Source organism: Carassius gibelio, chromosome B22 (assembly GCF_023724105.1).
Source record: "Carassius gibelio isolate Cgi1373 ecotype wild population from Czech Republic chromosome B22, carGib1.2-hapl.c, whole genome shotgun sequence".
NCBI lineage: Eukaryota > Metazoa > Chordata > Actinopteri > Cypriniformes > Cyprinidae > Carassius > Carassius gibelio.
The window spans coordinates 12,578,031-12,722,209 of NC_068417.1; the positions used below are offsets into that span (position 1 = coordinate 12,578,031).

General features: G+C 38.5%; 6 protein-coding genes and 1 long non-coding RNA gene across 10 annotated transcripts; 3 read left to right on the forward strand and 4 right to left on the reverse strand.

Annotated features, from left to right (window-relative positions):
- The first annotated feature begins 6,617 nt into the window (after nucleotides 1-6,617).
- Nucleotides 6,618-11,603, forward strand: LOC127988022 (uncharacterized). The gene is made up of 5 exons (XM_052590518.1): nucleotides 6,618-6,652; nucleotides 7,402-7,487; nucleotides 9,095-9,280; nucleotides 9,671-10,015; nucleotides 10,831-11,603. Exons 1-5 carry the CDS (start codon nucleotides 6,618-6,620, stop codon nucleotides 10,980-10,982), a joined length of 804 nt encoding a protein of 267 aa, XP_052446478.1. The 3' UTR covers nucleotides 10,983-11,603.
- Nucleotides 11,604-15,602: 3,999 nt separating this feature from the next.
- On the reverse strand, nucleotides 15,603-76,056 carry LOC127987108 (uncharacterized). The gene is made up of 6 exons (XM_052589404.1): nucleotides 75,980-76,056; nucleotides 60,582-60,983; nucleotides 58,104-58,169; nucleotides 44,115-44,312; nucleotides 26,858-26,887; nucleotides 15,603-16,029 (listed from the first exon to the last, which is right to left on the reverse strand). Exons 1-6 carry the CDS (start codon nucleotides 76,020-76,022, stop codon nucleotides 15,992-15,994), a joined length of 777 nt encoding a protein of 258 aa, XP_052445364.1. The 5' UTR covers nucleotides 76,023-76,056; the 3' UTR covers nucleotides 15,603-15,991.
- Nucleotides 28,497-31,074, forward strand: LOC127987123 (putative nuclease HARBI1). 4 transcript variants are annotated; one of them, XR_008161042.1, is made up of 8 exons: nucleotides 28,497-29,134; nucleotides 29,222-29,398; nucleotides 29,489-29,550; nucleotides 29,633-29,719; nucleotides 29,807-29,848; nucleotides 29,917-30,090; nucleotides 30,170-30,284; nucleotides 30,447-30,546. XR_008161042.1 is itself a non-coding variant. In XM_052589421.1 (8 exons), exons 1-7 carry the CDS (start codon nucleotides 29,071-29,073, stop codon nucleotides 30,203-30,205), a joined length of 642 nt encoding a protein of 213 aa, XP_052445381.1. In that variant the 5' UTR covers nucleotides 28,497-29,070; the 3' UTR covers nucleotides 30,303-30,549. The 4 variants fall into 4 exon arrangements, 2 of the variants coding, with proteins under 2 accessions (XP_052445381.1, XP_052445382.1); XM_052589421.1 differs by having other exon boundaries at nucleotides 30,170-30,205; nucleotides 30,303-30,549; XR_008161041.1 differs by having other exon boundaries at nucleotides 29,917-30,205; nucleotides 30,303-30,549.
- A 15,420-nt stretch (nucleotides 76,057-91,476) lies between the features above and the next one.
- Nucleotides 91,477-103,100, forward strand: LOC127987092 (SLAM family member 5-like). Its single transcript, XM_052589387.1, has 4 exons — nucleotides 91,477-91,626; nucleotides 91,890-92,210; nucleotides 102,049-102,351; nucleotides 102,455-103,100. Exons 1-4 carry the CDS (start codon nucleotides 91,500-91,502, stop codon nucleotides 102,604-102,606), a joined length of 903 nt encoding a protein of 300 aa, XP_052445347.1. The 5' UTR covers nucleotides 91,477-91,499; the 3' UTR covers nucleotides 102,607-103,100.
- Nucleotides 103,101-118,775: 15,675 nt separating this feature from the next.
- LOC127987152 (uncharacterized) lies at nucleotides 118,776-120,537 on the reverse strand. The gene is made up of 3 exons (XR_008161066.1): nucleotides 120,241-120,537; nucleotides 119,712-119,941; nucleotides 118,776-119,524 (listed from the first exon to the last, which is right to left on the reverse strand). It is a non-coding gene; the product is annotated as an uncharacterized LOC127987152 (long non-coding RNA).
- Nucleotides 120,538-120,751: 214 nt separating this feature from the next.
- On the reverse strand, nucleotides 120,752-124,398 carry LOC127988023 (uncharacterized). The gene is made up of 4 exons (XM_052590519.1): nucleotides 124,194-124,398; nucleotides 123,138-123,455; nucleotides 121,301-121,606; nucleotides 120,752-121,062 (listed from the first exon to the last, which is right to left on the reverse strand). Exons 1-4 carry the CDS (start codon nucleotides 124,234-124,236, stop codon nucleotides 120,752-120,754), a joined length of 978 nt encoding a protein of 325 aa, XP_052446479.1. The 5' UTR covers nucleotides 124,237-124,398.
- A 7,787-nt stretch (nucleotides 124,399-132,185) lies between these two features.
- On the reverse strand, nucleotides 132,186-135,762 carry LOC127987064 (uncharacterized). Its single transcript, XM_052589342.1, has 2 exons — nucleotides 135,087-135,762; nucleotides 132,186-135,044 (listed from the first exon to the last, which is right to left on the reverse strand). Exons 1-2 carry the CDS (start codon nucleotides 135,753-135,755, stop codon nucleotides 132,627-132,629), a joined length of 3,087 nt encoding a protein of 1,028 aa, XP_052445302.1. The 5' UTR covers nucleotides 135,756-135,762; the 3' UTR covers nucleotides 132,186-132,626.
- Between the last annotated feature and the right edge of the window lie 8,417 nt (nucleotides 135,763-144,179).

Genomic DNA, 144,179 nt, shown 5'->3' on the forward strand with positions numbered 1-144,179 from the left:
TTAGAGATACATGTCTCCAATCCTCTCTGCAGTCTTTAGATCCTGTTGACACTGCTGTTGATCGAGTTTGTTTTTCTTCTTTTTCTGTTAAACACAATAATCAACAGGTCCGGGCTCTTTTTCAAAGGGATGTTGTCTCTAGATCTCCTGTTGTAACTTTCTGGAATATTTGGGTTTATGGTTTGATATGACATTAAAATCTGGAAATTACCTCAGAAATATTTAATCACAAATAAAGTAAAAAAACATTTATTTCAAACTCATTTATAAATATTACCCCAATAGCAATTTCTTTGTAAACATATTTAACCGTAATATTGATAAACTATGTACATTTTGTGGTCTCCATTAATTTATTTTGTTGTTGTTCTTTCTCAGCCAATTTTTGGTCAGATTTCTGCTCATTTGTTACAGATCATATCATGCCCAGCTTTCAACTTTGTTTTGAAATGTTTTTATTAGTTTTTTTTTTTTTTTTTTTTTTTTTTTCACTTATACGACATCTCATTCAGAATTTTATTTGATTAATTTATTACTTTTTCTGGCAAAGTTTAGTATACATAAATGCAAGTACAGTGATAATAAACCATTATTTCTCATGTTGAAATCAGAAATTAAGCAATACCTAAATCGTTTACATTATACAAGTGTATTAATGTATGTATTCTTTTTTTCTTTCTATTTCATTGTAAATTTGACATGAACGCTTTTTACAAGCTGGTATCTCATAATTACCGTAATTACGATATAGCGTGAAAACACCTATTGAATGGGAAAAAGATCGGATATAAATATTGTTTATGGTATATAGTGTACGTTGCGGCTATCTGTTGTGTCAAACATTACATATTTTTCAATATTTTTAATTGACATTTAACATTGCCATTAGATTTTAATTTGTTTTGATGCATTACACATTTTTACGTTGCGTTGTTTTAATTGTACTGAACAATGCTGCAATGCTTTAAAAACACAGAAGTAGAAATATATATGCCAATAAAACACCATAAAATTTCAACTGAGAATTGACTAGCACTTACCCAACTCATGCATCTATGAATCATATGTGGGCCTAAGCCTATATTTTAATTTAAAGGTTGTGTAAAAATAAAATAAATTAAGACAGAATGTCTTTACTTAGTTTTCCTGTACCAGCTGATGTTTGTGATGTTAGTGCGGGAAACAAAACTGTCATTTAAGAATATTTTTACTGTTAATTTGACTGGTTTTACTGTATTTTGAAATAAATAAATAAAAATGACACTGGTAAGTCACATGACAAAGACAATATAGCTGATGGAGTACATCCAGATTACATCACACATTCATACTGTACAGAACATACTCTTTTCACAGGTGCAAAGGAATCGGTCGCTTGAGATTCAGCACTGTTGAGACCATTTGAAGGATTTGTAAAAGTTATTTTGCACAAAAAGAAGAACTAGCACTTTAGCATACAGACACACACACATCAAGAAGGAGTGTATTAATCTCAGCCACGGTGACAATCAAGAAATTCAGATAAACAGATCAACTCTGAACATCACAACTAAAGTTACAAGAAAAACTGGAAGTCATGGAGTTTGATTGGTGGTACCAGCATTGCAGCAAGTTTTATGTTGTTTGTCAGCATTGTTGAATAAAAAGTCAAGACTTCTTTTATTTCAGTTGATTTCATGCAAGTCTGTGGCTGGAAGTCAGTTAGTAAGTGAGTTTTTACTCACCACATTTTTCTATTTTTGTTGCACTTTTTTCAGTAATTCTGCTTGTTTATGGTGTTCAATAATGCTGAACTGGCTCTTAATCACTTTATTTTTAAAAAAAAAAAGTATTATTATTTTGTTTGTGCAGTGGATTCAAATGAAATGTTCACAGTAATATACTTACATTACTAACATGGTATAAATATTATTTTTTAATGATTTAAGCCAATTTACAGTGACATTTCTGTGAAATTAATTACTTATAGCTACATAAATTGTACATTTATTTAATATTTAATTAAATAAAAAGAAAACAAATACAATTTAATAATAATACAAAAACAGCAGCAACAACATACCACAGGAAATCTGAATTAGACAGCAATCTCTTTATAATATAAATAAGCCAATTTCAAAATATTACTGCTATTTCTATATTTCTTCATGTGACACACAGCAGCCAAAACAGCACTTTAGTATTATTATTTAGGATTATCTTGGGACCTTGTGTGATTTTAAAATGACTTGAAATTTAATTTTACTAATACTTGTCTCCCGGATACGGTGTCAAGGCTTTGAGAGTCCCATTCTACTATGGTTCTACTATTCTATAGTCCAGTTAGATAATAAAAAAAAAAGAAAGAAACTAATAAAGTTTCATGCCCTGGGTCAATTATATTTAACCAGGAAGACGGACAATTTTTTTTTTTTTTTTTTGTGATTCCAAACCTAAAACAAATTAGGATTTTTTTTGGTGAAATTTGACAAGAGCTTTCTGACCCTCCATAGACATCAACACAACAGACACATTCAAGACCCAGAGGATAAGGATAGGTAAGGATCTTTAAAATAGTCCATTTGACATCAGATGGACTTCTGGAATGACACTACAGTTAGAAAAATCGATTCTCTTGATTCCTCCATTCTCCTTTGCTCACATAAAATGTTGATAAATTAATGAGCAGTTAATTTATCAACATTTAAAAAGCGAATTCAGAGCATTTGAATGAATCTTTAGTTATATAAAAATGTATAATATAACAAAGCACAGGAGAACCACAGACCAAACAGGAATAATATTCACTTGAATGCATGTGATGTTTGTGCCGCTCAGTTTGTGAGTCAAAGTGAAACTCTTACTGGCATCTTTACAGAGTTGTGGTTTGATCTGTTTGCTGGACAAACAGTTTCTGCTTTCTTCAATAATAAAAAATAAAATAAAAAAGAGAAACCGAACAAGAAAAGTGAACACACACTATTCACTATTGTGAATCTGTTTTGTTAGGCATGTTTGGTGATGAAGTGACATTAGGAGGGACAGGAGGAGATTAAATTATACTCAAATAATGTTACTGAAATAATGGATGATCGTCTGCTTCTGTGGAGGAAAAATATTTAGTGCAATCTATTATACAGTAAGTAAATAAATTAAAAAGAGAAGAAAACATACTCATGACGTTTTCTCCAACCTGACAGAGAACATTGAAAATGCAAGTTAATAATAAGAATAAATAAATAAATAAATAACAGATGTGTCACTCACAGTTCAGTTCATTTCTAGTCACAAAAAAACTTGGAAGTTCAACATCTCTGTTCAAACACTCTTTAAAGTTATTTTATTACATTTAGTTTTTGTCTGTAAAAATGAACTTGAGGATAGATAAAATTGAAGGAAATGTTGTATAACAGCCAGCGTCTGATGATCTCTGCTTCATAACGTCCAGCGTGTTGAGTTGTGATGTTTGTGATGATCAGAGATCCAGACTCATAGTCCACCTCCAGTCTGTCTCTGCTGTAAAACCCGACAAGTAACTTAACTCAAACCGACTGAGTAAACAGATATTGTTAAAAACCTGACAAATTAGGTCTACTCAAACCGTTTGAGGAAACCGTTTGCCTTAAACCATTTAAGTTTTAAAACTAACAGTTATAAGTACTCTTTACTTAATTCAGTTGAGTTCACTGAAAGAAGATATACATTGCAATTAAGTAATTAAGTGATTAACTAAGTGCTGATTGAACATTAGTGATGAACAGCTGCTGTTAACAAACAGAATCACTGAAGAAAAGAGAAACACAAGAACTACTACAACTGACTTCAGACACAGACTTAGATGAAATCAACTGAAATAAAATACATGAAATCTCTCAAGATCTGATTAAACAACCCCACAAACAGCATCAGCAGCTCCACTTATTAATAACCAGACTGACTTTATTTCTGTCAGACGTCTACAGAAGATCTTATTGAGAATGAACTAAGGTTTTAGATGTAGAGGTTTAGAGAGATTTCATGTATTTTATTTCAGTTGATTTCATCTAAGGCTGTGTCTGAAGTCAGTTGTAGTAGTTCTTGTGTTTCTCTTTTCTTCAGTGATTCTGTTTGTTAACAGCAGCTGTTCATCACTAATTCTCAATCAGCACTTAGTTAATCACTTAATTACTTGAATGCAAAGTTTTAAAACTTACATGGTTTAAATCAAGGCAATCTGTTTACAGTTTGAATCTCCCGTCTTCACCATCATATAAACAGATCGCACCAATATCTCGATCTTACTCAGCTTTTTGCTTTGTTTAATAACATGACATTTGAATTTAATTTGTATATGTTTCAATTATTTGTTCTAAATCTATTACAATTATTTTTTATGGGTTTATGTTACATAGAACATATAAGGTTTTTTATTGACTTGTCCAATTTGAGATAATATGTGTTGTGCATTTTTCATTTCACCTCCATTCCAGTGACCCATTTACAATTCAGGGAAGACATGAATAAAAAAAGGAGAGTAAAAGTGAACTCTTCCATTACTGAATGATGAATAATAATAATACAATATTTGAAAATGATTTAGTATTATTTTTATTACATTTTTTACATACAAATCCTATAAAAATTGCTTGTATTATAGTTAACAAAATTAAATTACACTATAAACTAAGTCTAACTATTAAGTGTAAGTCAGATCCACCTTAAACAGTTTTCCTCTCTTCCAGTCTGAAACTGGTGGCCTGGTCAGTGCTACTATTATTTTTTAAAGGACTTGGTATTAATAAAATCAGATTATCTAACATTAATGATTACAATAGAAAAGCAGCCAGAAAGTATGATTCTATACATCACAGTTAACATTGCTTAAAGTAACAGGTGATTTTATGTTTTCATAAAAGATAAGTGTGTTAGTTAATCTGAAATGATGGAGTATTCTCACTGATGTTTTTGGGATGCTTTCAGACTGTTGTGTTCTGTTATCTGCATTACTCTCTCTGCTTTGTGTGATTCATAGTTTTCTTATATGAGAAAGAAAAAAAAATGCAATTACCAGCATTACAGTTATAGTTCTCCATTTAATTGCAAAAGTATCTAGATCTAAAGAGATGTAGCCTACAGTAAAGTGTAGCAGTGTAATATTATAATATTTATTTATTAATTCATTCAGAAAAGCACTTTCAAAATCTAGACAACTACCTTCAACAAGCAGTTACCACAGTAAAGTCTACTGGAGAACATTTATCTGATCATTACATTAATAGACAGCTTGTCTTTTTACACTACACTTAATTAATGTCCCAATCAGTCACAGTCTCCATCAAGCTAATGTCATTTGGGTTATGAGACGAGTTATCACGTCATCATTCTCTTGGAAGACAACAAAGATTCACAGATGGTAAAGAAAAAAGAAGGACTGATGAATCTCTGACAAAATACTACAAACGTGCAATTAATACCAGAGACGAGCTGACAATAAGAGTTTACTGATCGATCATCAGTGGTTTGTTTTTGTTTGAACTGATTAATGACGCCATCTGGTGGATTTTTAAAAAACAGGAGCTAAACATCAGCACCGTGAGCTCAACCACTAACACGTGTCTCATCGATGTTCTGTTGAATGTATTTCAGTATGTATTTAAATATCAGCTTTTCATAAGGGTGAAAAGTTAAATTGTGACATTAAAAGCAAAAGATTTCAAAGCACGTAGTTTAATCCTTATCAAGCAAACACATATTAGCAAAATGCACAAGACTAGAGGATAAAGTAAAGAAAAAAAATATCTAGAACCACCAGATCTTATTTATAAATTGTATATATATATATATATATATATATATATATATATATATATATATATTATTTTTTTTATTAGCATAGAATCATGCTAGCAGGATGCTAGTCACTTTTTAATCATGCTGGAAACATGCTAACGACATTCTAATCACTTGATAATCATGCTAATAACATGTTAGTCACTTGCTAATCATGCTAGAAACATGCTAGTCATGTGCTAATCATGCTACCAACCTGCAGGTTGTCACGGCGCGGTAGAGACGGCGCCATGGAAAGAACAAGGTCAGGGTCCAGATGCAGGGAAGAGACACTTCGTTAGGTGGAGCAAATAAACATTAATGAGGTGACAAGGTGGGCGTGGTCAGAAAAGGACAAGAGAGAGCACATGACACCAAACAAACACAACACTCACAGAAGACTGTGACAGAACCCCTCCCTTAAGGAGTGGATTCCAGACACTCCAAAATAATAAGTCACGGAGGGAGGTGGAATGGAGGTGGATCAGGGGGAGGGATGGAGGGCTAGGCCCGTGTAGTGGAAGAGTGCCTGGAGAATGAGGTATAAAGGTTCACCCCAGGGGCACCGAGAGCGGATGCCGCCGCCTTGGGTGAACTGAGCGGATGCTGCCGTCGCCTCGGGTGAACTGTGAGCAAATGTCGCCACCACCTAGGGGGAACTGTGAGCGGACGCCGCTGCCGCCGCCGCCTCGGGCAAAAAAAACCCCGAAACGAATCACAGGGAACAAGCCGAAATACAAGCACGATTAACACACGTAATCACAATTGACATTACAATAATCCAGGCAGGCAGATTGGTGTGTGAGACAAAACTATAAACTATTGAACAAATGGGGAACAGCTGTATGTGTGAGTATGTGAACAGGTGTGTAGAGTGAATGTGTGAGTGGTTGACACAGCTGTGCTACAGGTTGACATGCTCTTCATATGAATCTGAATAGGTTAAGATGTCGTCAATTTAAAAAATGACCCAGTGATTTAACATATCTCTAAACACATTGTTGATGAAGGCCTGGAACACTGAAGGACTGTTGGCAAGCCCAAATAGTATACGATACTCACAGTGCCCAGTTGTTGTAGAGAAAGCATCCTATAATTAATCGCCTCACGGATGCAAATGAGATTGTATGCACTGCAAAGATCCAGCTTGGTGAAGTATCTTGCCTTTCGAATCTGTTCTAGGGCTGCAGGGAATAGAGGCAAGGGGTAGAGAAACTTGATGATGATGATGTCCTTGGTAATGGATGCAGGAACAAAGACCTCCATCCTTTTCTTTTTTTTTTTTGACGAATAAGAACCCAGCAGAGGCAGGTGATGTGGATGGTCTAATAAAAGGATCATGAGCTGTCAGGTTTGGGTTATGTTGTGCCAACAGGAACTGAAAGAGAGCCAAATCTGATGAAGAGAGTAAAGGAGTCTATCAATCCAGATGGCCAGCCCAATGAATTGATCAAATGATTTCCCCTCGTCTCGTCAGGTTAATTCAGACTGTATCTCCGTGCTCAGACCTCTGCAGAAGTGTAGTTTGAGAGGATCCTCCAGCCACCCTGTTTGTGCAGAGTGTGTGCAGGAAGTTATAGCATAATTTGACATCAAACTCCTTCTTTGGTGTAGAGATAAAAAGCTGCTCACCTGCATCCTTACCACCAGCGGGATGTTCGCAAACCTCCTTAAACCACTGGATGAAGGCCAAGAAGGAAGTAAGACAGTATGATTCTCCATTGACACACCATTGTAGCCCACTCCAACACCCATCCAGTGAGAAGTGAACAGACAAATGTAATGCGACTATTGGTTGTTGGTGAACAAACATGGAACCTTGGAGTAAAAAAAACCCTTACATTTCTAGGGTGAGCCATCAAACTTCTCTGGGAACGCCAAATGAAGGCTGGCAGGGGAGGTAGATGAAGCCAGGGCTTGAGGCGATGGATTCAGAGCAGGAGTGAAAACACCTGTGCCTCGTTTAGATTTTTAAACATGCAGTATGTGCCCATGTTTAATCAACAAATCCTTTTGGAAAATCGGTCAGTTTTGATATTGTGAGTGCCACATATAAATGTATGTAAAACACATCCCACAGCACAACCACCTGAGCCCAGCATCCATTTTTTTCATCATCTTAACTTTAACCACATTTGTAGAGAGCTCCATAGGCAGACTGATAAACAAACACAGACTGGAAGTTAACTTCAGGTGTGTGCGCCTGATGAAACTGTCCATAATGCTTGAATGTGTTGGTATCCAAATAAATACAACGTCATTGCCGTGTTTATTATTATTTTTGTTGTTGTTGTTCTTGAGTGTATAACTGTTATTTCATAAAATTGCTCCTGATGATTTTTGGCCTTAACTGATTTAAGATTATAAACAAAACAGAGAGTGAACAAAGCAAAAATCTCCATGAGTGATGCATCTAATTCTGTCTACTTCTGTGAGTCAAAGTGAAACTTCAATTGGGCTCCTACAAAGATGTGGTTTGATGTGTTGGTAGGTGAGGGGGCAGCTTCTGCATTACTTTATTCAAACATGTGATTTGTGTGCGTGTGATCTACTGAGAAAACACACCTTAGTAAACCTCCTAAAACCATTTTACACTTTACAGAGCTAAATATTTATTAAACAAATAAAATATCTGAAATGCATTGTTGCAAAATAATATAGAACATAATATTTATAACCAATGCAAGCTGAAGCGTGTGCATGTTTAGTGAGTGAGTGGTGCTCCACTATTATTGGTGGATGAAACGCACGCAACACTGTCGCAGTTTAACACTGTCCTGTGGGCTCTCAATCTGACGCACGCATGTTCACACACTGTTCACAATTGCTATTATCTGAAAATGGTTCACACGTTTACTTTGTTCTGCTTGTGTTGTCTGGTTGGTAAGTTATAATCATATTCATTTTATGACATCACTTCTTGGTTTATTTTCATTTAATAGAATGTGTTTACAAAGATTTAACAGTCTTTTTTTAATCAGCCAGATAATTTTCCAAAATAACATTTCACAATAATTCAGAGACAAATTGTGACACATAGGGCAGGTGCAATAACAGTTAATCTGTTTAATTTAAAATAATTCATGACTTTACCACTTTATTAACAATGACACTGAAATGATGACTGATTGATCTGAAGAGGGACTGATGACGGATGCTGCACGCACTACTGTAATTTGTTGCGTCTATATCTTTCACATGAGCAAGCAGAGTGTATGTTTAGAAATCAAGGGCTTTAAAGATTGAACTGAGCTGCAGTTTTGATTTGTGTGGAGTAAAACATCAAATCTGTGACTGTGTTCTTCAGGTGTGTTTGGTGATACAGTTACAGAGGAGTCAGTGTCAGTGTCAGTGACGGAGGGAGATTCAGTCACTCTAGACTCTGGTGTTACTGAAATGATGGATGATGATGTGATTCTGTGGAGGTTTGGATCTGAAAACACTTTAATAGCTAAAATCAATGTACTGGCCGGCAGCGTCACTGTATATGATGGTCCTGATGAGAGATTCAGAAACAGACTGAAGCTGGATCATCAAACTGGATCTCTGATCATCACAAACACCAGAACTGAACACACTGGACTCTATACACTACAGAGCAACACTGTGAGAAAGAACGTCACTCTCACTGTCTATGGTGAGATAAAAATGTGTTTGTATTTGTTATTTACCTGTAAATTAAAGGTAATTTATTTTACATTAATTAAATGATAAATAACTAAATCAATTAAATCAGTTTCTTCTTTGTTACTTGTCCATGTGTAATAATCTTTTATAAATGTGAAGAGAGACGTGAAGATCGCTGTCATATAAGAAACTCATCGACTGACTGATGCTGCAATAAACACTTCCTGATCTAGTCAAGTTTATCTCATGTTTTCAGCTCGTCTTCCTGTTCCTGTCATCTGCAGAGACTGTTCTTCATCATCATCATCATCATCATCTTCATCATCACAGCAGAATTGTTCATTGTTGTGTTCAGTGGTGAATGTGGGTCATGTGACTCTCTCCTGGTACAAAGGAAACAGTTTATTGTCCAGCATCAGTGTGTCTGATCTCAGCATCAGTCTCTCTCTACCTCTGGAGGTGGAATATCAGGAGAAAAACAGCTACAGCTGTGTGATCAACAATCCCATCACAAACCAGACCACACATCTGGACATCAGCAAACTCTGCAGCAACCAGACTCAACATCTGAACATCAGTCAACTCTGTCACACATGTTCAGGTACAGCAGCTCTGATAAGAGCATCTATTTCATCTATGCAATTAATAAAGTTGTTGATTTAACCATGTATGAGCCATATTTCAATTTCTGATTTACTCTAATTTATTTTGTGCTTAAATATATGATTTGAACATGATTTAAATGTGAGGAAACTTTTTCATATTTTGCTCTAATTTGTCATGTGAATGGATCTGCTCCTCCTCCCTTATGTGTCATTAGGGCACGGAGTTAGAGGGTGGAGAGCAACAGTTTCATCGATCACATGCAAATGGTACAGCTTTTAAGTTGTTATAAGTTTTTTTTTTTTTTTTTTTTGTAATCTTGTTTAGAAAAGGAAACCGGAGATTGTGATTAATAAACCACGGGATTTGTTGTTGAAACCGCATCTCTGTGCATGCTTTATGGACATGTGCATCGGGAATGACTCCACCGCTAACCTCAAGGGGCTAAAAGAAACTTGTTTGGAAAATTGGGGGGGGGGGGGGGGGGGGGGTTCGATGCCTTGCTCAAGGGCACCTAAGTCGTGGTATTGAAGGTGGAGAGACAACTGTACATGCACTCCCCCCACCCACAATTCCGTCCGGCCAGAGACTCAAACTCACAACCCTTCAATTGGGAGTCTGACTCTCTAACCATTAGGCCACGACTTCCCTGCTATTTTACTTATGAGCTTCTATCATCATTAAGCCTACTCATGTCTTTCTACAGGCTTGATTTTGAAGATTTTTTTATTTTTTTTTACACCTCATCTAGACTAAAGTCAGCTCATTGAAAATATTAAAATGATCTTTTTGTATTTATTTATTTTCTTACAGAAGTCCACATCCATTGTTGTGATACTCTTGAAGCTGTGATCCGATTGGTTATCTCTGCTCTGATGGGCGTGGCTACTGCAGCTGCTGTGGTCGTTTTGGTCAAAGACGTCAGATTTGCTAGATCGATAAAAGAAAACGAACAAATATCATAAATAGTCTGACATATTGTAGTTTTAATTGTAAAGATGAAAATATGTTTGGTCTAAAAGTGTTTAGTGATAGTGAAACAAAGCTTTTCTTACTGTTTTCCACTGAATTTAAACAGAAATGGTTCATTACCTGAATCTGGTGTTTTAGGAGACATCTGGTGGCCAAAACGATGAACATTCTTTAGTGTTTCATTTTCTTCTTGAAAACTACGAAGTATGCACTGTACATTTATTAGTTATTTGCAGTTTTCATTAAATTTTATCAATTTATGTAATGTTGCTTTTTTACATTTTGTTTTATAATTGTTTGCAGCAACCATGAAAATACAAATGTAATATTTGTCACACCCATAAACCATACTAGAATTAAACTGAAACTGAATATTTAAGGTCCGCACTATGAAAAAAGCAAAGGAAAAATTATTTATTTGCATTTACTATTCAATTATGATAACAATAACAACAATCAGTAGTTTTTTTTTTTTTTTTATGAGACCCTACAGTATTTTAGATACAGTCCTCTACCAAACGGTTGAGATGTCTGTTCATAATAAAAGAACAACATTCAGAACAAGTCATATTAAGTGCAAGTTCTTGGCCAATAAAAAAATCTGATGACTGCTATTGATGGCTCCAAACACATCAAGTGTGTGTGTGTGTGTGTGTGTGTGCTGGTGCAAAACTTCACACAAGATTTGATTATGTAGTGGGACGAACTTGGGTGTCTCCTCTTTAAATTTGTTTCATCAGTTGTCCAATCATACACATTCACGGTTATATAAAAGGGGACTTTTAATGCACCGTGTTGTGCTCACCTCTTGTGCGTCATTGCTCGAGGCCCGCCCCTTCCTGACTTAGACGCTTCCTGTCTTGCAGGTATGTGCTTGCTAGCGAATGCAAATCAGTGGTGCGCTTGTGGTAACCAGCATTATTTTGAATCATAGTTTCCGACATATAACCATCTCATGTTGCTTGGCGACTGCTTTTAAATGCACTTCCGCTGCATTTCCACCCCTTCTTGCCGGTTTGATGTCTGTTTGCGTGTGCGGCTGGACGTGTGATCATAGCTACGATAAAAAGGTATGTGTAACCATCCCTGTTGATATTTGAGGTGTTTGGTGCGACGAATCAATGCTCTACTTAATCCTTTTTAGGTGGAATAGTTTTAAGGAGGATTCATTCAGTGCAGCCTGTGGGGCAACGTATTTTGATGCTGCTGCTTTGTTTATGTTTAGTTCATGTCTGTTTTGCAATCTAACGCAGAGGCGTGAGTTGGCGCGGGTATTGGTCCTCTCCATTTGATCAACTTTTCTGCGTTCTGCCTATTGGATTGTGAAAGTTGTAATTTGTTTCAGTTTGTCTTTTTTGAATTTATTTATTTCATTCTTATTCATTGTTATATTACATTTTTGTTGTTTTACTTTGGTTATGTAAGTGCCTGATTTATGATTTGTTGTTTTGTTTAGTTAGTTTTCATTTAATTGGCACCTGGCCATGAAACTGGGGTGAGTATTCACCTCCAGCTGAGTTAATTCTTTACAACTTCCCAGGTGTTTTGATTTGGTTGGTTTAAGTCTTTATTTGTTTCATTGTATTTCATTCAACTGCTAAGTATTTAATTATTATTGTTATTTCTATTTCTTTGATTTTTCTTTGAGAATTAAATTTGATTAACTGTGTCTTTTGTTATAGGAACCGAGGCTTCAGGCAGACTGCTAGTTGGCCCTTGTGTGCGGTGGTGGGACTCTGTCAAAGAGTGCAGTGTGTTCACGCTTGACCTTACCGTGTGTGTGTGTGGTGCGAATTGTGCACTTGGTGTTATGCTTCTGGCAATATAGTAGCCACATACTCATTAAGCTAGCCTACCTGCCTTAGGTAAGCCTCGGTTTCCTTTTGTTTTGTATGCCTCCTCTACTTCCGTCCATAGTGACTTTTTTTAAGATTAATATTCATATTTATTGTTGAAATAAACATTTTGTATTTTCGGTATCCACGTCTCTTGCCTCTGTCTTTGGAAACCACATTCCTGTGTGCTTTTAGTAGGTGATTGATTTACAATAATGTTCCCTGTTAACAGGGTGGCGTAGTCAGCTGAGTTACAGTTTGCCCAATTAACTTCCCGCCACAATTAGATTATTATTTTATTTTTTTAATGTCAGTGGGAGAAAAAGAAAGCCTCCACTGTGCAGTAAGGGCTGAACAATGTGGTAAAAACATATTTAGTATTTTGAGGGATATTGCAATTGAGATGTGATTCACGATTACTGTAGGAATTAGGGCTACCCCGACTAAAGATTAAAGAATGGTAGTTAGATAAAGCCAATAGTCACCTAGCTGACACACATTTATGATACTCATTTAACTATATACAGTGTAACATAACACAGGTCTCACTGTTCAAAACACGGAATAAATAACTATCGTCACTGAAACAAATACTGGTGGACTTATTGATACGATGGATAATTGTCCATTTGAGTCCAGCTGTGTTTGATTAAACGGATTGGACTTGATTAGGAAAGCCACACACCTGACTATATAAGACCTTCCAGCTCACAGTGCATGTTAGAGCAGATGAGAATCATGAGGTCAAAGGAACTGCCTGAAGAGCTCAGAGACAGATTTGTGGCAAGGCACAGATCTGGCCAAGGTTACAAAAAAAATTCTGTTGCACTTAAGGTTCCTAAGAGCACAGTGGCCTCCATAATCCTTAAATGGAAGACGTTTGGGACGACCTGAACCCTTTCTAGAGCTGTCTGGGGGAGAAGAGCAGAATGGCCCGACGGAAGTCTCTCCTCAGTGCAAGACACATGAAAGCCCCCATAGAGTTTGCTAAAAAAAAAACACCTGGGGGTTATGGTTCAGGTGTGTCCTGTAGCTCTGCCAAAGAAACAGTTTTCAGGGAGTTTTTCCCCATTCTCCTCTTCTTTTTGGATGGTGGTTTAGAGGATGAACTTGTTGAGGCGACCTCCTTCTCATCCACTGAATCAAAAGAAGTCTCTTCTGCTGGTGTGGGCAGATAATCTGGATACTCTACATGGTCATCATCACTCAGATCCACATCTGAGTCCTCAGGATTTTCTGCCACTAGGGCCAGAAAAGTGCGTGGTCTCGAACTGTAAAATGATTTGACGTCCATCTATCATGTCTAAAACATAAAGAAAACAATTTGTATTACAAACCATGTACTCTTACAATGCTAGTCATATAGTAATACACAAACATAGTCAATTTTAAATTAGGAAATTAATAGTAACACCAGAATTGGTATAAATTCTTCAATTTTATTCTTGATATTTACCATATACAGTACAGAAATAGTGAAAAAATTATATTGATAAAATAATTTATCAAATATGTAATTGAAAAAAAAAATAATAATTTTAACAACACTAACCCTTTTGTTCATTGTAAATGGTTCATTTAAGCAACATTAGCTAATTTTAGCAACATTAGCTAGCTTCTCTACTATAAAATGATATCTCAACCGTTTGGTAGAGCATGTTTTGAAAAAATTATTTGACCCTTATAATACTTATTTTTGTTGAATTAAGTTACATAATTCTGTTTAACAACTCTTCTGAAATGATAATATGTCAACAAAATAGCCTTACCTTTAAAAGTCCCGCCGATGTGCGTCATCAAAGGATGAGTGAATTTTCGCTGTGTCACTTCCGGTTTGAAGGAACACTGAAAAGGCATGCTGCTCACAGACACAGTGCCATCTAGTGGATTCTTTTAGCATTACACAACTACACCAAACGGTAGAGATGGCGTTTCAGGTGGAGATAAGCTTGATGCATTTTTCAGTGAAATATAGTGACTTAAGGTGTGGTCTACCAAATGGTTGAGTAGTACCTTAAAGTTGAGTCGTACCATAATTTAAGTATTAAAAACAGGCCAGACTTAAATTATGGTTGAATAGAAACATTTGCAGCAGTTTATTTAAAATCCAAGTTTAATGTTTATTATGAGACAATATAAGTCCAATAGGAACAGTTTCAGTATCCATAGTTTTGGAAGTACTTTTTCCTTTTTTTTTTTCTATAAGGATTTTACTAAAATAGCAATATCTCAAATATAAATCAGAGCAGTACACACTTTAATCTGAAGAGGGAAAAACCTAAACACATAAACTTATCTTCACATGTACAAGTTTACATACAGGATCATCAAAAGTCCTTTTCTTATCTAGAAAATAAAGATTCAACAGAATCCACAACAGCAGCTGCTTTCAAAGTTATTACAGCTCTTTTCTTTGTCAACTTCTGTCAAAGTAAAAGCTATGAATGGTGTCTTCTTGTCCTTGTTTTGATGGAACAAACATTCATTCATCTACATCAGCGAGCTCAACTCATTCTGTTTCTGATAAATGGGATTTTTAGCTCTTTTCATCATTTTAATAATCACAAAGCGTCTGTTGTATACATTTAGACAATACATTTATTTGTGATGTAAATGCAAACCACAAAAATAATTCAAGAAGCACATAAGGTACAAATATATTTTTCAAAAGCATAAACTTACTGTTTAAAAATAATACAAAAACATAAACTAGAAAGTACTTATTACATGAACTATAACAAACTGCAGATGATGTTCTTTTTTTGGGGGGGGGGGGGGGGGGGGGGGGCATCTGTTCAAAGAATACATGAACTTGCAGGGACTTTCCTTTGACAATTAATTACAGGAGATTTAAATGATAAAATTAGAAATAAACAACAATACAGACCATATCACACAGTTAATATTAGCTACACTGTAAAATCTTTCCAGGATGTCACAGCGTGCAATTGTAATATTTCACAGTAAATTACATTATCACTATTGTTACATGTATTTACTGTGATATTCACAATATGATACTGTATTCAGGAATTTTACTGACATTAATGATCATTAACTGACCTGATGTCTCTCTTTTTTTATAGATCAGACTGACACAACCACTAACATTACTCTCTCTCTCCCTCTCTTTGGTTGTTAAAGGGTATTCAGTGTGTCTGATTCAGCTAGTTCTGCTGGATTTTCTTCACAAGTGGGATCTTTTCTACAGGAAACACAAGAAAACAAGCGGTACAAACAAGTGTTATTACATATAACACTTCTTTTATGGCCCTTTACCTGTCTCACTCACACAAAACACGATTCTTTATTTCTCAAAACTGCATCAAGACAGACTATAAACACAAACATGCAAATCTAAATTATTTTAAGAATTAAGTTAATAATAATAATAATAATAAGCATTCCCAACATTTTATGACCATACATCAACATGTTTAAAGATCCAGCTCTCTGCTGGTGTTCAAATGAACATTTCTGTGTTAATGTTTCACTTGAGCTTCAAAGAATATTACACTTCACCATACAAAAACACAGCTACTTGTTTATTGAATTAACTGAACATAAAATAGTTGCTGCATTGGAATATTCTTTCATCACAAACTCGGGTCATTTAAAAACCTGTGCATCTTACTTTCTCCTGTAGAACACACAATAATATATTCTGAAAAATGTATTTTTCAAAAGATGCAATGGGGTCCAGTGTTGTTTTTGTTTTCAAGAAATGAATAAAAAGTCATGCAGGCTTAGAACACTATAAAGAGTAAATGATGACATAAATTTCATTTTGAGACAAAGTATCCTTTTAAAAGCTACTTATTTCTCCATAATTTAGATACACCTCAATTTTTCCCACATCCCATGGTTCTCTGTTGACAAATCTCTACAAGAGTGCAGCAACAACTGACAATCTTGCATTAATATTTGTCATTATGTTGCAGGGGTCGAGTGACAAATACCTGGTGGACCCTGTCTGTTCAAGCACACCACACAGACACCCGCGGCGAGGTTTACGCTGAGCTCACACGCTGTTGTCTCCTTCCTGGATCTCATTATCCAGTCAGTTGTGTCTGGGTTTGTGCGACAGCACTCTGTACAAACCTACCAGACTATTTCCACTCCTCTTATGGCTGTCTCTATCGCTCACTATCTCTCTCTCTCTCTCTCTGTCTCTCTCACACACACACAGACATACTAGAGCAAACATACGGCCCAGCGAATGTCTTATTCCTCTCGCTATAAAGCATCTATGGGAGGGCCTGCAGTTGTTGGCTTTGCACGGTTGCCCTGTTGATCCTTGACACACAGAAACACAATCTCGCTCTCCCCCTCTGTTCCTGAACACTTATCAGCTGTATGCGGCTGGGACTGGGAAAGGCCACTGCACGTGAGCCAGAAAACTGCTTCAGGTGAATTGATTGTAACAATGACAACAATCCCCATAACTGTATAAATTACCGTAGGAACTGAGAGATATTTATCACCACTGGCTCACGCGGTTTTGGGCATGCCACCACGGCTGTCTTGTGGACTCCAATTGAATCATGCTGCTCTTTCATCTACTCCTTGTTCTAATCAGAGTGCTGAAATGACATATTAAATCTATTTTTTTATATGCTAATTCATGTAATTTAAAAGTAACCAAGTAGAGTTGAGTTGTAGGTTCTGTTGTCATGTTGTTAGTGGTTAGCTCACTTGTGTGCACAAGATTTTGATTTTGTGGTTGACTTTTGTATTGGTACAAATATGTGATCTAAATGCTTCCATTTGAATGTTACGTTGGATGAAACCATCTGATACTGTAAATAAATTTATATATTTAATCTGTTCACTGAAAATAAATTGATTGTATATAATTTTTGATCCATTATTGTGTGCAAGGACATTTTGGTTAGCTTAATCGAACTGATTATGAACCACGGACCGACTGTGGACCACCAGCAAACAATGATAATAAACCAGAGGCTCGTCAGCGGACCACTGTCAGAAAACCTGTGGCTGCTGCTCGTGGTCCGCTGGAATAACGATGAACAAAAAGCTGGTAAATCGTGGCTAGCATCCACCGTTGGCACGGGGGGTAGGTTTAAGGGCTCTGATCTTTTTTACCATAAACAGATGGTGGTTGTGTTAATTGTACTGTATTAAGTTAGTAGCTAACTGTTAGACATTAACAATTTTGTGAAGCTACCAATTGCATCCCTTGCTTGATTGCTCAAGGTAATGTTGTCCTTCTCATTTGTATATTATTTTCCAGCATCATGTCATCCACAAATTTGTTGTGAGAAGTTTCATGGAGGAACTCTTTTCTTTCTACAGATAGTTTCTACACGAAACTGCTCACAATAAGGTCTGTGGATTTTCTTAAGCAACCGGGTCATGGTTTCTGGAAAAACATTGCTGTAGAGTCATGATTATGATACTACACAGCAAAATCCCCAGTGTTAATTTAACACTCCCCAGTAGGGCTGGGCGATATATCGAGCGATATGATCATGCGCATCTAATCAGTAAAGCTGCTTCCGTGATCACCGCTAAAATCTCCATCACCTGCTTATAATTGGAGTGGCATTTAATAGACAGCAGAGGTGGGACTTTCAAGTCACAAGCAAGTCTTCAAGTCATATCCAAGTCCTCAAAGGGTTAAAGTTAATCAGATCATTAAGTGACTAATTAAATGATGATTGTACATTAGTGATGAACTTCTGCTGTTAACAATCAACATCACTGAAGTAAAGAGAAACACAGGAACTACAACTGAATTTAGCCACAGCCTTCAACTGAAAAAAAAAAAGTAAAAGAAAAAAAAAACACTATGTCACCATAATTGTGGTCAAGGTTTGCTTTAGGTAGTCTCTTGACCCTTTTACTAATTCAAAGAAATTTGATTCAAAACAATTTCAATATTGTTTTCACTACAAACATGTATGCATTGCTGAATTCAACCTTGTAATGACAGATAATCTTATGCTTTTTCTGTTTATAACTCATGGTGATTTGGACATCATGAGATAGTCTTTTTTGGCTTATTGACTGACATTCATCTTTTACCAGAGTTGGGGCTTTCAAGTCACAAGCAAGTCTTCAAGTCATATCCCAAGTCCTCAAAGGGTTAAAGTTAATGAGATAATTAAGTGACTAATTAAATGATGATTGTGTATTAATGATGAACACCTGCTGTTCTTGAGAATTACAGAGGATCAGATGTTGATGTTTTATTGGTTAAAGTGATGCAACCATAATGGAGATCAGCGTGTGCTTTAGTGGGGCTCTTGACCCTTGACTGTCATGTTAGATCTCTTTATGTAGCATTGCATGAGGTGCTGGAAAGCAGAGAGAAGAAATTAATCTGTATGTGATAGGTGGTCAGATTACAATCAAATGAACATTAGCTCTATTTAAATTAAGCATAATCAACCCAGTAAATCAACACTATGGGGAAAAAAAATTAAAGTGAATTTTAAATCTACTAAGTGCATACAAAATTTGAAAAACTATACTCTGTAGACACACACAGACATCAAGAACCAGCATATGACTCTCAACAGTGGTGACAATCAACAAAATGTTGCATGCTGGGTAAAACCTTAGTAAAAACTCCCGTCATGCACTGCAGTATGAAAAATTGTCACCACTGTTGAGGATCGTGTGATAAGTGTGTTTGTCTAAAAACCTGAACTGATTGTCTCCTTTTGTGTCTTTCAACAATGAAGCATTGTGATTTTTTTTTTTTTACTTCAGTTCAGTAATAGCTGAGTGTCAGTCTACAATCCAAAGATAAACACAATTTCATGATGTTCAGTCATCATGAGTTATAAGCAAAAAAAGCATGAGAGCATAAGATAAGATGTTACTGCAAGGTTTGATTCAGCAATGCATACATGTTTGTTGCTAAAACAATATTGCAATTGTTTTGAATCAAATTGGTTTAAATTAGGAAAAGGGTCAAGACACTACTTAAAGCAAACCTTGACCACAATTATGGTGGCATAGTGTTTTTTTTTTTCTTTTACTTTTTTTCAGTTGAAGTGCTGTGGCTAAATTCAGTTGTAGTTCTTGTGTTTCTCTTTACTTCAGTGATGTTGATTGTTAACAGCAGATGTTCATCAGTAATGCACAATCATCATTTAATTAGTCACTTAATTATCTCTTTAGCTTTAACCCTTTGAGGACTTGAAAATAATCTTGAAGACTTGCTTGTAACTTGAAAGTCCCACCTCTGATAGACAGAGCCGTAGATCGCTGATGAGCCACGCCATATCCCGTTCATATCGAAGGCGATTCATCTGCGATAATGAACGCGATATGGCGTGGCTTGTCAGCGATCTACGGCTCTGTCTATTAAATGCCACTCCAATTATAAGCAGGTGATGGAGATTTTAGCGGTGATCAGGGAAGCAGCTTTACTGATTAGATGCGCATGATCATATCGCTCGATATATCGCCCAGCCCTACTCCCCAGTGTTACTGAAGACACCTGATGTTAACAAGCAGAATCACCAAACGAGAAAAATCACAATTTGTGTGTCACCATTATAGTGTTCAGTGTTTGCTTTAGCTGGGATCTTGGCTTGTAACTTTTTACTTTTAAAGTTTGTTTGTCAAACCAAGAGCAAAAATCATCGCGTGTTGATGATTATGTTTTAATGTAATCGTTGTTTGACATGAATCACTGAACTCATTTACAGTCTTTTCTCAAAGTAAAACTTCCATATTGATTGTCACAGCTTTGATTCCACAATGAAAAATATCTGCATTTTCTATACATTTTGTAGGTATCTCTTGCAAGTGATTCTGATTTTTTTTATTAAGGAAATTTAATTTCAGGCACACACAGATAACAATAATCAACGTATGAATCTCAACAACGGTGACAAAAAACATATTCAGATAAACAGACCAACTCTGAACATCACAAAACTAGATACAAAATGAACATAAAAACAGCAAAAATAAAATATAGTTAGAATAAAAAGTTAAAAAGAAAGTTCAGCTCATAATTTATTCATGCCGCAATGCATGAAGGGAGCTCATCGTTGTTGAGATGAGTTTTTATTGGCTACAACATGCTTTTTTGATGGTCACCGTTGTTGTGATGCTCACGCTGATTCCTGATGTCTGTGTGTCCAAACAAAAGATTACTTTTTTACGTAGTACTAACTATTAAAAACATGTCATACTATGTCAGAAATTCTGGGTTGCTTACTTTTCTTTTTCACTTAATTTATGTATGCAGTAAAGAAACCTAAACTCAGGCATTCAGGTCACTCTATAACAAACAGCTCAAACCACAATCAATAGCACACATGATTGCCTTTGCTGTGGTCTGTCTGTATGATAAAATTCAGTCACCACAGACACACAAAATCTAAAGTTAATAACTGAAGGGTCAAGATCCCAGCTAAAGCAAACACTGAACACTATAATGGTGATACACAAATTGTGATTTTCTCGGTTGGTGATTCTGCTTGTTAACATCAGGTGTCTTCAATAATGGTCAATCATAACTCAATTAACTTCTTAATTATATCATTAACTTCAACTCTGCTTCAGTGTTACTTTTAACACTGCTTTAGTGTTTATATGAGTCCACACTCAAGAGTGTTAAATTAACACTGGGGATTTTGCTGTGTAATGATGTATTCATTTCATTTAAAGGATCTAAATGTAAACACAAAGGCTGCCTCACTGCCTCAATATTTTTATTTATGGAGAGCATATGACCAGCAGTGAATTAAAAAATAATAAGAATAAAATAAAATCCTTATAAAAATAAAATAAAAAGTGCAGGACAGCATACTGGAAACTTAAGGAATATTAAGAGAACAATGTGCAAACAGGTTGTACGGGGAATTTACATAGCAGCAATAGAGGTAAAAAAAATAATAAAGAAATTGCTGTGTGGAAGTGACGATGTCAGTATATTTAACATCTTACTGATAATTAAGTGGAGATATGTAGAAGTAGTAAAATAAGAAGTACAATAACACAAATGGGGCAAAAATGCACTTGAGTTTAGAAAGATTTTTAAGTTTAGAAAGATTTTAGTCTTCCCTAAATCTATGCTATTAATTTAACATTAGTGACTATAGCAGATGCAATGCATAAGATCCTACAAATTTATATCATATTTTGTCTGTTCTTCTTCAGTTACATTGTTAATGAACCAGAGAAAGAAAGAAAGTATTTTTATTTTCCAAATGCTTTAAGTCAGTGGTTCCCAAACCTGTCCTGGCCTGAATCAGATGTGTTTAATTAGGGAGACAAAGAAAACGTGCAGTGTTGGGGGTACGCCAGGACAGGTTTGGGAACCACTGCTTTAAGTAATCTGCTTTAAATTCATTAGATTGGGTGAAAACAGTTATCCAGACCACACGTGTGATGATGTGTTAATCATCAGCAAGCAACCAGTGTCGTCTAACCACATGTTCTCTTGTTGTTTGCCATAATAAATATTACAGCAGTTAAAGAAACAACACTGACAAGTCAAGTGTCAAATTGAACAACTAAAGCCAACACTTATCACCATTTTGGTGACATCAGACCAAACTATTACTTTTAAACAGACTCTGCTTAAATCTTAATTAGAATGTTAGGGGATAATGTTCTAATAACGTTTATAATAAACATATTTAGAACGTTTTTAGAGAACGTTATCCTATCTTTTGAGAGAACATTCTGGGAACAAATATAAAACTACCCACTGAAAACATTGCTAGAACAATCCATGGGAATGTTATTAGAACATTTTTAGAACAAAAAAATTCTAGCTGGGGTTGTCTGATTTGCCATGTTCTCCCTGATGCACTAATAGTAGTACGGCTTTATACATACCGTTACAAGTACAATTTTAGCTGGATTATCTGTGTCCCCTTCAGAAATCTCTCTTGAGAAATGTTATGTTTATTGACCCAAATACCCCCCCCCCCCCCCAAACTGTTAGACAAAATTTACGTCTATGCTTTCAGCATTATAATTATTTCACCTGTGCCGTACAGAGAGTGATGCATCAGCAAATTCGCTTGTGTGCGGATGGAAAATATGACATCATTCCCGTGTTGTTCGTTAGTTAGCTTTGTCTAAAACGTATTTATCTATTAACATACAGAGATTATTTCATATTATAGATGGTTTAAAAACAAACTGAGCTCTCAGATCAGGAAGATCAAACCAGCTAATAACATCTTGTTCATTTAAAACAATGATGAGATTAAATCAGCTTCCAGAAGACATCAAATGTGCCTGTGAATAACTCCTCTTAAATCCAGATTGAAATCACATCTTTTTATCTGTGTATTCCCTGATTGAGCAAAGTTTCTGTAATATACTTGTCATGACTTAGGTCTCAGTTGCACACAGAAGAGATTTTGTCCTCACTAATCTGCCCAACTTTCAGAACCGCATAAAACTCGTTCACAATATCAGCAATTCTCTGGAACCTAGTGTCTAAGTCACTGATGATACTATCCATAGCAGTGTAAAACACAGTATTCCGAAACTCTGTTTCTGAATCTTCCTGAGTTGTCTCCTCTTCACAGGTTTCATCATGGAATCTCTTTCTTTTCTTCTTGCGACTGCACTCCTTGCTTAACTGAGGAGTAACATGAGTTTCTCTAGCTATCAACTTTGCCTCAGCTAGGAGAGACCCCCATGCATTTCTCAGAGACTGCATCTCTTCTGTCAAGGCTCTGATATTGGCTGCCTCTATGTCAAGTGAAATTTTCCCTGACTGGAGAATAGCATTCCTGTCATCAATGCTTTGCAGTACTTTCAGCCAGATGGTGAGAAGAAGAATAGAATCAAATGACATTAAGTATTTTCTGAGACCATTAGCATCTGATCTTGCTTCATTGGTGAGACTGCAAGTCATTAGTATGCTATCAAGTGCATTGATGACAGAAGGTAGGTGCTTTGCCACAGGTTTAACAGTCTCAATCCTTGCACTCCAGCGGGTATCAGAGGAACCTGTTTGCTCTTTGTTGATTGCCCAGCGCTCTGGGCTGCTACTTACAAATGTGTACAGGCGATTTATACAGCCAAAAAAGGTGGATACATCTGGACTTGATTGTGCAGCATGTACGCCGACAAGATTTAATGTATGAGAGGCACAAGGTGAATAAGTAGCTAGCTTGTTTTTCCTCAGTATTTCAGCTTGGACTCCCTTTACCTTCCCTGACATATTTGCCCCATTGTCATATCCCTGTCCTCTGCAATCACTGATGTCAATCCCATGCTCACAAATAACATGCTCAATTATGTTTGCTAAATCACTCCCTGTCTTTTTGTAAAAATCCTTGAATTCAAGGAAACTCTCAGTGATCTCCCACTTGTCTTTTTCTTTGGCATATTTGACATACTGTAGTACCACCACGTTTTGCTCTGTATGGGAAATGTCTGGTGTGGCATCGGTGATGACTGCATAATAGATGGCATCCTCCCTTTCCTATAGAATTCTTTCAGAACTCGTCTGCCACATAAGTTGATGAACTCATTTTGACTTTTAGAGCTAAGATAATGTGTTAGCCTGGTTTGTTTTCCTTCTCTTTTTTTTGTTTGTTGTCCCTGATTTTTTGAAAGTGCTCTTTCAGCAGAGGATCATAATGTGACAAAAGCTCCAGTGTGCCTAGGAATATGCCATTATGAACATCATCTAAGTCGCTTGTTTTGCCTTTGAAAGGCAGATTTCTTGAGGCCAGGTGTAGGGTAACATCTAACTGTCTCTCCAGGATGGCCCTATTTTTCTCAGTTCTCCTGTTTAACAGATAGTCTATACCTTTGTCTTGTAAAACAGATCTTTGCAGATTTTTCCATCTTAAGTAGCAGTCTCTGTGTGCATCACTCCTCTCATGGATTGGGAGTTTATTGTACATGTGACGCCACTTCACATGACACATTTTAAACCCATTTTGACTGGCCAGTGCACTACAGGAAGGGTTTTTCTGTATACTGGAGAAAAGCACACATGGTATGCAATAAAGTGACTGATTGCTTTGACTAAAAGTAAGCCAGTCTCTCTTAATTTGTTCTCTCTTATTGGCTGACTTTGTATAATTCAAGTATTCAGGGAACGGCTTCCCCCCTGAATCACATGGCATTTCCACTTTCTTTTCTCTCATGGTCACAGCCAATTTTCTGACTATGTCCTCCCTATCCTGATCAGTACAAACTGATGGCCACAAACCAGGGTCATTTGTCATAACATTGTTTTCCCTTTCAAATCCCTCAACATTTAGTCCATCCTCGGCATCTGAATTCTCATCTCCATCTTCACTCTCTGCCATCTGTCTCTCACTTGTATCTGTACCCTCTTCCATCTCTTCCTCCACTTCCTCAGTTCTCCCTGACAAACAGGAAGAGGGTCCTGGAACTGACAAAGTATATAGCATTTCCTATAGCCAATCTTTTCCACTCTAGATATGCCTCTTATATTTTGTGTGTATCACTTTCAGACATTAATATGTTGCCATTAAACCAATACTAATAGCCGCTCATCTTCTACTTAATGTGGAAGCGCAGAGTCTGATTCAGGGGATCATGGAGTTAGGGGTTGGGAGACAGCCGGACCAGTTGGTGCTGCTGGTTCAGTTGACTCTGTTTGGAACGAGGCATGATTTTGACAAAGTGCGTTTGACTGCATTGAATGTTTAACTAAAACTGTGTATTGTTGTTTTTTCCAGTGTTTTCTTGACCTAACATGGGGAGAAAATTGAGTTCCCTTATCATGCACTTTTAACACTAGAACAGCCACCAGCAGACATTTTAACTGCAACATTTAATCTTATGATAATTATCTTTAACACTAGAATGAACAAGGCATCATTTTGACCGTTTTGAAATTTGCATAGTCAATAACTTTGTCTAAATAAATTATAAAGCCTTGCTGCTCCCTGACTTTTCCTAAAACTACGTGAATTTTCATTAAAACGAGTTTAAATATTTATTGTGTGAATAAAAACAGAAATATAATCATTTCTACCTATAACGTCCACAGGCAGTGATTTTGCGCTGTTTAAATTGAGTTTTGCCGACGGTCTGGAACAGATAATGTGAAAGTATTATGTGAAGATGGTTGGCAGAGATGAATCATGCTGTATTTGACAATATAGGGGACATTGTAGTAATTCAACTCCACATCATCTTCAAGAGATGCACTGAAACCTCACAAACAGCTGATAGTAGTTTATACAGTAGCTGGCAGAGGATTTTTATCAGAGTTCATGAAGTTAGACTGCTTGCAAGACAGGGTGCTGAAAGTGGGCGCCGCCTCGTACAAAGATGCCGACACAGCTGCATGTGAGGCAAAGCCGTGCACTTTGCTCTATCGAAACGTGCTAACTTATCGAAAAATGCTACCGTAGAGACCTAGGGTCTCATGTACAAAGAGTGCGTACGCACAGAAAAGTGCCGTAGACTACGATCATTGTCACGGGCGGTCCACTAACAATTTAGGCCTAGGTTTCTTTCTGGCCCTGTGCTCATGGAGTGATCATTCTTTTGTTTTCCCTGTTTGCTCAGTGAGGGCGAAATAAACTTTTTGTTAACTGCAACTGAATCCTGTGTATCCCTGACAATACTGTTTATATTAAGCCTTTTCTCCTTCAAGGTCCCTCACATTCATTTTAATGTAAAACTTTTTTCAAATCATATATTTTCTTAAATATTTCCTTTTAGTGTTTTTTAAGCATTAAGCTGTTATTTATAAAAAAAAATATATATAATAATAATAATAATAATAATAATATATATATATATATATATATATATATATATATATATATATATATATATATATATATATATATATTTATGCAGAGCACTTTGAATTACCTTGTGTAAGAAATGTTATACAAATAAACTTGCTTTGTCTAATTAAATGTGTAATATAAATGATGATAACGGTAACATTCTTGCTGACACACCTGAACACGACTGACAGAAGTACAGGGAAAACACCTTCAGAACCATCTACATTTATGATTACATTGTAATTTACTTTTTGTGTAATTTGACAAATAAAAAAGGAGGATGATACATACTTGTCTCCATCTCTTTGTCCTCTTTAGAAGCTAGAAAACACAAGAAAATAAAAATGAAACACAAAAGAACACCAGAATTTATATAAAAGTAAAAAGTCATTATGTCATTATATAAAAACAGGAAATAAACGTCCTGCAGTGTATCAGCTGATAAATAGAAAGAAACACATCTCTAGTCAGAGTGATCTTTTATAATTAAGACTGTTAAGCATTCAGAAAATGGTCTTAAATGACCAATTATTCATATACTATTTAAAATAATATTGTGTTAAGTATTCACAGAATATTTGTGATCAAAGGGAATAATCTTATTTTATTCAATGTTGCTACTAAACTAACAGCATCACTGTAAAACCTGACAAGTAACTTAACTCAAACCGTTTGAGTAAACAGATTGCCTTAAACCATTTAAGTACTCTGAACTTAATTCAGTTGAGTTCACTGAAAGAAGATTTACATTGCAATTAAATAATTAAGTGATTAATTGAGTGATAATTGTGAATTAGTGATGAACTGCTGCTGTTAACAAACAGAATCACTGAAGAAAAGAGAAACACAAGAACTACTACAACTGACTTCAGACACAGCCTTAGATGAAATCAACTGAAATAAAATATATGAAATCTCTCAAGATCTGATGAAACAACCAGAGGTGGGAAGTCCAGGTGCCAAAGAGTAAAAGTCCTGCCATATTTTTGTTCCACCCATGAACTCATCAGCCGATTTCACCAGAGGAGGAACCAAGTCATTCCTTCCAAGTCACAAACGAGTCTTGAGTCAAGTCCCAAGTCCTCAAAGAGTTAAAGTTAAAGAGATAATTAAGTGACTAATTAAATGAAGATGCATTAGTGATGAACACCTGCTGTTTACAATCAACATCACTGAAGAAAATAAAAACACAAGAACTAGGGCCTGTTGCACAAAAGTAGAATTAAGACATCCGGGATAAATGACTAAGCTGAGCTCAATAAAGCCAAAACATGTGCGTCCAGGCTTAATTGGTTGCACAAAGACCAAGCCAGGATGAGCAGACACGGATTCATTAAGCCAGGTGAAACCAATCCTGGATAGGTGCGCGCTCACGGCTCACTCAAATAGACCCCGCCACAGATCACAGATTAACTGATTTACCATGGCAACTAGAGCCGCGTACTTTTCCCCGTCGGAAGCACAAATCCTCATGGAGGCATACGAGGAGGTAAAAGATATAATTAAGAAGAAAGGCAACACCGCCACAGTGATAAAGCAAAGAGAAAAAGCGTGGCAAAGTATTGCAGACCGCCCTGAATGCGTAAGTAGTGCACAATTACACACTCATCGCTCTGCTGAAACATCATCACAATTACAAATCAAATATTTAATTCACATCTCCAAAAACGCAGTTGTACTGTAATTATGAAACGGTTAATTTTTTTATTGAAATGCACTGCATATATGAGTGAAATTGTGTTACGTAACTCCATCACACTGTATAAAGCTATGATATATTATTATTAAAGCCTTACATTATTATTTTACGTTACTACGCTCAGTGCGGTTTAATATTAGCCGTTGTACTCTGCTTATTATGTTGTCCAACGGTTTTTTTTGTGTTTCCCCTGCTTTTATTAATGTAAAGCAGCTTTGACCGAATGAAACAATTGTGAAAAGTGCTATATAAATAAAATTTTCTTGAATACATAGATGAGCTATAATAATAATCACTTTAATTTATATAGCGCCTTTCAAAGGACCCAAGGTCGGTTGCTCACTGCACTGCAAAAATGTATTTCTTACTTAGTATTTTTGTCTTGTTTTCAGTAAAAAAAAAAAAAAATCTAAAAAAAATCTTAAATATTTTCTAGAGCAAAATAACCTAGGAAAATAAGCAAAAACTCTGCCAGTGAAACAAGAGAACTTTTCTAAAAGTAAGTGTTTATGGAAAAAGTAAACTTATTTCAAGATAATTTTTCTTATTATATTGACCGATATTTAAATTTTTTGCTTGTTTTAAGCACACATTTACTTGAAGTTTATATTTTTGGTCTAAACCTATACTTATTTTGCTAGGTCATTTAGAAAATCAAGAAAATACATCTTTATTGTTTTTTTTTATTATTTTTACTGAAAACAATACAAAAATACCAAGTCATTTTTGTCAGTGTGACTCCATTAAATGTTCTTGTGATAAAGAATGTGTGTGTGTGTGTGTGCGCGTGTGATGTAGATTAAACATGAACGGGCCAAAACGGACATGGCAGCAGGTCAAAATCAAATACAAGAACATTCTGCAGAATGGTATGGTCCCTGACTAATATTTAACAAAGCACAAGCATATATTGTACCCAGAAGGTGCCTGCTCACACATTGTCTGTACTGTTTTAGCAGTGAAAAAGAATACCCACAGACAAGGCACGGGTGGTGGGTCACCAAAGGCTGACCTTTCCCCAGCAGAGGACATGGCCTTGGAGCTAAATAAAGGCAGGCCCGTCTTAGAGGGGATCCCTGGGGGGAAAGAGACGAGCATAGGTTCCTCCCAAGATGCCACCCGCTTCATTCAAGGTATGTCCTTCCATCTCTACATGGAATACAACCACATTCATATTGAATCAATTTGGACTGTCTGACTTTGGTTTACCTATTGCCTTGCAGTGTCTGGCAGCACTGTGTTCCTGTTAGAGCCACCAGCACAAGCACCAGACGATGCTGATCCAGTGAGTACTCCATCAAAGGCATACTGTAGGCCTGGCATGTCTTGTCTACTAGCTTCAATATGAATCCGATTAAATGTGATAGGGTGAAAGCCCCAGTGCAGCAGCAACAGCACATGATGGAGACGATGATGAGGAGGAGACCATCTCTCTGGATTCCAGAAGGCATGAGGTATCATGTTAAGACTGTGAAAGTACTATTTACTCTACAATGGTGAGGAGTCCTCATCAAAATCAAAAAATCTAATTTCTTTTACAGGACCCAGATGCTATACAGTGGGAAAACCAGCCTGGCAACATAGTGCGTATTAATAAAAGGACACCACATCCTGCCAAATTCCAGCAGCGCTAATTGTATTGTGTTCACAGAGCTCACAAGCTATCAGAAAGTTGTATGGCAACCACCTCCGGCGCCAAATAGAACTGGCAGACATAGACATTCAGTACAAGAAGAAAAAGATAGAAAATCTTGCACTGGAGTCCGAAATAAAAAAGAGGACAATTAGGAAACTGGACCTTGAAATAAAAAAACTTGAGAGGGAGGTGAGATATGCCTTCAATGTACACTGTATGCTAACTGTAACACAAATGTATTAATCATTATTTTTCTTTCCTCCCCCAGCTCCAAGAAGATGACACAGCTCAAAATAAAAATTAGGTATATTCTCGTAAAGTCAAGTGAGCCATGACATATGAGCTCTTATTGTGAGCACACAGGACGGTGGCATCTTTCTAAGGTATTTTTTTTTTCACAGCAATCAGTACAACCAAGTCATCGTTATAAGGCACCGGCCTCTTTTGCCCACCCCCCCAGCACCAGGTGTGGCCACTAGCCTATATGAAGGCCCAAAATTGTGTGTTCCTTTCTGCTCTGACAATGGCATGCCCATTCTTGCGAGATGTGGTGGATGAAGAAGCACTTGTGCTGAGGAGAGCCTTCAGGCGAGAAAGGGTCTTCAGGGACCGGTTGGACCCACTGGCCTTCCCTGATGACCATCTTTATGAAAGATACAGGTTTTCTGCAGATGGCATCAGGTATCTATGCAGACTACTGGGTCCCAGGATTAAGCACCGCACTGCAAGGAGCCATGCACTGAGTGTGGAGCAAATGGTTTGTGTGGCCTTGCGCTTTTTTGCTAGTGGAGCCTTCCTGTACTCAGTGGGGGATGCAGAACAGCTGAACAAGGCCACAATTTGCCGCACAATAAGGAGTGTGTGTCTGGCTATCAAAGCATTAGCAGATGTCTTCATCTCCTTCCCTGGCCACAGAAGACTCTGTGACATGAAAGAGGAGTTCTATAGGATTGCAGGTAAGAGGATCTACAAATTACAGGACAACTGTTAACACCTAGTAGGATACTCATTACTTTGTGTGACAGGTTTCCCCAATGTCATTGGTGCAGTGGACTGCACACACATAAGGATAAAAGCCCCCTCAGGTGCCCATGAGGCCGATTTTGTGAATAGGAAATCCTTTCACAGCATTAATGTTCAGGTGAACATAACTTTTTGATATTATCCATTGACGAACACTCTGCATTGCCAATGATGTGCATTGATTGGTGTAATATTCCTCATCTTATGATTTCAGATGGTCTGCAATAGGGCTGGGCGATATATCGAGCGATATGATCATGCGCATCTAATCAGTAAAGCTGCTTCCGTGATCACCGCTAAAATCTCCATCACCTGCTTATAATTGGAGTGGCATTTAATAGACAGCAGAGGTGGGACTTTCAAGTCACAAGCAAGTCTTCAAGTCATATCCAAGTCCTCAAAGGGTTAAAGTTAATCAGATCATTAAGTGACTAATTAAATGATGATTGTACATTAGTGATGAACTTCTGCTGTTAACAATCAACATCACTGAAGTAAAGAGAAACACAAGAACTACAACTGAATTTAGCCACAGCCTTCAACTGAAAAAAAAAAAAAGTAAAAGAAAAAAAAAACACTATGTCACCATAATTGTGGTCAAGGTTTGCTTTAGGTAGTCTCTTGACCCTTTTACTAATTCAAAGAAATTTGATTCAAAACAATTTCAATATTGTTTTCACTACAAACATGTATGCATTGCTGAATTCAACCTTGTAATGACAGATAATCTTATGCTTTTTCTGTTTATAACTCATGGTGATTTGGACATCATGAGATAGTCTTTTTTGGCTTATTGACTGACATTCATCTTTTACCAGAGTTGGGGCTTTCAAGTCACAAGCAAGTCTTCAAGTCATATCCCAAGTCCTCAAAGGGTTAAAGTTAATGAGATAATTAAGTGACTAATTAAATGATGATTGTGTATTAATGATGAACACCTGCTGTTCTTGAGAATTACAGAGGATCAGATGTTGATGTTTTATTGGTTAAAGTGATGCAACCATAATGGAGATCAGCGTGTGCTTTAGTGGGGCTCTTGACCCTTGACTGTCGTGTTAGATCTCTTTATGTAGCATTGCATGAGGTGCTGGAAAGCAGAGAGAAGAAATTAATCTGTATGTGATAGGTGGTCAGATTACAATCAAATGAACATTAGCTCTATTTAAATTAAGCATAATCAACCCAGTAAATCAACACTATGGGGAAAAAAAATTAAAGTGAATTTTAAATCTACTAAGTGCATACAAAATTTGAAAAACTATACTCTGTAGACACACACAGACATCAAGAACCAGCATATGACTCTCAACAGTGGTGACAATCAACAAAATGTTGCATGCTGGGTAAAACCTTAGTAAAAACTCCCGTCATGCACTGCAGTATGAAAAATTGTCACCACTGTTGAGGATCGTGTGATAAGTGTGTTTGTCTAAAAACCTGAACTGATTGTCTCCTTTTGTGTCTTTCAACAATGAAGCATTGTGATTTTTTTTTTTTTTACTTCAGTTCAGTAATAGCTGAGTGTCAGTCTACTATCCAAAGATAAACACAATTTCATGATGTTCAGTCATCATGAGTTATAAGCAAAAAAAGCATGAGAGCATAAGATAAGATGTTACTGCAAGGTTTGATTCAGCAATGCATACATGTTTGTTGCTAAAACAATATTGCAATTGTTTTGAATCAAATTGGTTTAAATTAGGAAAAGGGTCAAGACACTACTTAAAGCAAACCTTGACCACAATTATGGTGGCATAGTGTTTTTTTTTTTTCTTTTACTTTTTTTCAGTTGAAGTGCTGTGGCTAAATTCAGTTGTAGTTCTTGTGTTTCTCTTTACTTCAGTGATGTTGATTGTTAACAGCAGATGTTCATCACTAATGCACAATCATCATTTAATTAGTCACTTAATTATCTCTTTAGCTTTAACCCTTTGAGGACTTGAAAATAATCTTGAAGACTTGCTTGTGACTTGAAAGTCCCACCTCTGATAGACAGAGCCGTAGATCGCTGATGAGCCACGCCATATCCCGTTCATATCGAAGGCGATTCATCTGCGATAATGAACGCGATATGGCGTGGCTTGTCAGCGATCTACGGCTCTGTCTATTAAATGCCACTCCAATTATAAGCAGGTGATGGAGATTTTAGCGGTGATCACGGAAGCAGCTTTACTGATTAGATGCGCATGATCATATCGCTCGATATATCGCCCAGCCCTAGTCTGCAATGCTGACTGTGTGATCAGCAATGTTGTGGCGAAATGGCCTGGCTCAGTCCATGACTCCAGAATCTTTCGGGCCTCTGAAATCTATCAGTGCCTATCACAAGGTAAGCCACACAACCCCTGTTTATAACCATCATGGCTGTGTCAAGAATATCACTGTGTTTATGAGGTAGTAATGATGAGATTTTGTGTTGACAGGTGAATTCTCTGGTGTGTTGCTGGGAGACAGGGGGTATGGCTGCCAGCCTTTTCTCCTGACACCTTTCACAGACCCCCAGGAAGCACAGCAGGCCTACAACCATGCCCATGCCAGGACCAGGGCCAGAGTTGAAATGACCTTTGGCCTCCTGAAGGCACGCTTTCACTGCCTTCACAAATTAAGGGTCAACCCTGTTCGGGCATGTGATATTACTGTGGCTTGTGCTGTCCTCCACAATGTAGCCTGCCTGAGGAAGGAGAGGGCCCCCAGAGTGCCACCAGCCATGGACTGGGACAATCCGGCAATCTTCCCTGATGACGACAGTGGTCGGCTGCTGAGGGACCAATATGTGTTGAATTATTTTAGTTAGTATGTGTGCTTCCAATTTAGGTAAAAAATGTCCTGCTGTGGCAGAGGAAATAGGGTTTTTTTGGGTTGGTTTTTTTACGAATTTGGCCTCTTATGATGTTTGTGCGGTATACTGTGTGTAATACAAGGCTGCAGGGAGGCTACTGCATCCATTCATTTGTCTGTTCAGTTGATGTGTATGGATTTGTCCTGCATTTATTTTAGTGTGCAGACATGCAGGGTGTGTTATATACAGACCTTTGAATGTGTATGTATCATTTTGTATAATATGCTTTGATTCTGTGCTTTCCATCTTGTAGAGTCACTGTGACTTCAGTTTCGAAAGGAGCTGATAGTTTACCTGCTTTGTTTTGTCCTTATTCAATAAAGGAACATAATGTTACACATTGTGTTTTTATATTGATATGGAATGTGTATTTGTTTATATGACAGAGTACTAGGGCCCCACTGAGGAAAAAGGATAAAGTCATAAATTTATGAGGCTGGTTCTTTCTGCAGAAAAGCAACATATTCTTTTTACAGTTTTGATAGTTATGACAATGTGATACTTCATATTCTGGCACATCAGCATGTCTTTGTTTATGAAACCATACTGAAGTACAATTTCATGAAATGCCCCACATCTGTCATTTTAACAACTGTCCTCCTTTAAAACAACTGGTTACAATATTATGACTTGTCTTTTTTTTCCCCTCTGTGGCCCTAATATTCTATCATTTTATAAATAGCCTTATAGTCTATGGGAAACTGTAAATTATCTAATGATAGCAACATCATCTAAAAATCATTATCCAAAATGATTGAAATTAATGATCACAAACGTTTAAATAATGACAGTGGGTCTAGTTATATGTGATAACAATGTATAGTGAGCAGTGAAATAACTATTGGTTTCCATTTGTGGCGACTGCTGACTGACATTAGGGATGAGATTAAATAGATCCTGGAATTTAGCCTGGTCTGGAGCAGGCTAGCTCCACAGAATAAATCTCCATGGTAATTTATACCATAACATATCCTCCTGCCCCCTATCCAGCTTTAGTGCAACCGGATTAGGGATCAATTGAGCCAGGATCACCAAGATATCCTGGCTTAATCCCTTATCCTACTTTTGTGCAACAGGCCCCTACAACTGAATTTAGCCACAACCTTCAACTGAAAAAAAAAAAAAACACTATGCTACCATAATTGTGGTGAGTATTTGCTTCAGTTGATATCTTGAGCCTTTAAGCGGTTTTCACAAATTTGCTTCTCTACAATTGCATTATTGTTTTGCAGCAAACATTTGTGCAATGCTGATACAACTCTTGATCTAGCAGATGACTTATGCTTTTGATGACTGCATGATCTTGATTAAATTTCTTGATTATATGAGAAGAGTTCGTGGCTTAGTTGTTAGCGAAAACTGCTCTGTCTGTGCACTTTGGATGGGTTAAATACAGAATATGATTTCTGCGTACCGGTCACCACACTTAACTGTATGTCACTTTCACAAAAAATAGAGAAATCTCATTATGCAAATGCCACCATATAATGCTTTATAACACTTCAATATTAAGAAAAAAAAATTGGATTTAGGCATTTAGCCATGAACATTTGAACCTCAACAGTGGTGAAAATTATTATTCATACTGCAGTGCATTATGGGAGTAATTCATGTATGGCAACATGAAACATTTTGTTGATTGTAACCATTGTAGAGATTCATATGCTGGTTCTTGATATCTGTGTGTGTGTCTAAAAAGCACTGGAGTTCAAACTTTTATATGGGTTACAAAAAAAAAAAAAAAAAAATCCATACTCTGTAAATATTAGAGCAATGCTTTGTATTTTGTATGTGTCCCCTTCACCTACTTCATAGGTACAGGTTAACACCTGATGGCCTTTCTTCTGGGCTTTTGAGTTACAACAAATGTGTTTTAGAAACACACAGTTATAACAGCCAGAGAAAAGACTAAGACAGAAATCAAGGGTCAAGAGCCCAACTAAAGCAAACACTGATCTCTAACATGGTTACTTCAAATGAATCAATAAATCAACATCTAAACCTTAGTTCATTCTCAACAGAGGTGGAGAGTCCAGGGGTCAGAAAGTAAAAGTCCTGCCACATTTTTGCTCCACCCATGAACTCAGCAGCTGATTTCACCAGAGGAGGAAACAAGTCATTCCTTCCAAGTCACAAACTAGTCTCAACTCAAATCCCAAGTCCTCAAAGAGTTAAAGTCAATGAGATAATTAAGTGACTAATTAAATGATGATTGTGCATTGGTGATGAACACCTGCTGTTATTGGGCGTTACAGAGGATCAGATGCTGATGTTTTATTGGTTAAAATTATGCCACCATCATGGAGATCAGTGTTTGCTTCAGTTGGGCTCTTGACCTTTGGTTTCTTATGTTAGATATTTCTTTGTAAAAGTACATGTGCTGTTATAAAACAGTGTGATCAGTGCTGTGCAGAAAACCGTTACTAGCCGGTTTTACATGATGAAGTAATTATTAGGCATCAGCCTGTTTATTTCCAAAACAATTTTATGTATTTATTATTAACAAATGTTCAGTTTTTAAATAACCTGCCTTGTGGAACCGTTGGTTTAATCACTATAATGAATACATTTCCTAATGTATGTAATAACTATACATTTTTCAAAATCTTTTCCTAATAAGACGCACAGACATCATGACCCAGCATATGAATCTCAACAATGGTGACAATCAACAAAACGCTTCAAGCTGAAGTGCATGCTGGGTAACACCATAGTAAAAACTCTGATTATGCACTGTAGCATGAATAATTATTGTAACCACTGTTGAGGATCATATGATAAGTGCTCATGTCTAAAATCCCGAGCCTGTACAATTTTTTCCCCCAATATTTAAGCATTACAATAATATTTGTTTAATAGGACTTTTTTTGTAGTTCAGTAATTGCTGAACATAATTTAACAAACCAAAGAGAGACACCTTCATGAAGTTAATTAAAATGTTTTAGATGAAAAAAGGGCAATTAAATTTTCCACTTCAAGCTTTTAATTCAGCAATGTGTTAATGTTTACTACGTAACACAGCCGCAAGTGTTTAAAAGCAAATTACTTTGAATTATTAAAAGGGTCAAGAGCCCAACTAAAGCAAACACTGATCTCCATGATGGTGGCATAATTTTAACCAATAAAACATCAGCATCTGATCCTCTGTAACGCCCAATAACAGCAGGTGTTCATCACCAATGCACAATCATCATTTAATTAGTCTCTTAATTATCTCATTGACTTTAACTCTTTGAGGACTTGGGATTTGAGTTGAGACTAGTTTGTGACTTGGAAGGAATGACTTGTTTCCTCCTCTGGTGAAATCAGCTGCTGAGTTCATGGGTGGAGCAAAAATGTGGCAGGACTTTTACTTTCTGACCCCTGGACTCTCCACCTCTGATTCTCAATAAGATCTTCTGTAGACGTCTGACAGAAATAAAGTCAGTCTGGTTATTAATAAGTGGAGCTGCTGATGCTGTTTGTGGGTTGTTTAATCAGATCTTGAGAGATTTCATGTATTTTATTTCAGTTGATTTCATCTAAGGCTGTGTCTGAAGTCAGTTGTAGTAGTTCTTGTGTTTCTCTTTTCTTCAGTGATTCTGTTTGTTAACAGCAGCTGTTCATCACTAATGTTCAATCAGCACTTAGTTAATCACTTAATTACTTAAATGCAAAGTTTTAAAACTTACATGGTTTAAATCAAGGCAATCTGTTTACTCAAACGGTTTGAGTAAAGTTTACTTATCAGGTTTTACAGTGTGGCATTGCCAATGGAAACTGATTTCTTTTTAAATTATTTTCTTCTGCAAGAAACCAGTTAGTGCAGTAAAATAGGTTATGTAGATGAACAATAACATACAAGAAAAGACAATAAACAGGTCTGAAGTTCACGGTTCAAACAGACTAAAAAGAAAAATCATTTATTTCAGGCTAATTGAGATTAAATGACTTACTACTGACTGTCAGACTGAATGATTTTATGATGTCTTCAGGGTTAATGTTCTTAGAACATTTTTAGAACAAAAAAATTCTAGCTGGGGTTGTCTGATTTGCCATGTTCTCCCTGATGCACTAATAGTAGTACGGCTTTATACATATCGTTACAAGTACAATTTTAGCTGGATTATCTGTGTCCCCTTCAGAAATCTCTCTTGAGAAATGTTATGTTTATTGACCCAAATCCCCCCCCCCCAACTGTTAGATAACATTTACGTCTCCGCTTTCAGCATCATAGTTATTTCACCTGTGCCGTACAGAGAGTGATGCATCAGCAAATTCACTTGTGTGCGGATGGAAAATATGACGTCATCGCCGTGTTGTCGGAAGTTTGCTTTGTGCACGGAAACTCATTTTGTCTGGCAGTGTTCGCTGCATTTTTTGTGACTCTAGCAAACAGTTCACGCTGCACTGCAGTCAACATGAACATCTTCGAAGAGATACTGGCTGAACAGCCAATGTAATTTACATGGACAATATTTATTGTGCTGATACGTTCATAGCTATGTTCCTTTTGCAAACAACAGAGAAAGAGATAAACCAAACACACTATTGTTTAGCTTGAAAACTAGAAAATACCCCTGTATTATTTACAGAGGTGGAGAGTCCAGGGGTCAGAAAGTAAAAGTCCTGCCACATTTTTGCTCCACCCATGAACTCAGCAGCTGATTTCACCAGAGGAGGAAACAAGTCATTCCTTCCAAGTAGGGCTGGGCGATATATCGAGCGATATGATCATGCGCATCTAATCAGTAAAGCTGCTTCCGTGATCACCGCTAAAATCTCCATCACCTGCTTATAATTGGAGTGGCATTTAATAGACAGCAGAGGTGGGACTTTCAAGTCACAAGCAAGTCTTCAAGTCATATCCAAGTCCTCAAAGGGTTAAAGTTAATCAGATCATTAAGTGACTAATTAAATGATGATTGTACATTAGTGATGAACTTCTGCTGTTAACAATCAACATCACTGAAGTAAAGAGAAACACAGGAACTACAACTGAATTTAGCCACAGCCTTCAACTGAAAAAAAAAAAGTAAAAGAAAAAAAAAACACTATGTCACCATAATTGTGGTCAAGGTTTGCTTTAGGTAGTCTCTTGACCCTTTTACTAATTCAAAGAAATTTGATTCAAAACAATTTCAATATTGTTTTCACTACAAACATGTATGCATTGCTGAATTCAACCTTGTAATGACAGATAATCTTATGCTTTTTCTGTTTATAACTCATGGTGATTTGGACATCATGAGATAGTCTTTTTTGGCTTATTGACTGACATTCATCTTTTACCAGAGTTGGGGCTTTCAAGTCACAAGCAAGTCTTCAAGTCATATCCCAAGTCCTCAAAGGGTTAAAGTTAATGAGATAATTAAGTGACTAATTAAATGATGATTGTGTATTAATGATGAACACCTGCTGTTCTTGAGAATTACAGAGGATCAGATGTTGATGTTTTATTGGTTAAAGTGATGCAACCATAATGGAGATCAGCGTGTGCTTTAGTGGGGCTCTTGACCCTTGACTGTCATGTTAGATCTCTTTATGTAGCATTGCATGAGGTGCTGGAAAGCAGAGAGAAGAAATTAATCTGTATGTGATAGGTGGTCAGATTACAATCAAATGAACATTAGCTCTATTTAAATTAAGCATAATCAACCCAGTAAATCAACACTATGGGGAAAAAAAATTAAAGTGAATTTTAAATCTACTAAGTGCATACAAAATTTGAAAAACTATACTCTGTAGACACACACAGACATCAAGAACCAGCATATGACTCTCAACAGTGGTGACAATCAACAAAATGTTGCATGCTGGGTAAAACCTTAGTAAAAACTCCCGTCATGCACTGCAGTATGAAAAATTGTCACCACTGTTGAGGATCGTGTGATAAGTGTGTTTGTCTAAAAACCTGAACTGATTGTCTCCTTTTGTGTCTTTCAACAATGAAGCATTGTGATTTTTTTTTTTTTACTTCAGTTCAGTAATAGCTGAGTGTCAGTCTACAATCCAAAGATAAACACAATTTCATGATGTTCAGTCATCATGAGTTATAAGCAAAAAAAGCATGAGAGCATAAGATAAGATGTTACTGCAAGGTTTGATTCAGCAATGCATACATGTTTGTTGCTAAAACAATATTGCAATTGTTTTGAATCAAATTGGTTTAAATTAGGAAAAGGGTCAAGACACTACTTAAAGCAAACCTTGACCACAATTATGGTGGCATAGTGTTTTTTTTTTTCTTTTACTTTTTTTCAGTTGAAGTGCTGTGGCTAAATTCAGTTGTAGTTCTTGTGTTTCTCTTTACTTCAGTGATGTTGATTGTTAACAGCAGATGTTCATCAGTAATGCACAATCATCATTTAATTAGTCACTTAATTATCTCTTTAGCTTTAACCCTTTGAGGACTTGAAAATAATCTTGAAGACTTGCTTGTAACTTGAAAGTCCCACCTCTGATAGACAGAGCCGTAGATCGCTGATGAGCCACGCCATATCCCGTTCATATCGAAGGCGATTCATCTGCGATAATGAACGCGATATGGCGTGGCTTGTCAGCGATCTACGGCTCTGTCTATTAAATGCCACTCCAATTATAAGCAGGTGATGGAGATTTTAGCGGTGATCAGGGAAGCAGCTTTACTGATTAGATGCGCATGATCATATCGCTCGATATATCGCCCAGCCCTACTTCCAAGTCACAAACTAGTCTCAACTCAAATCCCAAGTCCTCAAAGAGTTAAAGTCAATGAGATAATTAAGAGACTAATTAAATGATGATTGTGCATTGGTGATGAACACCTGCTGTTATTGTGCGTTACAGAGGATCAGATGCTGATGTTTAATTGGTTAAAATTATGCCACCATCATGGAGATCAGTGTTTGCTTCAGTTGGGCTCTTGACCTTTGGTTTCTTATGTTAGATATTTCTCTGTAAAAGTACATGTGCTGTTATAAAACAGTGCGATCAGTGCTGTGCAGAAAACCGTTACTAGCCGGTTTTACATGATGAAGTAATTATTAGGCATCAGGCTGTTTATTTCCAAAACAATTTTATGTATTTATTATTAACAAATGTTCAGTTTTTAAATAACCTACCTTGTGGAACCGTTGGTTTAATCACTATAATGAATACATTTCCTAATGTATGTAATAAATATACATTTTTCGAAATCTTTTCCTAATAAGACGCACAGACATCATGACCCAGCATATGAATCTCAACAATGGTGACAATCAACAAAACGCTTCAAGCTGAAGTGCATGCTGGGTAACACCATAGTAAAAACTCTGATTATGCACTGTAGCATGAATAATTATTGTAACCACTGTTGAGGATCATATGATAAGTGCTCATGTCTAAAATCCCGAGCCTGTACAGTTTTTTCCCCCAATATTTAAGCATTACAATAATATTTGTTTAATAGGACTTTTTTTGTAGTTCAGTAATTGCTGAACATAATTTAACAAACCAAAGAGAGACACCTTCATGAAGTTAATTAAAATGTTTTAGATGAAAAAAGGGCAATTAAATTTTCTACTTCAAGCTTTTAATTCAGCAATGTGTTAATGTTTACTACGTAACACAACCGCAAGTGTTTAAAAGCAAATTACTTTGAATTATTAAAAGGGTCAAGAGCCCAACTAAAGCAAACACTGATCTCCATGATGGTGGCATAATTTTAACCAATAAAACATCAGCATCTGATCCTCTGTAACGCCCAATAACAGCAGGTGTTCATCACCAATGCACAATCATCATTTAATTAGTCTCTTAATTATCTCATTGACTTTAACTCTTTGAGGACTTGGGATTTGAGTTGAGACTAGTTTGTGACTTGGAAGGAATGACTTGTTTCCTCCTCTGGTGAAATCAGCTGCTGAGTTCATGGGTGGAGCAAAAATGTGGCAGGACTTTTACTTTCTGACCCCTGGACTCTCCACCTCTGATTATTTAGAAGAATGTTGAAGATCTGGATGTATTAACAAAACATCTTAAGGCTAAAAGTAGTTCATAACTCGCTGATTTAGGACAAAATCTTAAAAATAATGGATGTGTCCATCCTAAATTTAGGATTCCTAAATCTTTGCTCTAAGAGTATTTCACAAAGTGTTTTAGATCTAAAACTATCCTAAAAAGTGTGTTGACAGCAATCTGCCTTTGAATGTAAACATTTTTGAAACATTAGATGATAATGACCTTTTAAAAAAAGGTATCACCTTTGGTTTTGGAGGTTACTCCAACTCCAAATTTTCCTTTGATTATATCCTTGTTTTCATTAACCAGTCAGACAAGAAGTAACAGCTGCATCTAGTGTGGTTTTCTTTTACATTCGTGTGTGTATTTCTATCAGTCATGATTATTCTACTCTTTTAATTAAAAGGCTGTTTATATAAATATCCACTTATTGTTTTTGAGAAGCATACATGTGAAAGGCTGACAATAAGTTGAACATATACTTGTTTAATTAGTGACACTTATCCTGCATTTTAAAATCTTTATTTGAATGTGGCAATTTACTTTTTTTAAGCTTCTATTTGAATACGGTAACACAATATTGTGTTCTACACTATTTCCATGAATAAATCTCTCACACTATCAGCCAATCTCTGTGTGCATAGTTAGTAAGCATGCTGACATCATCCACAGCAACAAGGTCAACCCTGCCCTTACTCTTAGCTTTAGACTTTTTTCTCTATTTCTTAGTAAAAGTGTGTCTCAGCAGCTTTGTGAATGGGTTTTAAGAGAAAACTCTTAGCTAAAACCTTGTCCTGCTGTTTAGTTCACTGGATGAAAAGAAGCACTACTGAAAGTTGATCAGTGAAATGGCAAGGCAACAGGACAATGAGGACCATAGATTTGATGTTGTGCTTTTCTTTTTGAGGTTCTAGACAAACAGCAAACAAAAATGAGACACATAAAGCTCTGTCTTTATGCATCTCAAGACTTGTTACAACAGCATCAGTATTTAATATTGTTTGTAACAGACTACTCAAAAGTTTCTCAAGTTGAGAAATGCCATTAGCATTTTAATTATAACTTTAATTGTTTGCTCTTTTATTTGAAATTTGATATTTTTCTTGTATATTTAAATTTTTGAAAATTAAATTATAATAATGTGTTCATAATTTCAGTTATCAAAAATGTTCTCCTTTATGAAAGTGAAGTGACATTCAGCCAAGTATGGTGACCCATACTCAGAATTTGTGCTCTGCATTTAACCCATCCGAAATGCACACACACAGAGCAGTGAACACACACACACTGTGAGCACACACCCGGAGCAGTGGGCACCCATTTATGCTGCGGCGCCCGGGGAGCAGTTGGGGTTCGATGCCTTGCTCAAGGGCACCTCAGTCGTGGTATTGAAGGTGGAGAGAGAGCTGTTCATGCACTCCCCCCACCCACAATTCCGTCCGGCCCGAGACTAGAACTCACAACCCTTCGATTGGGAGTCCAACCCTCTAACCATTAGGCCACGACTTCCCCAAAATCTCAAGAATTTATCTTGAATTCATATAAACATTTCAGTTGAATTCACTGGGATGATCTGCTTTATTGTTAAGTAACTGTAAAATAAAAACAATAAAAAAATTAGCTAACAACAAACACAAATTCTCCTCTGATTTCTTATTGATCAACGGCTTGTTGGACACCATATTAAATGATCTGACATAATTCCAGAAAATTCCTACTCCGTTATTCCTGCTGATTTAAGGGACGATATCATTTGAGCATCGGCCTGTCGTTTCAAATAATATTTCAACGGCAAACACGTCAAGTATAAAGCCTTGCCAGTTTGGGAAGGTGCGCACGCAGTCAGCAGAGGATAGGGAAGCGGAGCCAGGTGAAAGTTTAAATGCATGTTGTGCCACACCTCTCATGGCAGCATCATCAGTTTGAGATTAGCCTTTTATAGAGCGCCAATCAATCATCCTAACATGTTTATCTGCCAATAGTGATCGGTAGCCAATCAATCAGAGCTCCCCTACTCAAAACACAATCTTCTTTTCCTATTATGTATTTTTATTAGAGTTTCTATTTTGCCCAAGCTGTTGTAAACCTCTCAGACTTTTATCATTCTGTGTCTGTAAGAAAGATTAACAAAGTAAAGAGCAAGAAATGAACATTATCATTTACAGCCTCTGGAAATCAGCATGTTTCACATGTTTTTCTTATTAGGATGATTTTTTCGGTGCAAGTGAAATCAAAAGCAAATCTATAAATACACAATACAATAGTGCAGTATCTTACCTCATCCTCAGATGTTTCTTTGTTTTTCTTCTCGTCTGTCATTCCACACAATTAAACACTAATTTTGCTAAATGAAAAGGTATACCTCTCACTACAGTGAGGTGATGCTTACCATTTGTGGATCTCCTGTAGCGACGGATCATCACACCAACACCAACAGCTGCAGCCAGCAGCAGAACAACAGCAATTCCTGCTACAACAGCTGGAGATGGACCTGAACCTGAAACAGCTGAAGATGGACCTGAATCTGGAACAGCTGGAGACAGACCTGAATCTGGAACATCTGGAGACAGACCTGAACCTGGAACAGCTGGAGACAGATCTGAATCTGTTTTTATGCCATATTCACTGTATATATATTATCTGGACACCTTTACAGGGCCAGTGTTTATGTCAAAAACTTATTTATCTATTAACATACAGAGATTATTTCATATTATAGATGGTTTAAAATCAAATAGAGCTCTCAGATCACAAAAATCAAACCAGTTAATAACATCTAGTTCATTTAAAACATGATGAGATGAAACCATCTTCCAGAAGACGTCAGATGTGCCTCTAAGTAACTCCTCATAGGTCCAGATTGAAAACACATCTTTTTATCTGTGTATTCCCTGATTGAGCACAGTTTCTACAATATACTGTTTATTTAAAGGTCCCATTTTTCACGCTTTTTTGAAGCTTTGATTGTGTTTACAGTGTGCAATATAACGTGTTCATGTTTCGTGTGTAAAAAAACACTGTATTTTTTATACATTTCACCTATCAGTATACCGCTGTTTTCAATGTCATAAAAACGGGCTGATGACTTCCTTGTTCTATGAAGTCCCTCCTTCTGAAATACGTAACAAGTTCTGATTGTGTCAGCGGTTCCTGTGTTGTGATTAGACACCAGCTTAACGCACGCTGCCCTCCTGGAAAAGCGATTGGACTAGTGTGACCTAGACTTCGTAGTTGTTATTACATTGTCGACCAAACTGACTACGCCACCCACAAATTCTGGGACGTGGGACCCTAACAATGATCTGATCTCTTTTTTTCATTCACACAGGTGGTTCAAATAAATGAACTAGAAACCAGAGTACAAAAAGGGACTAACAAAATCTAACTAACATAATACAATAAGAGAAACAAATCATTAAACTGAAATTAATATTAATTAAACAGGAAAATCATACTTTAAATCAAAAGAAAACATGATAAGAATGACACTCAAAAGAAAAACCACAGTCTCTTCCTCTGACATTTCCTCAGCAAATGGTCTCTGATGGTCATACTCTGGCAGCAATCCTGCCGGAGGGGGAATATTTACCTCACCCTCACTTTTATCCAAGGTTGCGTACCAATCAGGAAGCTCTCGCAGATCTGAGCGATGGACATTCTTCATGTGCGCCATTGTGTCTTTCTGTCTTACCTTATACACAGTGCCTACCGTATTGATGACTCGCCACCCAATCCTGGGCAGTCACTGGAGTGCCTCCTTCCTCCATCCCTAAAAAAAAGCCATCCAAAGGGAGCTTTGGCTTCTGGCCAAACATAAGTTCATAAGGGGAGTAACCAGTGGATTGATGGGCGCATGTATTATAGGCAAAAAGTAACTGAGATAAAGACTACGGCCATACCCTTTTCTTTTCGATGGGCAAAGTACGCAATTAATCATGCAAAGTGCAATTAAACATTTTACACTGCCCATTTCCCTCGGGATGATATGCTGTAGTCCTACTCTTCTGAATCCCATAAAGGTGGCAATTCTCCTTCAAATTCCTTCAAATTCAAATTGATCCGAATGGATGTGTTTTGCCACACCACATACATAGAACCATCGCTCCATCAAAATGCGGGCCACAGTACTTGCCTTTTGGTCTCGAGTTGGGTAAGCTTGGGTAAATTTAGAAAACACATCAGTGTTAAATCAATTGCAAGAATTTCCAAGGGCTTTGAAGCCATCAAATGCCTCATGGTTGTACAAACTTTGGGACATAAGGCTTTAGCGACCACACAACGCTCGCATTTGATACACCATTGCTCAACATCATGGTGCAAATTAGGCCAAAAACATCTCTCCCTCACCAAGGTGGTTGTCCTCTCTATACCTTGATACCCAGGATGTTCATGAAGGCCCTCCAACACTTCCTCCCTTAGAACCTCAGGCAATAAAACCTGAAGCACTCTATCCTTCCCTGGAGCCAAGAAGACTTCTCTATACAAAATGCCATCTACCTGCCGAACATGTTTCCATTGGCAAAGAAGTTCCATTACTTCCCTAGATTCCCTTGCCCTTTCATGACGAGTAGGGACCACTCCTCTTTGCCAATATTTCAGAAAATGCAGCAATATGCACATCTGCCACCTGAAGAACTTGCATATCTGCCTTTTCACAAGAGGGCAGAGCCCCTATTTCCGAAGCTAGAGTACAGTTCAAAGCAGAGCTTAAACACTGAACCACTGCTGCTCTACAGCAGCCAACTTGGCAGTCTGCAGGTAACTCAAGGGGTTGTTATCTGTGAACACCACGAACTTGACACCCAGCAGGTATTCCCGAAACTTCTCAGAGATGGCCCACTTAAGGGCCAAAAGCTCCAGCTTCATGGAACTATAGTTTAACATTTTTCTTTCTGCAGGGCGCAAGCCCCAACTGGCGTAAGCGATAGGCCTCCGCTGGCCCTCCTATTCTTGAGACAATACAGCACCAAGACCGACCTGACTAGCATCTATCTCTAACATGAATGACTTCATGAAATCAGCATAGCATAAAACTGGGGCCTCTACCAGTGACTTCTTCAAAGCCACAAAGACATTCTCCGCCGCTTCTGTCCATCGTCCTTCCAAAAAGGTATCAGTGCCTGAACCCCACTTCTTACCCTTACCTTGGAGCTCCCCTACTAATCTGTGTAGAGGTGATGCTAATTGAGCAAAAGCCTCTATGAACCTTCTGTAGTATGATGCAAAACCCAAAAGGAACGTAACTCCAAAAAATTACTGGATCGCTTCCAGTTAAATACAGTGCTGATTTTCTCTGGGTCAGTGGACACTCCCTGGGAGGAAATTATGTGACCAAGATAGTTAACATTTTTGGAACTTCAATTTCAGATTATTTTGTTGAAGACGCCCCAAAATCATCTCCAACCGTTGAAGATGTTGTTCAAAGGAACCAGAAAAGATGACTATGTCATCCAAATATATCAAAAGGGACTGGAACCGTTGATTAGCGAAAATCCTTTCCATAAGCCTCTGGAAAGTACTGGGTGCATTGCACAAACCAAAAGGCATTCGGTTGTATTCAAAAAGGCCAAAAGGAGTGCAAAAAGCAGTCTTCTCCTTGTCCCGTTCAATCACGGGGACTTGGTTGTACCAACTCGTCAAGTCAAGAGTAGAAAACCACTTAGCACCTGTTAGCACATGAAGTGATTCCTCAATCCTTGGAAGTGGGTAAGCATCCTTCCATGTTTTTGCATTGAGTTGGCGGTAATCAACATAAAGACGGATACTCCCATCTTTTTTTCACAATAGGTGATGAGTAGGGACTAGAACTAGACTGAACTACACCCGGTTCAAGCAGCTCACTAATACGAGTTTTGACTTGCTCATACTGAGAGGGGGGCAACCGGCGATAACGCTGCGAACAGGAGCATTGTCTAGCACTGGAATCTCATGTTGGACTAGGTGAGTACACCCCATGTCACCCCCTTCATTACTAAACACAGAACTAAAACGGGTCAAAAGGCATTTAGCCTGCTGAGACTGCGTAGTGGATAACGAAGTCCATGACACCTCATTAGGGGTGTAATGATTCACTCGTTTTCTCGATGCATCGATTACAAACCCTGTTGATTCATATGCATCGATCTTGAAACATGATTTTTGAATCGTGAATCGCCGATCTTGGACAGTAATCGATTCAAAATGCTAAGAATCGAATGAATCGCGATTTCTATAGAGATTCAAAGCTTTCAAAATGTATACACATTAAATTACTATACGCACGAATTAATGGAGACCTTGAAGTGTGTTCGTGAATAGTGCCTCTTATCTGTCCTTCACGCGCTCCACTGTTTACCGCCTGAGACTGTCACAGGATTGCGCTCGCGTTCCGTTCGTCTCTGACGCAGCTGACGTGTGATCTATAGGACTCGTGGCCAGTAATGCTAATGTGAATTAGTTTTACTTTTCTGTAGTTTGTCAATGGCTCTCTGCATCTTACCGACGGAGTTACCGGAGCCGTCGACAGCTGTATTTATTGCATGGACGGAACAGATGCACTGATGAAACAACAACAACAAAACAAAAAAACCACTAACAATTTATGGATGATGCAGTGCTAATTGACATTTATTACAGTACTGAAACTATAAAGTATATTTTCTACCTTATTCTGTGCAGAAAATTTAAATAATTGCTAAATGTAGCCTAGTATATAAAACAATCATAAAATTGCCATTAGGTGAAAAAATATTGATTACAAATGATTGATTATTGTCCAGCAGTGTATTTGATTTATTACAGCTAATTAAAAGTAATTAAAAAGAAGATAATTCCCTGTTAAAAATAATAATAATAATAATAATAATAATAATGTAATTTGCCCCCTGACTAAGCATTTAAAGAATTTAGTAGAAGCATTTAAATTATCCCGTGAATGCACTTAAAGAATGCAGAATCAAATTGTTATAATCGAATCAAATCGAATTTAATTATGAATCGTAATCGAATTGAATCGCTGCCTTGCCAAAGATTCACAGCCCTACACCTCATTGAAATCCAAGGATAGCCCGCTACCTGCCTCCATGACCTGATTACAACTCACCATATCATGACTATTCACACTCTTCCCCAACGCAGATACCAGAGCTGACTGCAGATTGGCCATATACAGCTGGCCTAAAAAAGTTTTTGCCCTAAGCCATTGGTCCTTCTCTCCCAAGTTTACTACCGGAACATGAAGTACGACCTGCTCTACTGGTAATAAACACTTTGAGGTAAGGATATTCGCAGGTAGTATACCGTCCTCCCCTATTGGAGGCTCCAAGAATACAATAATAACACGTGCCATACCTTGACAGCCACTTATAGGAACCCATTGTAGGGAACCCGCTGGCACACGTATAGCCGATCCTGCCCTTACAACTGCTTTCCCTAAGAACCCAGACTAAACAGTAAGAGCTAAACTTTGGCACTCCAAAAGGGCCTGCTTCCACTACTTCCCGGCTTGCTTAACTGCTGGGGAGGAAAATAAACGCTCTTCGTTTTGACAAAAAAGCTCTTGATAGCAACAGTTCAAAACATTCATGCCCAAGAGACCTGGGACTGTACGCTTTTGTTGCCATATAAGAGGATTTAGTGGATCTCTCATAATTAGTATCCCCATTTTAGGGAGAATTTTAACCAAAACCTCGACTTCCAACTCCAAATAGCCACAATAGGGAATGTCCAGCCCATTTGCAGCCTTCAACCGCAACCAGCTACAAGGTTTCAAACATTCCCTGATATGCAGAGGAAATGCAGACTCAAATAAGTTCTCTGTGACCATTGACACCATAGACCCATTGTCCAGTAAGCAGGGAGTTTTCACCCTGGATTTTGGATTTATACTCAAGTGCTTCAAAATAGCATCCAGCTGTGCCTGTTGCTTACGGAGACAATCTTTAAGCTCAACCAATTCATTATTGGAGTCAGAGGAAAATTTATTTGACCTATACTTACCCACCACCTGAACATCTGCAGTACAAGAATGAGCTTGAGGTCTTATACTAGAGTGCCTCCCTCATCTGCCCACTGTATAGCCTCACCACGAACCTCCAGGAATGACATCTCAGCATTTAACCGCACCTGTCATTTCAGCTCCCTACAAAGGGTATTATCACGCATGTGTTCAGTAAACTGATCACGTAAGGTGTGGTCTGGGTTACAAATACCTGTCAAGTTCTTACGTTCTTCTGCCGTCAACAAATCAACTGACCTACTCGCAGAAAACCTGGGACACTTTCTTTCACGTGGAACATAAACATAACGTTCAGATGGTGGGATGTTAACAGATGGACAGGCACCAACATCCCGTCTAGGACTAGCAGATTGAGCCTCATGGATGGATGAGGATCGCCGCTCGTAACAAAATTAAATTATTGGTCTGTTGCAACCACCGTTTCTTTCTCCACCCCACAAAATACACACTCTATAACAATAAAACCATTTGCACTCAGGCTTCTTTAATATGGGATGTGGGACCCTAACAATGATCTGATCTCTTTTTTTTTCATTCACCCAGGTGGTTCAAATAAATGAACTAGAAGCCAGAGTAAAAAAAGGGTTGATTTATTTTCTAGAATGTGCAATAACGTTCTTCTCTTACAACTACAATGACTTGGTAACACCATTCAAAAGAAAACACAAAAGAAAACAAAAAGGAAATAAACTAATTACAACAATTAAACACCACTCTAAATGGATTTAAAGTAAACTAAACCAAATTACTTTTCAAAAGAAATAGTAATAATGATCCAAACAAATCTAACTAACATTATACAATAAGAGTGTGGCGAGTGGGGCGGGGCCGAGAGGCGTGGGAACGAGGAGTGAGGCCAGGTGTAGTGATTGGAGATGAGCTGCATCTGCGCCCCACCGCCAGTATCGAGTCCCACGTAGGAGATGGAAGGATATAAAACTGGAGCGACTATAGTGAAGGACGAGAGAGGACCAGGCCTGGGCCATATTTTATGTTTTGGTTTTTATTTGCGTGCACCAGTCGTCCGCGAGGGGCTGGTGCGCTGTTTTGTGTTTATTTTGAATATTAAAGTTTCATTTTGATTGTGCGCTGGTTCCCGCCTCCTTCTTCCGGATGATTAGGAAGTTTTTATCATTACAGTGGTGCCGAAACCCGGGAGAAAGAGGGACGCGCTGCTGAAGATCCCTCGCCACTGTGGTGAATCTGCCTCCCACTGCCAGCTGCTTACATTCCGGAGACGGGAAAACAACTGCCTACATTCAAACAGAAGAGAGAAAAAATGCCTCCAGTTGGATCTACTTGTTGCATGAACTGCTGCAAACTTCTACAAAGGATTGTGATTCTTGAAACAAAGTTACTTGCTGGACTTCCAAAACAGACGGAAAACTTAGCAGACCGTTGTCATGGACCCCCTCAGCATACAGCCGGTGAGTCCCTTGAATCTTCTGAATCTCAACAGTTTATACCAGGTGTAGAGGAACAAGCCGAAACTGATCGCCACACTAATCGATGGCACAAACAGGGAGCGAGACCCAAAGGAACACGAGACATCAGATTGTCACGAGTTTCTCGTATTGCTGCCATAGCTTCCTCTACGCCAGATTCGACTATGACAAGGCTTGTGAATACAGGCATTCAACCACTCCCTATACATCTTGAGAACAGATTTGAAGCATTAATGAAAGTGGGTGAGGAATCCCCAAATGTGATTAAACATCTATTGGATCAGCCAGCAGCTAACACCGCTACTAACAGGCACTCAAGGACGAGCAGACAGCGGCTTTCAGCTCAGAGCGCAGCCGAGCCAAGGACTCTGATAGTGGGTGACTCTGTTATCAGAAACATCCGTAGTAGGACTACAACAACATGCTGCCTTCCTCAAGCAACGGTCTCTGATGTGAACAAGGAATTTCAGAACATTCTGATGAAGCACAAGACTGCAAATTGAATCATCATCCATGTGGGGAAGAATGATATTCTGAAAGAGCAGTCAGAACTCCTTAAGAAGGACTTCATTGAACTCTTTGAAACACTTCAAAGACTCAAAGTTCAGTCATTCATTAGTGGACCACTCCCAGCAAGGGGAACAAATATGTTTTCAGGGTTGCTTGGGCTGAACACATGGCTGCAAAGATCTTGTAATATAAAAGGAGTGAATTTCATTGACAACTTCAATCTTTTCTGGGGCCATAGACAATTGTTTAAACCGGATGGCTTCCACCCAAACAAACTTGCTGCTAGAGTGTTTAAGGACAATATCTAATTTTCCCTCCGTCATCCTTCAGCAGAGTGTGTCAATCCATTCAGCACACACACACACACCGGGTTCGAGTCATCATGTGGTTGAAATATCCCACAAGGACATTAATAGCACCAAGCAGCCAAAACAAACACTGCTGATAGACACTATCCCGGCTGAGCCCTGCCCACAGAGCTCCTCACAGACAGACTGTGATGTATCAAAACAGCTACAAGATTCAGCACCCAGGGATGACTTTCTGGAAAACAGCCAGGAAAGCCAGGACAACATATCACAGCTACCGGAAACACCAGAGACACAGCCCATTTCACCAGACACATTATCCCTCTCTCCAGCATCTCCACTTCTGTGTTTCTCACAGAAAATGGAGGAATTTGTGTATGCTGGGACTAAACTCTCTCACTCATTTGCTGCAAGCCCGCAGATATCAACAAAATAACGGTGGACCCTACAACCACCAAAGCCTGTGGTCCCTGCTCCTGCGAGAGCTCTTCGACCACAGCCTCAACGCCTGGGCCCAAACCCTCTATCTGCTGAAGGTGAACCAAAAACAAGTGATAGCAGCTCTCAGTGATATGTGTCGGGTCCCCGTTATAATAGCAGCAACATTCACAAATGCCTACAGAACAAGCGGGAACCCAGTGTGCCTGTAGCTTTCTCTATTTCAGTTTTATCACGTGCTAGAAAGTCTAAGGCCATCTCAAGCCGAAGGGCAAACTCATCTAATCTGCGGCCTATTATAAGATTGATGTAAAGACACAAAGCACTGCCATCAAGTTAGCACTTTTAAACATTCGCTCACTAAAAAATAAATCATTTCTAATCAGTGACTTTATAACCACAAACAATCTGGATTTTATGTTTCTAAATTAAACTTGGCTTGACGACAGCTGCAATGCAACAATCCTAAATGAAGCAACCCCTCCTAACTTCACTTACATGAGTCTGCAGGACTGTTAGGAGAGGTGGGGGTGTAGCTGCTCCATTTAAAGATGTCTATCAATTCAAGCAAGTGTCATTTGGTCAGTACTTGTCTTTTGAATATCTAGGGATTGTGCTAAAAGGTCCTCCACATATTCTGTTTATTATTATTTACAGGCCTCCAAAATAGTCTCCAGCCTTTTTTGAAGAGATCACAGAAATGTTATCAATGATTTCCTCAGAGTTGGACTGTTTTGTAATTGCAGGGGATTTTAATATTCACATAGATAATGCAGAAAACAAAACTACAAAAGAAATGATAACGGTTCTAAACACTTTTGACCTGATTCAGCATGTGCATGGACCCACACACAAAGGAGGAGACACTCTGGATCTAAACATCAGTAGGGGTCTAAACATTTCATCCATTGTTATTAAGGACATAGCACTATCTGATCACTTCTGTATTTTCTTTGATATTTTGATGTCTGCTACCACTGAATCTAGATCGGCCTCTGTCAGAAGGAGATGCATTAACGAGAACACAAGTGTACTATTTATGGAGGCTATATTAACACCAAGCATTTCTGCAGACTCTGTTGATACTCTCCTTGATTCCTTTAACTCAAAAGTTAAGAATGCTATTGATGATATTGCTCCAATAATAGTCAGTAAGAAAACAAACAGACAGAAATCAGTTTGGATGTGGCGGAAAACAAAACTTGAAATTCACTATAGCATCTATAAAGACAGCCTTCATGATTTTAATGTGAAACTAGCCACAGCTAAACATAATTTATTCTCAAACCTTATAAACAGTAACTTAAATAACACTCATGCTCTTTTTGCCACTGTTGAGAGACTGAAAAACCCCCCAAGTCAGATTCCCAATGAAATGCTCTCAGACAGCAAATGCAAAGAGTTTGTATCCTTCTTTTCTGAGAAGATCATCAATATCAGGAAGGCGATTGGCACATCCTCAAGCAATGTAGAGATCAGACAGATTTGGCCACAATATCAAAAGTTACTATGTCTATTTTTGAAGCAATTGATAGCAAAATTCTGGAAGACATAGTGCAGCACCTAAAATCATCAACCTGCTATCTTGACACACTTCCCACATCTTTTTTCAAAAGTGTGCTTAAACTTAATCTTTTAGAAGTGGTGAACGCCTCACTTCTTTCTGGGACATTTCCAAACTCCTTAAAAGCTGCAGTTGTTAAGCCCCTCCTGAAAAAGAGCAGTCTTGATAGCACCATTTTGAGCAATTTTAGACCAATATCTAATCTTCCTTTTATAGGCAAAATTATAGAAAATGTAGTTTTTAATCAGTTGAACAAATAATTAAACTCAAATGGATACCTGGACAATTTTCAATCTGGTTTTCGACCGCATCACAGCACAGAGACAGCACTCATTAAGATAACAAATGATATTCGCTTAAATTGTGACTCTGGCAAAATATCGGTGCTGGTATTGCTAGATCTCAGTGCTGCGTTTGACACTGTCGATCATAACACACTACTAGAGAGACTGGAAAACTGGGTCGGGCTTTCTGGGATGGTTCTCAAATGGTTCAGGTCATACTTAGAAGGGATAGGCTATTATGTGAGTATAGGAGGGCATAAGTCTAAGTGGATGTCCATGACATGCGGAGTCCCACAAGGGTCAATTCTTGCACCGCTCTTGTTTAGCCTGTATATGCTCCCACTAAGTCAAGTAATGAGAAAGAACCAAATTGCCTATCACAGCTATGCTGATGATACCCAGATTTACCTAGCCTTATCTCCAAATGACTACAGCCCCATTGACTCCATCTGCCAATGCATTGATGAAATTAATAGTTGGATGTGCCAGAACTATCTTCACTTAAATAAGGAAAAAACGGACTTCATTGCATTTGGAAACAAAGATGAAGTGTTCAAGGTGAATGCATACCTTGACTCTAGGGGTCTAACAACTAAAAGTCAAGTCAGGAATCTTGGTGTGATTCTGGAGACAGACCTTAGTTTCAGTAGTCATGTCAAAGCAATAACTAAATCAGCATACTATCATCTAAAAAACATTGCAAGAATTAGATGTTTTGTTTCAAGTCAAGACTTGGAGAAACTAGTTCATGCCTTTATCACCAGCAGGGTGGACTATTGTAATGGGCTCCTCACCGGCCTTCCCAAAAAGACCATTAGACAGCTGCAGCTCATCCAGAACACTGCTGCCAGGATTCTGACTAGAACCAGAAAATCTGAGCATATCACACCAGTCCTCAGGTCCTTACACTGGCTTCCAGTTACATTTAGGATTGATTTTAAAGTACTTTTACTCGTATAAGTCACTAAATGACCTAGGACCAAAATATATTGCAGATATGTTCACTGAATATAAACCTAACAGAGCACTCAGATCGCTAGGATCAAGTCAGTTAGAAATACCAAGGGTTCAAACAAAACAAGGGGAGTCCGCCTGTAGTAACTATGCCGCCTGCAGCTGGAATCAGCTTCCAGAAGAGATCAGATGTGCTAAAACACTAGTCATTTAAATTTAGACTTAAAAATCATCTGTTTCGCTGTGCATTTATTGAATGAGCACTGTGCAATGTCTGAATTGATTGCACTATATTTTCGTTTTTTTTTTTATTCATTTTATTTTACGTAAAATTATTTTCTAACTGTTTTAAAATTCATTTGAAATGAGTACATTTTTTAATAATTTTAAAATTGCTTGGTTTTATTCTTGTTATTATTTTTCTTCATTATTATTTTAATTTATTTTATGTAAAGCACTTTGAATTACCATTGTGTATGAAATGTGCTATATAAATAAACTTGCCTTGCCTATGTCTATGAAGAATCACAAAAGTACTTGGTTACTCCGCCGCGGTACCCCTGAAGCAATCTAAAATAGTCTGAATATAAACACTTATTATAGGTGCACCCTAGTGATTCAGGACAGGCTAAAAACACGGTTTGGAAAATTGATTCATGGTGTACTCGCTTATTATATACATTTTGTTTACTTTAAACACAAAAAAAAGTCCCGGTAAGAAACAACCAATCAGAGCTGCGGTCCGTTGTGTGTTAAATGTTAGATGGGTTGCCTCTTCCTACAGGACAGTTGAGGCTGTCTGGAATATGTATGGTGCTTTGCACCTGCACTTTATTAGTGCTGGTAAAGATACATCCAGGACTTCGGCTAAAAGGTGTATGTATGACGGGCCTGCAGCTAAATTATCCTCAGAGGGTTTTGTTGTCAATTTGGGACTAATATTGGATGCTCTAGAAGAGCTTAAAGACTTGTCTGAAGCATTACAAAACAGAGAAATTCGTCTCTCAGAAGGTTTAAAAAAAAATAAACGGCAAGCTGATGTTTTCTTAGCAATGATGCAGACACCAGGCCCTCATTACCAGATTGCCTGTCAGGCTGCTCAAGATGGTGTTTTTTAAGGGGCTTCCATTGAAAACTGGTGGGAGACAAGTAAAAATCAATCACGAAAAGTTTTTTCATGCACTCAGTTGTAGCATGCAGTCCAGGATGGTCCCAGAGCATGAGCTGGAGCTTTTTAATCAAATAAATGTGTTGTCACCTGACACCTGGCCTTCTCCAGTGCCACAGCTGTATGGAGAACAAGAATTGAGGCAGCTGTGTGATAGTCTGGCAATGAACTACTGTAGTGTCAAACAAGGTTTCAGGGACTACAAGGAAAACCCAAACATAGCAATAAAAGAGGGTCTTCTGAAATTAAAACACACAGTAGATACACTGGCTGTGAGCACAGCTGAATGTGGAAGGGGATTTTCAGCAATGAATGTTATTGTTTCACCACTGAGAAATCAGCTGAAGATTGTCAATGTGTCCTCTTTGATGTTTGTAATGTTTGTGGGTCCACCACTAGAGTTGTGGAACCCAACTAAGTTTGTAAGGAAGTGGGTGATGACAAGGAGGTCAGCAGACCATGCTGCCTGTAGACAAAGACAGCATAAACCAGAGGAGCCTGCATTTACTCCTATTTGGAAGCTGATGCATGCATGAATTGTAGTATGTGATTAAGTAAATGTGATGTATTTAAAGTGTAAGCTGTTATGTCTGCACACGTCACACGTCTGCATAAGTGTTGTTCGGGTTGTTTCATAATGCATTGAGTTGAGTAATTAACCTCCAGTGTCGGTGTGATTTAATCAAATATAACATAAACTGCCAAAGAAATTGGCCCTGATTCTTTTAAATCAACATAATTTTCTTGTCTAAAAAGATGTTCACATATTTGCTAACCAAAATTTTCAAACATGTTCAATTTCATATGTTTTCAGAGGATGAAATCCATTGCCTGCTTGTTAACATTAAAGGAAAAAAATTATAAAAAATGGTTAAGTATTTATCTTTGTTTGAATAACTACTCACCCTTACCTTACACATTAATACTGGAAAAATAGCCCCTTTGGTGTAAAACACAAGTCATTTTTTGGCGCAATTTTTAATGATGACCACCGTAAATAAGGGCTCCCCCTCCCTACAAAAGCCAATTTAACCACTGGGTGGAGGTTAGTCAAAAAAATGTTTTAGTGACGTCATTCCTGCAGGACCTAGAGGGATGTAGTCCAAACGGGTCGTTTTTTGTAGGCGAATTCTGTTAAATAAAATATCTCGCTTGGTATTGAACTTTGAGTTTTATAATTCTACAGATATTATTTATACTCTAACAACAACATTACACACTAACTAAAGTTTAAAACATGGGATCACGAAGAACGGGACCTTTAAGCCTCTTCTCCTTTAAGTTCCCTCGCATTCATTTTAATGTAAAACTTTTTTCAATTTATATTTTTTCTTAAATATTTCCTTTTAGTGTTTTTAAGCATTAAGCTGTTATTGATTTAAAAAAAAAAAAAAATAATTATATATATATATATATATATATATATATATATATATATATATATATATATATATATATATATATATATATATATATATATATATATATATATATAAGGTTGGGGGTTTGATTCCCCGGGAACACATGATCTGTAAAAATGTATAGCCTGAATGCACTGTAAGTCGCTTTGGATAAAAGCGTCTGCTAAATGCATAAATATAATTTTAATTTTAATATATATATATCACCTTCAGAACAATATACATTTATGATTACATTGTAAAATACTTTTTGAGTAATTTGACAAATAAAAAAGGAGGATGATACATACTTGTCTCCATCTCTTTGTCCTCTGGTACTATTTGGGCTTCATTCTTGTTTTTGCCAGAATCAGAAGCTAGAAAACAAGAAAATAAAAATGAAACACAAAAGAACACCAGAATTGATATAAAAGAAAAAAAAAAATGTCATTAATGTCATCATTTAAAAACAGGAAATAAACTTCCTGCAGTGCATCAGCTGATAAAGATGAATAAACACATCTCTAGTCAGAGTGATTTTTTATAATTAACTTCTTAAGCACAAATGCTATTTTTCATTTTCCTACCTAATTTTGAATGCCTGCCTATACTAATGCTACAGTGTAAGCTCAGAAAGTTTGGTATAATTTCAAAGGAAACCCTTTGAAATTACATAAAACACTGTTGAAATTGATAAAAATGACAATATATGCTGTCTGTGTTATAATAAATAGGGAAAAAAACAAGGCGCTTTTTTATTTTATTTGTGTAAACTGAAGTTTGAAATGGTATAACTCAGGCATTGAAGGGGCTGGCAACTTCAGACCAATGTCTTGTGCTTGATCCACTTGTCAGCTATTAGAGGAAAACAGAAATTTCTTTCTATCCTAATCTATGCAAAAGTTATTCTATTCCAACTGAAGGAAGGAATAATACTATTTTTGTATAAAATTTTAGTCTAAATAAGTATGAAGTCATCTTTTGCACACTTGCAGTATGGAATAATGTGATATCTGTATATTATTTTACAGAAAACACTCAGAAGTTACATAAAAAGCTGCTGTTTGTGACAAATAGTATTATTTATGTTGTTTCACATATGATGAACCATCTCAATACAATGTGCTTTTTTTGTGTGTTGGTTTTCTGAACAGTCTTTGAAAGAGAATAAGTCAAATTACACAATAGCAACATTCATAAAATTATAAAAAATATCTGGTCTATCACAATCTAAAATAGAATCCACAATCTCCGTCAACAAACTAATTTATGTTTATTCCCCCAGTACTGTACTGTTTACTGTACAGTCACTGAGATGCGGTCGAACACTGCACAGTTATGAAAATAAACATATTAGCTTATTGCTAGCGGAGCTTCCAGGCCTCAGAATAAAGAATCAAATGTATGAAAGCGAGTAGCACGCGTATACGCTTAACGTAGACTAACCATGTTCCGTACAAAACGATGTTCCGTACAGATGCGCGTCCTGACCTCTCCACGGTGACGCAGGTAATCCATAACTTGTATTATGAATATTATTAATTTTTAATCCGGCGAATCCCTGCGTGTAGTTTTTCCTCGCGTGATCTTTGTTCAGAAGCAGCCAAAAACTCCTTTTCCCAGAGACCAGCGCTTCGTTTGCGTCATTCCGGCGGAAAGGACTGGGCAGTCGCTGTCCAGTTCCTGTCCCTCCCGCGGTGCTGAATCACACCTTCGATTGGAGGGAACGACTTGTGAATGGCAGCTATTAGGACAAATAGCGCTTCACAAAAGAGATCAGATGTCTATAGCAGAAGAAAGGCTTTTAGACCCGTCAATATGAGTTAGAGATCTTGTCAATCATACAGCTCTTGGATCTCTTTTGCGCACTTGTACAAAACGCTTTATATCTCAGCAATGGAAGCACGCAGAAACGTAAAAATGGTCTTGTTTGAAAGAAGAGATGCTAATCTAAAAGATTATATCGAGTATATAGGTATGCGTGGCTGTTTGCGGCTGACTGAAGCGGTGCAATATGTATAAATAATAATTTGCAATGAGGTGAGAAATTTTACATCGCGATTCTGTTGAAGATCATTCGATCTGTGATTGTCACACAACAAAATGATCTACATCATCAGATTCCTGAGAATGAGAGCTTTCTTGTGATATATGACTTGACTGTTTTGTGAAAAATATTTTAAATACACATTCTTACGAAAACGTATTCGCAATCGTTAGATGGAAATTTATGGGGGGGGGGGGAAATATATTTCTTAGCTTAATTTGACTACTTTATGTATCATAAAACCCCAATTAATGGTATTCTTTGTAAAGAAAACACTCTAAGCTTTCAAATGAACCCATTTATGGGCATATACCATATAAGGAAGGATATGCAAATGAGACACAAACATCTGGCATGCTATTTTCGGACCAGGTACCGGGTCTGCAGAGTTTAAGAGGTTTTAAGACTGTTAAGCATTTAGAAAATGGTCTTAAATGACCAATTATTCATATTATACTTAAAATAATATTGTGTTAAGTATTCACAGAATATTTGTGATCAAAGGGAAAAATCTTATTTTATTCAATGTTAATACTAAACTAACAGCATGGCATTGGCAATGAAAACTGATTTCTTTTTACATTATTTTCTTCTGCAAGAAACCAGTTAGTGCAGTAAAATAGGTTATGTAGATGAACAATAACATACAAGAAAAGACAATAAACAGGTCTGAAGATCACGGTTCAAACAGACTAAAAAGAAAAATCAGTTATTTCAGGGTAAATGACATTAAATGACTCACCAGTGACAGTCAGACTGAATGATGTTATGATGTCTTCAGGGTTAATGTTTTTTTTGTACATTTTTGTGCTATCGCACTTGGGGTTTCTGTTCAAGCTTTGGGTTTTTCCTGAACTCTCACTTCTGATGATTTCTGCTTCATAAGGTCCAGTGTGTTCAAGTCTGGTGTTTGTGATGTTCAGAGATCCAGTCTCATAGTCCACCTTCAGTCTGTCTCTGAATCTCCCATCTTCACCATCATATAAACAGCTCGTGTTGGGACCATTGATCAGAGCTATGAGAGTATCAGTAAAATACCAGCGCATTGTGTCATAGTGTTGTTTGCAAACATCAGTGTTTAGAAAGACAGTTTCTCCCTCCATCACTGATACTGACTTCACTGCATCAGTGTGACAAAACATCCCTGCAAACACAAATTAGCAGTTACTAGTGTGTGTGTGTGTGTGTGTGTGTGCAGTCGTCTACACTTTGCACCTATATTTTGTCAACCAAATGCATAGAAATATAATATAATAATCAGCATAATAAATAATAATGCATAAACAACAGAAGACAGAATATAAAAATGTTAACAATATGTTGATATATATATATATATATATATATATATATATATATATATATATATATATATATATATATATATATATATATAAAAAATATTAACAATATGTTGAGAAATTTGACAAATCCTAAAACCTTCTTTTGGGGACAAACTTTTTTTGACAATCTAAACTGTAAAATGTGGTGTATGTAATTGCTGCTTAAGTGGAGACTCAATACATGAGAGAACAAGAAAAAAAAAATACTCACTTTGAGAAAACAGCCTCCAAACATAAGTATAGTAATTAAAATATAGATACTGTGACGAGTCCCTCGTTACTTCCACTAAGACCGGTCAGTGGGTGTGGTTGGAAGGCTCGTCAACGGAATTGTGTACATCTGTTCCTTCCCTATAAAGTTTCAGCTCTGTTTGGTGTAACGGATATGCAGATCATCGATTCATGTGTTTAATTCAGATTTTCCAAATGAAACTCTTTTTGCACCAAGTGTCTGGCCTGGCGCCAGCCTGGCTGGACTTAAATTATTTACGATGCCCATGCGAGCTTCAAAGAAGAAATGAAAACCCCCAACCACATTCCAACACTGGAGACAAAGGAACTTTTCGTATAAGTTCCTTACTTTCATTTTATTATTAATATGTATTTTAAATATGTTTATGGATTGCATAAAATGGTTAATCCTTGTTATGTGATCGCGGACTTTCATTGGCTGTTTACGCGAAAAAGGGGCGTGAACTATTTCAAGCTATAAGAATTGACCAAACAAGGTCCTCCTTCTCTTCTCTCTCTTCTTCCTCTTCTTCTCGTTCTTTGTTCTCGGACACGCTGCTCTCCTGTGCGACCCTCCGCGCGGCCTCGCGCCGCGCTCATAGCGCAAGCCCCCCCCCTCAGCACAGGGGCTGAGAGAAAAAGCCATTTTAATGGCTCCTTTAGAAGCTTTCGTTTCGTTCGTTTCTTTTCTTTACTAAGTTTATTCAACTATTCGCCTCTCCACGCAAGGAAGACGAATTCTGGAACAATGTTTGTTGAACCTTTCAAATACCGCGCGAGGACAGAACAAAGGACCACGTGCTCCACGCTCACGCCAAGAGCCAGCGCAGCGTGCACGCGCGTCACATGGCCTCCGTTTCATGGCACATGGCTGTTTCAACGGGAACAGCGCGCAAAGCTCACAAGCTCGACGCCGATCTCACGCCACGCTCACATTGGACACTTTTGCAAGTATCACTTTCTCTATGGAGATTTAAATGCTGCTTTAAAGTGTTGTTATGATCTGATTTGTTGTTGGCTTCCAAAAGTTACTGACTATGATTTTCATACCTGAGCTCCTTAAGTGATCTCATTCTATTTTCTCTCTCTCTCTCTCTCTCTCTCTCTCTCTCTCTTTTATTTGGATTCGTTATGTATTGTATAAAGCTTACTGTTTGTATCGTCGTACGCATATTTACTCTGTGTGATTTGTAGTTTGAGGTATTACTAGTTTAATTATTAAAAACCCATATACTGACGATTGGCTTGGACTCCACCCCACTCACATTACGAGTCACTGAGATGTCTGATCTATAGCTACAAGCTCTAAATTTAGAAACTAAATTTATCATAAGGATAGGATAATATTTTCATGGCCAGAGAATACTTTTCCTTGAATTATAAGGCGTGATAACTTTATTGAAAATTGATAGGTCTACAGTGGTTTGCTGGACATACCACGGTTTGATTTGCAGTAATTTACAGTAAGAGATATCACAATAATTGATATGAAGAATGTAATATTGACGTATTAATGAGTAAGTTACAGTGCCCTGTGATTATTTATTGTTATAGGCAATTGAGCTATTTTTCATAATCAATCAAATTTAATGTAACTGTCATCTGAGATATAAATTAATCATATTCCTGATTAATTATTCAAATTCCCTATGTATCATTTGAGTTAATTATTCTGTAAGACTCATTGTTGTTACATTATGGTGGAGGAACGCGGCCATTTCAAACTTCGTTTTGTGAGCAATCAATCTGTGTATATGGTTTTTAATAATTTCTGCACGTGCGCTATGAAATTATGTAACGTTACTGGTGAGATAAGTCGCAAGACGCGAACTCACTCAACTGACTGAGGCAAAAAGCTGGTCAGTCAGCGCTAGGTATTTGTAGAAACTTAACAGTATAGTCACTGTTATTTTTGATGAAAGTAAACTGCAGTATGATGTTAAAAGGTATCCTGTTAAGAAAGACCAAAATCTTTTTACAGTGAGAACATTTTAATATGAATAATTAAAAGATAAAGAAATATTTTATTAGTTGCAACATGTAAATCTGAACATGAGCGATGTTCCTCTGATTCAGTTAAAAAGGCCTTATTAAATATTGTTATTGAATTCATGGTAAACCACATGATATTCTAAAAAATAAACGATAAAAACTCCTGGTCTAAAATTGGCTTAGCTACCCGATTTTTAAACCTAAAACATTTAAATCATAAGTGCTATTTTGATAAATGTTTATTGGAGTCAACAGTTGGAAAATTCCTGTTTTTGTCACATTTGTGTTTTGGAAGTGAACGGATCCTTCCTTCATCCTATGTGAATATAGCACCTCAGAAATTAAAACTTTCTGTTTGTTACTTGTGATTTTTGATGCAGAAAATCAGCCTGACAAACGATCAGATAATTTCTAAGTCATATTGAAATTGTAATTCCTCTATCTAAACACCAGAGGGAAGGCGTGGGTTAGAAATTTCAGGGTACGCCCTGCTTTCTGATTCCAGCTTGCATGAGTGCAAAGCTGCCATCCTGTGGCCATTTCAGATAATGAACTCTGATTGCTAATTTATAATCCCCTGTGATGTATATTTGAATTGGATGTCTAAATTCTCGATAATTATTTGCATTTACAGCTTTGCTCGTGCGAATATTATTACAGGGAAACAAAAGAATGTTCCCTGCCTTTGACTGTTTACATTTACTTTGAGTTTAGTTCAAACATGATTTGAATTAAAATGTAATTGTTTAATAGTGGAAATCTAGATGTTTCAGGTCAACCACTGATTGACCCACTTAGAAGGTAAGCCATCTAGTGGCAGTCTCCTGTTAAATCGACTAACAGACCTATGTCTTTTCCATTCTGTTTGAATTGCATGTCCACTTTTACCCTCTTTGATTAATCTCACACTGTTTGATTAATTTCATGATCATTAATGATAACTTACAAGCTATCAATGGTTATTATAGGATATTATTCAGATTTTCCTTTTTAATTCATACATGCTTATTTTAAATTTTGATTTAAACCAGTTTTGAATTTTTAATTTGAATTAAGTTTTCTGCTCAGCAGGTTAAAGACAGAGAAGCAGTACTTCCCCCCCCCACCCCCCTTGTGGTGAAAACCAGCTACTCCTTCTCCCTTGTTTCATTACTGTCTTTTAATTTGATGTTTATTATTTTTCTTCTCTCTTTTGACTTAGGTTATTTTGATAATTACCATTATTATAATAATTCCTTTGTTTTGTTTTATTTGGTAAAGCTGTTACCTCTCCTCTCTACATATATAGTTACTCAATTGATGTTAAACAAACCAAACCTTAATTAACTTTAAGTTTCCTTTGTTCATCCTTTGTGTATTTGATTGTAGAACTCCCTCGGTGATTGGACAGTCATCTCAGGTTTCCAGTGAGCAAGGCTGCCCGACCGGTGTTACCGATACTGGCTGCGAGTGAAACTCGGTTCCTCTTGTCTCAAGAGACATCAGCAATTTTGGCACTCCAAAGGTTGTGCTAAAAGTCACAAGCCGTTCGAGACGGCGCCACGCCAGAGTAACGGAGGACCGGGGACACTGCGGTTCAGTGTTTGGGGAGCACCGGGGAGGTTGACCAAGCCACTGGTTTCCACCTGAATGACTTCAATTCACCCAGGTGAACCAAATGTGATAAAACCCATCCACTTATTATAAGCCACAGAATATTAGATATTCCCCCGGATATATTTTAAGTGTTTGACCTTTTGCTTCTTTAAGCCACACCAATTTCTAGGTTTCCTACCCAACTCACCTGTTGGCCCTATCTTAAAAACCTAGCAGTAGGCTTAGGCCGCCTCATTCTCAATAACACATTGTGTTTCTATTGTTTTATCTCATTTCAAGTGTTGTGTTTCACTTTGATCTTTTTCTACCCTCTGTTCTGTTGTGATTTGTTTCTTTCATTTCACATAGAGACAGTAACCTGGGAGCCACCAACGAAGTTAAATAGTAGAGCGACCACCAGCAGCCGGTGTCATCACACGACCCGCTAGGCTACTGCCTGTCAAATCTCCATTTCAGGTCCTTCGTTGACCCAAGTTAATTGGCTACTTAACTGTCTGACTGTTTGCATCAGTCAGCCCCAAAATTCTCATAAACGGCACAGCCCGTATGAATATAGCTCGTTAAACGTAGAACGAACTTGCATTGGTCTTTTTGTGTGTGTGTGCTGTGCTTCTCTCGCCGACAGAGAATCAGGATGTTCCAGGCATCCAGTCCAGCAGTCCACGGGGGCCACCTCTCGACATGGTTGAAAGCAGTGACGACCCCCTTCCTGCCCAAGGACGCCAGTAACCTGCAGCACCCAGAGCAACTAGACACCGAGCTAGATGAACTGATGGCACGCGATCCAAACCAAAGCGACTACTACAGAGAACTTGCCAGGATCTTCGGAAGCCTAGTTCACATTCTCGTCGCCCAGGCACGGCTCAGTGAACGGAGCAACATCGCGGAGGAGGCCTGGAAGGACCAGGCCCCAACCCAGAGTCATCTTGATCAGCTCCTCCTCGAGACCCAGAACCAGCGCGAGAAAGAGGACGACACAGATCCAGAGCTACAGAAAGGAGTTGAAAGACTTCACAATGCCCTGCAAGATCTTCGCCTCGACACAGATCAAAGAGAACAGCTGGAGAGAGAAGCCAGAAAAGAACTCAACAAAAAACTCCAGCAAGGCGACGCTCTCCTAAAAAGAGCAGAGACTGAACTGAAAGAAAGAGACTATAAAACCTGGGCCTGCAAAACACACTTGCTAAACACAAGCTAAATTCAACAAGCTTACTCTGCAGAGAGACAAGCTCCAAGATGAACTTGACACTGTTCACACAGAACTGAGACAATCTCACAGATTACAGAGTGGCTGGATCGGAGAAACGCACACCACAAAATTTCTCCCGGGCCGCCACTCCAACCCTTTCAGCCAAGAACCCAGAGCTGGAAAAGGGGGTGTAATCTCCCTTCTAAGGAAATCACCAGCCAGCTTACAAGAACATCTGTCAACAACGGAGGGAAGAGAACCCTTCCAGAGAACGCATGTCACCAAACCCTGCACTGCTCACAGAGAACTTCACAAGCTAGCCAGAAGCATCTCTACATTCATTCCAGATCCTGCAGGAGGACATGATGTTCATGCTTCTTTACAAGCCATTGACTTTCATTTGCAAACTGTCGCCAACGTGACAGATGTGAACACATTGTACCTGTTAAAAATCACGGCCAGCCGTGATGTGCATTGCTTTCTGGATCGTCAACCAGAGACTGTCAAAGCGTACTACCAGCAACTGCTACAGACTTTGATTCTTGAATTCTCTGATCCAAACTCAGACCATGGGCTCCTTATTGCTATGGACCTCAAACAGGGCTGATTTGAAAACCCACAGACTTTCTGTAGTCAGCTACGAAACACCTACTTCGGAGCATGCAACGAACCAGGTATGGAACAGGATTTCAACTTAAAAACTCTGTTCCTCCCAAACCTACATGCCAGTTGGAGTTTTCATCTCAGAGTCCCAGCGTGTCCCCGTAACAGAACTACACAAGAGTTACGGAACTTAGCCCACAAAGCTTGCACCAAGCAAAAGACTATTTGTGAAAAGACTGTGAAATACCCCAAAGTCTCTGTCTCTGAGCACTGCTTGGAGTTAACCCTAGATGGCGCCCTACAACACCACAGTCACAGACATTTTTACAGAGAGTCAATACCATTCCAAGCCAGCAGAGGGCAACACAGTGCAGCCACGTCTGAGACAGCAGAGATCCTGAGGGTGCTGAAAGTGCTTCTTCACATGAAAACTCACAAGGAAGATGAGCCAAGCACCCAGAACACTGCCTGTCATCTACAGACCACAGAGCTAACTGTTACACACCCTGAACGAGACAGCACAGGTCCTCACACCAGGTACCACAAACACAAGGTACCAGAAAATGCTGTTTTGACTACCTGCCTTCGCAGCGAGCTACACAAGACCGGTCCTCACCAACCACCGATCGTCACACCTGCCCTGATGCCAACATTCCTGGGCAGCCTTGTCAAAAAGGGCGTGGGCCGAAAAGGAGTCAACAGGGAAGACCTGATCGACACAGGATTAAACCTGACGGTGATCTCATCTTACCTTTTCAAAAGACTCCAATTTGAAGCTAAGAGACAAGATCGAACTCTTACACCTCAAACTTATGAACTGAATGTACAGGTGTACAGACAGGATGACATCCAGTTTGAACAGGTTGTTTCCATTCACCTGACATTCGTTCCGATGAGTCTAATACATCCCATGTATGTCCCACCAATGAACACTCATACATTGCTCATCGACAAAGACCTGCTAGAACACTTTGACCCTTTTCTGAACTTCAAACAGCTAAAAGACTTTGCTCAAGTGCGAGAACCTCTTTCTCTCCAGCCACACAGGTTGCTAGAGCCAGACTGTCAGGTCGCAGAGGTCATGGGAACTCCCACAGAGCCAGACGGTCAGGTCACAGAGGTCACGGGAACCCCAGCAGCCAGCCATGAGTACAACGCCCTAACACCCTTGCCAAAACTGGCACACTAAACAACATTCTGTGGTCACTCCCAACCCACCCACCCACATTCAAGGTTGAAGTGATTACACACAGCACAAGAACTTTACTAGCTAAACTGCCTACCTCAGAATCGCTTACGCAGGCTCCGTTGTCTACACAGACCAACATAGCGGACATGCGGGCTTCTGAAACCTTGATAATGACTTTGCTTTACCACCTCTCAGACCCCTCCATCCACCCTGGCAACCAGTCTACTGTCACTGGCAACCAAAGCCCCAGACCACTGCATGATACACAAACCATGCTGCGTGCACAGAACAATATTGTGGGGTGTGCACCGTCTGACATCACAATGCCAGGGCGTGTAATGCCACGGAGCAAAAGGGGGATAATGCCAATATATTTCCATGACGCAGCATGTGCTGCACCACGCAGCACCAGAGCCACTGACAAAACACTGAAGCAAGCGTCATGCCAGCAGCAAGATGTGGCAAAACATGGGCGAGGGCGAGCTAAACCCAGTCGCCGCCCACTAAGCAAAGAGGCTGCCCTGTCCAACCAAAGACAGCCCTCGTTTGTTTCTTTCTCCCCTTTCTTTCTCTCTCTCCCTATTATCTGTACCAGGATGCTGCTGTGGTTTGCTGTGCCGTGCTGTCAGCCAAAGAGAGGACAGCTGCCACCGAGAAAACCGCTGAGACTCCTGACTACCGATGACAGGGCACACTACCCCAGCACTGTAACCGAATACAGCTGTACAAGGTTCCGATGGAGAGAGGACTCCCTCACTCACAGTGAGGCCTATGTAAAACACATGTTCAGCCAACATGAGAAAGTGACGGTTACACAAATGGAGTTAGGTGGACACCACCACCGCTCCAAACAGTTCCCGGGAGCTTTGCTTAGAGCCGCTGCTGCCGCCAGAATGTTTAACATTGTTATGTCCAGTGTCAATGCAGTGAACCAGACCGTAAACTCCTTGAAACCACTGTTTACTGTCTTCCAGAAGGACTTTACCCAGACTCAGCTGTTTACAGCGTTAACAACAGACATGCTGTGGGAGGTTAGCTCCTCCAATGACAGCCTAACCACGAGTAAAACCCCACCGTACATGATACCCTTAAGCCTTGTGTTAACTGTGCTGTCTTACGCCATCACCATGCCAGCTGACCTACGACCAGCATGACACCGCCACCCATGCCAACCTGCTGGACCAAGTACTGAAAGGTACCACCCAACACATTGACATTACTCCTGTCGACACAGCCCTCCAAGCACAGCCTCGACAGCCCGTTCTGAACCAGTCATCTGCGGTCCGAGCCTGGACTGCTCCCGACACTGCACGGTGCATCTCCACCGTCATTGGTCCCGCCCTGACTCTTGGCGTGACCTTCATCCTATACAGGATACTCAACGAGATGCAAACCTCTACAGCCAAACTCACGACAACTGTGGCTGGAGGTCTCCGATGGAATCCCCGGAAAAGGGACGCAAAGTCAAAGACAATACCGAACCTCACCAAGCTGAATCCTCAGCTTCAGGAACCACCTGTCATCATGACCCACCTGCTGCATGACCATCACGATTCACTTGTCATCTGCCCATCCTGATGATTGCCGTCCGATGATGTCCACACAGGGACTTCATCTGACGGAAGGGGGATGTGTAACGGATATGCAGATCATCGATTCATGTGTTTAATTCAGATTTTCCAAATGAAACTCTTTTTGCACCAAGTGTCTGGCCTGGCGCCAGCCTGGCTGGACTTAAATTATTCACGATGCCCAAGAGAGCTTCAAAGAAGAAATGAAAACCCCCAACCACATTCCAACACTGGAGACAAAGGAACTTTTCCCTCCGCTTCAGATCGCGGACTTTCATTGGCTGTTTACGCGAAAAAGGGGCGTGAACTATTTCAAGCTATAAGAATTGACCAAACAAGGTCCTCCTTCTCTTCTCTCTCTTCTTCCTCTTCTTCTCGTTCTTGGTTCTCGGACACGCTGCTCTCCTGTGCGACCCTCCGCGCGGCCTCGCGCCGCGCTCATAGCGCAAGCCCCCCCCCTCAGCACAGGGGCTGAGAGAAAAAGCCATTTTCATGGCTCCTTTAGAAGCTTTCGTTTCGTTCGTTTCTTTTCTTTACTAAGTTTATTCAACTATTCGCCTCTCCACGCAAGGAAGACGAATTCTGGAACAATGTTTGTTGAACCTTTCAAATACCGCGCGAGGACAGAACAAAGGACCACGTGCTCCACGCTCACGCCAAGAGCCAGCGCAGCGTGCACGCGCGTCACATGGCCTCCGTTTCATGGCACATGGCTGTTTCAACGGGAACAGCGCGCAAAGCTCACAAGCTCGACGCCGATCTCACGCCACGCTCACATTGGACACTTTTGCAAGTATCACTTTCTCTATGGAGATTTAAATGCTGCTTTAAAGTGTTGTTATGATCTGATTTGTTGTTGGCTTCCAAAAGTTACTGACTATGATTTTCATACCTGAGCTCCTTAAGTGATCTCATTCTATTCTCTCTCTCTCTCTCTCTCTCTCTCTCTCTTTTATTTGGATTCGTTATGTATTGTATAAAGCTTACTGTTTGTATCGTTGTACGCATATTTACTCTGTGTGATTTGTAGTTTGATGTATTACTAGTTTAATTATTAAAAACCCATATACTGACGATTGGCTTGGACTCCACCCCACTCACATTACGAGTCACTGAGATGTCTGATCTATAGCTACAAGCTCTAAATTTAGAAACTAAATTTATCATAAGGATAGGATAATATTTTCATGGCCAGAGAATACTTTTCCTTGAATTATAAGGCGTGATAACTTTATTGAAAATTGATAGGTCTACAGTGGTTTGCTGGACATACCACGGTTTGATTTGCAGTAATTTACAGTAAGAGATCTGAGATATAAATTAATCATATTCCTGATTAATTATTCAAATTCCCTATATATCATTTGAGTTAATTATTCTGTAAGACTCATTGTTGTTACATTGGTGTGGGTGGTGGACTCCCGGTTGTTTGGTTTTGCTTTGTCCATTTTGAGGTTATGATTAGTTTAACTCGGTTCTGTGGGACGCTTGGACCACTTGTTTGTTTGACGGAATTGTGTTTTGGTTTGTTGATTTCTTATTTTATGTTCTTTATTTATATTAATAAATATCTTTGTTGCAACATACCAACCTGACTATGTCCTCCTTCCCATTTGTCACAGCTTTGAGCCGGTCATGACAAATGTGGGGACTCGTCCTTAAATTTAAGTGATTTGTTTGGTAAAAATATTACTCAGTTTTATTGATTTGATGATTGATTCGTTAAATTAATATTTCTGTTTGCTCTTTCGGTAATGTTTAATATTTGGTTCTACAAATTCTGGAGGATATAGTGGTTGGTTGGTTTGTTTTTGTTGCTCTGCGGGAGTTCAGGTTTGGTAAGTATTGGCTACTCTTTGTATATATTTAGAGGGGAAGTTTATTATTGGATTTGCTTTTCCCTGGTTAGGCTTAGCGAGGTATCCTTAACGGGATACTCCGACCTTTTTTATTTTAGTTTATTTTTTTTGTACGGTGAAAGCAGTCAGAGCAGTTGTCTCAGGAACACATCTGTGTTTTGTGGTAGTGACTTGTTAATCGGTTGCTATTGCAAACACTGGTTTATGGTGTATAAGAACCCACTGCAAGTAACTGTATGAAGATTAGGGATGAGTTTATGTAGTTTTGAAGTTTAGTTAGAGGGAATTGCTTATCCAAATTCTACCCCTCAAATATGTTTGGAAAAATTATGTAGCCAATTTGTTGTTTGACCATGGCCTTAAAAATTGGGGAGTTTATTAGTGCTCCATCTGAAAGTTTGCTTAATGCGGTTTCTTGGAATGGTAGGGTTTTATCGTTGTTTTTGTAGGAATTTTTCTACAGTGGTGGTCCCCCTGACAAACTTATTGCGAGGAGGAAAACTTGGGGTAATGGGAGTTGTAGACCGTGACTTAATAATAATTCCTTTCATTTTATATAGCGCTTTTCTAGACACTCAAAGCGCTTTAAATAGAGAGGGGGTATCTCCTCATCCACCACCAGTGTGCAGCATCCACCTGGATGATGCGACGGCAGCCATATTACGCCAGAACGCCCACCACACACCAGCTTACTGGTGGAGAGGAGACAGAGTGATGAAGCCAATCAGCGGATATGGGGATTGTTAGGAGGCCATGATGGTCAGAGGCCAATGGGCGAATTGAGCCAGGATGCCGAGGTCACACCTCTACTCTTTTCGAAAGACATCCGGGGATTTTTAATGACCACAGAGATTCAGGACCTCGGTTTAAGGTCTCATCCGAAGGACGGTGCTTGTTGACAGTATAGTGTCCCCATCACTACACTGGGGCGCTAGGACCCACACAGACCACAGGGTGAGCACCCCCTGCTAGCCTCACTAGCACCTCTTCCAGCAGCAACCTAGTTTTCTCAGAGGTCTCCCATCCAGGTACCGCCCAGGCTCAGCCCTGCTTAGCGTCAGTGGGAAACTGGTCTTGGTCTCCAGGGTGATATCGCTGCCCGGTACTTGACTTTGTGTAAATTTGATGTAGTGACTAATATGAGATTGATCCCTAGGTTTGACGAGAAAGATGTCGAATGCTTCCTTTTGTTATTTGAGCGTGTGGCCGATGCAGGAAAGTGGCCTGATGAGGAACATACGCTTATGTTGCAGTCTGTTTTTACAGGCAAAACTCAAGAAGCATATGCATCTCTTGGTGTAGAAGATGCTAATGATTATTTGACCGTTAAGAATGCAGTGTTGAGGGCATATGAATTTGTTCCAGAGGCCTATAGGCAAAAATTTAGGTCCTGGAAAAAAAAGATAGTCAAACGCATGTTGAGTTTGTACATGATATTTCCGTTTATTTCAGTCGTTGGTTTACAGCTTCTGAATGTGAAGACGTTAGATGATTTGAAGGACTTGATGTTGCTTGAAAAGTTTAAAAACTCAGTTTCACAAAGAGTAGCAACATATATTAGTAAGAAAAAACCTGACACCGCATATGAGGCAGCCATTATGGCTGATGATTTCTTTCTGATTCATAAAACCTCTTTTGGAGAAAGTGTTCAGAAAGAATCTTATGATCCTAGCAGGTCTTCTAAAATAGTGCGTGCTTCATCTGATCGACTACGTAGTTTCTCTGTTGGAGAGAAAGACAGAGAAAACCAGTGTAATTATTGCCGTGCGTTTGGTCACTGGAAGAATGAGTGTCCGTCTTTAAAAGCAAAATATGTTGCTAAAGCTTTCTGAAGATGGCATTGATCACCCAGTTGGATTCTTTTTTTAGAAAGTTTAGTGCTTACCAACTTAATTATTCTGTGATTGAGAAGGAAGCACTGGCTCTCATTTGGGATTTGCAACACTTTGAAATTTTTGAAATTTTCATCTGTGGGACCTTTGGTGGTTTTTACTTATCATAACCCATTAGTTTTTCTTCATTCATTACAGAACCCTAACCGCTTACAGAGCCTTGTATACTAATATTACATTGACGTTGGAGGACACACCTTATTAATAATCAACATATAGTCTACTACAGTATTTAGACAACCAGAATAGCCCAGAATATGGAAGCAAATTGCGCTAAATTGCATGTTAAATGTCAGAATAAGAATGCAATGTACAAAGTTTCACATGAAGAAATTTCCTTCCTTCGAAAACTATTCCACACACACACACACACACTCACATAACCACTGGAGAGGTAGGCTAAAGATTTATTCATAAACATCAGCTGCGGAAATCTGTCTACATATATCTCTGTGTAATATTTGTATTGTAAAAGCTACATTTGATTATAGATGTTTCTAAAATATTTGCATATAGTTTTGTTCAGCATCATTACCACAAATTATGTAACTCGGCGGGCAGCTGATGCCATTGCCACTTCAAAAGTCCCGCAAGTCTGTGGCAGGCAGCAACAACTGTGTCTGTGGAAATTGGCAGCAGAGTGTAGCAATGGAGCAAAGCAACTTTATAATGTTTTTCAAATGTTAAAGCCTTTGCACCTCAAACATTACACTGATATATGCATTACGTTCATTTTCTGGGCTCTTCTGCTTTTGTGTAAATAGTAGGCTATGCTTTATTAATAAGGTGTATGCTTATTGACGCACATTTGAGGTCTTGGAGTCTTCACTGATGAGCTGATTAGTTGAATCAGGTGTGTTTAAATAGGGACACATCTCAAATGTGCAATGTCGGGGGTTCTCCAGGCCCAGGATTGGGAAACACTGTCTCAATGCATTAAACCATATTAAAAGTTTTCATATATTGGGTTTCATAGGGAGAAAAAGGCTTAACTTGAGATTTTGCGAGTTGCGTTCATAGTCTGGTCACATCTCCTTCCCAGTAGGCCAGGCAATATAGTTTGCAACATTAATACAATGTATACCATATTTGGCCATACTTTTACACCGTCTTCTTCCATTAAAACAAAGGGAGGATTCTTAGCTGTAGAATTTGGTGTATGTAATTGCTGCTTAAGTGGAGATCTCTGACTCAATACAGTACATGAGAGAGCAAAAAAAAAAAAAAATACTCATTTTTAGAAAACAGCCTCTTAACTTATATACTGTAATTAAAATATAGATGCAAAGCATTGCTGTATAGGTGTAATAACAAGACAAGGCATAGAAGCAAATTAGCCTAAATTTCGAAATCAACCAGTGCATATAATTAAATAATACATACCTTAATATCAATAATTTTGCCTATAGTGCTTGTATATATATATATATATATATATATATATATATATATATATATATATATATATATATATATAAAAAATTATGCTGAAAAACAATCCATTTTATTTATATTCGTGGTGCATTTGAATGGGCAAATGACAAATTCACAATTAATTATACCACATTGACTGAACTACATGTTTCATTTGAACACTGATTAAGAAAAATAATACATGCCTACTTGTAGCTTTAACAAGAGTTAAGCGATCACAAGCGCTTTAAAGAAACCGCGTCACTTTCGTCCGCCATTTCTACAGTCCAAAACAGGAAAAACTAAAAATTATAATCCATGATACATAAAGAGGATTTATATAGGTTTTATTTATATATTAAACTAATGTTTTAAACTGTCCTGAATGAAATAAAAGAAAATATTTTGAAATGTTGGTGAAAAGATTTGGAAACGCGTCATTTTTCATCTCGGAAAACGTAAAAGATTGAAAATACAGACACAAATTGATGTCTTACGAAAAACGAGAAAAGCGAACAGAATGAGCACTGTATCACTTCTCATCATTTTAACTTCTGATGTCTTAGAGATAGTCTCTTGCAGATACGGAGCAGTTGTTTTGCTTTGCTGTAATGGTTAGCCTACTTCCTTTCTCAGCCTACTTTCTTTTTCCGGTCTCAGCTGAGGGGGGAAACCACAACTGCATGATTTCCCTTTGATTCTTCTTCTTGGTTTTATGGCAAAGTTGCATTGTTTCACAGTCTGTGTAACACTTCACAATTCAGTTTTCAGACCATATGGTGAAATTGTGTCTTAATTGTAACCATATCACTAAACACACCTGATGAACACAGTCACAGATCTGATGTTTTTCTTAAATATTGCACACAGTACAAAACTGCAGCTCAGTTCAATCTTTAAAGCCCTCGATTTCTAAACATACACTCTGCTTACACATGTAAAACAGCACAGATATATACACAACAGATTACAGTATCGCGTGAAGCATCCGTCATCAGTCCCTCTTCAGATCAATCAGTCATCATTTCAGTGTCATTGTTTATAATTATAATGTGGCAAATTATGGTCATGAATTATTTAAAATTAAAACAGATTCACTTTTGTTGAATCTGCCATATTTTTTACAATATGTTGTTTTGCATTTATTGTGAAAGTTATTTTGGAAATGCTCTGGATGTTTAAAAAAGACTGTTAAATAAAATCTATTAAATTAAAACTAAAGCGAGAAGTGATGTCATAAAATGAATATGATTATAACTTACCAAGCAGATGAAACAAGCTGAACAAAACAAACATGCGAACCATGTTCAGATAACAGCACTTGACGTGTCTGAACACTTGTGTATGTGTCAGACTGAGAACCCACAGGACAGTGTTAAACTGCAACAGTGTTGCATGTGATTCATCCACCAATCATATTTGAGCACCACTCACTCACTAAACATGCACACACTTCGGCTTGCATTGGTTATAAATATTCAGTTTTATATATATATATTTTAGGGGTGTGCTCCTGGTCAAGACAATCTCCTGAACTCCAAACTGAATGTCAGAATGGGAAAGAAAGGTGATTGATAATATATATTATTTGCAGTAATAAATTGTCCCCTTGGAATCATAAGGTTCTCTCTGCATTCTGAGTAGTTTCGAGATAGATCTTCAGAGTTTTTGCTTTCCATTTGACTGTATTGAAATAAGAGTCCCTAAATAAGTGTACACATTTAAAAAAAAACACACAATGTAAATAAGCTGGCACAGAATAATATGTGAAAAACTCAGTTTTGACAAAAATGTCAGACAGAACCTTACAATTCCAAGAAGACAAAATTGCAAATATTTTTTTTTGCTCGTTTAATATTTTGCTCTTGAAAGTATAAAATGCCATTGTAACAGGTGTTTATTATAACTGTTTTTCTGTAAAAAACTAATATGTATGTGAAGAAAGGACTAAAAACAAATCTCCATGTGTTCTGTGTGCATCACAGTTGTGGGTGAACTGGTGTCATGAGCAAGTTTAGCAGGAGCAGGTAACGGATAATAACTGCTTGTTTCCACACAAAATAAAAGAAAGAGCACTGAAGCAGCAGCAGACTGACTCCAGTGTTTATTTCACACTTCACCACACAACACAACACACAATACAACACACAGCACACAACACAACACACAATAAAACACACAACACAACACAGGTGTGCAGTATCATCAGATCACACTCACACAAACCACGGGTTTGAATATAGAAATGCAGAAGCTTTTTTTGTTTGTTTTTTTAACCCAACAGATCAAACCACATCTCCTGAATAAATAAATAAAATGAAAATAAAAGATATATAAATAATTAATCAAATGAAATATTAACGTCTATTCAGTGTTTGACCACCAGATGGCCACAATACACCAGATTCCGGAAATAAACCCTTAACATTAGTTTAGAAGCCAGAACAGAGTGTGGGATGACTTTTCTTTTCTTTTCTTTTCTTTTCTTTTTAAATGTTTAAAATAAGATATGTGGTGGTGGCTCAATACTTTTCTTTAGTATGTCCTTTAGGCATGTAATGATAATAATAAAATAAAAATAAATAAATAAATTATATATATATATATATATATATATATATATATATATATATATATATATATATATATATATATATATGACATATTCACTGAAATACATGAAAAAGAACATCAATGAGACACGTTGATGTTGTTTAGCTGCTGTTCTGTAATAATCCTCCAGATGGCGTCATTAATCAGTTCAAACAAAAACAAACCACTGATGATCGATCAGTAAACTCTTATTGTCAGCTCGTCTCTGGTATTAATTCCGTGTGTGTAGAATTTATTTATTTATTTATTTATTTATTTATTTATTCATTCATTCATTCATTCATTCATTCATTTATTTATTTATTTATTGTCAGAGATTCATCAGTCCTGCTTATTTCTTTACCTTCTGTGAATCGTTGTTGTCTTCCAAGAGAATGATGAAGTGATCCCATAACTCATCCCATAATCCAAATGACATTTGTTTGATGGAGACTGAGACTGATTGGGACATCAATTAAGTGTAGTGTAAAAAAGGAAGCTGATTAATGTAATGGTCCGGTTATTGTTCTCCAGTAGGTTTTACTGTGATAACTGCTTGTAACTACAAGGTTGATGCAACCTCAAGTGCTTTTCTAAATAAAATAAAATATATATATATATATTCTTTAAATTATAATAGCGTTATAATATAAAGTGTAATATAAAGTATAATAAAAGTGTTACACTTTACTGTACATCTCGTTATTAACTGGATACTGTTGTAATCACAGGGAGGCCTATAACACTGTTAATTAATCTCTCTTTACCTTGTGTGATTCATATTTTTCCTACAGATGGAGAAAGACAGAACACAGTCTGAAAGCATCAAAACATCAGTGAGAAGCTACTCCATCATTTCCACTGAACTAACACATATATTAGTATATTATTCTTGAGATGCTAAAATGAGCTTTAGTTGTGCTTATTAATGATAAAACACTTTTATCTGTAATGGGAATATTAAATCACCCGTTACTGTAAGCTTATAATGTCACAGAGTCATACTATCTGACTGGTTTGTCATTTGTAATCATTAATGTTAGAAAATCATATTTTAGCAGAGAAGCCCTGCAGGCCCTGACGGCCCACCACTGCTTAAATGCTGTTGTAGTTTCGTTTCTGACAGTGTTCACATCTGCGTTCATTGGGATACATCACACAGAGAATAAAAGGAAATGAGGGACCTGTGCTCTCTATACACAGCGTAAGGGACCAACTCCCAGGTGAAGCATCATCCCAGTAATTACAACCCCAAATCAGAAAAAGTTGGGACAGTATGGAAAACGCAAATAGAAAAAAGAAAGTAATGATTTCTAAATTTACTTTGACTTGTATTTCATTGCAGACATTTATTTACATTTACAGACATTTAAATATATTTCATGGTTTGTCTGGTGTTCAAAAAATATTTTTGAACACAAAATATTTCATGGTTTGTCTGGTCAACATGTCATTTGTAAATATGCATCCTTTCCTGTCATTCAGACCTGCAACACATTTAAAAAAAAGTTGGGACAGGAGCAATTTATGGCTAGTATTGAGGTAAAATGGTTAAATAATGATGTGATTTGAAACAGGTGATGTCAACAGCTGATTGTAGTTATGATGTGGTACAAAAGCAGCATCTAAGAAAGGTCTAATCCTTTAGGAGCAAAGATGGGCCGAGGATCGCCAGTTTGCCAACAAATACGTGAGAAAATTATTGAAATGTTTAAAAACAATTTTCCTCAAAGAAAGATAGGAAGAGATTTGGAAATTTCACATTCAACAGTGCATAACACAATTAAAATATTCAAGGAATCTGGAGGAATTTCACTGCGTAAAGGACAAGGGCGCAAGCTTAAGCTGAACAACCGTGATCTCCGATCCCTCAGGCGGCACTGCATCAAGAATCGTCATTCATCTATAAGCGATATCACCACATGGGCTCAGGACTACTTTGGCAAACCTTTGTCAAGTACCACAATACGTAGTTACATCCACAAATGCCAGTTACAACTGTACTGTGCCACAAGGAAGCCCTATGTTAACAGTGTCCAGAAGCGCCGTCGACTTCTCTGGGCTCTGAGGCATCTGGGATGGACCATCACACAGTGGAAATGTGTACTGTGGTCAGATGAATCAGTATTTCAGGTATTTTTTGGGAGGAATGGATGCCGTGTGCTCCGGACCAAAGAAGAAAAAGATCATCCAGACTGTTACCAGCAACAAGTCCAAAAGCCAGTGTCTGTCATGGTATGGGGTTGTGTCAGTGCCCTTGGCAAAGGTAACTTGGACTGCTGTGAAGGCACCATTAATGCTGAAGGTACATAGAGAAAAAATAGAAGAGCATTCATAAAATAAAAATCATGCATGCACTTTTTATGTGTGATAAACAGTCACTTTTGTCATAACTTTTGCAGGTTCTATAACGCTTGCTATTGCTCCTGATCTTTTTGTAGCAAATAAATAAATGAATAAATAATAATAATAAAAATAAATAAATCACCCATCATGACATGTGGGCCTAAAGTAGAAGGCTGAGGACTGATTATTTCAGGGACCTTGTCTCAGGTCCATTGTTTCTGTGTTACCTTTGCTATTATATTTACATTTAAAACAATAATTTTGTATTTCTCTTGAGCAACGGTCCTATTTTGTGCAAATAAATATGTCTCCTGACAGTTGACACCCAAGTGGTTTCCAATTTTGTCAGCTTTAAGGCTATGAATGATTCAATATAAACATTTTAACCCTTTGATGCACACGCTATGAAAACCCCTTCTAATGCACAACATAGGTGAATGATGCATTACTTTTCTGTGTTGAATTTACATAACGTCAGTAAACAGACATAGTTTTGTTCCAGTTTTGCTATGCTCAAGTCTTCTTTGTGTCCCCAGCCCAGGAATCAGATGCATCAGAACAACAAAGCATAACTGTACACAACTGCAGAGGTTTTTCCCAGAAGTCAAACATGGGGAGCTGGTAAGACCAAAAGAGATTGAACTACTTATAAGCCACCGAGAAGGAAGACTAGCCCCGCAAAGAGTGAAGGTTGTAGGGGATCTTGTCTTATGGGACCGTCCTTTGGGAAAGACAGTGGGCGGTGCACATCCAGACCTATTTGAAGAAATAGATGTAGAGCCCCCAATTTGTTACGGCCAGCTCGTAACCGCAACAGAGATGGGACAGCCACACCACTGAATTGATATAATTAATATTTATTACAAAATCTAGGGGTTTTCACAATACAAAAGGCAGACAACGATCGATCCCAAAGCGAGGCAACCCGAGGCCAACCGGAGATGATGTCTACTCTCCGTGCCCCCCTCATTGCATGAAACCATGATATTTATCTCCACCTCCTAATGGGAGTCAGGTGTCCTGTATCTCTGCGGCCGCCTGCAACACAAGGAAAAACAAAACCAAATACCAAGAAAGGAACACACCCATACCCATTACACTGCATATGAGTCAAAGACACATTTTGCTCGCTCAATGAGAACAGCCGCAGTAAAATATGAGGAGACAATGGGAGGACCTGAATTGCAAGCGGAGTCTAAGGCTGCCCAACTACTTCAGGAAGCCAGAGCTGAGACAAATATTGCAGCTGCTGGCAACCATGAGTTCTTGGAATGGTGGAAATGGGATAGCATTGGGGCAGCTTGTGAACCGATGTGTGGAGCCTGTCGCTGTGGAAACTGTCAACCAGGTGGTAAGGAGATGACACTGGCAGAGGAAAGAGAACTTGAGATTATAAAAGAGTGTCTTACCTATGTAGAGGGAGATGTGCACAGCAGTTCTCCTCAATGGCATTCAAAATACCCCTGGGCAGAAGATCCAGCTTCCCTTCCCAATAATAGGAGTGGAGTTGAGGCAAAATTTCTGAGAACAGAAAAGCAGCTGAGGAGGGAGCCAGATTGGCAAATTGCTTATGCAGCTCAAGTCCATGAAATTGTGGAGCAAGGAGCAGCGATCAAGCTAACTGAGGATATGATCAATAGCTGGAATGGACCAGTGTGATATGTGAGCCACTTAATTGCACCAAATCCTCACTCAGTTACTACTCCAGTGAGCCTGGTATGGAACAGCAGTCAAAAATTTTAACGAGTGAGTATGAATGATCTTCTTCTGAAGGGTCCAGATGTTCTTAATTCCATCAGAGCTCTCCTTCTAAGGTTTAGAAAAGGGGTTTATGCTGCCCTTGAAGATATCAGGAAAATGTACAATTCTGTATGTTTGGAGGAGAGATAATTGCAACTACATTGGTTCCTGTGGAGATATGATCAAAGTGAAGAAATAGGAGAATATGCAATCACTAGAGTTAACATTGGTGATCGACCAGCAGGGTGCATTGCACAGCTAGCCATGCGAGAAACTGCAAAATTGACAAAATTCTCTCATCTACATGAAGCACGCAAAGTTATCGAAGCAGATAGTTATGTAGATGATATTTTAACATCCCACAATCATCTGGAAGAGCTGGATAAAATAATTGAAGGTGTTGAGGAGATCCTAAGAGCTGGAGGGTTTTTCTTGAAGCACTGGGTGCGGTCAGAACAAAGTTAGAACCCTGCTGATGGTGAGAAAGTTGGCAGCAGAAGACCGAATTCTGAACTACCAAACCAGCTGAGGGACAAGGACAACAAGGCCCTAGGACTTGGGTATCTAGCAGAGGAAGATAAACTTTACATCATGACCTCAATTAAAAATGAGAGTAGGACAAAACCTCCTTAAAGAGGAGATTAGGGCCAAGACTCCTAATCCTTTGACTAGAAGAGAACTATTGAGTCAGGTAGCGGGGCTGTATGATCCGATTGGCATGGTCACACCTGTTAAGCAAAAAGGGGCTATCCTTGTGCGAAAAGCATTTCAGGAAGTAGGATGTGGAAACCTGACCATGGGATAAACCACTGTCAGAAAGTCTCAGAGAAGAAGGCATTAAATTGCTTGAAGAGTATGTTCAGCTTGGCAAGATAAAGGTCCTCAGAGGATTAACACCTGCAGGCTGGAAAGGAAAACTACTGGCAATAACATTCTCTGATGGAAGTGATAAGACCTATGGAGCTGTAACATATTTCAGGTGGGAAACAGACCAAGACACTGAGGTGAGGCTAGTTGAATCCAAGGCTAAATTGACTCCTTTGGATCAAAAGGGAGAAGCAGTTAAGGCTGAAATGTGTGGTGCAGTGTAAGCAGCTAGACTTAGAAAATATATTGAGAAGCATTGCCAAGTGGAGATTGACCAATGGTTCCATCTGGTCGACAGCCAAACAGTGTTGGGAGCTATTCAGCGGGTTAGCTATGGCTATCAGTCCTTCTTTGCAAATAGAATTGGAGAGATCCAGAGAACTACGCCTGTTAAAGATTTGTGGTGGATCCCAGGTGACTTAAACATTGCAGAAATTATCACAAGCGGATGCAGTCCAAAAGAGCTCAAAGAAGATTATGCATGGCAGAGAGGGCCAGTGTTCCTGAAATGGCCAGTGGAAAAATGGCCAATGAAGTCAGCTGCTGAGGTTGCAATTGCAGCAAGAGAGAGTATTAACAAAAGTCAAAGGAAAGCATTGTCTTTAGTTCTTACCAGGAGCCTGGCCAAGGAAAAAGAGGGTGCCGTTTCCTTGGAGGAATGTAAAGTAATGGATCATATGGATGGAGGAAAAGCTGAATCATGGCATCCCACTGTAGACTCCGGTACCTCTGCTAAGGGAAAGAAAAGGCAGAAGGATGTTTCATAGGGAGGGCTGTTTGATGGTTTAGTAACAAGTAAGTTAATTCATGTGGAAAAATTCAACAGATTGTCCAGATTGGTAAGAGTTACTGCTTGGGTGCGTAGAGCGGTCAAGAAGTGGTTGGAAATGAAAAGTAGTTGGAGGCAAAGTCTCTGGTAGAAGGGCTTAAAGAACCTGTCTTGACAGGACATGAACAGGAAAATGCTTATGTAGACCTCTTTCTAGCTTCCCAGGAGAATGTGATCTTTCCTAATACTACCCTCAGCAGGTTGGCTGTGTACAAAGATGGAAACTATTGACTGTTTGTGGAAGAAGAATTCAGACCTTCAATGAGGACAAAACTGCAGTCCCAATCTTACCATATAATGCATATGTGTCTAAGCTTCTGGCTCAGGAAGCTCATAAAGTAAACCATGAAGGAGTGGCTGGAACTTTGTTAAGGATGAGAAGAAAAGCTTGGGTGGTAAAAGGCCGCAGATTGGCAAAGAAATCTGTCAACTACTGTGTGATCTGCAGAAAGGCAAGGGTAAAGCAATGCCAACAGATTATGGGAAACCTTCCATCAGAGCAGTTTGAACCGGCTGCACCTTTTGAGTTTACAACTCTGGATTTGTTTGGGCCTTATGAAGTAAAATATGAGGTAAAGAAGAGGACGGGACTGAAAGTTTGAGGAACTGTCTTCTGTTGTATGGCATCAAGAGCTATTCATACTGATATTGTTAGTAATCAATCAACAGAAGGATTTATGCCGGCATACCAAAGATTTACAGCTTTAAGGGGACATCCAAGGAAATTGTGGTCAGACTCTGGGTCAAATTTTATTGGGGCCAAGTCTGTTCTTGAAGATCTTCACCGGTTCCTAGAACAACAAGACAAGTTAAAGTTATAAACTGAAGCAGCCAAGTATAGCACAGAGTGGTCTTGGAAAATTCATCCTTGCAGATTCCTCTCACAGAAGTGGAGCAGCAGAAGCAGCTGTCCGTCTGGTTAAGCGAGCCCTCCAGAATCTGGGATGTAATGGAGTTATGACATGGGGGGGGAATGTCAAACCTTTCTTTACACTGCAGCTAATTTGGTCAATGAAAGACCAATGGATGCAAGGACACAAAGTCGAGAAGACTGCGTGGAATACGTAAGTCCAAACTCTCTTCTTCTGGGACATACTGGGAAAAGAGGAGATCAAGGAAGTTTTGAGTTTGAAGGTTATCCATACAAAAGACTAAGAGTTATCCAGGAAAATGTCAACAAGTTCTGGAGAAGATGGTGTCAGTCAGCAGGGCCTAACATATATGTAAGAAACAAGTTGCATACTAAGGAGCGAAATGTTGCTGTGGGAGATGTGGCATGGCTGGCTGACCAGAACGCTTTAAGAGGCCAGTAAAAGTTGGCCAGAGTCATCCGTTTAAATGTAGACAAGAAAGGAATAGTAAGGGATGTAATGGTGAGAGCATTTCCCAGCTACCCAGTATCAATGGTTAAACCAAGTCGAGCAGAAAAGACCAAGGATGTCAAACCGGTGAAGAAACTATGTAACAAGATCCCAGCTACAATTCTGCACCGAGATGTTAGACGCTTGGTGGTTTTGATTCCTGTTGAAGAACAAAGAGAATCAAGTCCTGCCAAGATGTGTGTTTGTGTGTGTGTGTGTGTGTTTGTGACCTCCTTGGGTCATCTGACCAGTAGGTCAAGTGGGAGGTGTTAAGTTCATTTAGGAATTGAGTGAGATATATTCCTCAAAAGCAGTAAATCTATTGGTTGTGAACCCGCAGTATAACCTGGAGAAATTCAGGAAGCTGATTGGCCATCAAAACTTCACATGTTAAATTGAACCAGGTGTGCTTTGGTGATTACACAGCAAAATCCCCAGTGTTAATTTAACACTCTGAGTGTGGATTATATAAACACTGAAGCAGTGTTAAAAGTAACACTGAAGCAGAGTTGAAGTTAATGAGATAATTAAGAAGTTAATTGAGTTATGATTGAGCATTATTGAAGACACCTGATGTTAACAAGCAGACTCACCAAACGAGAAAATCACAATTTGTGTGTCACCATTATAGTGGTCAGTGTTTGCTTTAGTTGGGATCTTGGCTTGTGACTTTTTAAATTAAAAGTTTGTGTGTCAAGCCAAGAGCAAAAATCACTGGGTGTTGATGATTATGTTTTAATGTAATTGTTGCTTGAACTTAATTATTGAACTCTTTTACAGTCTCTTCTCTTCTTAATCAGCTTTGATTACACAACGAAAGAGTCTGTATTTTCTATACATTTTGTAGGCATCTCTTGTGATTCTGTGATTCAGATTTTTTTTTTATTAGAGAGTTTTAATTTTAGGCACACACAAATAACAAGAATCAGCATATGAATCTCAAAAACGGTGACAAACAGCATATCCAGATAAACAGATCTACTCTGAACATCACAAAACTAGATACTAAAAATTCACATAAAAACAGCAAAAATAAAATATAGTTAGAATAAAAAGTTAAAAAGACAGATCAGCTCATAATTTATTCATGCCGCAATGCATGATGGGAGCCATGGATGAGTTTTTATTGGCTACAACATGCTTTTTTGATGGTCACCGTTGTTGTGATGCTCACGCTGATTCTTGATGTCTGTGTGTCTAAACTAAAGAACTCTTTCTTTATGTAGAACTAAGTTTTAAAAACATGTCATATTATGGCAAAAATGCTGGATCACTTTTTATCCATCTTATTTATGTACACAGTAAAGAAACCAGAACTCAGGCATTCAGGTCAATCCATGACAATTAGTCCAAACCACAATCAATACCATAAGATTGCCTTTGCTGTGGTCTGTCTGTATGGTATAACTCAATTACCACAGCCACACAAAATCTAAAGTTAATAACTGAAGGGTCAAAGTACCAACTAAAGCAAACACTGACCACTATAATGGTGACACACAAATTGTGATTTTTCTCGTTTGGTGATTCTGCTTGTTAACATCAGGTGTCTTCAATAATGGTCAATCATAACTCAATTAACTTCTTAATTATCTCATTAACTTCAACTCTGCTTCAGTGTTACTTTTAACACTGCTTCAGTGTTTATATAATCCACACTCAGAGTGTTAAATTAACACTGGGGATTTTGCTGTGTAGTGGTGAGCAGAGGGATCTCTGTTGGCAAGGTGAATGTGCTTCTCCTACCCAAGTTGGTGGTGATACTGATACTGGAGAAAGATTGCTAAAGCATGTATGGATGTAACCATTGAGTTTGGAGTAAACCAAATGCTGAGACGGCGGTGAAAAGCCACAATGTGTTCAACTTTATAGAAGCTACTGGTAGGATAAAGACTCTTTTATTGAACATAAACCGTTTAAAAGACCAATTGTGAATGTCTTGCAAGTTGTTTATTAATGCTAGCAGGTTTAGCATTTAACATGCTATCTGGTCATGTGCAGTAAATGCATTTGATTTAGTGTTAAACCGGTTTGTACTGTACTTCTGATTTGTGAGTTTTCTATTAACATTGGTTGTAATCTAAACAAGTTAAAACCTCTTTAAATGACTGTATTACTGCGTGTAGTGACTCATATTTATATAGTCTCTGTTTAGGTTATTAAGCTAAGCATCTGAGTGAAGCATCTGAATTGAACTTTGAAAATAAGCAGTGGAAGACCAAGTTGCTGTTGAAAGATTTTAATAAATTGCTTCGATGAAGAATCAGATGTTTTGAGTTATTCCATGCATCCTATGAAGTTGATTGGAGCCTTGTTCAAGTTTGGGCAGACATTGAGGCTGAGAATCTCTAGATAACTTGACACCTATGTTGTGCATTAGAAGGGGTTTTCATAGCGTGGGTTAAAATGTTTATACTGAATCATTCACAGCCTTAATGCTGACAACATTGGAACCACTTAGGTGTCAACTGTCAGGAGACATATTTATATGCACATAATAGGACCGTTGCTCAAGAGAAATACAAAATTATTGTTTTAAATGTAAATATAATCGCTAAGGTAACACAGAAACAATGGACCTGAGACAAGGTTCCTGAAATAATCAATCCTCAGCCTTCTACTTTAGGCCCTCATGTCATGATGGGTGAATTTTTTTCTGATTGTTAAAGAAGGCTGCGTGTTTCCTGCATGCTGAAATAGTAACCGCTATCAGAGTAAATGAATGCATCATTCAATGGAGCTCTGTATATCGCGCTGTTGGTTTGAGTAGCATATCTTTAATTTATGAAGTGGTTTTATAGTGGGTAAAAATCTCTTTGTATATTGTATATTTTGTTTAAGAATTTAATTTGCCTGGTTTAACTTTGGTAATTCACGATTTGGATTGTTTAGATACTTTTAAATGCTATGAAATATTGCTTAGAGTTAATTGTGTATACATGACTTAAATTCTCTGACTACATGATTAAAAAAACTAAATTACATAAATACAAAATAGACTACATAACACCTGAAATTAAACATCTGATCAAGAGGAAAAAGCAAGCATTTCGGAATAATGATTTGATGGAACTGAGATCAATACAAAAAGTCCTGAGGAGGGAATTGAAGAGGGCACGAGAGGAACACAGTAAACGAGTTAGGGAAGCCTTTTTAACGAATAACCCAAAACAATTGTGGGACAAATTGAAAGATATGACTAATATGAAATCTAGTAAGAGGGAATTAAATATGGAGAATGACTTGAATAAGGCTAATGATCTTAACATATTTTATAAACGTTTTGACTTGAATTGTGAAACAAATGTGACCTGCTGCAAAGAGCTATCTATGTCAATACCATGTGACCCAACAAAGGATAGAATAATAATTAACCCGAAAGATGTCACTGCAGTTTTTAAAAAGCTGAATAGTAATAAGGCTAGTGGACCTGATGGAATTTCATCTTTTATTTTGAAAACATTCTCGGATGAACTAACTCCGGCTTGGTGCCCCTTATTTCAATTTTCTGTGGATACATGTAATATTCCAACTATCTGGAAAACATCAATTGTCATTCCGTTGCCCAAAAAATCATGCCCACAGCAAAATGATGACTATACACAGCAAAATCCCCAGTGTTAATTTAACACTCTGAGTGTGGATTATATAAACACTGAAGCAGTGTTAAAAGTAACACTGAAGCAGAGTTGAAGTTAATGAGATAATTAAGAAGTTAATTGAGTTATGATTGAGCATTATTGAAGACACCTGATGTTAACAAGCAGATTCACCAACCGAGAAAATCACAATTTGTGTGTCACCATTATAGTGGTCAATGTTTGCTTTAGTTGGGATCTTGACCCTTCAGTTATTAACTTTAGTTTTTGTGTGGCTGTGATAACTCAGTTATACCGTACAGACAGACCACAGCAAAGGCAATCTTATGGTGTTGATTGTGGTTTGAGCTAATTGTCATGGATTGACCTGAATGCCTGAGTTCAGGTTTCTTTACTGTGTACATAAATTAGATGGATAAAAAAGTGATCCAGCATTTTTGCCATAATATGACATGTTTTTAAAACTTAGTTCTACATAAAGAAAAAATTATTTAGTTTGGACACACAGACATCAAGAATCAGCGTGAGCATCACAACAACGGTGACCATCAAAAAAACATGTTGTAGCAAATAAAAACTCATCCATGGCTCCCATCATGCATTGCGGCATGAATAAATTATGAGCTGATCTGTCTTTTTAACTTTTTATTCTAACTATATTTTATTTTTGCTGTTTTTATGTGAATTTTTAGTATCTAGTTTTGTGATGTTCAGAGTAGATCTGTTTATCTGGCTATGCTGTTTGTCACCGTTGTTGAGATTCATACGCTGATTCTTGTTATCTGTGTGTGCCTAAAATTAAAATTCTTTAATAAAAAAAATCAGAATCACAAGAGATGCCTACAAAATGTATAGAAAATACAGACTCTTTCGTTGTTTAATCAAAGCGGTTACAATCAATAATGACCCATAAGAAGAGAAGAGACTGTAAAAGAATTCAGTGATTAAGGTCAAGCAACGATTACATTAAAACATAATCATCACCACCCGATGACTTTTGCTCTTGGCTTAACAGACAAACTTTTAATTTAAAAATTCACAAGCCAAGATCCCAACTAAAGCAAACATTGACCACTATAATGGTGACACACAAATTGTGATTTTCTCATTTGGTGATTCTGCTTGTTAACATCAGGTGTCTTCAATAATGCTCAATCATGACCCAATTAACTTCTTAATTATCTCATTAACTTCAACTCTGCTTCAGTGTTACTTTTAACACTGCTTCAGTGTTTATATAATCCACACTCAGAGTGTTAAATTAACACTGGGGATTTTGCTGTGTAGACCAGTAGCATTGACATCTATAGTGATGAAGTCATTAGAGCGTATAATGGTTTGTAAGTTAAGGAGTGAGGTACAGCATCTTTTGGACCCATACCAATTTGCCTATAATAATGGCAGGGGTACTGATGATGCTTTAATTACAACTGTAGATTCCATCTTAAAGCACTTGGAAAATCCATCAGGTTATGTTCGTTTATTATTTATGGATTTTAGTTCTGCATTTAATTGTATTCTTCCGCAGATAATGTGAAGTAGACTACAGCAGATGGAAGTGAACCCCTTTATTGTTAAATGGTATGGCTCTTTCTTGACAGAAAGGAAGCAGCAGGTGAGAGTTAACTCCACTCTTTCTGATATGATTAGTGTAAGTACAGGTGCCCCTCAGGGCTGTGTAAGTTTGCCCTTACTTTTTATATTATATACAAATGAATGCAGAACTATCGGTAGGAATAATTGTATTATTAAATTTTCAGATGATACGGCCATACTTAGCTTACTCTACAACAAATCAGACATTGGTGTTTACATACAGGAGATAGAGGAGATGGTTAAGTGGTGCAATAAGCATAACTTGCTCCTTAATGTTAATAAAACCAAAGAAATGATTTTTGACCCTAGGTCTATAGGCGATCAAAGCCCTATTATAATTGAAGGAGTACCGATTGAACAAGTAACAACATATAAATATATAGGGATTCAATTAGACAAAAAGTTACAGTGGTCAAATCAAGTGGAGTATGTTTCCTCAAGAATATGTCAGCGTCTACATTTCTTAAGGAAACTAAGAGTTCATGGTGTTGACAAGGATATTATGTTACTATTTTATAAGGCAGCAATTGAGTCTATTGTCCGATATGGTATGGTAGCTTGGTTTGGTAACCTGTCAGTTAAATTAAAATCACAGCTCCAAACATTGATTAAAAGGGCGGGAAAAATAATTGGACGAGTGCCACCGACCACTCTTAATTAGCTTTTTGAGGAGGCGGTGAAGAAACAAAGTTAAAAAATTACTAATGATCCGAATCATGTCCTTTACAGAGAGTATGAGATGATGCCCTCAGGTAGAAAGTACAGGTTACCAAACTGTAGACTGAATAGGTTTAAATGTTCATTTGTACCACTTTCTATTAAAATATTAAATAAGAATAAATAAGGGGTGTGGGTTGGTGGTAAATTATGTGTAGGGGAAGTATGTTGTGTTATATGTATATTGTGTGTATCTGTTATCCCGAATGCCCAAAACAAATTTCTCCGTCAGGAGACAATAAAGGCAAATCAAATCAAATCAAATAGTTTGATTATTAAATGGCAAATATGGTTAAAAGCACAGGTTAGTTCATAGTCTCTGTGTTAGAATCCAGTAAATTAAACTACACATGCGTTTAAAGTTAATATGATCTATTTATTGTGTATTAAAAATGTAAAGCTAATGATATTTAAATGCATTGTTATTGAGCTGGGTAAGATCTACCAGCTTTAATGTGAGATTTAACAACTGTGCAATATAGTAGGTCTGGTGAAATATTCATGGTTTAAATTCATGGTTCACTAACTTAAGCTACTGATGTTTGTGTAAAAAAAGTAATAGAGTCATTTTAAATCTGTTAAGTTATGCATTGTATTGGGTTTGTTGGTGATTTTACAATGTTTGTATCTTTAAAGGTTTTTCACCTACATAGCTTAATGCTATAAGCCAATAAATGGATGAAAGAAATTCACAAGGCCTATTCATTGAGTGGAATCCAGTTTAATTCTTCTAATAGTGAGACCTATCTTTTTCAAGTGTGTGAGAGCGCACAGTTAAAGAAAACACTTGACAGTTATAGAACCTGCAAAAGTTATGACAAAAGTGACTGTTTATCGCACATAAAAATGCAATGTGCAGAAATAAAATGCATGGTTATAAAAACATAAACAAAGTCTAAAACAAAATATAAACTCTTGGAATCCATGCTCTGGTTTCATGATACCAAGTCAAGTCAGCCAAGTTGGGTGTGAATTCACATATTTGATATAATACAAAAACCTTAAACCGAAGACACACACACATTATAATATAATGTTTCAGTGAATATACTGTGGCTGTAATATATATATGCTCACAGCTTGAGTGCAAAAGAACACAGAAGGTTGGCTAATTCCCTTTTAGGGCTGGATTTAAATGCACACTAGTTTGTTCATGACGAAGCAGTCCGTTATCAGAAATGCAGAAATGACCGGTGTTGTAATTTTAAAGAAAATGGTTCATGTTGTTATTTTGATCCACTTGTATTTGTGGCATCTAGTCGGTAAGTTAGAATTGTTTTATATGCATTTTTAGTTCTTTTATCTATTTTGTTTCGAGGAGCTTAGCTTTCTAAATTGTGTTTTTTACTCTTTCCAGCATTCCAGTTTTCTCATTTTTGTCTGTCTGTTAATCTATTGCTCATTACATTGTTTGTGCTGCTCTCATTTTTGTTTTTCATTTGACTTTTAAATCGTAAAAACTATCTTTAGTTGAGCCACCATAAAATTATTTAACACTTAATTTGTGAAAAACTGTGTTTTTCAGGTGTGTTTGCTGATACAGTTACAGTGATGTCAGTGACGGAGGGAGATTCAGTCACTCTAGACTCTGGTCTTACTGAAATGATGGACGATGACATGATTCTGTGGAGGTTTGGATATAACAAGATTTTAATAGCTAAAATCAATGTAATGACCAGCAGCGTCACTATATATGATGATGTTCTTGGTGGGAGATTCAGAGACAGACTGAAGCTGGATCATCAAACTGGATCTCTGATCATCACAGACACCAGAACTGAACATACTGGGCTCTATCAACTACAGACCAATACTGTGAGAAAGAGATTCAATCTCACTGTCTATGGTGAGTTAAATATTGGTTTATTTTGTTTGTTAAAGATTTAAAGTATATGTATCCTAAATATATCTGAGATGCACATTTAATTCCGATTTTCCTAGTTATTTAACCCATTTAAAGCCCACCAGAAACAATAGTTGCCACAGTATATATTTGTAATTTTCCTTTTGTAAGTATTATCCTAAATTTTACCCATGTTTTATTTCTGAATGTCATGCAAGCAAACAACCAACCAAATAAAAGATTTCCAAAGGATTTGCTTTCCATGGTCTACCGCCCCACTTCTGTTTCTGCTTTTGCCATTGGGGGTGGGAATTTCCAGTTTTTAAGTGACGGCAGCAGTTTACTATAACTTTAGTCAGTCACACAAAAGGAAGAGTTGAAAGATAAATAGCTGACACATGGGATCTTTTTCTTCCTTTTATAACATTATGTCTTGTAAGGAGCAAAATATTGAGGCCCCTCCGTGCAGTTCTAGATGTGTTTCATTCTAGATGGTCAAGGACCCTTGTTCTTTTTATGACTAGTAAATTTATAATTTTTAAATTCAGACAAGTAATGAGTTTACATTTACATTATTGTATGAAATCACCTACTACAGTCAGCCATTGAATACTATGGGCCTAAAAAATAATAATAATTTAACTAACACACCTCTAAGATTGAAAATACCTGCATACCTGCATTGTTTATTTACCTGCTCAATAAGTAAATAAACAATCATGGGTGTAGCCTGCCCATGATAATTGTTTAAATACGCATATATATAAAAAAAAAAAAATAATAATATAATTAATTTAATATCAAGGACTTTTGTCAGGGTTAATCCATTTGACTTAATATGTGCCCATTCATAAAATGTGATATTTTACATATTTACATAGAATAGTATGCAAATATGTTTACATTATTTATAAAACTGCAGTCCTTGTAGTCTTCTCAAAACTACAATACTAAAACTGCTTATGCAAGGGAAAGTTCACCCAAAATTGGTAAGTGTGCCATCGAGTCATCTTCAAGTTGCAAGCTTATGGGATTCTTTCTTCTGTTGAGCACAAAAGAAGATATTTTGCAGAATATTAGTAACCAAACAGTTAAATATGTAATTTTCTTTCAGTTATAACTTTTTAGTATATAGATGTAATATTTTCTTCATTTTATTTTATTTTTTTCATTTAACTTTTTTTATACACAATACCCTGTTGGGGAAACTTGATGTACTGCACTATGTTTTCTGTAATGAGGGTAAGGCAGAGGCTGTGTTAGAATCCATTTGCAGAAGTTTAATGAGCAAACAGTTCAATAATCCAAGATGTGGGGCAGAAATCAGATCACAGGTAAAGAAGAAGAAACAGTCGAGTAACATAAAAGTTTGTAAGTGGTTTGCCTTGTTTTCTCATTAGACTACAGCGCGGGTCATCGTTGCTAGGAAGCTGTTTCATTTACTGTGTTTTTTACCATGGTAAATACGTGCTGAAATGGCATTTTTTTTCTCATGTTTGCCTATTGTGGGATTTCCCAGTTTCAGTCTGCTAAATAGTAAGGTTTGGCCAAAGCCAGTTAAAGTACTTATTTACCTGTTTTGGAAGTTCTTGTTAGAAGAAACAGTCCACAAACAGAAAAGGACAGCAGTTTGTAAGTGTTCTGCCTGGTTTTCTCATTAGACTACAGTGCAGGTCATTGTTGCTAGGAAAATGTTTCATTTACTGTGTTTTTTACCATGGTAAATACGTGCTGAAGTGGCGTGACTCTCCAATTTCGGGCTGCTAAATAGTAAGGCGTGGCCAGCTGACTTCAATAACCGGTACTCCGGCAAATATAAAAGTGGTTAGTTTCACCACGGCAGCCTTCGTGTGAAGCCTCCTCGTGTGAAGTGTAAAGACCATTGAGTCTACCTCCGCGACTCCACTGAGCAACAGTGTTGTTTTTGGCAGCCCTTTTAGTTTTAGTCTCAGTCTTAGTCTTCTGGATGAAAATGCTTTTTAGTTTTAGTCACATTTTAGTCACTTATAAACCTGATAGTTTTAGTCAAGTTTTAGTCGACGAAAACGCAAAAAGGTTTTAGTCAAGTTTTAGTGAATTTTAGTAAAAAAACAAAAAAGTAGTCTTTAACAAATTAATTAAGATTAAAAAGTATTGGAAATGGACTTAGGTTTGACAGGTTTTAACGAGTGTTGCAATTCATAAATCAACAGTTAACCTTAAAAGCTTTGCATAATAAACTAGACTTTCTCATTGATGGAGATGCAGTGCTGCCAAGCTGTACTTCATGGTCGCATTGGGCAGAAACCTTTTATCCACATATTTCAAGTTATTTTTCCATGAATTTATGCTCTTCTAAAATTTCAGCACATTGCCTATTTTCACCAGTAATCACAGTTATAAAGGAATGGTTTAAAGTTTAAACAGCAAAAAACTTTGAGCTACTACAACATTACAAACAGATAAAGTGGTAACAGTGGAATCACTGTTTTACTCCAAAAAAAGCCAGGAATAAAAACATTCTTACTTTGGCAATTGTGGCTTTATTTGAGAAACTGCTAAAGTGCAATGAACAACATGCCCAAAATATAAGCTATTGAGGAACACATACTTATGCTCTACAACTTGTGCTTCAACTTGTCTCCCAGTGCAACAACAAGATGCATATTATTTGTAAACACAAACATCATACAACCCTGTTTAATAAAAGTGACACAAACATTCAGGGATGCAAACACATGTATGGTCAAAAAAGTACACTACACACAAATAATATACAATTAAATTATACTCATTTTAAATGTTTTGTGTAGGCTAGGTATAAAAATATAGGCTTTTAATAATCTTTCAATGCGCAAAACCATGAAAATATGAAACGCTTCAAAACAGAGCGCATAAAGCGCCTATGCACATCGCGGGTTCAGAATGATGTGCTCAAAGCAACATGGAGTCACAGTGTGCTGCACTGCTCAAGTGCGCATTTAAAAGTACGTGCATCCCCGCCCCAGGTGCAGCCCTGCCTCGATCTGCAGGCTGCAGCCGGGTGCTTCTCCAAAACAGGCAGAAATGACATGCATTGTGAACGTCAGACTTATAATCATTTTCATTTCGTCTCGTCTTGTCAACGAAAACTTGAAAACGTCTCGTCATGTTTTAGTCACATTAGAGCCATTTTTAGCTAGTCATCGTTGCGTTATCGTCATAAAAAAAGGTGCATCGACGAAATCATTTCATTGTCGTCATCATTGACGAAAACAACATTGCTGAGCAAGGACACCAACAAAGCACTTGAGTATTGTTTTTCTCCCCTTTCTTTTCTTTAGGTATAGCTTGTTCTAATATTTATTTATGTCACTTGTTCTTACTATGTGCTTTCACATCTCTACTATTACTACAAACACTCAGAGATCATGCACTGTACTTCGGAGGCAGGCATACCCCAAAAATCTATTACCTCTACTACTTTACTCTCTATTCCAGTTTGTCTCTGGAACGGCCAGTCTGCTGTTAACAAAGCAGATTTTATTTCTTTTTTTGCTACTCATTCCGGTCTCAACCTCATGGCCCTAATTGAGACTTGGATCAAACCTGAAGACACTGCCATTCCCGCAGCCCTCTCCACTAATTTCACTTGTTCCCACACCCCTTGTACGACCGGGAGGGGTGGAGGTATACTTAGCTCAAAGGAATGTAAATTTGATCTTCAATCATCTCTTACAGTTGACGGTTCATTTGAATCACATTCAATTACTATAACCCACCCTTTTAAAATTCACTTTGTGGTCATTTAAAGTACCCCAGGTCAACTGGGAAACTTCTTGGATGAGTTGGATGTTACTATCAAACATTTCTGAGGATGGTACTTCCTAGACATTTCCAAACTTATCCTGTCCAGTCATCCTACTACTTGTCCACTTGATCTTATTCCCACTCACCTCCTTCAAGCGATTTCTTCTTCAATAATACCTTCACTTACTCACATTATCAACACCTCTCTTCACTGTGGTACAGTTCCCTCAGGATTTAAGCAGGCTCGGGTAAGCCCACTGCTTAAGAAACCATCTCTAAATCCAGCACTTCTATAAAACTACAGACCGGTATCCCTTCTTCCATTCATTGCAAAGACACTTGAGTGAGTTGTGTTCAACCAACTCTCTATGTTTCTTGTACAGAACAACCTCCTGGACAGCAACCAATCTGGCTTCGAAAGCGGCCACTCAACTGAGACTGTCCTTCTCTTGGTTACTGAAGCCCTGCTACTGGCAAGAGCAGCTTCCAAATATTCAGTATTCATTTTGCTGGATCTTTCTGCTGCTTTTTACACAGTTAATCACCAGATTCTACTGTCTACACTTGGAAAGATGGGCATCTCTGGAACTGCACTCCTATGGTTTAAGTCCTACCTCTCTGACAGATCTTTCAGGGTGTCTTGGACGGGTGAAGTTTTTAAGTCACAACTTCTTGCTACTGGGGTTCCTCAAGGCTCAGTACTTGGACCACTTCTCTTCTCCACATGACGTCATTAGGATCTGTCATTCAGAAGCATGGCTTTTCCTATCACTGCTATGCTGATGACACTCAACTCTGCTTCTCATTCCAACCAGATGATCCGTCGGTAGCTGCTTGCATTGCAGCCTGTCTGAGTGACATTTCTAGCTGGATGAATGACCATCACCTTCAGCTCAACCTTACTAAGAAAGAACTACTGGTTGTTCCAGCTAACCCATTGTTTCATCACAACTACTCTATACAGCTGGGTTTGTCAACCATAACTCCTTCCAGGAGGCTTCACAGACCATATTGCTACAATGACCCGGTCCTGCAGATTTGCCTTATACAACATTAGGAAGATTAGACCCTTCCTGTCAGAGCAAGCCACCCAACTTATTGTCCAAGCTCTTGTACTCTCAAGACTGGACTATTGTTATTCTCTCCTGGCGGGTCTTCCTGCATGGACTATCAGCCTCTACAACTGATCCAGAATGCAGCAGCAAGGGTTGTCTTCAATGAGCCAAAAAAAACTGATGTAAATCCACTCCTCATCAGGTTACACTGGCTACCAGTAGCTGCTAACATCAAATTCAAGGTACTGATGCTTGCCTACAAGACGACCACTGGTACAGCACCAATATACCTAAACTCACTAGTTCAAATTTCTGCGTCCTCCAGAAGCTTGCGTTCTGCAAGTAGACAGTGCCTTGTGGTGCCAAAGAGTCAAGTCACCTTTATTTATATAGCACTTTAAACAAAATACATTGCGTCAAAGCAACTGAACAACATTCATTATGAAAACAGTGTGTCAATAATGCAAAATGATAGTTAAAGGCAGTTCATCATTGAATTCAGTGATGTCATCTCTGTTCAGTTTAAATATTGTCTGTGTACTTATTTGCAATCAAGTCAACAACACTGTAAAACCCGACAAGTTAACTTAACTCAAATCGTTTGAGTAAACCGATTGCCTTGACTGTAATACCTGACAAGTAAACTTAACTCAAACGGTTTGAGTAAACAGATATCCTTAAGTTATGTTAACTCAAACCGTTTGAGGAAACCGATTGCCTTAAACCATTTAAGTTGAAAAAACTAACAGTTATGAGTACTCTGAACTTAATTCAGTTGAGTTCACTGAAAGAAGATATACATTGCAATTAAGTGATTAAGTGATTAATTGAGCTTTAGTGATGAACACCTGCTGTTAACAAACATAATTACTGAAGAAAAGAGAGAAAGGAACAACAGCTGACTTCAGACACAGCCTCAGTCAAACCTGACAAGTTATGTTAACTCAAACCGTTTGAGGAAACTGATTGCCTTAAACCGTTTAAGTTCAAAAAACTAATAGTTACGAGTACTCTGAACTTAATTCAGTTGAGTTCATTGAAAGAAGATATACATTGCAATTAAGTAATTAAGTGATTAACTAAGTGCTGATTGTGAATTAGTGATGAACAGCTGCTGTTAACAAACAGAATCACTGAAGAAAAGAGAAACACAAGAACTACTACAACTGACTTCAGACACAGCCTTAGATGAAATCAACTGAAATAAAATACATGAAATCTCTCAAGATCTGATAAAACAACCCCACAAACAGCATCAGCAGCTCCACTTATTAATAACCAGACTGACTTTATTTCTGTCAGACGTCTACAGAAGATCTTATTGAGAATGAACTAAGGTTTAGATGTTGATTTATTGTTTCATTTGAAGTAACCATGTTAGAGATCAGTGTTTGCTTTAGTTGGGCTCTTGACCCTTGATTTCTGTCTTAGTCTTTTCTTTGGCTGTTATAACTGTGTGTTTCTAAAACACATTTGTTGTAACTCAAAAGCCCAGAAGAAATGCCATCAGGTGTTCACCTGTACCTACATGTAGATTGTTGTACTTTATAGCTGTGATGATAATTTTTCATTATTATTCACAAACATTGATCTATACAGAGTCTAATCTCTGATTAAACAAATGTGTAATTAGTAGAAGTGGACCTAATAAAAAATACACTAAGAGCCAGTGATTCTGTGATTATCAGTTAATATAAAAATGATTTCATAAACATTTTGTACACATACATTTGTCTTCTATGCCAGTAGCTCGTCACACACAGACATCAATAATCAGAATATGAACCTCAACAATGGTGACAAAAAAACATGCTGCAATGCATGCTGGGTACTATTGTAGTACAAAACTCATCCATGGCTCCCAGCATGCTCTGCAGCATTTTTTTTTTTTTCTTTTATGGTCACCATTGTTGAGTTTCATATTCTGATTATTGATGTCTGTGTGTGACTAACTGACACCATAGAAGACCACACTGTTTGGAAAGTCTTTGTATTAACTGATTATTACAGAACCACTGGCTCTAAGAATCACTTTTACTATAGTCAATTTTATTACACAACCCATATTTCATCAGAGATTAGACTCCTAGCAGTTGCATAATAATATATATAATTGGCTGTTATACCAATATAAAGTATAACAACCTACATCTAGATACAGGTTAACACCTGATGGCATTTCTTCTGGGCTTTTGAGTTACAACAAATGTGTTTTAGAAACACACAGTTATAACAGCCAGAGAAAAGACTAAGACAGAAGTCAAGGGTCAAGAGCCCAACTAAAGCAAACACTGATCTCTAACATGGTTACTTCAAATGAAACAATAAATCAACATCTAAACCTTAGTTCATTCTCAATAAGATCTTCTGTAGACGTCTGACAGAAATAAAGTCAGTCTGGTTATTAATAAGTGGAGCTGGTGATGCTGTTTGTGGGGTTGTTTAACCAGATCTTGAGAGATTTCATGTATTTTATTTCAGTTGATTTCATCTAAGGCTGTGTCTGAAGTCAGCTGTAGTAGTTCTTGTGTTTCTCTTTTCTTCAGTGATTCTGTTTGTTAACAGCAGCTGTTCATCACTAATTCTCAATCAGCACTTAGTTAATCACTTAATTACTTGAATGCAAAGTTTTAAAACTTACATGGTTTAAATCAAGGCAATCTGTTTACTCAAACGGTTTGAGTTAAGTTAACTTGTCGGGTTTTACAGTGAATATTGCTGTAGATGAAGTGACCCCAACTAAGCAAGCCAGAGGCGACAAAGAGGTTCAAAATCACTCTCACAGACCTTTCCCTGGACTGTGCCCGGCTGGTGGAATGACCTCTCAATCTCAATTTGAACATCTGAGTCTTTACTCATTTAAAAAAAACATCGAAAGACTCCTCTTTTTCACCAACACTTGACCAACTAATAGTAGCACTTACCTTTTCTTGTCTATCCTATTTTTTGAGAAAAAGAACAAAAAAACTTGCTATGGGTTCTGTGCTAGACTAACTGAGAATTGTTATGGCACTTGTATTCTGTTGTTGTTGTTCTCACATTGGTCTGATTGCTTGTATTGTTCTCATTTGTAAGTCACTTTGGATAAAAGTGTCTGCTAAATGATTAAATGTTAAATGTAAAGAAGTCAAAAATCACAGTAATCATTCAAGCACGAGGGAAATCCAAAAGCCAAAATCCAGAGAAACAGGCGATAAATCATACACATAGCAAACAAAACAAGACAATGAAAATGCTCTGTAAGGTAGAGGAACTGGCAATACTTCGCAAAGACCTATTTGGTCTGGCCATGCTTAAATGGCTGCGGAAGTGATCACAGAAAGTGAAGTGATCACAGAAGCAGCAGAAGGAGTGGTACCAGTTAGGGGCGAGGTCTCCCTCTGCTGGTGTGACATTATAGAATTATTAACATTACAGTTTTGAGCATACTCAGCCCATAGAAGGAGTTTTACCCACCTGTTCTATTCACAACTACAATAAGTTCTGAGATACCTGCCAATCTTCTGGTTCAACTTTTCCTATTGGCCTTTTGACTGTGAATGGTATCCTGATGTGAGGCTTATATTGATGTCCAGTTGCTTTTAGAAGGCTCTCCAAACCTAATAGATAAATTGGGTTCCTCTGTCAGAAACAATATCCCCAGGCAAACCATAGACTGTGAAAACATGTTGGAATAGTGCTTGAGCTGTTTCCATGGCTGTGGGGAGACCTTTGAGAGGGATCAAATGACAGGCTTTAGAGAAGCGATCAATAATTACCAGTATGGTGGTGAAACCATTGGATAGTGGCAGGTCTGTGATAAAGTCTATAGACAAGTGAGACCAAGGACACTCAGGTTTCAGTAATGGTTGAAGGAGCACAGAAGGCAGCTCCTTGGGGGTCTAGGATTAAGTGCAAGTTTGGCAGGACTTGACATAAATTACCCCATCTTTGGTCATCGATGGCCACCAGAAGGAGTACTGTAATAGACAAAGAAATTCCTAGATGTCCTGAGCTGAAGGATCATGTCTGGATAGAGCATCAGCCTTACTGTTCTTCAGTCCATTTGAGTTTTGATGGTTTGCCTTTAAGGGATAGTTCACCCAAAAATCAAAATGATGTCATTAATAACTCACCCTCATGTCGTTCCAAACCTGTGAGACCTCTGTTTATCTCTGGAACACAGTTTAAGATATTTTAGATTTAGTCCGAGAGCTCTCAGTCCCTTCATTGAAGCTATGTGTACAGTATACTGTCCATGTCCAGAAAGGTAAGAAAAATATCATCAAAGTAGTCCATGTGACATCAGAGGATCAGTTAGAATTTTTTTAAGCATCAAAAATACATTTTGGTCCAAAAATAGCAAAAACTATGACTTTATTCAGCATTGTCTTCTCTTCCGTGTCTGTTGTGAGAGAGTTCAAAACACTGCAGTTTGTGATATCCGGTTCGTGAACGAATCACTCGATGTAACCGGAACTTTTTGAACCAGTTCACCAAATCGAACTGAATAGTTTTAAATGGTTCATGTCTCCAATGCGCATTAATCGACAAATGACTTAAGCTGTTAACTTTTTTCATGTGGCTGACACTCCCTTCCGTAATTCATGTACTCAAACAGTACACTGACTGAACTGCTGTGAAGAGAGAACTGAAGAAGAACACCGATGCAAATCAGAGTCATGTTTACAGGCAAAGAAGTCAAAATCACAGTAATCAGTCAAACCAGCAAACAAGCACGAAGGAAATCCAAAAGACAAAATCTAGAGAAACAGGCAATAAATCATGCACATAGCAATCAAAACAAAACAATGGAAACGTTCGATAGGGTAGAGGAACTGGCAATACTTTGCAAGAGCCTGTTTGGCCTGGTCATGCTTAAATGGCTACCAAACAGGTGGTCATTGTGTTATCATTGTGTTATCATCATCAAAACAAAATTCAAATTTTATGCATAATTAATTGGTTTATGAATAAAGATTGATCTGTTGAAAGCAGTTATTTTGAGTTAGATGCAAAATCTGATCCTTCTTTTTCAGCTCGTCTGCCTGTTCCTGTCATCAGTAACTCTTCAAACTGTTCATACTCATCATCTTCATCATCATCACAGCAGAATTGTACATTGTTGTGTTCAGTGGTGAATGTGGGTCATGTGACTCTCTCCTGGTACAAAGGAAACAGTTTATTGTCCAGCATCAGTGTGTCTGATCTCAGCATCAGTCTCTCTCTACCTCTGGAGGTGGAATATCAGGAGAAAAACAGCTACAGCTGTGTGATCAACAATCCCATCACAAACCAGACCACACATCTGGACATCACTCAACTCTGTCAGCCATGTCCAGGTACAGCAGCACTGACATTAGTGATCATTTACTGACCTGATGTCTCTCTTTTTTATATAGATCAGACTGACACAACCACTTACATTATTCTCTCTCTCTTCAGCTGTTACAGAACAATTTCCTTCATATCCGCAAGTTTCAGTGTCTCTGATAGTGCTGGTTTCTGCTGTTGCTGGATCTCTGTTGATTGTAGCTGCAGTCGGGACCTTCTGCTTCTACTGGAAACACAAGAAAACCTATCAACATGGCAAGTGATACAAAGTGTTATTACAAATAACACCTTTTTTATAGCTCTTTACTTGTCTCACTCACACAAAACAAGTCAAGTCACCTTTATTTATATAGTGCTTTAAACTAAATACATTGCGTCAAAGCAACTGAACAACATTAATTAGGAAAACAGTGTCTCAATAATGCAAAATGATAGTTAAAGGCAGTTCATCATTGAATTCAGTGATGTCATCTCTGTTCAGTTTAAATAGTGTCTGTGCATTTATTTGCAATCAAGTCAATGATATCGCTGTAGATGAAGTGACCCCAACTAAGCAAGCCAGAGGCGACAACGGCAAGGAACTGAAACTCCATCGGTGACAGAATGGAGAAAAAAACCTTGGGAGAAACCAGACTCAGTTGGGGGCCAGTTCTCCTCTGACCAGACGAAACCAGTAGTTCAATTCCAGGCTGCAGCAAAGTCAGATTGTGCAGAAGAATTCTTGTGGTCTTGTCCTGGTGTTCGTCTGAGACAAGGTCTTTACAGGGGATCTGTATCTGGGGCTCTAGTTGTCCTGGTCTCCGCTGTCTTTCAGGGCTGTGGAGGTCCTTTCTTGATATTCTAGGTATTATCAAATATTTTTGGCCCGTAGCGGACGTAGAGGATTATAATGTAAAAGGAGCTCATTCAGATACTGAGGTGCAAAACCATTCAGGGCTTTATAAGTAATAAGCAATATTTTAAAATCTATACGATGTTTGATAGGGAGCCAGTGCAGTGTGGACAGGACCGGGCTAATATGCCGACTTCAACTTCCGGTCGACTTCCTTGCCGCCTGGCGGAGAAGCGCGAGCTCGGCGCTATTAACAGCGCATGCGCAGCTCGTGAACAGCTCTGTGAACTTTTTCATCCTGTCAAAGAGTTACTCGAGATGTGACGGAGCATGTGATTTGTTGAATGTAGTGAACGAATCCGCCCTTCACTGAACGAGATTGAGAGATCTTCTCATTTGTGAATGAATTGAACTGATACATCTCGTTTATGAACGAAATGAATGAGTATACAGGGTCAGTGAGCCAAGCATGTAAATCTCGATCAGCAATCAGCAGATACAAATCGCAGTTATATGTGCTGTGCAGATACGCTCGTTTTCATATTTAGCATACAGAACATAACTCCACATTTAATCCCCGATTAATGTGAATATTATATATGAACTGTCTGACCAAACAATTAAAATGTTAATTATGCAAGAAAACCTTGTGCTTTGTTCATCTAAACAACTTATTTAAACTTTTTAATGCGATTATGCACACATTTTAGAAAAGCCAAATCAGTTTAGTAAAGCCACTAATGCAGGCATCTCACTCGCTGTAGTGTTTCTTTTGCTGTGTGTATAAGGAGAAAAAACACAGACGTCCATAGGGAGGCACTGGAAGCGTGCGTTGCACACACCAACATGAAATATGTCTCTTACAAATCTGGAAAGCAGTCATTCTTTGAAGTATCGATACTAATAAATTTAGGCATCGTGACGTTTTTAATTTCCGAGAATCATGATAGTTTTGAAGTATCGGTGCACCATGCAACACTATAGCACACCTAGGTTCCTAACTGATGACGAAGAATTGACAGAGCAACCATCAAGTCTCAGACAGTGTTCTAGGTTATTACAAGCAGAGTTTTTAGGTCCTATAATTAACACCTCTGTTTTTTCAGAATTTAGCAGTAAGAAATTACTCGTCATCCAGTTTTTTTATGGACTATGCATTCCATTAGTTTTTCAAATTGGTGTGTTTCACCAGGGCTGCGAAGAAATATAGAGCTGAGTATCATCAGCATAACAGTGAAAGCTAACACCATGTTTCCTGATGATATCTCCCAAGGGTAACATATAAAGCGTGAAGAGTAGCGGCCCTAGTACTGAACCTTGAGGTACTCCATACTGCACTTGTGATCGATATGATACATGTTCATTCACTGCTACGAACTGATGGCGGTCATATAAGTACGATTTAAACCATGCTGATGCACTTCCATTTATGCCAACAAAGTCTTCAAGTCTATGCAAAAGAATGTTGTGGTCAATAGTGTCAAACGCAGCACTAAGATCCAATAAAACTAAACAATGATAATAATAAGCATTCCCAACACTTATTTCAACATGTTTAAAGATCCAGCTCTCTGCTGGTGCTCAAATTAACATTTCTGTGTTAATTTTTCAGTTGAGCCTTAAAGAATATTACATTTCACTATACTAAAACACAGCTACTTACTTTTATTAAAAATTCCTCTGGGTTTGATTTTTAAATTATCTGCAAAAAAAATATATATATTTTAAACATATTTCTGTGTATTAACAGCTTTGAACAAGAATGCCATCTTTAAAATGTATGTAGTGTAGAACTGCAGCGAGCGTGCACACACACACACACACACACACACACACATGCAAAAACTTGTTTATTGAAATATTGAACAATTAACTTTTTGACTATTGCTGATTACTGAATAATTAATTTATACAAAATATGGTTAATATTATAATCAAAATTGTTTAAAGTTGAATAAAACTTATTAAAAAAAAAAAGTTGCACTATTCTATTCTTTTCCTATTGTGATGTATATCCAAGTGAAAATGTCTGGAACAAAATGTAGCTAATAACTGCTAATAACATAAGATAAAATACAAAGTACATAAGATCTAGATAAGACTGAGTTTTAGTATTTTAATTATTCTGTCATTTTTGTTTAAACAGCTGTGACCAATGCAGAAGAGATCTCTTATGCTGAAACAACGTTCTACAAAAGAAATGCACAGACATTAAGTTAGTTAATTAAGAATTTGTTATGCAGCTCTGCATGATTTTAGCAGTCAGATTTATAGTTGTGTGCTTGTATGTGAAAGATCATTTTAATACAAACACAAACAATTGAATAACATACCATTTGTTATTTATGAAAATTACATGACCATTATTTAAGTAACACAAACTAATAGCACATAATATTCAAGACACTGACTGCATCATGACAACTAAAGAATAACAGATCAACAGGTCCAGAAAATTAGTTCATATTTCTATAGTGCTCAAGATGAGCCAATGATGTAGTATTTCCTGTGTCAGCTGATGACATCACTGTGCAACATTTTTAATAAGCAACCTCAGAGCCTCAAACTTTCTGAAACAACTGAAAAAAAACATAATCATCACATATCAAAAGTCAACCTTATAATAAGGCTGCATTTAAACAAAAAACACAAATCATATCATATTTTTTCACGACATTTGAAATCAGTATTATTTGAACTCATGGCATTATATTAAGTACTTGGGTTTTGGCTATCTCTAAATGCTTTATTTCTGTCATTTTTGTTATTAATGTCCACTGTAAAATAATTTGTTTAAATATATTCATGTCTAAGTTATTTGTATCGACGAGATATCAAAATATTTTATGCTGTTTCCAAAGAAGCTGGACCTGATCAATATTATTAAAATAAAATTATATTAATCTGATTAATTGTTCATGTTTCAAATGTTTTGTCTTTATTGTTATTATTTCTTGTGGTTTATTTTTTACAGAATGTTAAAGAGGATGAAGTGGTGTATGCAGGGGTTGTCACTAGAAAATGATCAAACTTCTTCACACAGTGCAGAATCAAGGTGTGAGATCACTTTAAACAGCAATCAATTTTTCAGTCTTTTAGTTTTGGCCTGTATGTCCAATAAATATCTGTGCCAAATGCAAGTAAAAAGTTGACTGCTAAATTTATGAATTCTAGCAATGCATCATTGACTGTAAGAACACAATAAGAAGTCGTGACCATCAACTGTAAAGACTGTAATTTAATTCAATTTTTCTAAAATACTGTGTCACACAAACTCTCTTCAAGTGCACTTGGTTTGAGTCACTTTTAAAATGAAATAACGTACTCTTTGAAAACGTAATAGGTCTCCCTTTGGCTTTCTACCAGAATAAAAGCTTGATGTTTTAACATTTGAAAAGCAAAGAAATTAAGATGGCCATAAATATTAGAATTGCAATTTGACTGTTGCTCTGCAAATATGTCCTTTTGTTCTACTACTTTTCTAGGCACTTTGATGCTCTAGCAGCTAAAGTTAATAATGGGTGAACATGATTTCACCAAATACCACATGTTCCGGATCAATATCTTTGATGATCCTGGAACAACATTCCAATCAACCAATCAAAACTAAGGGATTGCCTTTCAGTAAATATCTGTTTTAGGCTTATGATCAGGGTTAGGTCCTTTTACACTCTTGTTAATCACCTATCATTTCCCATTGATTTCAGGAATAAATTATGGGTAGGGTTAGGTTTAGGGATAAGGATTTAGATAAGTCTATATTTTTGGACAGTAATGTTGATCTAGGATCATCAAAAGATGATAATCCAGGAACATGTCTTACTTGGCAAAATCACACCGGTAAAATTACTGTAAACTTTAAAAAGTTTATATATTTTGAAAGCTGAGACTTTGTTTCATATGAAAAGCTACTATCTTGTCTGTTGGCACATTGTCAGTGTCCTCTTTGTTATGCAATGTTTTTACACTGCACTGCAGATAAAAAAAAACAATTATTTCCAGAGAAGCAGAAGTCATTTCTAAAAAATAAAATCTTATATCAAACTTTTTTTTTTTTTTTTTAAGTTTTTGTCTGAAAATCTATATATTTCAGATAATATCTTTGCATATTTTACTGTATGATTTTCATTTGTAATTTTTCTATTACCATGCATTTGTTCAATGGTTAACAGTATTTTCCCCCCATTAACTAAAAGTTACAATGCTATTATATATTTGACTGTATATTTTTACTATAATGAAAACTAAATTTTTCAGTAAAATAACTGTGCTGCCTACTGAAGGCACATCACAGTATCTGAACATTTTCTCAAACCAGTAGTTTTAATGTAACTTGTTGTGTGACAGATGGGTTTGGCTCAAATGTGAAGCAAAATTAAATAAAAAAAAATTTCATTTTCAACAGCTTAAATTTTCTTTATTTGTCTCAGATGCAGCTGATGTGGAGCATGACATTTGAGTCATAATGCCATGTGACTGACCTATTTATGTTACAACTCCTCAGACACAAGTCTAATTTAAGATGTTTTTAATTCTGTAACTCTAAAATGAACGAATTACTGTCAAAGGATAAAGGTGCTTTCACTCGCATAATGAGATTTAATTAGGGTTGAAGCTAAATTCTGCTGGACAGTTTGACACTCCTGATTTAGGCCATCCACACACTACGAATGTCAAATCTAAACCGATTTAAAAATCATTGGAGGAAAAAAATCCCATGCAGACTTGCTAGATCAATCTTGACTAGAGAACAAAAAACAAAAGGAGAACAATCAAACTTTGTCAGCTGGTGTGCTTTCTGTTTCACAGTGAAAAACTGTGTAAATAAAACATATGAGTGATGTACTCTTTTTTTTTTCGTGGTATTGTTGTTTCAGCTATAGAAGCACACAGAATCCATTAGGTGACACTTGCTCACTCTCAATTGGCTATCGCGGGTATCACGTCATAGGCCCAATAAAGAGTTGTAAATATCAAACATGTTTTAAGTTTTGGATGCTACGTCTCGATCGGAAGCAGTTAAATAATCATAATGACACCACAGAATAGAGGATTTTTGGCCTGGTTTCAAAGACAGGGCTTAGACTAAGCCAGGATTAGGCCATAGTTCAATTAGGACATTCAAGTAAGGCCGGCTACACACTAGAAGATTTGATCCTAAACAATTTTAAAACCTTGGGAGACCACAGACATAAAGACAGTTTCAACCGATTGTTAGCCTTATAATTCTCTGAATGCACACATTAGATGATTCGACCAAACTTGATTATACTGACTGAGTATGGCACTGACTGAGACTTGGATCAAACCTGAAGACACTGCCACTCCCGCAGCCCTCTACACTAATTTCACTTGTTCCCACACTCCTCGCACCACTGGGAGGGGTGGAGGTACTGATCTCTTTATATAAAAAGAATGGAAATTTGATCTTCAGCCATCACCTACAGGTAATGGTTCATTTGAATAACATGCTATTACTGTAACCCATCCTGTTAAAATCCACTTTGTGGTCATTTATCGTCCCCCAGGTCAATTGGGAAACTTCTTGGAGGAGTTGGATGTGCTGCTATCAAACTTTCCTGAAGATGGTACTCCTGGTACTGCTTGGTGATTTCAACATCCACCTAGATAAACCCTAGGCTGCTGACTTCAAAACTCTTCTCGCCTCATTTGATCTCAAGCAAGGGTCTACTACAGAGACTCACAAATCAGGCAACCAACTGGACCTCATCTACATGCACTGTTGCTCTGTGGACACCTCTTCAGTTGCTCCACTGCACACCTCAGACCACTTCCTCATTACTGCTAACCTAACACTTACTTCTGACGCGGCTCACCCTCCAACGCAGGTCACCTTTCGACGGAACCTACACTCACTCTCTCCATCTCGCCTATCGGGAGTTTCATTCGTTCATTCTGGTCAGTGTTTACATCCATCCTCAAGCGCATGCGAGCTCAGCTTTACAGAAACTTGCTGATCAGATCACAGACACAGAACAACAACACCCGGACTCTGTTTTAATCATTCTTGGGGACTTTAACAAAGCCAATCTCTCCCGTGAACTGCCAAAATACAGACAGCATGTTACATGTCCCACCAGAGACAGTAATATATTGGATCACTGTTACACCACAATAAAGGATGCATATCACTCTGTTCCACGATCAGCTTTGGGACGTTCTGATCACTGTCTGGTTCATCTCATACCGTCCTACAAGCAAAAACTTAAATCTGCTAAACCTGTAGTAAAGACTGTAAAGAGATGGACCAGCGAAACAGAGCAGGATTTACAATCTTGTTTTGACCTCACTGATTGGAGTGTTTTTGAAGCTGCTACCACCGATCTGGACGAACTCACAGAGACCGTAACATCCTATATTAGTTTCTGTGAGGATATATGCATTCCTACCAGGACTTATTTAACATTCAACAATGATAAGCCATGGTTTACAGTAAAACTCAGACATCTTCGTCAGGCCAAAGAGGATGCCTACAGAAATGGGGACAGGGTCTTGTACAATCAGGCCAGGAACACACTGAACAAAGAGATCAGAGCGGCTAAAAAGACCTACGCTAAAAAGTTGGAAGACCAGTTTACTTCCAACGACTCAACTTCAGTGTGGAGAGGTCTAAGAACCATCACGAACTACAAGACACCATCCCCTTGCACTGAGGCTAATCAACGACTTGCTAACGACCTGAATGAGTTTTATTGCAGATTTGAAACCCCCAACACCCATTCTGACCATCTCCCTACACAACCATTAACACATCCTGCAATCCCACCCTCCACACCTCCTGCTCTTCAAATCTGTGAAGATGATGTGCGCCAGGTCAAAAAAAACAAAAAAAGAAAAGCACCAGGCCCAGATGGTGTTACACCAGCCTGTCTGAAAATCTGTGCTGACCAGCTGGCCCCCATCTTTTCACAGATCTTCAACAGATCCCTGGAGTTGTGTGAAGTGCCTTCCTGCTTCAAACGCTCCACCATCATCCCCATCCCAAAGAAACCCAAGATAGCAGAACTTAACGACTACAGACCTGTGGCTCTAACGTCTGTCGTCATGAAGTCGTTTGAAAAACTGGTTCTGGCTTATCTGAAGGACATCACTGGACCCTTACTGGACCCCCTCCAGTTTGCTTACCGAGCAAACAGGTCCGTGGATGATGCAATCAACATGGGATTGCACTTCATCCTGCAACATCTGGACAAAACAGCGACTTATGTGAGGATCCTATTTGTGGACTTTAGTTCGGCATTCAACACCATCATCCCAACAGCCCTTCAGACCAAACTGACCCAGCTCGCTGTTCCTAGCTCTATCTGTCAGTGGATCACCAGCTTTCTGACAGATAGGCAACAGTTAGTGAGACTGGGGAAATTCACATCAAACAGCTGCTCCACCAACACTGGTGCCCCTCAGGGATGTGTTCTCTCCGCTCTGCTTTTCTCCCTGTACACCAACGACTGCACCTCTAAAGACCCCTCTGTCAAGCTCCTAAAGTTTGCAGACGACACTACAGTCATCGGCCTCATCCAGGACGGTGATGAGTCTGCTTACAGACAAGAGGTTGAGCAGCTGGCTGTCTTGTGCAGTCTTAACAACCTGGAGCTGAACACGCTCAAAACAGTGGAGATGATCGTGGACTTTAGGAGAAACCCACCTGCACTTTCCCCACTCACCATCATGAACAGCACTGTGACTGCAGTGGAGTCATTCAGATTCCTGGGAACCACCATCTCTCAGGACCTGAAGTGGGACAATCACATTGACTCCATTGTTAAAAAGGCCCAGCAAAGGTTGTATTTCCTTCGCCAGTTGAGGAAGTTTAACTTGCCACAGGAGCTGCTGAAAGAGTTCTACTCGGCCGTCATTGAGTCTGTCCTCTGTACTTCAATAACTGTCTGGTTTGGTTCAGCAACAAAATCAGACATCAGAAGACTACAGAGAACTGTTCGGACTGCTGAAAGGATTATTGGTGCTCCCCTGCCCACCCTTCAAGAACTGTATACATCCAGAGTGAGGAAAAGGGCTCAGAAAATCACTCTGGATCCCTCACATCCAAGTCACCCCATCTTTGAACTTTTGCCATCTGGCCGGCGCCTCAGAGCCGCAAACACCAGAACAGCAAGGCACAAGAACAGTTTCTTCCCCCAGGCAATCTACCTCATGAACAATTACAGTAAATGTTCCCTACTTATGCTTATAAACGTGCAATATCCTTATATTTATTTGTTAACCCTCCATCCTAGAACATTACTGCATCTCACTCAATCCTATTCCATTATCATTTATAGCACAATTGTTTATACACTTATTTATTTGCCAATTTGGAATTTTTTTTTTTTTTTTTGTCTGTGTGTTGTTGTCTCTGTGTACTGGAAGCTTATGTCACTAAAACAAATTCCTTGTATGCGTAAAAATACTTGGCAATAAAGCTCTTTCTGATTCTGATTCTGATCTTCTGTGGTTTCATCCTCACTGCCTGCACTCTCTCAGACACGAACAGTGCTACGGTCGCTCTTTACTCCACTTTAACATGTTGCTTGGACAACTTTTGCCCACTGTTGTCTAGACCAGCACGCACCAGCCCACCTGCCCCCTGGCTGTCCAAGGTTCTCCGTGAACATCGCTCTAAACTCAGGGCTGCAGAGAGGAAATGGCTGAAATCAAGAAACTCTACCAACCGTAGTGTATCAGTCTCTCCTCTCTTCCTTCTCTGCAAATGTCTTCACGGCTAAAACATCTTACTACCACAACAAAATTAACAGCTGTTGTAACGCTTGGACACTATTCAAGACTTTCTCTTCTCTTCTTAATCTGCCTCCACCACCTCCTCCATCGAATCTTACAGCGGACGACTTTGCAGTTTTCTTCACAAATAAGACAAGAACAATCAGTGACCAATTCTCCACTCCGCAGACTGAGGACAACTTCACAATGACCAACACACACTCTTTCTCTTCCTTCTCCACACTCTCAGAGATGGACATTTCTAAACTTCTCCTGTCCAATCATCCTACTACTTGTCCACTTGATCTGATCCCTTCTCACCTCCTTCAAGCGATCTCTTCTTCAGTCATGCCTTCGCTTACTCACGTTATCAAACTCCTCTCTTCACTCTGGAACATTTTCCTGAGCATTCAAGCAGGCTTGGGTAAGCCCACTGCTCAAGAAACCATCTCTAAACTACAGACTTGAAAACTACAGACCTGTATCCCTTCTTCCATTCATTGCAAAGACACTTGAGCGAGCTGTGTTCAACCAGCTTTCTATGTCCCTTGTACAGAACAACCTCCTGGACAGCAACCAATCTGGCTTCAAAAGTGGACACTCAACTGAGACTGCTCTGCTCTGTTACTGAAGCCAGCAAGAGCAGCTTCAAAATCCTCAGTACTCATCTTACTGGACCTGTCTGCTGCTTTTGACACCGTTGATGACCAGATTCTTCTGTCCACCTCTCAGAAAGATGGGCTTCTCTGGAACCGCACTCCTGTTGGTTAAGTCCTACCTCTCTGACAGATCCTTCAGTGTGTCTTGGAGGGGTGATGTTTCTAAGTCACAACACCTTGCTACTGGGGTTCATCAAGGCTCAGTACTTGGACCACTTCTCTTCTCCATCTATATGACATCATTAGGATCTGTCATTCAGAAGCATGGCTTTTCTTATCACTGCTACGCTGATGACACACAACTCTACTTCTCATTCCAACCAGATGAACTGACGGTAGCTGCTCACATTTCAGCCTAGCTGGATGAGTGACCATCACCTTCAGCTTAACTTTACGAAGACAGAACTCCTGGCGATTCCAGCTAACCCATTGCTTCATCACAACTGCTCTATACAGCTGGGTTCTTCAACCATTACTCCTTCGAGGACAGCCAGAAACCTAGGAGCTGTGATGGATCATCAGTTAAGCTTATTGTTACAATGACCCGGTCCTGCAGATTTGGCTTATACAACATTAGGAAGATTAGACCCCTTCCTGTCAGAGCAAGCCACCCAACTTCTTGTCCAAGCTCTTGTTCTCTCCAGACTGGACTATTGTAATGCTCTCCTGGCAGGCCTTCCTGCATGTACTGTCAAGCCTCTGCAATTAATCCAGAATGCCTCTCCTCATCAGGTTAAACTGGCTACCAGTAGCCGCTTACATCAAATTCAAGGTACTGATGCTTGCCTACAAGATGACCACTAGCATGGCACCAACATACCTAAACTCACTAGTTAAATCTTACGTGCCCTCCAGAAGTTTGCGCTCTGCAAGTGAACGATGCCTTGTGGTGCAATCCCAAAGAAGTTGAAAATCACTCTCACAGACCTTTTACTGGACTGTGCCCAGCTGGTGGAATGACCTCCCAATCTTAATTCTTACAGCTGAGTCTTTACTCATTTTCAAGAAACATCTAAAGACTAGAGCCCGACCGATATGGATTTATTAACTCAATGCCGATATTAACTTGAAAAGAGCCGATTTATAAGCCGATATTTTGATTTTGAAAATAAACTGGATATTAGACCCATTTCCTATAAACTTTACTTACACAACATTCAATAGCAAAATATCTGCCTGTTCTATGTATGTGGGCTGTATAAGCCATTTTCCAGAAGGGATTTATCTTAAAAAAAAAAGCATTAGATTACAGTCTCAATGACTAAACAATTGCACATCAAAAGTATATATTTTTTAATGATCAAAAATGTCTTATTTTAAACATTTAACACTTTTATTTTCTTCCAGTTGAAGTCTGTGTGTGTAATGTAAATACACTTTTCAGCCATCTGTAGAATAAGAATAAGAAAGAATAAGCATGTGTATTAATAATATCACCATGTATCATTACTCATGTCATCATTAGACTTGTATTAATAATAAAAAGGGATCTCCTACATAGGCAAAAATGAGAAATATATATATATATATATATATATATATATATATATATATATATATATATATATATTTGTCAAGCAATAGGTATTACCTATTACCTACTTTATATTTAACAATATTATTACAACATTTCCTGTTATGTCTGTAAAGCTGCTTTGAAACAATCTGTAAAAAAAAAAGAAGAAAAAAAAAGAAAAAAGTCCTTGTCCAGCTCACATTTATTTACATGTCCCCTCTGGTTTAATCATTTCTGACACACCTACTGTAGTTACTGTAACGACACTATATTTGCTCTCACAATGGACCCGTATATCTTCTCCTCTTCTTTTTGTGCAGTCTGAATCAAAACATCGTCATGCGCTGGCGAACGTAAAGTTAGCCTACTATTACCGGAAGATTACAGAATCAATTCGAAGTTGAATGGTTAACGTTACTGTCATGAACACACCGCTGTCAATTTTGAGAAAAACCACATCCGTGACCCGTGTCTGAAGCATACATTGAAAAAACACCAACTTGTTGGCCGGTGACAGCCTCCGACTATAAATCAGCACCGGGAGAGCACGTCCTTATCTTCTTCGTCTGAAACTTGCATCCGAAGCATGGCAGAGAGCTAGAGGACGCAGTGTCTCGTTCCCTACTCAGGGAACCATGGTTACATACGTAACCTGAGACCATTCCCTTTCAAGGGAACTTTGAACTGCATCCTCTAGGGGGTGCTTTGGGGAACAGTTTACCCACGCCGCCATGCTGAGGGGAATGCAGGCCAGAATTATGGCAAGCACTAAGTACCAACTCTACCATTTCCATGGGAGTTGCCCCTGGGATGTTTAGATGGCTGTCTGTGACAGTACCCCTTACGGCCAAAAGGCCTAAGTTACATAACCAACTTAATTGTTAGGGCCTCGGCCCAGGGTAGAGCTGAAGGCTTGGAATCAGGAAAGATTCATTTAAAGGGATACGGCTAAGAACCTAGCATTTGTACCAAGTCTTGCCTGTCACACAGGGGCTACCGCTAGCTTCCGCATAGCAACACCCTGTTTAGATAGGTATCTGAGGATACATAGGTGGAGTGGCGCCCAAGATGAACGGGGCTTTTACCAACTCAAGAAAGGGCACGAAGGCCTCACCATATAGGATTTTAGAAAGAACGCAGAATACTAGCGTGCAAACTTACCACAGTGTGGATTTCAGAAAGTGTGCAAAGACTACACGTGCACACTTACCATAGCATGGATTTTCAAATACTGTCCTAAAGAGGGGCTCTCGTGGCACTCCGATAGAGCAGCTCAGAGATAGAATGTTGCATCTCAAAACAGTATGATTGAGAGTCATCAACTCGTTCTAAGGAAACAATACTGGAGCGCTCTGGGGAAAAAACCGAGAACTCCAAGCTCAGAGTAGAGCACTCATAGGCGACCCTTTTTTGGAAAAAGCGGAGCGCTGCTAAATTACCACAAGAATCACCCAAATAGCCCCTCATGTTGAGGGAAGCGATGCTTGAGGTGTATAAACAAATACACACTGGCTGAATGGAGCCCAAGGAACCAAGGTCTAATCATCTCAAGAAAGGGAATGAAGCGAAGCGCATAACCCTTATCATACACTATTTCAAAAAGTTTGCAGAGTCTTCTGTGCAAACTTACCACTTGTGGATTTTTAGAAAGTGCGCCAAGTGTTCACGTGCACACTGACCACCATGTGGTTTTGAGAAAGTAAACAAAGCTTAGCGTGTGTACTTAAAGGTTCCTAAGCATTGCAGAGGTGCTGAATCTCACGGGAGACGCAAGCTCAATATTACAAACCTCGGGCGAGGGGATCATCACCTGAGGCAGCATATACAAGAAGACTTCTGTAACTGCCACCTCCACTTCCCGGTAGATGCGACAGCACCCTTAGGTGGAAAGGAGACCCCTCAGGGTGACCTGGCCAGACATCCATGAAATTCCCTGCAGTGCTGTGCCAGGCCTGATGATCAAGGAGGCTCCCTCAGAAACCTGTGATCTCAGCCACCTAATACCAGAACATGAAGCCGGATGGCTGCTGCTGGCGAATGTTTGGTAAAAACTGTAACTGAGCACTGCAAAGGAAACTCACAGAGTTTATTAGTAGACACGTAACCACCAGTAATTAAATACACATAAGTATATACAGAGAGGGTTACATTTACTCACCCACCCTCCTACGCCGGAGCCCCGTTCAAGGGGCACCTCCTTTTAGTCTGGACCATCAGTCAAGTGGTTGCTTTGGACATAGAACCATAAAAACATTATAGGTCCAGCATAGGAGACTGTTATGTGAGAGGTTTCCACCTAACCTGGATCAGGTGGAGAGCTGGTGGTTACAGGGGAATTAGGAAGGGGAAGATAAAAGCAGAAGTTTACCCTCTGAAGTTGATTAACGCATATACGTGTTATGAGGCTATTTTTTCCTGATAACCTCTTAGACTCCAGAGGGTTAAAAATCTCCAAAGGGAACGAGTAGATGCCTCGTTATCACTACGATTCAGACGAGAACGCTGCCTCGTCTAGATCATACGACTTAGGTTCTGCTTACCTCCTCGTGACCCACGATTCGTCTAACCCTTGCCCGCAGGTGAGGGAGGAGTGCGAGTTGCGACACTAGTCTTCTGTGCCTGTCTTTGATCCTCAGATCAAGACAGACCAGGACCCCTGTTGTTCGGGCTCAGACCTGGACCTTCGTGGAACGAAGGATCTGAAAGCAGCAGAGCGTGCCTTCGTCTCCATGAACTTCTCAAATCGCTGTCTCAACAGAAATACCGAAAAGTTCAAGAGGGCGAAACCTGAGCATCGAGCAGAAAGCATTTTCTTTCCTCCCAATGTCTGTTCATCCACAGATGTCTCTCTGCTGCCACCATGGCCACCATAGTCCTGCCCATGGCGGAGACGGCCTGCTTGGTAGAACGGAGGAAGATCCGTGGTGCAGCGCAGCTCAGCTACCTGATCAGAAAAAGGCCCCTGCCTCTATCCAGGTCTCTTAGCAGATCAGTCTGATATGCTTGAAGCAGCAGCAGCATTTTTTTAGCTCTTTCTACAGGGGCCATTCCCTCCTAGCCGCTTTTGCGCATCACCTCGATGTCGGCAGATTACTTTAATGCCGAAACCGATGGATGCGAGCAGAAAAAGGCATCTTTCATTTCTATTCTTATGGAGATCATGCTACAAATGAAAGGCTCACCTGAGCTGGAGGGCTATGGTCAAAAGGTAATTTTCACTCAATAACCTCCAACAGCTCTACATACGCAGGGCAGGAGAATTAAGAAGGCTCAGCCTTAGCTTTGTGGCCTAATGGTTAGAGGGTTGGACTCCCAATCGAAGGGTTGTGAGTTCTAGTCTCGGGCCGGCAGGAATTGTGGGTGGGGGGAGTGCATGTACAGTGCTCTCTCCACCTTCAATACCATGACTTAGGTGTCCTTGAGCAAGGCATCGAACCCCCAACTGCTCCCTGGGCGCCGCAGCATAAATGGCTGCCCACTGCTCCGGGTGTGTGCTCACAGTGTGTGTGTGTGTGTGTGTTCACTGCTCTGTGTGTGTGCATTTCGGATGGGTTAAATGCAGAGCACAAATTCTGAGTATGGGTCACCATACTTGGCTGAATGTCACTTCACTTCACTTCTTCATCATCCTCAAATATCTCCTACTTTTCCTAGGTAAAAACCCAGCAGAGCACTAGCCTCAGTATGAGAAAGTGTTAAAAATATAACATCATCCTCCCAAGGCTCTCTCTCATCCACCACCCCCTTTTTTTTTTTTTACGATCATGAAAGGGAAAGTCCCTCTTTAAACCATTCAGACAGATCCACCTGTATTCTCACGAGCTCATTTTCTTCCCCGCCGTAGCATGGACAGATCCTGAACCGTGGGAAGCAGATGGCTTGTCTTTTATTTTTTTATCAGAAGAGAGACGAACGGGAGCGGAGCTTTTTCCATTGAAAAAACGCTCAAAATACACGCAGATTACCTCCTCAAAGACATCGCGCCCTTACCATTTCTTTCAGATGCACGCTTCAGACAAAACAGTCAGTTGAAGATGACAAAGATGATAACGTGATTTATAGTCGCGCCGGTAGTGACATCAGAGGCTGTCGCCAGCCAACAAGTTGGTGTTTTTTCAATGTATGCTTCAGACACAGGTCATGATGAGGTGTCCCCCTCCCCAAAGCGCCCCCTAGAGGACACAGTTCGAAGTTCCCTATTGTTGATGCTTAGTCCCACCCCGTGCTCAGATTGGTTCAAACTGTCCCATAGTCAACCAATAAACATGGGTTTTGGTCTTTGAACCACCAATTAGGATTTTCAATGGAAATTTGAAAACCTCAAAGTGTAAGTAAAGTCTGTTGTGCGTGCATGAAAACTAACACAAAATAACACATTTGAATGAGAGAACTCTCTGAAAAATCCCAGAAAAACACACGACCGAGTACTTTGACATAAAACAATCCAAAAACAAAAGAAAGAGCAGTACATACTGGATAAAGCACTGGAATTTATGTCTTGTGTATTTAAAATCGATTCCGGCGCAGAGTACAGCCAGCGGATCGATCATTTAAATTATGTAAATAATTCTTATATAGTTAAAAGATAATTTGCAAAATTTTTCTTTTGCACTCTGTATATTTCTCAATCATTTTGTGTGTAGTTTGTGAATCTTTCTGCTGCAGAAGACAATTTGTGCAATTGTTTTTTAATGTTCACAGTATGTAGAGTGTACAACTTTCTAAAAAAATAAAAAATAAAATAAAACACACATTTCAGTTCAAACATCTTGTAAAAGTGCATGTGGCATCCGATGACTCCTTTAACAGTTTTTGGTTCTGGTATTTTCCTATTCTTCTTATACATATTTGTTTTTAAACTCTGAATTCCAAGCTCAACTACAGTAATAAAAACTATGAATTGAAGCATAAATGAGGAATGAGGAAAAAACTTGCATGTAATAGAGGCTTTCACACTGGAGAAGTATTTTCATAGTTCCTATAAATGCCGGCAGAAGTACCCACATTTGAGAACAGAGAATGATTTTAGGGAACTCCTTTTAGTGGAACAAAATGCTTCAGAGAATCAAACTTGGCACAAGATTAAAAGGTTTTTTTTTGTTTGTTTGTTTTTTTTAAAATAGAGAATGTTTAAGTTTTTATGGCTACTTAGAGTATGTAATGTTCCAAAAAAATAAAAAATAATAATAATAATAAAAAGGAACTGAAAGTTGAGGTTATCTGTTTACTCTGAGGAAGCTTTTCTGAGGTATGTCACATAACTTCCTTTCTGGAATACCCCCTGAGTTAAAACTTAAAGTTTGGACAACTGACAAACAAATGTTTTGTTCTGAGGTATATGGAAAGAGCAAGATTATTAGAACATATAAATTATGTTATAATAGCTGCAAAGTGATCTTGATGGGATCCTCTCAGATCAAGTGTCTTCTGTATTTTTCCTGTAAAAAAAAAAAAAACAACACACAATGATTCACAGAATGCAAAGATTGTAATTTAAAATGACAGAACATCAGCACATCTGGTATCTGTCACTGATCAAGATGTGTTTGAAATATACATTTTGCCAGCACAGTGAAAAGAGACAAATGTGAAATTAAGATCATTAATGTGAGGTAAGTATCTTACCTCATTGTTGGACAGCCCTTTTTGGGATTCTATTCCATTCTGCAATTACAAAATAATCAGACACAGTTGTAAAATAACGGTGTTTTCCTTTTGCTATACTATCTGTAGATGATACTTGCCCTTTTTAGATATTTTGCAAAAGATGATGCAACCCAAAGTTATAACCAGAACAATACCAAAAACCATTGCTGCTATAGAGCCTGGGTGTTCAAGGTCTGCTACTGTAGAAGCTAAAGAGAGACAGACATTAGTGTGAACACACTGAACTCAGACTAAAAATATGAATTTGATAATGCTGAAGACCAATTATAAATAAGCATGCCAGCCTCTAATGTAACTTCACATAAAAATATTAGGGTTTTCTTCACTGTTTTCATCTTTTGTATTGCCGTGTGTTAATTCGAATATAAGGCTTATTTTAGTTAGAACTCAAGTAGTATAGAAAGTAATCTGTTAAATTAAAAAGTGTGGAAAAAAATTTTTCTTTTAGAATTAATTGATTTGATTTGTAAATAATATCAATACTCACCAGTGACAAGAACACTGAATCTCTTGAGTAAGGTTTTTCTGCTGCTGCTGATTTCTATGCGATAAGACCCAGTGTGTTCAATTCTAGTATTTTTGATGGTGAGAGATCCATTTTCATGATAAAGGATTCTGTCTTTGAATCTCTCAGGTATAGAAAAGAGCGGATCTGTTCCATTGGTTTTAGATACAAGAGTGTCATTCTCTCCAAACCTCCACAGCAGTTGACCATACTTCTTTATATCAGTGAGACCAGTGTCTAGAGTAAAAGATTCTCCAACTTTCACTGTTACGTATTTCACCGCATCTGTTACAGAACCAAGCACATATGATATGAATGGAAAACATTAACATATACTCAAGAGATTTTTGTCTAATTAAAATGCCATTTGCACATTGTCTCAATGACACCATGCCACAAATACATACAGTCTATGCATTTTAAGAGTTAAAATGTACAGTAATTTGGTTATTTAAATAGTATCTGCATATAATACTGTGATACGTTTGAAATGCTACTTACTGCAGATATTAACAACGAAACTCTTGTGTACAGTGTGTCTGCTGTTGAAGATGTGTAGATGATAGACTCCAGTGTGTTGAGTGTTGATGTCTGTGATGATCAGAGATCCAGTTTGATTGTCCAGCTCAAGTCTGTCTCTGAATCTCCCATCAGGAACATCAAATGTGGAGAAGTTTTGGGAAGCTCTCTTGATTTCCGCTATGATAGAGTCATCATATTCGAACTGTATCTCATCATATATTTTAGTATCAGAGTTTAGAGTGACTGAATCTCCCTCCATCGCTGATATGGGCTTCACCTCATCTGAGTCACCGAACACAAATAGAGAACAGAACTGTAATATGTAAAGGAGATGAAAGCATTTTTCCCCATGTTTACCAATCACAGGACTTCTTTACTATCTGACACGGTTATTAAATTTAAAACAATTTTGGCCAGCACCCCTGAGATAAACAAAATGCCAATGTCCTCCAGAGAATGTGCATTGCATGGATGAACTGCAATGAATTAACCTGTGATTTTTAGTTCTTCAAGTACTCACCAAAAATAGTAATATTGAATCTCTTCTGTATGGTGTGAGTGCTGCTGATCATCTGTAGGTTATAAGTCCCACACTGTTCCGTTCTAATGCTCTTGATTTTGAGGGATCCAGTGTCACGATCCACCTCTACTTTGTTTAAGATTGGCGGAACTTGGTACGTTTTGTTAAATGAACATATCACAGTGTTTCCAAACATCCACTGTATCAGATGATATTTGTGTATTTCAGCAGCATCGGTGTGTAGAATGACATAATCTCCCTTCATGACTTGCACAATCTCAAGACCGTCTCTTTTATCAGATACCACTGGAGGAAATGCAAGAACAGTTACTCAGAGATCAAACTCATCGGTCTAAAAATAGACAAAACTGAGACTGCTACTCAAGTATATGGTGCCTGTGAGGTGACTTGTTCGGTTTACTTAGTTTTGTCGTGGCCACGAAATAACTTCTGGGAACGTGATATGTCGTGGCCAGAAGATATTAATTTGTGGGAACGTCATATTATGTCGTGGCCACAAGATCATTTTGTCGAGGTAAAGACATCCTTATGTCGTGGCCCCGAGATGCTAAGTTTTTCTTGTGGCCACGACTTCTTATGTTGAGGGAACGACATGAATTTTTCTCGTGGCCATGAGTTTAATGCGTAAACAAACCTGGAACCCAGGATTATCAGAGATGGAATCATTAATATTTTACTTAGAATTAAGAAATTCTTATATTATTTATACATATAAAATGTATGCATTTACATTGACATTTTATGTTAATATCGAGCATTTGCAGTACTCTATTATTTACAAAAGTATTCAGAATGTTAAGTAAAGAGATCGAAATTGAAGCAAAAAAGAAAAGAATATAAACGAAAGAAAAAAATAACCAATAATAATAGGCTAATAATAATAATAATGTACACATTTTACGGGGGAATTACTATAAGTTAATGGACTTACAAGACTGTAGGATGGATAAAAAAAAGTTTTTATATTTTATTACGCACTTCATGTAATATTGATTTATGATAAACTTAATTTGAATGCTGACGATCGCATGTAATACAGCCCGGTAGCCAAATCATATGGTTAATATAATAATAACTTAATTCGAAATAAAATATAAATGAATCCATCTGCGATAATCCTGGTCCGCAGGTTTGTTTACGCATTAAGATCGTGACCACGAGAAAAACATGTCGTTCCCTCAACATAAGAAGTCATGGCCATGAGAAATGGATGTTGTTCCCTAAACATAGCATCTCGAGGCCACGCCATAAGGATGTGGTTACCTCGACAAAATGATCTCGTGGCCACGACATAATATGACGTTCCCACGAGTTAATATGACGTTCGCACAAATTAATATCTCATGGCCACGACATATTATCACGTTCCCACGAGTTATTAATTCGTGTCCACCACAAAACTAAGTAATCTGAAGTCACTTTACGGGCACCATACAAGTACAATCAAAAGCCACAGCCAAACCGAAGAGTAGGCTGGCATGCATCGAAATAGAAAAGTACATAATCAAATTCATAAATATTATTACACCATTTTAGCATTACTGAGAAAACAATCATAGGATAAACTTGTTAATCCATAGTGAGTTGACAGTTTGAATGTTCTTGTTTTCAAGATATATGGCAATGATAATCCCAGGTATTGCTTATACACTTAATTTCATGTTGAAGTAGGGGCAGTTGTGGCCTAATGGTTAGAGAGTCAGACTTTTAACCCAAAGGTTGCGGTTTCGAGTCTCGGAACTGGAAGGAATTGTAGGTGGGGGAGTGAATGTGAAATTAAATGATCAGACTCAAAATAAAAAACTGACTTACTCACCACTGACATTGTATAACATGTCTATGTTTTTGCCATGGATGCTTAATTTGTAAAGCCCAGAATGTTCATTTCTTATGTTTGTGATGTTGAGATCTCCAATCTGCTGGTTTATGTGCAGTCTGCCTCTGAAACTCTCCCCAATAACATCAGTATACACATTTGCTGTATTAGCTACACTGTTGACTCTAGCGATGAGAATGTTGCTTGGTCCAAACCTCCAGTCTATCACATGTCCTTTCTCTACTTCAGTAAGACTGGTGTGTAGAGTGACAGAATCTCCCTCCATCACTGACACGGACTCTGTATCAGCAAACACACCTGAAATCAAACAAACAAACACAAAGATGAAGACATGTAGAACATAAGAATACATCTAAACTATCCTAAGAACACAGGATAACACATGGGAAATGCTAACCACCCTAATGCCAATGTGAAGAACAACTGACAACGAAAAACTGAAACACAGGAGTATACACGAGCTACATACTATGAAAAAATCAATCAGTAGCTATAGCAAACTAATGAACCACAAAAACAAAGGGAACGGGTCATTTCTACATCATTTATTCCCCCTGAGTTATTCCGAACCTGTATAAATTGCTTTAGTCTGTCGGACACAAAGGACGATATTCTGAAGAATGTTTGTAACCAAGCAGACCTCCATAGTAGGGAAGAACTATACAATGGAAGTGAAAGGACCCACGATCTGTTTAGATATTAACATTATTCCAAATATCTTCCTTTGTGTCCAGCAGAACAAATAATTTTTATTTATGGGTGAACTATCCCTTTAAATCCATTTTTTTTATTCTTATTCTCTATATAACATTATTTGTTCTTCAATCTAATATATATATATATATATATATATATATATATATATATATATATATATATATATATATATATATATATATATACCACAGCCACTTCAGGCTTAAAACCTCAAAAAAAAAAAAATGTTTTTTTTTTTTTTTTTTACTGTTCATAGAAAAAAAATCTGCTTGTAAAATGAAACCTAATGTGTTGTGCGAATCACATAGACTCTCTTACCGTTCAAGAACAAAAACACAACGAACAAGGAAACATTCTCCATATGGCTGTCGATTTCTGCAAACCGTATTTTAATAAACCTATAATCGGTGGTTTATATTAATCCTCTCTGTCGTCTGTGTCGTTCCTGATCGTACTCGAAACTAGTGCTGAATGAATCTTTTGTTTCAAATCAGTGATTCCGATTCACAACGTGTGTTAACTGTCAAAGTCACCTGTTTTCAGTAAACGAGGCTACGTCATAACAGTTTCGAAAAGTTTGGGATCTTTGAAAAAGTCTAATGCAAATCAAGAACAAAAAGAGTGACGTAATGTTAGATTTCGTGGAGGATTTTTCTTGAGTAGTTCCCCTGCTGTAGTCCTTGGTTTTGTCTTAGGGAAGAAGCAAAATCTCTTGAACGTTTAGTTGATTATGTATGTTTTATTATTATTATTATTATTATTATTATTATTATTATTATTATTATTACTACTACTACTACTACTACTTCGTCTCTCAAATGCTGTCTAACGATTAAGATTATTCGTCTTTCTGGTCTATGTGGACTTTAATTGTTCTATAATTTCTTCGATTAAAAGAAAACAACATTAAAAAACAACAACAACAACAACAACAACAACGACTCGCCACTGGGGGGCGATGATTGTCCTCCAGAGCCATGTCTATGGTTTTGTTTCTGATCATAAAAAAAGCAATACTTTAAAGTCTCTTAAGTTGTCTATATGGCTGAGCTATTCATAGAACAAACAAAACCCTCAAGTTGATAAAAGGATGTATATTATAAATAAACTTAATAATTAATTAGATGATTAGTTAAGCATTTTATAGATTATACTTTTAGCTCACTAAAACCTTTGTAATGGGTTTGTAAACGTTTTTTTTTTGTTGTTTTTTTTTTTTATTATTTTTTAATGCATATCTTGCCGGTGTTTTTGTTGCATTTACTCTGTTCCGACCAGGAGTCACCTGTGTGGCGTTTCGAAACAGTAAATCATTTTGCGCAGCATTTGGTTCAATTGATTCGAATCTTTTTCAAGCTTCGTTTCCCCCATCACCACGTGATTGTACCGACTGAGAACTGTTTGCTGAAAATCACGCGCAGACTGTCGGCCGGGTTATTGCCAAAGAAGGCTAAACAAATGCAGTATTATGATCTGAAAAGGATGACTACTGTAAAGAAATGTGTTTCACGGCTCAGCATTTTTAAAAGGAACACAACTTGACAACTCACACTAGCCAAAAAAAAAAAACAACAACAAATAAAAAAAACATGACATAACCACAGCACTCTATTGCCACCTAAGGGATAAAGTGACACCTAACATGTACAGTAACAACGATAAACACACTGTCAAAGTAAAGACCCTTTATGGAATTAAATAGGCAGACAGTGCCTACTTGAAAGTGTATGACTGGATGATTAATGCTGTTTTGATAGGTTATGTCTACTCTATATGATTGACAACAGTACTTTTTAACCCTATTTATTAGCGTGTATAATTTCTAAATTCTTAAACAATCCTGTCAGAAGATGAATCATGGCTATTCCAGGATGGCAAAACCAAGATTCATCAAGACTCAAACTGTGAAAGAGTGGTACATGGAGAATGAAGAAATTGACTTGTCATGGGTTTACATGAATTAGCCTTCCTATCTCCTGCTGATTATATTACACCTATCATGATTGTTTATGTGGACACAATTTATGCTTGAAAACCTGGGTTTAGGAGCATAAATCAAATCTGCTTATAGGCACTTTGAAAAAAAGAATGCTCATAAATGCACAAAGCAGTTTGTTCTGTGAACAGCTTGTTTTGTGTCAAAATGAAACCTGCTGAGGTTTGACAACTTTACATGTGCACAGAATAGTGGTTTGCTCTGGTAGGTCCAAACAGAAAACCATAATTAAAGCATAAAGAAAAAAAAGTAACATGTTGAATAACATGCAGTACCATATTATATAAAACTTAATATGGCAAAATAGTGTAATCTCAGAAAAAAGAACAAGTACAAAAAGCCGACACTGGCACAGTACCATTTGAAAAGTACACAATTTGTACCTAACACAGTCCATATTGGTGTCTTAAAGTGGCATATTAGTACCTACTGTAAAAGGTACAAAAGGTACATAAGTCTACCTTTTGAAAAGGTACCGCCACAGTGACAGCTTCTATAACTTTTTTCCTGAGAGTTTAAATTACAAATGATTATTATTATGATTATTATTATTATTATTATTATTATTTTAATTTTCCAGTTTGGAGATTATCCTAAACAGTAGCATTTGAGCATGTATTCTTAGACTTAATATTTAAAAGTCTAGTCCAAACAATGTTTTGTCCATGCTGCATCCGCACACAAGCTGTGACAACACAGACTGTGGTAAAAAAAGAAAAAGTAAGAGCTGCAAAGCACACAAAAAGCCGCACAGTCTCTCACTACAGTGAGTCTCAGACAGTTTTAATCTCGAACAGACTAGATTTTCTCTTTACGGATTTACTCTAAACCACAGACTAGGTTCAACATTGCAGATTTCTTTAGTGATACGATTTCAGACCCCTGATCTGTTGAAGGAAATGTTTCACTCATTAGTTTTTTGCTCTTTGTGCTTTTGGCATCTGGCTGGTAAGTAAAAGGCATGCTGTTCCAGTTCGAGTTATGAATATCACTGTGAAATCCAGATTCAGGTCTGTGATCTCGTATACAGAGTTAGGACATTTAAATTCTTAAAGTTTGTGTTCATTTAAAAATTACAACTTGTTTTACTTTAACAACACATTTATTGTGCCAAACTGTTTTGTGATGCCATGCAGATGATATCCGTGGTGGATGGACATTCTGTCACGTTACAAACTAATACTGAAATTAAGAAAGAGGATCTTCTAATGTGGAAGTTTGGAGCTGAAAAGTCTTTGATAGCTGTTATCAATGCAGAGTCTGGAAGCTTCAACACATATGATCTTCCTGATGGGAGATTCAGAGACAGACTGGAAATAGACAAAAAGACTGGATCTCTGACCATCACAAACACCACAGCTGAACATGCTGGACTTTATCTGATAACCATCAACGGCAAAACAGTGACTGAATACAGATTCAATGTTACTGTCTATGGTGAGTAGAGGATTAACGTATGAATCACCTGAATACATATTGTGGCATATTGTATTTATTCTCAATACTGCAAACTATCAAAATGATTTATAATTTTAAGAATGCAGATCAGTTTACTTATGTAACCATTGTTCCCTGAGTAGGGAACGAGACACTGTGTCCTTCAGGGGTCGCTAGAGGACGCAGTTCGAAGTTCCCTTGAAAGGAAACATCTCAGGTTTCTTATGTAACCATGGTTCCCTGAGTAGGGAACGAGACACTGTGTCCTCCAGAGGTCGCTAGAGGACGCAGTTCGAAGTTCCCTTGAAAGGGAATGTCTCAGGTTTCTTATGTAAACATGGTTCCCTGAGTAGGGAATGAGACACTGCGTCCTCTAGCAACTCCCAGAAGATGCAGTTCAAAGTTCCCTTGAAAGGGAACCCAACATTCACTGTTTTAGTGTGACCCTATTTCAACTGTCACTTAGCGAAACCATTGTTTCTCAACTCCAGCCCTTCTGAACCCATGCCACTGCAGATTTGTATGTCTTCCTTATTTAAAACACCTGATTTAGATCATCAGATCGTTAAGAGAGATGCCATGAACTCCATGAATGTGCAGAGCAGTACGTCCCGAGGACTGGAGTTGAGATCCATTGCTGCCTTCAAGCTCCAAAAACTATTTTAAAAGTATTGAATCTTTTAACACTTTAATGTTATTGAATCTTATCCCTATAACACATAGAGTCTCGTACTGGCTGGTAAATGGATCTCATACTCACAAACTCGTCAGTCTTTGGACATGGAGGCAACTGAATAATATTCTAGATGGCCCGTGCCATACTTTGCTCTTTCATACATTATTAGTATACATTATTTAGTCACCATAAGACTATATCTAACCAGACATCGTGACCATTACCATAGAACCAAGTTGACTAACTTAACTTCCTCTAAGTAACTTTATATAATAATGCTGTGATTTCTCACATACAGTATACTTCATAAGAATAATATTATTAGAGGCTGAAGCTGACCCACATTTAGGTTGGTCAAATACACACTGTTGTAAAATGGAAAACCCATTATAGCCTCCACTACAGTATGCATTGACTGATGCCAGTGTGTCGGAGCTCTAAAACATAATTCTAGCCCATTACTAACCTATTGGTGTTATGGATCCAACATAATCTAATAGAGTCAATCATTTCAGAGTAAACGGAATCAATTCAAATGTGACAATTCATTATCAGTCAGGTAAATATGTTTTATGCCAATTACATAGCCAATCCAGAGATATCAAATCAAATGAACACAAGATATCCAATTCTCAAAATAAATCTAAGAGTAAAAGATGCATACCTGACTTCAGGACCATGGACACACTCCACTCTATGGGCTCATATGGCCATATGGCCCTGATTTTCTTGCAACATCTCCTTAATCACTCAGACCAAGACAACAATTAGAATTTGGATTGATCAAATAGAGTTTACACCTTTGGGGACAGATGGTAATTTGCATGAACGACACCAGGAAATGGCACATCCTCTACAGTAATTAACTTATCTCTAATCTCTTAGGGTCTGTATTACCCTTAAGTCTACTTTTTGTAAGCTTGAAATCAATGTACTAGTCAAACTAAGACAATTCAAATGAAACCAAACATGACTGTGAATATCACTTTGCATTCATGTAGAACAAAATATTGTTCTACTGACAATTCTGAGAGAGCTGGTGAGGGGAAGGACGTGGATGCACAATCCCATTTCTGTCTTGTTTTCTCCTTGCAGACGATGTCTTCTGCTGTGATTCTACTGAAGTTGTGATCCGATTGGCTCTCTCTGCTCTGGTGGGTTTGGCTACTGTTGTTGTGCTGGTTTATGATATCAGACCCAGAAGAAGCAGACATCATTCAATTAACAGTGAATAGCAAGAGATTCAGACAAACAGCAGAAGATCTGAACTCCATGCAGCCTTCATTAGCCAAGGACCGCCCAGAGGCCATCTATCTGACATGTAAAGCAACCAATCACAGTTCATTCTGCTCAGCGTCATGTGAAATGTGAAAATGTAATGTCAGTGTTTCTAAAATATTAGACTGGCAAGTACAACTCTTGGACATATATTTTAAAAGAGTTTATTCCTCGAACTTCACATACTGTTAAAAAATCCAACATTTAGCTAATCCTGCTAAGCACTCAATGTCACAGTTATGAACGCAAGAGCTTTCTTCTTCCATAAGGAGGATTGGTGTCCTGATGGCTTTGTTTCCAGGCCGAGTATAAAAGAAGGCGACTCGCTCCCAAAAATCCTGTAGAATTCAACCAGTTAGATGATGACTTCGAAACTTCTAAAGTGTTTCCAGTTGTTTGCCATATGCATTTGATGTTCAGAGAACAGTTTATGGGTGTGACATCTGTGGCTATTGTTCATTTAGATATTTATTTGGAGTGCTCTGTAGTGTTGATTGTTTATACAGTACGCTACAGTATGAATAATAAAGTTGTTCACTTGATTACATGAATTTGGGTTTTAAATGCATACGGAAATAAACTTTTGGGTTCTTTTGACCCAGTGGTTGGATTAAATGTTTATCTTAATCTTCTGGGTAGTAGCACAAATGCTGGATTAAAAACAACCCAATCGTTGGGTTTATCCACATTTTACAGAATGCTGGGTTGTATTTAATACTGGGTTGTATTATAAATTATTTTTTATAATCCCAATAAATCATTAACCATATTTCTGAACACATGATTCCAAATTTCTCCCTATATACATCATTGTAGGGAGAAATACCCACGCCTTTATGACCCTCTCTGCCCTATTAGCATAGACACAGCCCTGAGTGAAAAGCAGCAGTCCGCCATTACTGTTTTCTTACTGTAACTGCTGGAGATATACAATTTGTTGTGTTTTGTGTTTTGAGAGGCACAAATGAACATAGGAGTCTCTACTGACTCCCTCCATATGTGTCGCTGAGGACACTTTGGTTAAATTTCATTATCAAAAACAATTGGTGATGTCCTCTGTATGTTTATGGATCAATACCAGTGCTTAGTGCGCGAATGTCAGCTCCAGACAAAGTATATACATTTGATTTTCAAATTTCCTTTCTGAAAGAGCTGCTTGGCTAATGTTGCTTAAGCTATGCCTGTTTTCAATAATGCTGCCTTCACGCGCAATTGCAACCTAGCAAGATGCATATTGTTTGAGATAAAACAATTAAGCCATAGTCCATTCTTACTGGTGTAACAACAATGAGTTTTACATAGTAATTAACTCAAATGATATATAGGGAATTTGAATAATTAATCAAAAATTTGATTAATATATATCTCAGATGACAGTTACATTTAATTTTATTGATTATGAAAAATAGCTCAATTGCCAATACCAATACTAATCACAGGGCACTGTAATTTACTCATTAATATGTCAATATTACATTCTTCATATCAATTATTGTGATATCTCTTAACTGTAAATTACTGCAGATCAAACCGTGGTATGTCCAGCACACCACTGTAGACCTATCAATTTTCAATAAAGTTATCACGCCTTATAATTCAAGGAAAAGTATTCTCTGGCCATGAAAATATTATCCTATCCTTATGATAAATTTAGTTTCTAAATTTAGAGCTTGTAGCTAAAGATCAGACACATCTCAGGGACTCGTAATGTGAGTGGGGTGGAGTCCAGGCCAATCGTCAGTATATGGGTTTTTAATAATTCAACTAGTAATACATCAAACTACAAATCACACAGAGTAAATATGCGTACGAAAATACAGACAATAAACATTTACAAGACATAACGGAATCCAAATAAAAGAGAGAGAGAGAGAGAGAGAGAGAGAGAGAGAGAGAGAGAGGGAGAAGTGGAGAAAGCGAGAGAGATCACAGAATGAGCTCAGGTATGAAAATCAGTCAGTAAACCTTAGTGGAACCAACAACAAATCAGATCATAACAACACTTTAAACCAGCATTTAAATCTCCATAGAGAAAGTGATACTTGCAGAAGTGTCCCATGTGAGTGTGGCGTGAGATCGGCGTCGAGCTTGTGAGCTTTGCGCGTTGAAACAGCCATGTGCCATGAAACGGAGGCCATGTGACGCGCGTGCACGCTGCGCTTGGCGTGAGCGTGGAGCACGTGGTCCTTTGTTCTGTCCTCGCGCGGTATTTGAAAGGTTCAACAAACATTGTTCCAGAATTCGTCTTCCTTGCGTGGGGAGGCGAATAGTTTAATAAACTTAGTAAAGAAAAGAAAAGAAAACGAACGAAACGAAAGCTTCCAAAGGAGCCATTAAAATGGCTTTTTCTCTCAGCCCCTGTGCTGAGGGGGTTCGCGCTATGGAAGCAACGTTGGAGAGCAGCGTGTCCGAGAACGGAGAAGAGAAAGAAGAGCAACAAGAGGGGGGTGGACCTTGTTTGGTCAATTCTTATAGCTTGAAATAGTTCACGCCCATTTTCGAGGGAGCATCCAATGAATGTCCGCGATCTGAAGCGGAGGGAAAGTTCCTTTGTCTCGGTTGAGACAAACCCCTGATGATTTAGGGCCTGTCCGATTTCATCAGGAATATTAAAGCAAGTTCATTATTCCAGATTAAATACATTTTTCATTACTTTGCTCTAGATAAATGGGTCTGTCAAAGCATGACGATTAGAACAAGACTAGACATAATATATATATGACCAAAGATCTAATTTTTAGATCGAATTACACATTTAAAGATTCGTTTAACACATGATAACACTGCAGATGTTGGGAAACATCTAAATGTACCAAAAGGGAATACGTAATACATTTATAAAACATGAAAACAGAAAGTTAATGAATACATTCCATAGAATGCATTGTTCAAAAGAAGCCAGTGACTTGGCTTCTCTCCTGTCCTGTGTGGTCGTAAACTTTACGACCTGCAAAAGTGGGGGTTGCAGAAGCATGGCTCTCTTTGAGGAAGTTAAAGTGAGGAAAGACATTTCCTAAAGTATAAGCTTGCAACTTATACTCTTCACATAACAAGGATTAACCATTTTATGCAATCCATAAACATAATTAAAATACATATTAATAATAAAATGAAAGTAAGGAACTTATACGAAAAGTTCCTTTGTCTCCAGTGTTGGAAGAATTTGGGTTGGGGGTTTTCGTTTCTTCTTTGAAGCTCGCATGGGCATCGTAAATAGTTTAAGTCCAGCCAGGCTGGCATTTAGTACCAACAGTCTGAATTTATAAAACAGAATTTAACCCATGAATCGCTGACCTGCATATCTGTTACATCTCCCCCTTTCGTCAGATGAAGTCCCTGTGTGGACATCATCGGACGGCAATCATCAGGATGGGCAGATGAAAGGTGAATCGTGATGGTCATGTAGCAGGTGGGTCATGATGGCAGGTGGTTCCTGAAGCTGAGGACTCCCCTTGATGAGGTTCGGTGTTGTCTTTGACTTGGCACCCCCTTTCCGGGGATTCCATCGGGGACCTCCAGCCACAGTTGTCGTGAGTTTGGCTGTAGAGGTTTGCATCTCGTTGAGTATCCTGTATAGGATGAAGGTCACGCCAAGAGTCAGGGTGGGACCAATGACGGTGAAGATGCACCGTGCAGTGTCGGCAGCAGTCCAGGCTAGGACCGCAGATGACTGGTTCAGAATGGGCTGTCGAGACAGTGCTTGGAGGGCTGTATCGACAGGAGTAATGTCAATGTGTTGGGTGGTACCTTTCAGTACTTGGTCCAGCAGGTTGGCACGGGTGGCGGTGTCATGCTGGTCGTAGGTCAGCATAGCTGAGCGCACAGGAGTGTTGACGAGCCATCTGTTACCCACAATCTCTGCTTGCGTTTCTGTGACTTGTGTACGAGGCTTGGCTTCGGCAGGGCAGCGCGTATCGCTGACCCAGGGTTGCAGCTCGCAGATTCCTTCAGAGTTGTGTCTGAGGAAGGGTTTGCTAAGGCAGAGATAATGAATGTCTTTGGTTAAAGTACACATGTGCATGTTTGGGGCCAGGTACAGCTGTGTGTTGCTGTCGTGGTAGGCCACCACATTTGGAATGCGTGTTTTGGTGTGGGTGTTGCTCTTCCACATCCTGACACTGACAATGTCTTTAGGTCTGTAGACTTGGTTTGACTCGCTGATGAGTTGGTTCAGGAGCACGTTCACTTCTCTCTGTTTGGGGTTTACGTGCCGTAGGAAGGCGCTATCCAGAGAGTTGGCCAGGTGTATTTGTAGCAGGTCAGCTGGCATGGTGATGGCGTAAGACAGCACAGTTAACACAAGGCTTAAGGGTATCATGTATGGTGGGGTTTTACTCGTGGTTAGGCTGTCTTTGGAGGAGCTAACCTCCCACAGCATGGCTGTTGTTAATGCTGTTAACAGCTGAGTCTGGGTAAAGTCCTTCTGGAAGGCAGTAAACAGTGGTTTCAAGGAGTTTACAGTCTGGTTCGCTGCATTGACACTGGACATAACAATGTTAAACATTCTGGCGGCAGCAGCGGCTCTAAGCAAAGCTCCCGGGAACTGTTTGGAGCGGTGGTGGTGTCCACCTAACTCCATTTGTGTAACCGTCACTTTCTCATGTTGGCTGAACAGGTGTTTGACATCGGCCTCAGTGTGAGTGAGGGAGTCCTCTCTCCATCGGAACCTTGTACAGCTGTATTCGGTTGCAGTGCTGGGGTAGTGTGCCCTGTCATCGGTAGTCAGGAGTCTCAGCGGTTTTCTCGGTGGCAGCTGTCCTCTCTTTGGCTGACAGCACAGCACGGCAAACCACAGCAGCATCCTGGTACAGATAATAGGGAGAGAGAGAGAGAAAGGGGAGAAAAAAACAAACAAGGCCTGTCTTTGGTTGGACAGGACAGTCTCTTTGCTTCGTGGGCGGCGACTGGGTTTAGCTCGCCCTCGCCCATGTTTTGCCACATCTTGCTGCTGGCATGACGCTTGCCTCAGTGTTGTGTCAGTGGCTCTGGTGCTGCGTGGTGCAGCACATGCTGCGTCATGGAAATATATTGGCAGTATCCCCCTTTTGCTCCGTGGCATTACACGCCCTGGCATTGTGATGTCAGACGGTGCACAACCCACAATATTGTTCTGTGCACGCAGCATGGTTTGTGTATCATGCAGTGGTCTGGGGCTTTGGTTGTCAGTGACTGTAGACTGGTTGCCAGGGTGGATGGAGGGGTCTGAGAGGTGGTAAAACAAAGTCATTATCAAGGTTTCAGAAGCCCGCATGTCCGCTATGTTGGTCTGTGTAGACAACGGAGCCTGCGTAAGCGATTCTGAGGTAGGCAGTTTAGCTAGTAAAGTTCTTGTGCTGTGTGTAATCACTTCAACCTTGAATGTGGGTGGGTGGGTTGGGAGTGACCACAGAATGTTGTTTAGTGTGCCAGTTTTGGCAAGGGTGTCAGTGTGATCTTTAAAGTCCTCGTCTAGACTTGGTAACTTTGAGTGTCCTTTTTCCTTCTTCCAGTACACGATCACATTGTGTGTTTTTGTGATGTTATCACATTGCTGGAACAGGTGTTGGTGTTTGACATGCTTGTTTGCAAGTGTGAGTCCGAGTTCCACACATTCAGGTGAGGATTGGAAGAAACCCAGCGTGTGGTGTAAGGTTTGACCACCTTGCAGGTTGAGCCGAACAGCGACCCCTTTGGTGTAAGCTGGTACCACCGTACCCTGTTTGTTGACTAAGGTACAGAGGCTTGAACTTGGGCCTGTTGTTAGGGCGTTGTACTCATGGCTGGCTGCTGGGGTTCCCGTGACCTCTGTGACCTGACCGTCTGGCTCTGTGGGAGTTCCCGTGACCTCTGTGACCTGACCGTCTGGCTCTGTGGGAGTTCCCGTGACCTCTGCGACCTGACAGTCTGGCTCTAGCAACCTGTGTGGCTGGAGAGAAAGAGGTTCTCGCACTTGAGCAAAGTCTTTTAGCTGTTTGAAGTTCAGAAAAGGGTCAAAGTGTTCTAGCAGGTCTTTGTCGATGAGCAATGTATGAGTGTTCATTGGTGGGACATACATGGGATGTATTAGACTCATCGGAACGAATGTCAGGTGAATGGAAACAACCTGTTCAAACTGGATGTCATCCTGTCTGTACACCTGTACATTCAGTTCATAAGTTTGAGGTGTAAGAGTTCGATCTTGTCTCTTAGCTTCAAATTGGAGTCTTTTGAAAAGGTAAGATGAGATCACCGTCAGGTTTAATCCTGTGTCGATCAGGTCTTCCCTGTTGACTCCTTTTTGACCCACCCCCTTTTTGACAGGGCTGCCCAGGAATGTTGGCATTAGGGCAGGTGGGACGATCGGTGGGTGATGAGGACCGGTCTTGTGTAGCTCGCTGCGAAGGCAGGTAGTCAAAACAGCATTTTCTGGTACCTTGTGTTTGTGGTACCTGGTGTGAGGACCTGTGCTGTCTCGTTCAGTTAGCTGTAGCTGTTGACTGTGGAGCTCGGGCAGTGTTCTGGGTGCTTGGCTCATCTTCCTTGCGAGTATTCATGTGAAGAAGATCTTTCAGCACCCTCAGGATCTCTGCTGTCTCAGACGTGGCTGCACTGTGTTGCCCTCTGCTGGCTTGGAATGGTATTGACTCTCTGTAAAGATGTCTGTGACTGTGGTGTTGTAGAGCGCCATCTAGGGTTAACTCCAAGCAGTGCTCAGAGACAGAGACGTTGGGGTTTTTCACAGTCTTTTCACAAATAGTCTTTTGCTTGGTGCAAGCTTTGTGGGCTAAGTTCCGTAACTCTTGTGTAGTTCTGTTACGGGGACACGCTGGGACTCTGAGATGAAAACTCCAACTGGCATGTAGGTTTGGGAGGAACAGAGTTTTTAAGTTGAAATCCTGTTCCATACCTGGTTCGTTGCATGCTCCGAAGTAGGTGTTTCGTAGCTGACTACAGAAAGTCTGTGGGTTTTCAAATCGGCCCTGTTTGAGGTCCATAGCAATAAGGAGCCCATGATCTGAGTTTGGATCAGAGAATTCAAGAATCAAAGTCTGTAGCAGTTGCTGGTAGTACGCTTTGACAGTCTCTGGTTGACGATCCAGAAAGCAATGCACATCACGGCTGGCCGTGATTTTTAACAGGTACAATGTGTTCACATCTGTCACGTTGGCGACAGTTTGCAAATGAAGGTCAATGGCTTGTAAAGAAGCATGAACATCATGTCCTCCTGCAGGATCTGGAATGAATGTAGAGATGCTTCTGGCTAGCTTGTGAAGTTCTCTGTGAGCAGTGCAGGGTTTGGTGACATGCGTTCTCTGGAAGGGTTCTCTTCCCTCCGTTATTGACAGATGTTCTTGTAAGCTGGCTGGTGATTTCCTTAGAAGGGAGACTACACCCCCTTTTCCAGCTCTGGGTTCTTGGCTGAAAGGGTTGGAGTGGCGGCCCGGGAGAAATTTTGTGGTGTGCGTTTCTCCGATCCAGCCACTCTGTAATCTGTGAGATTGTCTCAGTTCTGTGTGAACAGTGTCAAGTTCATCTTGGAGCTTGTTGAATTTAGCTCGGGCCGCTTGCAAGTGTGTTTTGCAGGCCCAGGTTTTATAGTCTCTTTCTTTCAATTCAGTCTCTGCTCTTTTTAGGAGAGCGTCACCTTGCTGGAGTTTTTTGTTGAGGTCTTTTCTGGCTTCTCTCTCCAGCTGTTCTCTTTGATCTGTGTCGAGGCGAAGATCTTGCAGGGCATTGTGAAGTCTTTCACCTCCTTTCTGTAGCTCTGGATCTGTGTCGTCCTCTTTCTCGCGCTGGTTTTGGGTCTCGAGGAGAAGCTGATCAAGATGACTCTGGGTTGGGGCCTGGTCCTTCCAGGCCTCCTCCGCGATGTTGCTCCGTTCACTGAGCCGTGCCTGGGTGACGAGAATGTGAACTAGGCTTCCGAAGATCCTGGCGAGTTCTCTGTAGTAGTCGCTTTGGTTTGGATCGCGTGCCATCAGTTCATCTAGCTCGGTGTCTAGTTGCTCTGGGTGCTGCAGGTTACTGGCGTCCTTGGGCAGGAAGGGGGTCGTCACTGCTTTCAACCATGTCGAGAGATGGCCCCCGTGGACTGCTGGACTGGATGCCTGGAACATCCTGATTCTCTGTCGGTGAGAGAAGCACAGCACACACACACAAAAAGACCAATGCAAGTTCGTTCTACGTTTAACGAGCTATATTCATACGGGCTGTGCCGTTTATGAGAATTTTGGGGCTGACTGATGCAAACAGTCAGACAGTTAAGTAGCCAATTAACTTGGGTCAACGAAGGACCTGAAATGGAGATTTGACAGGCAGTAGCCTAGCGGGTCGTGTGATGACACCGGCTGCTGGTTGTCGCTCTACTATTTAACTTCGTTGGTGGCTCCCAGGTTACTGTCTCTATGTGAAATGAAAGAAACAAATCACAACAGAACAGAGGGTAGAAAAGATCAAAGTGAAACAACACTTGAAATGAGATGAAAACAATAGAAACACAATGTGTTAGTGGGAATAAGGAGGCCTAAGCCTACTGCTAGGTTTTAAGATAGGGCCAACAGGTGAGTGGGCTATCTGGGTAGGAAACCTAGAAATATGGTGTGGCTTAAAGAAGCAAAAGGGTCAGAACACTGAAAATATATCCGGGGGAATATCTAATATTCTGTGGCTTATAATAAGCGGATAGGTTTTATCATTTTTGGTTCACCTGATTGAATTGAAGTCATTCAGGTGGGAACCAGTGGCTTGGTCAACCTCCCCGGTGCTCCCCAAACACTGAACCGCAGTGTCCCCGGTCCTCCGTTACTCTGGCGTGTCGCAGGACAGCACGGCTTGTGACTTTTAGCACAACCTTTGGAGTGCGAAAATTGCTGACGTCTCTTGAGACAAGAGGGACCGAGTTTCACTCGCAGCCAGTATCGGTAACACCGATCGGGCAGCCTTGCTCACTGGAAACCTGAGATGACTGTCCAATCACCAAGGGAGTTCTACAATCAAATACACAAAGGATGAACAAAGGAAACTTAAGTTAATTAAGGTTTGGTTTGTTTAACATCAATTGAGTAACTATATGTAGAGAGGAAAGGTAACAGCTTTACCTAATCATGATAAAACAAAACAAAGGAATTTATGATAATAATGGTAATTATCAAAATAACCTAAGTCAAAAGAGAGAAGCAAAATAATAAACATCAAATAAAAAACAGTAATGAAACAAGGGAGAAGGAGTAGCTGGTTTTCACCACAAGGGGGGGAGAAAGTACTGCTTCTCTGTCTTTAACCTGCTGAGCAGAAAACTTAATTCAAATTAAAAAATTCAAAACTGGTTTAAATCAAAATTTAAAATAAGCATGTAAGAATTAAAAGGAAAATCTGAATAATATCCTATAATAACCCATTGATAGCTTGTAAGTTATCATTAATGATCATGAAATTAATCAAACAGTGTGAGATTAATCAAAGAGGGTAAAAGTGGACATTCAATTCAAAACAGAATGGAAAAGACAGAGGTCTGTTAGTCGATTTAACAGGAGACTGCCACTAGATGGCTTACCTTCTAAGTGGGTCAATCAGTGGTTGACCTGACACATCTAGATTTCCACTATTAAACAATTACATTTTAATTCAAATCATGTTTGAACTAAACTCAAAGTAAATGTAAACAGTCAAAGGCAGGGAACATTCTTTTGTTTCCCTGTAATAATATTCGCACGAGCAAAGCTGTAAATGCAAATAATTATCGAGAATTTAGACATCCAATTCAAATATACATCACAGGGGATTATAAATTAGCAATCAGAGTGCATTATCTGAAATGGCCACAGGTGGGCAGCTTTGCACTCATGTAAGCTGGAATCAGAAAGCAGGGCGTACCCTGAAATTTCTAACCCACACGTTCCCTCTAGTGTTTAGATAGAGGAATTACAATTTCAATATGACTTAGAATTTATCTGATCGTTTGTCAGGCTGATTTTCTGCATCAAAAATCACAAGTAACAAACAGAAAGTTTTAATTTCTGAGGTGCTATATTAACATAGGTTGAAGAAGGATCCGTTCACTTCCAAAACACAACTGTAATAAAAACAGGAATTTTCCAACTGTTGACTCCAATAAACATTTATCAAAATAGCACTTATGATTTAAATGTTTTAGGTTTAAAAATCGGGTAGCTAAGCCAATTTTAGACCAGGAGTTTTTATCGTTTATTTTTTTGAATATCATGTGGTTTACCATGAATTCAATAACGATATTTAATAAGAAGGCCTTTTTACTGAATCAGAGGAACATCGCTCATGTTCAGATTTACATGTTGCAACTAATAAAAGATTTCTTCATCTTTTAATTATTCATATTAAAATGTTCTCACTGTAAAAAGATTTTGGTCTTTCTTAACAGGATACTTTTAACATTATACTGCAGATTACGTTCATTAAAATTAACAGTGACTATACTGTTAAGTTTCTATAAATACCTAGGTGCTTACTGACCAGCTTTTTGCCTCAGTCAGTTAGGAGTGAGTTCGCGTCTTGCGACTTATCTCACAAGTAACGTTACATAATTTCATAGCGGACGTGCAGAAATTATTAAAAACCATATACACAGATTGATTGCTCACAAAACGAAGTTTGAAATAGCCGCGTTCCTCCACCAAAATGTAACAACAATGAGTTTTACATAGTAATTAACTCAAATGATATATAGGGAATTTGAATAATTAATCAAAAATTTGATTAATATATATCTCAGATGACAGTTACATTTAATTTTATTGATTATGAAAAATAGCTCAATTGCCAATACCAATACTAATCACAGGGCACTGTAATTTACTCATTAATATGTCAATATTACATTCTTCATATCAATTATTGTGATATCTCTTAACTGTAAATTACTGCAGATCAAACCGTGGTATGTCCAGCACACCACTGTAGACCTATCAATTTTCAATAAAGTTATCACGCCTTATAATTCAAGGAAAAGTATTCTCTGGCCATGAAAATATTATCCTATCCTTATGATAAATTTAGTTTCTAAATTTAGAGCTTGTAGCTAAAGATCAGACACATCTCAGGGACTCGTAATGTGAGTGGGGTGGAGTCCAGGCCAATCGTCAGTATATGGGTTTTTAATAATTCAACTAGTAATACATCAAACTACAAATCACACAGAGTAAATATGCGTACGAAAATACAGACAATAAACATTTACAAGACATAACGGAATCCAAATAAAAGAGAGAGAGAGAGAGAGAGAGAGAGAGAGAGAGAGAGAGAGGGAGAAGTGGAGAAAGCGAGAGAGATCACAGAATGAGCTCAGGTATGAAAATCAGTCAGTAAACCTTAGTGGAACCAACAACAAATCAGATCATAACAACACTTTAAACCAGCATTTAAATCTCCATAGAGAAAGTGATACTTGCAGAAGTGTCCCATGTGAGTGTGGCGTGAGATCGGCGTCGAGCTTGTGAGCTTTGCGCGTTGAAACAGCCATGTGCCATGAAACGGAGGCCATGTGACGCGCGTGCACGCTGCGCTTGGCGTGAGCGTGGAGCACGTGGTCCTTTGTTCTGTCCTCGCGCGGTATTTGAAAGGTTCAACAAACATTGTTCCAGAATTCGTCTTCCTTGCGTGGGGAGGCGAATAGTTTAATAAACTTAGTAAAGAAAAGAAAAGAAAACGAACGAAACGAAAGCTTCCAAAGGAGCCATTAAAATGGCTTTTTCTCTCAGCCCCTGTGCTGAGGGGGTTCGCGCTATGGAAGCAACGTTGGAGAGCAGCGTGTCCGAGAACGGAGAAGAGAAAGAAGAGCAACAAGAGGGGGGTGGACCTTGTTTGGTCAATTCTTATAGCTTGAAATAGTTCACGCCCATTTTCGAGGGAGCATCCAATGAATGTCCGCGATCTGAAGCGGAGGGAAAGTTCCTTTGTCTCGGTTGAGACAAACCCCTGATGATTTAGGGCCTGTCCGATTTCATCAGGAATATTAAAGCAAGTTCATTATTCCAGATTAAATACATTTTTCATTACTTTGCTCTAGATAAATGGGTCTGTCAAAGCATGACGATTAGAACAAGACTAGACATAATATATATATGACCAAAGATCTAATTTTTAGATCGAATTACACATTTAAAGATTCGTTTAACACATGATAACACTGCAGATGTTGGGAAACATCTAAATGTACCAAAAGGGAATACGTAATACATTTATAAAACATGAAAACAGAAAGTTAATGAATACATTCCATAGAATGCATTGTTCAAAAGAAGCCAGTGACTTGGCTTCTCTCCTGTCCTGTGTGGTCGTAAACTTTACGACCTGCAAAAGTGGGGGTTGCAGAAGCATGGCTCTCTTTGAGGAAGTTAAAGTGAGGAAAGACATTTCCTAAAGTATAAGCTTGCAACTTATACTCTTCACATAACAAGGATTAACCATTTTATGCAATCCATAAACATAATTAAAATACATATTAATAATAAAATGAAAGTAAGGAACTTATACGAAAAGTTCCTTTGTCTCCAGTGTTGGAAGAATTTGGGTTGGGGGTTTTCGTTTCTTCTTTGAAGCTCGCATGGGCATCGTAAATAGTTTAAGTCCAGCCAGGCTGGCATTTAGTACCAACAGTCTGAATTTATAAAACAGAATTTAACCCATGAATCGCTGACCTGCATATCTGTTACACTGGACTAAATTATTGAATTCAACCAGTCCAAGAAAGAATGTATAAGGTCGTAAATCTTTAAGATATCATTCATGCAATGGCACACAGCACTATGAGAAACATTATACTGTGGTTTTCAGAGAAAGAAAAAGAGAGAAAAAACTCAGCCAACAGCCTCAACACACAAACACAAGAAGAGTCAGAAAGAATTTCCTACACAGAAGAGCAAACACCACAAACAAGGTTCATCTTTGCAGATTTCTGGCGCAAGACTGTTTCAGACCCTGACTGTTTAAGAAAATGTTTGACTCATTTGTTTTTTGCTTTTTGTCCTTTTGGTGGCTGGTTGGTAAGTTAAAACTAATTTTATGCTTTTCAGTTCTAGTGGATATATATCACTGTAAAATATAGTCGTTCTAACCAAATGTATTAACCTATGATTCAAATCGTACTTTACTACAATTATTATTTTCTTAAATTGACTTAATACAGATCTGCAGCGATTGCTCTTGCCCGTTCCAGCTGCTGCAATCTAACCTAATATCATTTTGCCATTTTTAATTGTGCTGGTATTGTGGTACCATTTCAAAACTTGAATTCACTCCAATCTCCAAAATTTCCACAAAATGCATTTCTTAATTATATATTGATGCAGGTATTCAGTGCAAACTCTCTCTGTTTCCCAGTGTTTTGTGAAGGCATGAAGTCGTTATCAGTGATGGAGGGAGATTCTGTTACTTTACAAACTAATTTTACTAAAATACAGAAAGAGGATCTTCTAATGTGGAAGTTTGGAGCTGAAAAGACTTTGATAGCTCAAATCAATGCAGAGGGTGGAAGCTTCAACACATATGATGGTCCTGATGGGAGATTCAGAGACAGACTACAGCTGGATCATCAGACAGGATCGCTGACCATCACAAACATCAGAACTGAACATGCTGGACTCTATCTGATAACCATCAGCGGCAAAACAGTGACTGAATACAGATTCAGTGTCACAGTCTATCGTGAGTAGAGAATTGAATTCACCATGTGCACTACATATTGGGAAATCTAAAACGAATGCAGGTCTCTTATTATTTGTACCTTAATGCCATCGATGTTATGATGCTAATTTTTAAAGGCTGGAATACACTAAACTTTTTGTCAAAATGTTTGCCCTCATTTACAGTCAGAAGTTACAGAAAAGCAAACATAAACACAAACTTTAGACACAGCTTGAAACGTTTACATCCATATATGTTGATCAGTGTTTGATGCCCTGTTTTTCTCTGCAAGCATTTACAAAGTCAGCAATAATTGTAAAACCTGTTCAGACGTTAAATGTCATATAGCGTATTCCAGCACTTAGTTAAAGTTAAGTTTCAAATGAAAGAACTTTAAAGACCAAATTCATGCTGCAAAGTATTGGGAGTGACAAATGCATTTTAATAAGTTAATGAATAGCCTACTCTAATTATATAATTTTGTTTGTGTATGAAAAACACAGTATCACAATTTCATTAACATTATAATCCATACGTTTTTACATGTTCCACAAGAACATCAATCATCTACATGGCGTGTCTCTTAAAAGTCCAAAACATAATGTTTGACCTGTAATAATGTAAATCTCAACTAAACATTATCTGTAGAGAGAACACCATTTAATAAATAGCAATAAGTTGTGCTATGAAATTATGTCGATGTTATTATGATATTCACACAATAAATAGATTTTTGGCTCTCTTTAATGTAGTTTGACAGATTGCTATAGTGCCTCAGTTAAAGCACAGATGGTGAACTGATCATCTCTTCCGCTTTACTACTAGTTACAGCATGAAACAAAATGATTGGTTGATTGGTTATCTTGAGCCATGTTGCAAGATACTGTATAACTCATAAAAAATGAATCGTGTCTCTATATACAGTATAGATCAGAGTTGACTCACATGAATGTTTCTCTGCAGGCTCTGCACACATAAATCCAGTGTTGATCTCTACTGTTTCTACTGGATCTCTGTTGACTATAGCTGTGGTCTGGATCTTCTGCATCTGCAAGAGAGCAAGAAAAAGAGCAGAAGAGGGCAAGTTACCTATTGTTGATACAGTAGTCAATTTAAAAAAAAAAAGTTAATAAACCGGTAACATTTGGTGAGAAATATATCAATATTTTGAGAAAAGCCTGATAGTAGATAGTGTGGTGCATTAATGCATTTCCAAATTATGGCCAATTTTGTTAAAACAGTTCAATCCTGTGAAGAACAGGTAACTTATGCTGAGCCAACATACTGCAATCAAAATTCACCA

Coding starts and splice junctions, on each gene's coding strand:
- LOC127988022 (XM_052590518.1), top strand. CDS start 6,618: ATGGGGAACAGCTGTATGTGTGAGTATGTGAACAG. Junction 6,653..7,401: donor ATGTGTGAGTATGTGAACAG/GTGTGTAGAGTG, acceptor TCTTTGGTGTAG/AGATAAAAAGCTGCTCACCT. Junction 9,281..9,670: donor CAGCGTCACTGTATATGATG/GTCCTGATGAGA, acceptor TCATGTTTTCAG/CTCGTCTTCCTGTTCCTGTC.
- LOC127987123 (XM_052589421.1), top strand. CDS start 29,071: ATGAACGGGCCAAAACGGACATGGCAGCAGGTCAAAATCAAATACAAG. Junction 29,399..29,488: donor TGCCACCCGCTTCATTCAAG/GTATGTCCTTCC, acceptor ATTGCCTTGCAG/TGTCTGGCAGCACTGTGTTC. Junction 29,849..29,916: donor AAAACCAGCCTGGCAACATA/GTGCGTATTAAT, acceptor TTGTGTTCACAG/AGCTCACAAGCTATCAGAAA.
- LOC127987108 (XM_052589404.1), bottom strand. CDS start 76,022: ATGGTTCGCATGTTTGTTTTGTTCAGCTTGTTTCATCTGCTTG. Junction 58,170..60,581: donor ATTCAGTCTGACTGTCACTG/GTGAGTCATTTA, acceptor CTTGTTTTCTAG/CTTCTGATTCTGGCAAAAAC. Junction 16,030..26,857: donor GGACAAAGAGATGGAGACAA/GTATGTATCATC, acceptor TGTTTCCTGTAG/AAAAGATCCCACTTGTGAAG.
- LOC127987092 (XM_052589387.1), top strand. CDS start 91,500: ATGCACACTAGTTTGTTCATGACGAAGCAGTCCGTTATCAGAAATGCA. Junction 91,627..91,889: donor GTATTTGTGGCATCTAGTCG/GTAAGTTAGAAT, acceptor TGTGTTTTTCAG/GTGTGTTTGCTGATACAGTT. Junction 102,352..102,454: donor ACTCTGTCAGCCATGTCCAG/GTACAGCAGCAC, acceptor CTCTCTCTTCAG/CTGTTACAGAACAATTTCCT.
- LOC127988023 (XM_052590519.1), bottom strand. CDS start 124,236: ATGGAGAATGTTTCCTTGTTCGTTGTGTTTTTGTTCTTGAACG. Junction 121,607..123,137: donor CATGTTATACAATGTCAGTG/GTGAGTAAGTCA, acceptor CATTTCCTCCAG/TGGTATCTGATAAAAGAGAC. Junction 121,063..121,300: donor ATTCAATATTACTATTTTTG/GTGAGTACTTGA, acceptor TCGGTGACTCAG/ATGAGGTGAAGCCCATATCA.
- LOC127987064 (XM_052589342.1), bottom strand. CDS start 135,755: ATGAGCCAAGCACCCAGAACACTGCCCGAGCTCCACAGTCAACAGCTA. Junction 135,045..135,086: donor CAGACGGTCAGGTCACAGAG/GTCACGGGAACT, acceptor CAGGTCACAGAG/GTCACGGGAACCCCAGCAGC.